The sequence below is a fragment of the Sander vitreus genome, chromosome 18 (genome assembly GCF_031162955.1).
Source record: "Sander vitreus isolate 19-12246 chromosome 18, sanVit1, whole genome shotgun sequence".
In the NCBI taxonomy this organism is placed as follows: domain Eukaryota; kingdom Metazoa; phylum Chordata; class Actinopteri; order Perciformes; family Percidae; genus Sander; species Sander vitreus.
Window position 1 is genome coordinate 9,227,992 of NC_135872.1, and position 144,179 is coordinate 9,372,170.

A 144,179-nucleotide genomic window follows, 5' to 3' on the forward strand; every position below is an offset into this window, starting at 1 on the left:
AGAATCAGAGCAGTAAAAAGCAGCCTGGAAGATGCGAGCAGCTGAGATTCTGCTCCTCTGAGATCCTCTTCTGCATCCTAATGCCACACATGACAAATGACCACCTCAGACACCTTACTACACATGAAACAGCTTGATTCAGGTCACACAGCTGTCTGAGTGAGCCTGTATTTATACATATAGGTGTGCCTTTAGCTCACTGTTTGTACAGTGTATCAGGAGAAGGAGCATATTGCAAGGGCAAATGCTATATGCACAGTTTGTGTGTGTGCCTGCATGTGTCAGGACACAAGGATTAATGCGAGCATCTGTCAGTATTCTGCTGCATATCACTACAGTTATAAAAGAACCTTGCATGCTACCTGATCTATATGCAAACATGAATGAGCATGAATGTACATACATTTTTTAGCCGAAACTGATTTATTGTGATGTTTTTTCTTCTTTTTTCAGGTTACATCACATTTGTGATTTTCTGGGCAAACACATCCAAGAGCTAAACGGAGCGCAAGACACTGTCAAAGGTTTTAACAAACACACACACACACACACACACACACACACATCCTGTCAAACAGCAGAATGCAGGATTTGGATATTGCTGCAGCACCAGCTAGTCTCCATCTCTTATTATGCCATTTGGAAGTGTGTGTGTGTGTGTGTGTGTGTGTGTGTGTGTGTGTGTGTGTGTGTGTGTGTGTGTGTGTGTGTGTGTGTGTGTGCGCGTGTGTGTGCGTGTGTGTGTTTGTTTGTGTGTAAGGTGAAAGTGATGAACCCCCATTAGGTCACTTATAGGTTTAGGCTTTGAGGCTTGAACATGTAATTAAGAGATTTAAGGATTTGAAAGAGATCACACTGTTTAGCTGTTGGCTAGCAGGCTCCCGAAATCACAGATGTGGTAAGTCCCCTCCCCATATACCCCTGTCCCCATCTACCTGCTGCCTTTATCTTTATCTCACCCTTTGTATCCTCACATCGACTTGAATTCTCTCTATGTAAATTGACAGGAATAGGGGTTTTTTTTTCTCTCTCCACAGCCAAACAGAACCGTTAAAAATGATTACATAATGATTAGCAACTGGTACCATTAAAGAAGGCAGTCTGTCAGTTATTTTGAAGCCAGAGATTGTGCCGACATTAGTACCCGTAAGTAGATCGATGGAAAGCTGTTTGGCCACATTGTCAAGATAAAAATCCCCTTGTTGCCCATCAAGACTGTTTGAGGAGCAATCCCTCCCACCCTGCTGGATTCTGTTACATGAACACACACCTGCTCGGATCGCTGTGATTGAGGGGAAGAAGAGGTGCTTTTCCTCTAAAACTGAAGACATGTATTTTGTCATATCTGACAAAGATCTATCTCTAAGCGTTTTTTATTTCTATCCATTGCGTGGAATACCAATTACCTAATCTGCTGTGCCAACTTCTCATCTACCTGTTAAATTCACACACACACACACACACACACACACACGTACACACACACACACACACACACACACACACACACACACACACACACACACACACACACACACACACACAAGGCTGTAACAGTTCCATAGAAAATGTCTCAAGAAAAAAGCAAAAGAAGCAAAGACTAGAAGCGTTTTTCCGAACAAGTCTTCTTACCTTGCAGCGAGTCTATGTTCCGGAGACATTGGAGCACATATGCGGTGCGTCTTCACTCGATGACAGGGAAGCGGCGGACAGTCATGTAGAGGTGTTTCACATCTGAGAATGGAGTGGGAAAGCAGGGTTTCTCCTCTGTATATCTGTTCCTTTCTTGTAATTTGTTCAAAGCCCTCAGAGGAATGGAGCACTGACAGAGGAGGAAGAGGAGGAGGAGGAGGTGGAGGAGGTGAAGGAGGAGGAGGAGGAGGAGGAGGAGGAGGAGGAAAAGGAAGAGGAGGAGAGGGAAGGCTAAGGAGGGAGCAGTCTGCCGGGCTGGGCTGCGTGTGGATCACCTGGAGCAGTGTTGGACTCCGCATTTACTCCTCCACTGCAGCAGTGCGAGGCAGCGGCGCGAGCTGCATGTTGCTCCCAAAGATCACCGCAAAACAAGGACACGGATTCTCCATCTGCTGGATTCAGGATTCTGCAGCTCTGTAGCTCCACACACTCCTATCCCCATCAGCATGCACACTCATGCTGTCCCTCTTCCCCTCTGGGTTTCTATCTGCATCTCTGCATCTCTGTCTCTCTGCGTGCCTTTGCCTCACACTCCTTTTCCCTCCCAGGGGGGTTTATAACGAGTCACACATGTGTTGCCATGTCATTTGGCTCTCACTTTTCCTGCTCTGTGTCCTCGTATTGACTGGTGCATGTGGTCATACGTCTCGTGCGCTTGGTGATAAAACGTCAAGCTCAATAAAGCCTTAGCCAACTCACGCTCTCCCTGCGATGACATCACTCCTCCGACTGAAAGGGAGGGAGTCATTTCCTGGTCTTGTCGGGACCCTGCTGACGTCTTCGAGATCAGACACGTTTTTCAGGCCATGTGCAGGTGTTTAAATAGCATACAATCCATGGAGAAAGTTACACAAAACTGAACAACAGGAAGCACGCCAAAACTGATGGTTCCAGTTCACCCGCACCAGATCCAAGCAAATTACAACACAAGTCTTGAACACATTCCTGTCTTTTAAAGTCCTGAGATGACTTCTTGTCCAAACTGGAACAGCAAATTTCACCAACCAGCAGAACAACACCAAGTCCAACAGCCCTCACATTCCCCTCACGTCCTCCCTCCTTCACCAGCCTCTTCTCTGTCCTACAACATAGCAGAGCGTCTAAGGTTGAGAGACAATCTGAGAGGAATAAATACAGATTTAGAAAGGATCATATTGACTTTAGGCCCAATGTAAGACTTATTGGTATTCTGAAGGAGTAGAGGTGCTACTCAAGAGAAATATGAGCGCTTCTTCACTGGATGAATCTGCATCAGCAGTAGCTGATGCAGATAGAAAAGAAGGGCCGCTTAAATAAGCACACTGAAAGACAAAGCTAACATTCAAGGATGTAAAACCGTGTGTGTATATAAGCACTCAAACCTAGATGCCTTGATGTTTTTTTGTCCTGTTTTCTACACTTCTTCTGTGCAGGTGAATGTTTGGAAAGAGACCAAGTTTTTGAACTTGCTATCGTCTCTTGCCAACTGTAAAACGGTGATGGATAGTCACCATACCAACTAGCAGATCTACAGCTAAATGAACTGGTGTTTTTCTATTATTCCACTACGTACAGACTGACAGCAAATCAAAGTGGACTATGCTGCCTGATATCGGCTCCTATTCTCTAAACTGCCCAGTCTAAAATATATATATATAGATATATATCTATATATCTATATATATATATCTATATATATATATACACACATATATCTATATCACTACCTCTGTTTTCTAAAACATTGTGGACACACAGATCTAAATGAACTAAAATTATTACATTTCACATACAGTAATAGCTGCTACTTTACTGAAATGATTACAATAGTTTGCTTATAACTATTAAAAGATTCTTCATTTAAAGCCTTTACTTTTATTGGGGACATTTCCAACAGCAGAGAGACACAATACAATCTTTGTGCTCTAGTGATTTCTTTGCTTTTAGTCCTATCAAACTTACCCTTGCACTGCTGCTGACACAAACTGTTGAGCAGCACAAGAAAGCCCTCTCAGTAAATACATTTTCCAAGATAACACAGCACACAACCTGTAGTGGATTCTGACATGGACAGTTTTTGAAACACACCAGCAGGTATGTCATAGCAGTGTTTCGATATGTTATCAAGTAAACAGTCCCACCTAGTGGTGTAACACTGATCTGAAGTGATTTAGGAAATGTCAAAGATTTACACATTTGTGCTGTAATCCTGTTCTAGATTAAAAACGCTAAAAACAGCAGACTTTTGAAAAGCTCATCATGCTCATTTTTAAAGCTTAAGCTCATGCACTAAAAGGTCATAAACAGCATCACTGCATGGCCTGCTTGCTTTATTTTCCTTAAAATGATCCAGTCCACACAGACATTAACATTCTGCCTCAACCTTGAGAAAATGATGAGCAAGGTATGATAAAGAGCAAGTTCTGCGGATGGCTGATAAAGAAGAAAAAACTCGGAACAATTCTTTAGGTTATGCACATCAAACAAGCAGAGATGTTCCCGTATCCACGTTCACTTCATCTGGGCCTTTGTGCTGACAAAGCCTGTAAAGGCACAGTAGGACCCTACACATGATTAACTCACAGATAATCTCTGATGTGTGGTTGGGCTGAAACTCCACTGTCAGCTCATTTTGTAATGCGTAAAGACATTTTCAGAATGTGATTAACACATACAAGATCATTGTTTGAGCAAATGCTGTCAAACTTGTGATCCTACAGTCTTTATCTAAGGATGGTGTTATGATATAGAACGACACTGAAACACTACAGACACACGGTAACAATTAGTGTTGGGCTAAATATGCAAAATGTCCCTGAGATATTAATGAACAGAACAGAAAGGTAAAGCTTCAGTTTAAAAATAGCCAAACCTGACCTCAAAATGTTAGTTCACTGGTGAATTATACACCAACAAACATGCTCCTAGCGACAAGCAAATTCTTTTCTCATGTCACAAGAATCTTGAGAATACGTTTTGGTGTCAATATTTATAACCAAGTAAATAAAAATTCACGGAATTTAAGATTACTCTTTCATGGTTTCGTCTTGGCCTTTGGCTTCAAAAGCATCACAGTGATAGCGATAGTATTTGAGGATTGTGCTGATGTGAGCCAGCATTTGATCATCCATGATGCCCAAAAAATGCCATGGGAAAGGCAGCGGACCCCTGCAGTGCTTTTTCCTTGGATGGTTCTCAGTGCTCTGACCTCTGCTGAGAGATGGAGTCGTGCAGAGTTTACCTAATTAACGACTATCTCTTTTAAGCTCTATGCCCAAATTCTCCACACATTACTGTACAACAGCTAACACCGCCATTATGCTATGTGAGGTTGATTTGCTGTCTTCACCTGTCTGTCCTTTGGTATTAGGCTCAAACCTTTCCCATCATGCACTGTGCTAGATGGTAAATAAACATCTCCAGGACATGGTCAAACCCTATACCCCAACCCGCCTACTCCGGTCTGCATCTGCCAACCTGCTTGCTGCCCCCTCACAGCGAGGGAGAACTAGTCACTCAACGAAATCCCGACTGTTTGCTGTCCTGGCTCCTAAATGGTGGAATGAGCTCCCTATTGACATCAAGATGGCCTACGCATCTTCCGCCGAAGGCTAAAAACACATCTCTTCTGACTACACCTCAGATAAACATAACATAGTTTTGCTTATTTAAAGCTAATGTACTTGCACTTACTACTTGTTGTCGGAGTTTGCACCTTCAGGGTTGAAAGCACTTAATTGGAAGTCGCTTTGGATAAAAGCGTCAGCTAAATGACATGTAATGTAATGTAATGTAATCTCATCTGTCCGATCACACGTAACATAAACTTTACAGAAGTAAAGTTACAGCACACAGAAAGAAAAGCAGGAATCAATCTTTTTCATTGTAAGAGGACAGTGCTAACAACCGGGCTTATCCAAAGGAATGTTGAGGTATAAAGCTGCGTTAATAAATATTTTTACATTAACAATGGATGGAATGTCTATGTGCATGTGAACGGTGTCGCTCTTAGTGACAAACCACAAACCCAACCTCTGCAGTTTTCAAATCTATGGAGCATTTTACAGCTCACTGCTCTTGTCAGCATAGTTTCCAGCCTCAATAGTCAGCGATACACTTCCTGCACAGCACCAAACAGCAGACAAAATTAGCAACTAGCTTGGAACTTAGCAGCTAAAGAGCCAGATATTTCTCTCAGGAGTTGTTAAAAGGAGAGTAAGTATTGGACCCACGTTCATCAGGGGGACACAAACACGACTCTTAAAGGAATGTTAATGTTTCTCCATATCTGCTGGATGTGTAAATAGGCAAGTGTCTGCTATTCGCCATATCAACCTAATAAGGTGATAATATGTCAATGTTGCTGCTTGTTGTACTGCCCCCAGGTGGCCATAAATAAATACATGAATGCAGGTTTAAGTAGTAGTTTGAAACTCATCTAAGGAAGAAGGCTGGCATTATTCTATATTAAGAAGAATTATAAGTCCCATGAACCAACAATATACTATCTGACTTTCCCAGCCTGTCTGTAGCTTTCAGTCCCAAGCCTATTGGTTCCTACTGAAGAAGTACATCTTTAAAACAATAATATATATAAATATTAAATATGTAAAAATATAGTTTAAATTGTATATTATTTTTCGTAATACTGTTGGGCACTGTAGATAGAGCAGAAATTACCCCAAAAAGGAGTAAATTGTGTATTTGCAGAGAACTTTTTTAGCTGCGGATTAACACACATTTGGTTTGCCGGTGACTTTATGGCACCAGGATGGTGCACAAAAAGTAAACTCTGGTTCTAGTCAAAATATGGTTCTAGTTGAGATGTAGAGAAGTTTGGGTAACTTCAAGCTCACCCGGAAGAACGTGCTGCACCCCATGTAGGCTGAGTTCAGACCCGCGGCCCTTTGCTGCATGTCATCCCCTCTCTCTCTCTCTCTCTCTCTCCCCCTTTCCTGTCTCTCTGTACTGAGATAAAATAAATAAATAATAATCTTTAAAAAAAAATATGTAGAAAAGTTTAAAATTTGGAGACGAGCTTTGAACTGTTTAACAACTTGTAATACAGAATATAATATCAAGTTGGTCAAAGGACCAGTCTGAGATATAACTTATTGTTTTATTTTACCTGCCCTGATGTTGTGATCTAAATCTTCAAATAATTCCTCATTCAGCATTTCCCTGCGTCTGAGGTTTATAGTTTAATTCATAAGACAGCTGAATTAAATTACAGGAGTCAAAACTTAGATGTGCCAAGAAGGCTAAGTGGTCTTACAACCTGAAATATGGTCAAACATCCACTATTTTACAGAGCCTGTGTTTATGGAAATGATGAACATTGATGTGTTTTAATACTTTTTGGTCGAAGAATGAAGGTCAATGGCACATAGCAATAAGATATATATATATATATATATATATATATACATATATACAGTTTTGGGCTACAAGGGCAACACTTAGTATGATCAGTTCGGTCTTTTTATGGGATTATTTGCCAATAAGAAAAATATAGAATATCACCAGACTTACCCTTTATAGTCTCTGAATAAAAAGTTTACACTATTACCAACCAGTTACTACAACAGGCCACAATGGTCTGATCCTACTCATCACTTGAAAAGAACAAAGAAGCTTCCATCATAACACTGTCATTCCTTCAGATCCCTGCTATTATAAAGCCATTATACAACATGTATAAAAAGAAAAGCAAAAAGAAGCCACCTTTTAGCGTAAATAACATCTCCTCATTATGTGTGTCTTGATCACCCCTCCCACCTCTTACCTGAGTCCTTCTCAAAGAAAAGACAGCAGTGAGTCTGTAGTAGCCATGGTAACACCTGTGACAGATGAAAAGATGGATGACAGATATAGTACAATACAGCTGAGTCACTCCAAGCACACACACACACACACACACACACACACACACACACACACACACGCACACACACACACGCACACACACACGCACACACGCACACGCGCACACACACACACACACACACACACACACACACTGACTGACTGACTGACTGAATGGAGGGGAGCAGCACAATAGGAACGTGTGGGCATTTACAGACAGAAGAAACTTGAGGAAGAAACTGTGGGTCCCCTGCATTCACAATGGATTCAATGGCACCACCCTCCACCTCCAAACACATATACTCTAATTCTCACAACACCTCCTCACCCACACACCATGCATCATCCAGTGATTGATTGGTGCAGGAAACACCCTACAAGTGCAAAAAAAAAAAAAATCATTCAGCGAGTGACTCATCCATGCACTGCAGAACTTTCTATCATTTACACTTCTCTCAGTCTGACCAGGTGCGACACGCTGGATTCACCTGTCTGGTCAAGACCCCCAAACCTCCATCAGACCTGGTGCACTTGAGATAACAGTCAATAACAACAACAGGCTTTACTGCAGGCTTGGTTCATGCACAAACACGACACCATTCATCTTCCCTCCTACCTTTTTCAGCGCTGACATCTTCCTCCTCAGAGGTCACTTCTTCTTCGATAGTACACGGGCGGTTAATAAGTGAAAGGCGATCATGTCTCCTGTATGCCGTGAAAATGTTCATTGCGTTGTTCGTTAGAAACATCTGCGACAGAGCGGCCGTAGTTTCCCATGATGACGGCGGCTTGTATGTATTTTCTTGTCCGACGCAAGTCCTGATGTAGCGGCAGACTTCATTCTCTGGAGATGAATTATAATGCACTGATGTTGTTGTGGTCACTGATAGCACAGCTCCGCTTATGAAGGCAGCCAATATCAGACGCCATTTTTACAAAGTATGCACCTACAGTATAGCCTACTTGTATTGATATTAAATAATAAACAGACTAACGTTACACGTACTGTAACTTCTCAACAGCCTAACATACAAAGTTAAGAAGAAAAACGTATTAAAAAGTAAAAGCATTCTTTTTAATCGATGCCAGCCTACATTAAATAAGCATGACGTAGCCTACACAATTCAAAGTGAATTGGTGAATAATAATAATAAACATGGCTTTTACAATGGAAAACAAAAAGTTCCAGTTTAGTGTAGTTTGTGAAGGCTATAAATAAAATGTCCTAAATATTACATCACTGCACCTATATTAGCCTACTTCAGACCTACACATATGAGCTGAACTTGAAATATAGACAAAAAATAACACACATAGGTTTCATGTCCTGTTTATTTTTATTTTCTTATTCAATATTACTAACTGAATTTGCATTGTACTTTTAATTAACAAAGTAAACATCTCTTTACAGTAAAACAAGGAATAAAATCCACAACGAAAAATGTAAAATTATAATTAAAATATGTAATAATTCAAAATTAGTTAAGAGAAAGTTATTATTAGTTTTAAGAAGGGATTTAAAGGTGGATACTGACTTTGCTTGTGCTGCCTGATGATTAAAATAACTGACATTTTACCCCCCTTATTGAAATAATTTGTAATATTTAAAGGATGTCCTTCAACAACTATTGTTGACCCAAGTGTCCTTGCACTTTACTCCAGCAGAGCTTCATGACAAGCCAGTGTCGGTTCACTGCTGTGTCACTGGGCAGCTGCTGTGGGGTTTGTTATCAGCAGTGTACTGGTAAAGTACAAGCTCAGCGTGTATTTCTTTGTTAGTTCTCATAATTGACATCCAGACTGGGACAGTCTTCTCCAACACACCCTAATCTACTTTACCTCTCTTTGTCTCCTAGAGAAGACATCAGCCCACAACTTACAAAAGTTTCTCCTCATCCTCCTCAAGCTTGATAATTATAAACAAATATTTTTAAGGTTTCTAAAGGGAAGTTTGCAGAAAAATAAACTAGTTTTGTTTCAAAGTGCCTTAAGCTTTAGAGCCAGTGTTTATGGTAATTAAATTGAGTGGGATAAGTGTGAAGAAATATGGTGAGATTGAGTTGTGATGCTAAGAAACTGATCTTTGCGGTGTGGTGTACAGGAAAGGTCACTGAGAAACCATGGGTACAGTACATAAAACAGCCAGAAGCAAAAGAAACTGCCTGAATCGCTAAAGCTTTGCTCACACTGCAGACACAAATAGATTGTCCATCCATCCATCTTCGTCCGCTTATCCGATATCGGGTCGCGGGGGTAGCAGCTCCAGCAGAGGACTCCAAACTTCCCTTTCCCGAGCCACATTAACCAGCTCCGACTGGGGGATGCCGAGGCATTCCCAGGCCAGGTTGGAGATATAATCCCTCCACCTAGTCCTGGGTCTTCCCCGAGGCCTCCTCCCAGCTGGACGTGCCTGGAACACCTCCCTAGAGAGGCGCCCAGGGGGCATCCTTACCAAATGCCCGAACCACCTCAACTGGCTCCTTTTGACGCGAAGGAGCAGCGGCTCTACTCCGAGCTCCTCACGGATGACTGAGCTTCTCACCCTATCTCTAAGGGAGATGCCAGCCACCCTCCTGAGGAAACCCATTTCGGCCGCTTGTACCCTGGATCTTGTTCTTTCGGTCATGACCCAGCCTTCATGACCATAGGTGAGGGTAGGAACGAAAATTGACCAGTAGATTGAGAGCTTTTCCTTCGGTGCGAAAAATTAATGTAATACCGCACCCGCTGCGCCGATTCTCCGACCAATCTCCCGCTCCATTGTCCCCTCACTCGCAAACAAGACCCCAAGGTACTTGAACTCCTTCACTTGGGGTAAGGACTCATTCCCTACCTGGAGAAGGCACTCCATCGGTTTCCTGCTGAGAACCATGGCCTCCGATTTAGAGGTGCTGATCCTCATCCCAGCCGCTTCACACTCGGCTGCGAACCGATCCAGTGAGTGCTGAAGGTCACAGGCCGATGATGCCATCAGGACCACATCATCTGCAAAAAGCAGCGATGAGATCCCCAGCCCACCGAACTGCAACCCCTCTCCACCCCGACTACGCCTCGATATCCTGTCCATAAATACTACAAACAGGATTGGTGACAAAGCGCAGCCCTGGCGGAGGCCAACCCTCACCTGAAACGAGTCCGACTTACTGCCGAGAACCCGGACACAGCTCTCGCTTTGGTCGTACAGAGATTGGATGGCCCTGAGAAGGGACCCCCCTCACCCCGTACTCCCGCAGCACCTCCCACAGTATCTCCCGGGGGCACCCGGTCATACGCCTTCTCCAGATCCACAAAACACATGTAGACCGGTTGGGCATACTCCCAGGCTCCCTCCAGGATCCTTGCGAGAGTAAAGATCTGGTCCGTTGTTCCACGACCAGGACGGAATCCGCATTGTTCCTCTTCAACCTGAGGTTTGACTATCGACCGAACCCTCCTTTCCAGCACCTTGGAGTAGACTTTACCGGGGAGGCTGAGAAGTGTGATACCCCTGTAATTGGCACACACCCTCTGGTCCCCCTTTTTGAAAAGGGGAACCACCACCCCGGTCTGCCACTCCTTAGGCACCGTCCCAGACTTCCACGCAATGTTGAAGAGGCGTGTCAACCAAGACAACCCCTCCACACCCAGAGATTTAAGCATTTCTGGACGGATCTCATCAATCCCTGGGGCTTTGCCACTGTGGAGTTGTTTAACTACCTCAGCAACTTCCACCAGGGAAATTGACGACAATCCCCCATCATCCTCCAGCTCTGCCTCTACCATAGAGGGTGTATTAGTCAGATTTAGGAGTTCCTCAAAATGCTCCTTCCACCACCCTATTACCTCCTCAGTTGAGGTCAACAGCGTCCCATCCTTACTGTACACAGCTTGGATGGTTCCCCGCTTCCCCCTCCTGAGGTGGCGAACGGTTTTCCAGAAGCACCTTGGTGCCGACCGAAAGTCCTTCTCCATGTCTTCTCCGAACTTCTCCCACACCCGCTGCTTTGCCTCTTTCACGGCAGAGGCTGCAGCCCTTAGGGCCCTTCGGTACCTTGCAACTGCCTCCGGAGTCCTCAAATAGATTGTACACAGTAAAAATCAATCAGTCCTTATAACATTACTCTAACAATGATTACAACCTTTCGCAACAAGAAAACTTACACACAGCATTCACTGCTCCATCAAAAAGTCTCTGCAAGTAGATTTTAGTTAAATGGAATGAAAATGATTTGTGTCTGGAAGGTAGAGGAAACAAAATCAAAAGTCTGAGACACTGCAGCATATGTTGACAATTGACAATAATGATAGTATACACATTTTGCATAAATAGGAAAACAAACTCCCAAAACACTGTTATTGTGTATGAAGCTTACATAACTCACACAAAGTTGACCCTTCACAAACATTTTCAAGTGTTTCGTTAAGTGTTATTGCTTGTCTACTGTATGCAGTATAAAAATTGACCAAACTCTCCATAGACCCACTGTCTAAGAATAATAAAGAAATAAAGAAAATACTGTGAAAGAGTTAGGGGGAAAGCTCAAACTCCACCTTTTTGAATGATCACAAATTAATGCATACTTAAACTAAGTAACTTAATGCAAGAATTAAGACAACATAAATTTTAGATTTTTTTTTTTTAAATGTTCTTTGTGAATTATAACAGACAGTGGAAAACCAAACGTTATTGCCTCTTTCATTATTCCTGTCAGTACTGGGTTTTGGTCACTGGAGGGCGCCAGAGACAATCTTCTTCACCGTACTCTGTCCATGGTGCTGAAACATTTAAAGGTAGCCTACTCGACACTAAACTCTACATAGCAGTCTCACTCTGGATCTCTCCATTGTGCTGAAACAGTCCAGACTTTCTTACTGTTGATTTTTATTTCAACTGAACACACACACACACACACACACACACACACACACACACACACACACACACACACACACACACACACACACACATAGTCAGTGGTGGAATGTAACTATGGTAAGTACATTTACTCGTGACTAAGTACTGTACTTAAATGCAGTTTTGAGGTATTTTTATTTTATCCTACTGTATTATATGGCCTACTACATTATGTACTACATGTTGGAAGCCAATATTGTGCTTTCTACCTTACTACATTTATTTTAACGCTTCCGTTACTTTTCAAATACAAACTCATAATGTATGATTTATTATTATGGATTAAAATACTCATTCTTTTAGTAAAAGATCTTCTTCCACCACTACATAAAGTCGTTTTTACTGCACCAATTTAATGTGTTTGTATTCAAATTCTATTGGTCCGAATATGACATGACCAAGACCTTATCTGAATTTTTTTCCTGCTTCTTTGGCAACTTGAATTACACTACTATCGTATCTCCACTATTACAGTTCCCCCCACATATAGCATTCCTCCATCCTCTTTGTCTTTGTCCTACACTTTTTCATCCAATGACTCATCCAGCAGTTCTGCTGCCACTACTATGCTGTCTTGTAGCAATGTAACATTACTGTGTGATGTGTCAAATTAACCAAAAGACAAACACAAGGAAAATGTGGCTCGGGAAAGATTTAAAGTTATACTTTATATTTCACTTGTTTTCTTTTCTTTTTACATTAGTTGACATCTGTCCTGTCAGTCTCATCTGCAATGTGGATAAATTCCTTTGAATTGTGACGTTAAATGTACCCTAACTCTTTATACAAACAAACACCTGTTAGTCTCATGTCCTGTGTGAGTTAATTGGTTTTAAGGTTGGTATAATTGCTTGTTTGATTCTGCCATTGAATTTGGGTTTCCATTTAAAGTATCATTGGAAATATTTGTTCTGGCTGACACAAACTAGAACACAGAGACGATATCTGTTAGTCTTAGTGATGCTCGTCAGCCTGTGAGTAATTACACATAATAAGGGTATTCAGTATCTATAGTATAGTATAGTAGTATATAGTTATCTTATTTCCACTCCATAATACAATGACTATGCTTTGCATTCAATAGTCAACATGGCATGCAATAGTGGTACAGTTAGAGCTCCCCTCATGCTGACCAATATGGACCAGTACGAAACAGGTGGACCCACTGGAACCTCTTCAATGACACTTGGAAATCCCAGTTCAGACTCCAACTTTTGGACCTGCTTAACTGGATTAGCAAAGTCATACCTGCTAAAGATTACTTGAATTGTTTAGTTGTTTTTCTTTCACATCTTATGTGCTTTGGCAGCTGCTATGAGACGTAACACACCTGAAGCTGTCGGCCTAATCTGTTAGCTGCGTGCCACCACACCTGCATTTAAAGATAATTAGCCTCCAGGTGTGACTGCTTCCTCGCGCAGCTTTCCCGCCACTCTTTTTCTCAGCAGAAAAACATTTTATTAAATATACGTCACATTATTTATTGTTTTGAGTCGTTACTTTGTGTGAAAACATTTTCCAAACATGCATGATGACATTAACAACACTCGTGTCGTCAATCCAACGTGCAGCTGCGCAACCAGTTTGTTTCTGCCTCCTTCTCTTTTTGTCGCATTGGATTTAAAGGAGAAGCAGAGTTTGATATTAGCCTGTTGGGAATTTGACACAAGTTATAGATGGTGGCTGCCTTTCTGCAGCTGTGTGGTGACTATGGGATATCTGGAAACAGGATTGTCACAGTAACTTGAACAGTGTCCTTCGGGGGATTTGGGAGACGGGGCGCAGAAAACGCCGACAGGGAGGTCTAAACACTCGGAGAAGAAACCCGCCGGACAGCCGGGGACGAAACTGGAAGGCGTCCAGCTGGCAGGTTGAGCAGGTAGGATCAATGAACCTGGAAGGTTACGGTGTGTGCAGTGTCGTTGGTTGGATGCAAAGTATGTCACGGTAACAATAGTTTCACAAAATAAAATCACCCGCCCCGATAGGGATTGTTCTTTTTGGAGAGAAAAAAACGTGGCTCCTTGGAAGCGGGGATATGTAGCACAGCAAGACAAGTTTACACATTTATATAAATTACTCGTTAATACGGCATACAATTCACTTGCAACACCTTGATTGATTAGTCTTGGTTTTTAGTCTTGGTTAGTTCCCTTGGTATCTTCATACCACGTAAAATGTTTTACGGAGGCCAGTAGTCAGCAGATGGACTCAGTGGTAAAAAAATAGATTATTTTGAAATGTAATGCGTCATAGGAAATCATGTGCATACCGAATCCCCCTCGGGATAGCAACAACATCTTCCTGAGGTTAGTTATGACGTTTAATGTATGTCTCTTTTCTCAATAACCACGGCAACCTTAAATCACTAGATTATTTAATGGGGTTTTGTTTTTTGTAGGGGAATCGGCCATGTGTTACAAATGATAATTCCACAACACTGCAGAAGAGCCAGTGTATAATTGTTAATAAGGATGTTATCATGTTAACACAACCGTGGCTCATTTATTTTTTTATCAACACATTTGTTACTTTATGTCAAATGTATGTGAAAGCTGTTTAACTGTCAGCCCTTAAATCTTGAGTAGGCCTTAAAAACATCTGACAGAGCATTGTGGGGTGGTCAACCAAAACTGCACGCAGGTGACACAGTGACTGTTGTAGGCTACTGTCCAAATGGTATAGTAGAAATATGTTCGATAAGAAACAGTAATCTTATAGAAACCCAGCTGCCATGTTAGGGAGATGTTTGGGCTTCAAGCTTAGCAGATTCTGCACTAAATATTTCCTGAGTAAAAGTCTTGTGAGGCTCTATCTTGACATTGACTTTCGTTCTGCTGATTAAGAGTTCAGTAGTGAGTCATATTCATGAAATATTTATCTTCATTCCCTCCCGTCCAGACAGCAGTGGGCCTCACAAAACGGAGGATGCAGTGAAGGACACTGGCCTATCCAGATACCCACCCCTGCTGGATCATGGGTAACCAGACTGGCAGAGACAACCATGGCACTACAGGTAACTGAGGACAAAAGCAAACAATGGCTGATTTTTATTTTTTTATATATATATATACTTTTCGAAATATAGGTGATTGAGAATACATGTTTAAGTTTCTGCACTGCTCATGGCCAGTTTTCTCACACATGCTCGAATTTACACCTGATTATTTTATGTAAGACAGACTTTTTTTAGGAATATTTTCTTCCTGGTTTCAAGACAGAAAGTGAAAATAAACTAGTTTTCAATCAGAACTTTGTAAAACTATTCTTTTTGTGATGCTGAAGAGTAGCAAGAGCCTTTACACTAAGGAAGGCATCAGCTGAAACGTTTGTACTTGTTACTCTTCTACATTACAAAAGAATAAAAATGCAAAAATCATACATACAGAATATTGACAACTTCAGAATACTATTGTGTGAACCAGTTTATTTCAATTGGAATAGCAGATTTTACTGGCTTCAGCACAAACAATGGTGAGTGCAGTGTCATTACATCCCCCCCTAATTCTAAGAAAATGTAAAGACAAAGACCATTCAACATAAGCTTTTGTTTACTTAAAGCACACTAGTGCAAAGGCAGCACAAAGCATGTTCTGAACTGAAGCATGCCGTTTAAGCAGGAATTAGACAATACTGATGGAAGAAAGCCAAAATGTTTCATTTTTGTGTAAATGTATTCTTAAGGACAAGTTTACAATACTTAAGGCTGAATCACAAAGTGGGGCTGCTGTAGAGGTGAGCATCACATGTCCTGACACTCTATAGATGTACCCTGTTGGTCTAAAAAAACATGTCAGTTACTGTATGATCACAGAAACCTCTCTTGGCACACGGGAAGTGATGAATCAGAACTTTGCTGTGAACTTAATACAAACTATATCCCAGAGGATGCAGAGAAAGTTAGAACCAGCAACGTCAGATCTTTCACCTCTCTCATGCCTTCAGTATCCTTCAGTTCAAAGCATCACTGTGCAGCTGTCATTTGGCTCGGCTAATGTATGAAATTGCCCTGTGCAGCCTTCTTACTGAGGGCATTCATTCTCCCGCTTGCTCAGTTTAATTCTCACTTCCAGCTGTTTAAAATGCTGCCCCTTGTTTCCCTCTTTTGGCTGTCAGTATGCAGGAAGTAGGCTCAGGCTAGAGGATGAGAATAGCTCCAATGCTGTAGCTGAGCAGACTACATCATGCTGCTGCCAAGGAAATGATGAGTCTGCAGAATCCTGCAGCACAACACAAAGACAAGGAGGGGAAGCATCTGAGTTGAATAAGGTGGAGATCCTTGTAGCCTGCTGAAATCTGTTTATAACAAGTGTGCAGCACCATAAATGGCATACTGCCAACATCATATAGAAATCACAAAGCTTATTTTTCACTGACCGGTGACGCTTGAGATATTTCAGGATACAGAAGCCAAGCCAAACTGCTAAAGAATCACTCTAAACTCCTTTTTAAAAATGTTTTTCAGAGGCCCTGATGATGAATGTAATCGCTTTGTGGTGGCAGTGAGAGCAGCTGTGAGATAGTAGATCAGGGTAAAATCGCCTCTCCTCCTGGATCTTGCCACATTGGGGAACAGTGTGTGAGTGTTTGCCTGCCAAGACACTGGCAGCATAGGCATTTTGCTGCATCAGTGAGCCCAGGACAGTAAGTAAGGGAGCAGTGCTTACAACTGCAACGAGGAAAAGAAGAGGGGGGGCTTTGCATTCAGCAGACTTTTTTTTTTTTTTAACTTATATTAGATGATTTTAAGGCTCAGGACAGTCATTTTTCTCTTATCTCTCTGATGTTCTTTTGCTCCCCATCTGTTTTACAATTTATTTCCCTCTCTCAGGTTCTCCTTTAGATTTCTTCCACACAGCTCCTACCACGCCCTCAGAGGCAGAGCTGACTGCCATGGCCTTATCCTCTGCAGCTTCCTCCAGTAAGGCACAGACGCCATCACCAGCCGGCAGCACCACCCCCTCCACAATCTCTCCATTCACAGACTGGACACAGAAACTGCCTGCTCCCACAGAATGGGCTGTGATAAGCATAGACAGCATCACCTCAGAGACAAATGTGAGCGATGTAGCAGTGAGGCATGGGAAGGCAGCGGGCAGCCCGACGTCCCTGCCTCCATCCAGAGGATCACCTTCAGAGCAGAGCTGGCTGGAGCGGGATAGTGGACTGGAGCCGCAGGCTGCAGCAGAGAGAGCCGGAGAGGAGATGACCCTGGTTTTACTTAGTCTGATAGAGCACTACAGGGCCTCACTAGGCCTGACCCCCAACACAGATGTTACCACAGGAGCAGTAGGTAGGTCCTCCATCTTTACCGTTTTGTTTTCTTAGACACTTTTAAGTAAACTGTTGCTGACCTCTTTGTGATCAGAAAAAAAATGCAAAATGTGTCTGCCTTTTATTTAAAGTAAATTGTTGTGCTAACAAGTATGAACAAAGTGTCTTGCTTACAGATTATTGATAACTTGCTTAAAACTGTAGCTGTGATTCTTTGCATTTACTTAAATTCATCTGATTTAGTAATGCAACAAGGATGCTGATGTTTTTGCACTACTGAATTAACACAGCATATGGATTAAGTAAATTGACAAGGTAGGAGGAAAACCTTTAGAGAGGTTCTACAGTTTGCAAGAGACAAATAAAAGAAGACTGGTCAAACCCTGGTATTCTTACCCTAACCTTAACTAATCTCACTCCTCATGCCCAAACCTTACCAACAAACGCAATGAGTACTAGCCAATGAGATGCGGGTCCTGCCATCACCCGTCTCTCCGGACCATCCATTCTAGCATCATCCTGTTTTATTCAAGATTTTATAAAAGTGTGCTATATGTTGGTCTTGAGTAAATAACGAATGAATGACATATCCTGATTGCAGTTGTCAGACTTTTAAATCTATTTTCATTCAACCTTGTGTGCTTTTTATGTTAAACTTGTTTTTCAGAGCTGCTCAGGCACTTGATAACAGAGAGAGAGGAGCTGGTTGAGGAGGTAGACACACTGAGGGAGACACTCAGGGTGAGTTGGAGCTGCAGGTCACATGACACCCTTAGGCCTGAATCTCACAAACATTTATTTGCTGTGCAATGGAGATGCAATTTTTTAGACGAAGGAAACATCTTGAGAAATTTAATTGACTTTTTCTTTGGAATTTTTGCCTTTTATAACTATCTATAATTTAATGTGACATCACTATACCATACATTTCCAAATAGCCATGGTTGTGCTCAAAACGTTACAATTACTCGCCTTAGAGTACTGAATTTAAACAAATATTCACATGTTAAGAGATCAAAGGCACCAGTAATATCCAGGACTCTAGAGCACACTAAAAACCACATCGACAACATGCAGCTTTTAAATTCAGATAACAGTTTGTTTTCCATTTGTTTTTCCTTCTTTTGTCCTTCCATGGCAGACAGAGAGGTTGGAGTGGCATCAGTTCCAGTGTGACTTGCAGGTTGCGGTGTCTGTGGCCGACCGGCTGCGGGTCGAGTCGGAGCAGGCTCTGGGTTTGCTCCAGGAGAGCCACAGGGCCGTGGAGGAGCAGCTGGCTCAGGCCCTCAGCAGACAGCAGGAAAAGGACGGAGAGCTGGAGAGTCTGAGGGTTGAGCACAGAGACGTCTGCTGTAAACTGACTGAACTCACCCTGCAGCAGGAGCGAGCTGAGCTGGACACTCTGAGGAACGCATGCAGGGTGAAAGACACAACCGATTGGGATGAACAGGCAGAGAGACGAGACCCTGAGGGGAAGCAGCAGGAAGAAATACAGGAGGTGTTGGAGGAAAAACCCAGGGAAGTTGAAGCCGACCCTGAAGCTAAAAATGTTGAAAAGCAAGAGAATGAGAAGGAAACAAATCAAGAGGTGGATGCTCAAGTTGCGGGTCATGATCCTGAGGAGGCAAATGGATCAGGGAGCGTGCTGCTGACAGGGAAAGGGGTGGCAGAGGGATACATTCGTAGTTTGGCTGCGCTGGAGAAGAAAGGGAGAGATCCAAGGAGGATTGCGATGCTGTCTGAAAGATCTTGGTGAGTCTACGTGAACACTCACAACACATTCACCCCTGTTTACAGAAGACCGTATTTTAAAACATGCAAAAATTTATTTTAGGAGTCTCTCTCGTCTCCCACTCCCAACTGATTCCTCCAGCCAAAATGGGATCTCAAAAAACACTAGCACAACACTGCCGCTATGCAAGGTACAACACTCATTGAATTGATATGAAAATGTTCTTTAAACTATCATGATTATATGGATGGATATCTGGGGAAACACTAATATTATTGTGGGATCACATTAGGCATTTGTAAAATCGGTCTCTAAACTTTTCCAGAAAGAAGAGCCACCAAAACGGAGAAGGATGGAACACATTTTACAGCGGCAGGACAGCTGGTCCAGCTTTTACCCAGGTAAGTTTAAACCTACAGCACCAAACCACCTTTATGTTCTTTTAGACCGCTTAGGAAGTGTACAGTTGTATGACCGTGGCTGCATTTTTGTATTGCAGGAAAACAGGATGAAGAACAAAGCTCAGATTCCATCAAGTAAGTAACCATTAAGCCCTTCTTCATTGTTGATACTGACATCTCAACAGACCTTGAAGTCTGTGTGTAAAAGAGATGGAAAGGCTGATAAATGTTTACCATGAATGAGTCAAATCAACCATGAAATCACATTTAATCACAAGCTCCGTTTGAACCTTTTGCACATTTGAATCTGCAGAAAGAAGCACTTCATCTATTCTTTAATCTCCTTATGTGGTTTAATTCTTTACTGTATAATTAGGTAGCAAATTAAGTTATTCTTAAAACTGTGATGAAAGCTTTTCTTGCTTTCCCAGACCTCAGGATGGTTTCAGTGCTCTGCTGAGGCGTCATGGCGGCTCCAGGAGAAACTCCTTGCTGCGCTGGTGCCAGAATCGTACCCAAGGTTATAAGGTAAGAGAGCAGGATGTCACCATTATTGAAATATTTTGAAATTTGTCACAATCTGGCAAGATGAAGAGGAATTCAGGCTGGGCAACAAAAATACCCTTTTACCAGTTATATTTTGTCTTCATCAAGTATGTTTTGTGGCAGAATATTGAGATCACAAACTTCAGCAGCAGCTGGGAGGACGGCTTGGCATTCTGCGCCGTTTATCACACGTATTTACCAACTCACATCCCGTACGACACCCTCAACCGAGCAGACAAGGTAAAACCGTTGCTGTTGGTTCTCAAAACAAAGGAAACGCATGTTATGAGCAGATTGTTTTAATCATTTTATTTACAAAGACTTTTGACTTAAGCACAAGTCTCAAAAGCTTTTACAGAGACAGAAAAGAAGGGAAAAAAAACCATCAGATATCAAGTTACAAATACTGATCTCTACACTCATAAAACTAGCATACCGGTTAACAATCAAGTCTAAATTTGTGTACTACAGAAAGTCACTCCTGTGAAAAAAAATCTTTTGTACTCACTTTATTATACACGACAAAGGTCTAAGGACCAAAATATCGTTAATAAAGCAAGTAGAAGTGGTCGACAGTGTACTGGATTTTTTTTGGTTCTTTTACAAGAATCCATGACTATAAGGTATGTCTGTAAAATGGTGCACCTGATGATGTAAAGGCTGCTTCTGACTCAAATGTTTTTACAGAAGGAAAATCTGGACCTTGCTTTTAAGACAGGAGAGGGCGTGGGAATTACAGCCACACTTGTGAGACATTTTCCTCAACACATTTGTAAAGAACAATTGTGCAACTTAAACCAGCTGTGTCCACTGGTGTTATAATCGTATCTTTACATGTTAACTGTGTGACAGACAGTGGAGGAGATGCTGAAGGCAGACGGGCCGGACTGGCAGAGGGTCCTGGGTTATGTCGAAAGCGTTTTCCGCCACTTTGAGATGTGACGTTGTTTCCTATCGTCTTGTTGTTTTGCCTGGTTCGATCATTGTGACTGAAGGACTGAGACTGTTCCCCACAAGAAGGTGCTCTACTCATAATGAACCCAGAACAGCCAGGATTTAAAATGTGTGGGCAATATTAGACCTTGACGTGATTTTATGTATCAATACAATGTCCTTCACACATAAATGACCCAGATGGGTACTAAACTTTGCAGTATTTTTAATTTCCTACATACAATTCACACTATACAGATCCAAATAGCTACCATGTGATGATGCACAAGACACCAAAAGATTTGTCACTTTTTTTTTTTTTTTAAGTACAGGAATATGAACACCTGCTCAATTACTTTTAATTTGGGTGCTGGGTGCACTGGTTTTGCACTGTTTGCCTTTTCAAAAAATAAGAGCACTTTATGATGTCAATTTGTGTTATATTTATTGTTATTTTTGTGTTTATAAGTGGATGATTTCAGAATCTGGGGCATTTTTAAGTTTTATTTATCTTGACTAAGTTCTTTATCATGAACCACTGTTATACAATGTAATCATGTCTGCATGCACCCAAACCTAAAACCACAAAACAAAGAAAGGGGCAGACATGAATGCAGATTTTATGTTAGAAAAGTGATGTTTTAACCTGAAATGCTACAGTTACCCGTCTAAGGGAAGTTGCCTTTTGAAGAAAAGTATATATGAAAATATGTGTAAAGCGCTTCAGTATTTCTAACATGGTAAACCTATGACGATGTTGTTGCCAAAGCACTATTGCAATAATAAAGTTATGTATAAGGAAGTCGTTTTCCCCCTACATTTTCTCTATTAATGCCACACAGAGATTCACAGAAAAAATGTTTAATATATAACAAAAGAATGACATTTGATACATCTGACACCATATAAAAATGGTATAATAAATTAAATTTTAAAAAAAATGAACAAAAGATGGTAAAAGGCCCTGAACACCCACACAGGTGTCTTGTTTGAGTTAATCTGGCTGATTAGACCTCTTCCCAGGATTGTGTGTATAGAATTATGGACATCTTCCTGAGTCTCCTGTTAGTGTTGTTGCACCTGATAGGGCAGGACAAATGACAGCTTTAGCCTTCTTATTGGTAAAAAAGATTTGTGATCTAAAATAAAATCTGAGCTCTGGCCCAACTTGCACCTGAGCAGATGTCTGATCAGCCAGAATAACTGAAATCACCTGTATGGGTGTTCAGAAGCTTTAAAGGAAAGGTGTATAAGGTTCAGTAACATAAGAAAATGGTCATAATGTAACCTTGTAACAAATACTGAAACATTTAAAAAGCAATAATTTAACAGGGTTTAACAAGGATGTTTTAAATGAAACCTTAATGTAGCTAAGGCATGAGTTTCATCTTTGTTGGAACGTATTAGTGTATTGAGTAAGAGAGAGTTCTCAAGAAAAGTAGATGATAGACAAGATCGCAGTATGTTCATGTTGATCCAAAGCATTAGATGAAAGTAACCTTGCAGTTGACTATTGACTGAAGAAGCCCTATGAAGCTGGAATGGCGCCTCCTATAGGTGGTGTTGACAGTGGTGGCAGGAGGAGAGACTTCAGTTTAACTGACATGGCTGCGATTTCAGGGTCTTGAGTTTCATACATCTTCACCAATCTGGCAAATTTTAGGACACCTGAAAGTGAAGCAGAGCTGAGATCAATGTGATCAAATCTACTCTGAAGGACATGCAGTATTTGTGAGTACAGTACCTAAATATCTACATATATTTTGATATAATGTGAAATTATTGTGGGTTGTTTTGTCACTTGTCAGATATTCATACACAAACATTTACACTAATGTATTAATTTCACTCAGCTTGAACAGACTGGGTCATTTAACTGTACAATAACCAAATCCCAGACAATATTAACTTTCAAATTATGACATCAATGTTATATCAATATATGGCTGAACTCTAGTGAATAACACAAATTCTACATACATTCTAGAGTTCCTAGAAGTTCAAATCTATGGCACAATATTCCCCTTTACATGATGGTGCTATAAGGTCCTTTCTGCATGACACGTCAGTGTTTTCTAGCCCTAAAGTAAATCTCGACATTAGGGCTAGAATTTAATGCTGCCTTATGCTTACCTTCTCCTTCATTGTTGAAGCCGTAAGCTTTGATAACCTCTTGTTGAATCTGGGTGGCAACAGGCAGCACAAGCTGCAGCATTTTGCCCATGTCGTTGCAGGAACTTTCTCGAGCCTCCTCCATCCTTGCAGCATTTTCTGGTACTGAGAAGGCCTGGATCACCTCACTCAGTACCACTGTGGAAGAAACAAACAAAACATCAGTAGCTGCTCCACTTCTACAGCATGTATGTTAACTGCAAAGCAAGTAGATTTCTTTTATGTAGCATGTAAAGACAGGATCTTGGAAATACAAGTTAACTCAATGTGCTTCAAAGGCACATGCAACAACCCCACAGACACAAACCTACATCAGACAGCTTGACATGCCGTTTGTCCAATATTTATTCAGCAATAATGATGTGGGGCACATAATAAAGACCAGAAAAGCTAGAAAATGTAAACCTAACACAACATAAACAGTTCTCCTCACCTCTGGTCTGCTCAACAGTGAGGGTGGGCTGCTGTGCTGGAGCTGAGGCCATGTCTGGAGAGAAAAGAGAACAACATGTAGGCTACATATGAACAAAGTAAAACTAGATGGAAGATGAAAATGAAGTCACCTTAGTTATAGAGCTACAAGTATTAGTTGATTAGTCGATCGAAAATCAATTCATCTATTTTGATAATTAATCGTTTCAGTCGTTTTTTTAAGCAAACCAAATCACCAAAGTCCAAGACCAAAGTCTTCGCTCTTCACTGTGATGATTTTTGCTGCTTTTATCTGCTCTTCATCATTGTACACTGAATTTATTTAGAAAAACAAGCAATTGAATCTGAAGATATCATCTTAGGCATTGATACATATTAATGGCCATTTTTTTTTTCTGATACAATATTTCTACCATACATATCTCGGGTAGCTATACTCAACACTGATGATCTAGCTATAGACACGGATGCTGTAAGACACAGATGTTCTGTAACAATAAAATCTATCTTATCTTAGTTCTAACGTTAGAATGATGCTGTAAGACAGTGTGGTCGTTTAGGTAGCTAGCTAGCTAAGTTAACGTTAGTTGTCGGAATTACGTTAATTCCTAAACTTGAAATCTGTAAAGCTGTAAAATGATGCTACCTATCTATCTATCGTTTAAGTCTCACTAAAGTTAGTTAACCGAACTAACGTTAACTAGTCTTCCACAATGACAACATAAAGAACATTTTGGTTGTGGTGATGAGCTGGACGTTGGTTCAATGTCTGAACCATTGACCGTTTATTCTCTCTATCGATATCTTTGACTGTAACGTTAGCTTAGCTAAGGTTACCAACAGCAACAACAGCTCAAACACATATATTCACGACAGGATTAACCACTAAACATTAAAGTTTAGAGGTTTGAAAACTCACCACTAATAAGAAAAATCCACAACCTAGCTTGTTGCTAGCAGACCAGTGGAAATCAGCCAATCAGCTGGAAAACGACGCATTCTACGACAATTGAAAGCTTTTTGCGACACGACTTCCTTCTTTCAGATAGACGCGGAAGTAAAAAGGTAAACAAACGTCTCACTAAGCTGTAGCATAATGAAATATTTCTGAAATGGTTTTTAAAGTTGATGTTAAAGTGAATGACAGTCAACGTAATTGCAGTTGATATTATGTTAAGCTTTGTTGAAGCAACGCTGATATAAAGAAGTTTTAAATGAGTTGTACTAGCGGCTCTTTTGCCACGTACACCTAATAATAATAACGTCAGTGTAAAGGAGCTGGTTGGGTTGATCGATGGAGCAGAAGCTGGCAGAGTTCAGAGCCAGACGACAGGCTGAAAATACTGTGAAAAAGGATAAGAGTGCTGGTCCACAGTGCAGTGCAGCGGACACAGCTGATCAGACAGAAACAACACCAACAACTGACAGTCAACAGACAGAAGACATCAGAGCTTTAAGTCAGAGCTCTCCAAGGAAGGTAAGACATCACTCAGTTTATCATCAAATCAAAACAGGTCACAAGATAATTAACTTTCTGATTACATGTTTTCTGAATTATTACTGATCACTCATTACTGCTGCAGTTGTGACACATCTAAGACTTTTATTTTATTTATGGAGCTACACAAAATACTAGATCTAAGAGATAACATACAAGACACACGTCCCAAAGTTGTTTAAAGACACAAAATATGTAACCAACTAACCAATAATTTCATCATTAATATGTCCATTATGATAATTTGTTTTTCATTTAATTATTTGTTCTATAAAATGTCCAATGCCCATCATAATTACCCAGAACCCAAAGTAATATCTTCAAATTGCTTGTTTTTGTCTGACAACACCCCAAAACCCAAATGTATTAAATGTACAGTAATATAACACATATAAAATTAGAAAATCCTCATATTTAACCTAAGCTGTACATTTGACATCAATTCAGTAATTAACTGTTCCAGCTCTACATGTAACATTAGATTACACAATAACATAGTTAAATGCCAATGTATACCAGCAGCTACTAACTGAACCAGAAAAATATATCCACAATGAATCCTGGTAAAAACAAAGTAAGGTCAAATGTAAACAATAACCAATCGCGTCACTCAATAATACTCTAAAAGTCCCTCTTGTTTCGAACAACTTGATATTTAATGGGAGGTTAACTTCCACAGTACAGCATCTGATTCCATTATTTATGGACTGCATAGACCAGTGAGTGATTGATGCAGTGCTTCTGGAGAGCTCTTCTCAATACTAGTCGGTCTATAATGGGTGTAGTTTGAAATGTATCAGACTACAGTACTCCAGCGAGTAACAAGTCCTTTGCTCTTAACTGAAAACGCCTGTAATCTCCTTTCATGTGGGCACCCAGTAGAGGGAGGCCTGTTTTGTGCCCAGACACACTGTAAGCAGTATGCCTGTGATGTTTAAATAAATGCTTACTGAGCTTATTGAACCTGCTGTTGTGTCTTCTCTGCTGCAGGACAGTAGTGATTGGCTGCTGGACAACGCTCTGGGAAGATGGCTGTCTTCGAGACAACTTGTCTTCTCAAACCTTACTTTGCTTAAAGTGCTGCTGTGGCTGGTGCTGCTCGGTCTGTTTGCTGAACTGGAGTTTGGCCTGCCTTTCTTCGTCATCTCCCTCTTCTACTGGCTCTATGAGGGACTCCGTAGCCCAGCTGACCGCGAGCCCGGAGAACTGAGCGCTTATTCTGTCTTTAATCCAGACTGTCAGCCTCTGCTGGGCTCTCTCACTGCAGAGCAGCTAGAGGGAGAGATGGGTTACAGACCTCTGGCCAACATATGAAGCGCTTGTGATTTGCACATTTGTATTAAATATTCAGATATTTTTGGTCTATCAAAAATGGTAATGTTATTCAAGAAAATACAGGAACTTACACAGTAGTAATTTCAATGTATTATTTCACACATTAAATTAAGATTGGTCTACTTACAGTTGCATTCCTTTTTCTGTTTCTTTTTTACGCAGTATAATAGTATCATCACTTAATGTTGTGGAAGAGGGATATGCCATATCAAATTACCTCTTAGTGCACAATATAACGGATGACATTTTCCTTAAAATCTGTTTCATTTTGAACCTTTACTTCCATTTCCTGTACTGATCAATGTGGGTTTGGGCAGCAATCATTGACTGTAATATTAACAGTCTATGGCAGCAATACGCCACCACAGTGTCTAGTCTGCCGTAAATCCAAAGAAGAATGTGGGTTTAGTAGAAAATGTGGGAATGGTATTTAGGAGTGAAACAGATGGCTCATTCTGAGTCACATACACTGACAGTAAAAAGGTATGTATATATATATATACAGTTGTGTTCAGAATAATAGCAGCGTGTTTAAAAAAGTGAATAATGCTCAAAATCCTTAGAATAGCTTTTAATTCCATAATATCAATGCAATGGGAACACTGCACATTCAATTCCAAATCAAAACATGACCAAAATTGATCAAGTTTGTGTTTACAGAAAGTGAAGAAAAAGGAATATTAGGCTGTTCAAAAAAATAGCAGTATTTGCATTTCTTTACAAACTCAAACATTTACTGTATAAACTGAAAAATGTCTCAAGGGTTTGCTTTACTTTGAATCACTGCACTAATATTTAGTTGCATAACCATTATTTCTGAGAACTGCTTCACATCTGTGTTGCATGGAGCCCAGGACGATTGAACTACATTCCACAATTCCTCTGCATAACTGGGTTTTGCCTCAGAAACAGCATTTCTGATGTCACCCCACAAGTTTTCTATGGGATTGAAGTCTGGGGATTGGGCTGGCCACTCCATAACATCAATCTTATTCATCTGGAACCAAGACTTTGCTCGCTTACTGGTGTGTTTTGGGTCATTGTCTTGTTGAAAGACCCATTTCAAAGGCATTTCCTCTTCAGCATAAGGCAACATGACCTCTTCAAGTATTTTGATGTATTGAAAGTGATCCATGATCCCTGGTATGCGATAAATAGGCCCAACACCACAGTATGAGAAACATCCCCATAACATGATTTTTGCCCGTGGGGGGTCGTCGGACAAACTGTCTGCGGCCCCTAGACCCAAAAAGAACAATTTTGCTCTCATCAGTCCTCAGAATGTTGCCCCATTTCTCCTTTGGCCAGTCAATGTGTCCTTGGTAAATTTCAACCTATTCAGTATGTCTTTTTTTCAGCAATGGGTCTTTGCGGGAGCTTCTAACTGATAGCTTTGCTTCACATAGCCTTCTTCTGATCGTAACAGTACTCACAGGTAACTTTAAGTCTTCTTTGATTTTTCTGGAGCTGATCATTGGTTGAGCCTTTGCCATTTTGGCTATTCTTCGATCCATTCGAATGGTAGTTGACCGTTTTTTTTCCCACGTTGTTCAGGCTTTGGATGCCATTTCAAGGCATTTGAAATCATTTTGGCTGAGCAGCCTATCATTTTCTGCACTTCTTTATATGTTTTCCCCTCTCCAATCAACTTTATAATCAAAGTCTGCTGTTCCTCAGAGCAATGTCTGGAACGACCCATTTTGCTGAGTATTTCAGTGTGAAATGCACTATAACCAGCATGCACATTTGCTTCCTTCCTTAAATATGGGCCATAACTGACACCTGTTTCTACACAGAATCAATCACCTCACTAACTGAACACAACATTGCTATTATTTTGAACATGCCCCTTTCAATTACAGATTCAGTTACACAGAATGACAACTGTCAATGTATATATATATATATATATATATATATATATATATATATATATATATATATATATATGTGTGTGTGTGTGTGTGTGTGTGTGTATGTGTGTGTAGTTAAAAAGGAGAATTAATCAAACAAAATGTATAGCAAGTATCTGTCCCTTTTCCTTCAAATGAAACTTGGACCCATTGACATATGGATCCACGTATGACTTTTTGCACAGCGAGAACAACGTTTATCGACAAAGCGTAAGCGAGCGAGATGCTTCACTCCCACGTACTTCCGCATTTGCTTAAAATCCGTAGACCGCGCCGTTGACCCATGCAGATTGGATTTGTTTCTGTGTTTAGCGAGGACCAAAAAGACCAACGCACCCTCGTTTTATTTATGATCACTAATATATTTAAGCCGTTCTTAGCGTCCTAGTAATTTGTGTTGAAAGTATCATTATCATTAGTTAAGTTAGCAGGTGTTACCGAATGTCAGGACAAGCTATCTTGCTAGCTGCATTAGCTTACTCGTGGACGTATGAGCTCACTATTTGTGTGGGTAGTTAACTGTCTTGTCAGTTCATTTCGGCTCTTGGGTCAAAGATCTTGCACTTCCTGTATCTCCCAAATTCAATTTACGAACCCGTGAGGTGAGAACTGTTTGGTGGCTTCCTCGCTATATTACCACCACCGTCATCATCAATAAGTATTTAACCCATATCACCACCACTTCTTTTCTATTCCACCTGATGGTTATTGATAGCTAATTAGCCGGACGAGCAGATGTTAGCTGCTCATTGCCTGTTTACAAGCTATTTTAACTAACGTTAGCTAGCCGAATTGCTGTAAAAAAATAAATATAAATCATACACAGACGTTGTGTATGACAAAGCTCATTTTGTGAAGTGGTAAGGTGAATCCAGTCTTTGCCACTTTCTGTAAAGTATTCACAGAAGAGTCATATGTTTAAGTTTTAAGTCGAATTGGGTCTGCAGATCAATCTATTGAAAGATATACGTTTGGACATACTGCATGGTCATCATATCACTTTCAGTGCTAACTCTAGAGGCTGTACATTAAGGTTTTGGTCATGATTTAGAATGTGTCCACTAACAACTGTCCAACAACTTTCTATCAGCAATGTCTGGAAGTCCTGCAGTGGTCATGCGGCTAGTGGCCTCTGCCCACACTGTGGCTGAAAAGGCTGGGGCCATTGTGAGGAAGGTCCTTCACAGTGGAGAACTTGGCATTGTGGAAAAGGTGGGAGTGGGAATTAATATTTGGCATATATATCTTGTCCCAGATGGACACATTAAACAACACTGAAATACTGACCTGCTGTGGATATTTAAGGCAATTTATATAGAATAGTCTGAAATGAATTGTTTTAATCCTTTCCTCCATGCTCTCCTGTACAGACTGGAGCTAATGATCTGCAGACACTGGCAGACAGACTGGCACAGCAGAGCATTTGTGCGTCATTGTCCAGAAGTTTCCCCAAAATCACCATCATTGGAGAAGAGGTGAGCACATTAGACTCTTTGTTTAGTGTGTTGTTAAAATTAGGTCCATAGACAAACACACCCATACAAGATTATTCTAGTATTAAGCTTTTTTAGAAAGCGAGTGAAAGACTGATTATCATGTGTCTAACTTGTTTATTAGGAGCTTCCAGCTGAGGAGATAAAAGAAGATCTCATTGAGGGCGGCCACTCAGAGGAAATCCTCCAGAAGACGTGTCCAGCAGAATATAGCGGGCTGAAAGAGGAGGAGGTAACCATCAATAGTATCAGTTAGGGTTATCATACTTATCATACTACAGTTGTATATACATAAATGTACTTCTTCTGAGTGTTTTTTTTCTTTTCTGAATATCAGCTAGTTGTGTGGGTTGATCCCCTCGATGGCACAAAGGAATATACTGAAGGTAAGCTCTTCACATATGCTTCTTTAAAAGATCTGCCTGTGGGTGTGTGTTAAGTGCAAATTCTTCAATGTATGCTGAGACATTATTGTGAGAAACTCACTGAACAAATACACTTAGCACTAAGGTAACTCCACCCGCTTGTACATGCAGTAGCTACCACATTCTGGCTCTGCAACGTGTTGTCACTGCATCCAAGCTAACCCTGAACCTTGTCTATTAGTCTTTTATTTTTAAAGTCAGCAGCAGCGTATGATGTATTGCCCAGGTAAGAAAAAGTAAATATAAAAGTGTAATTAAAACTGTTATAATAATCATTTACTAGATAATAAAGGCACAGCATCACATCACTTTTTATTTTTTACATACAGTGGGGAGAACAAGTATTTGATACACTGCCAATTTTGCAGATTTTCCTACTTACAAAGCATGTAGAGGTCTGTAATTTTTATCATAGGTACTCTTCAACTGTGAGAGACGGAATCTAAAACAAAAATCCAGAAAATCACATTGTATGATTTTTTTTTTAATAATTAATTTACATTTTATTGCATGACATAAGTATTTGATCACCTGCCAACCAGTAAGAATTCCGGCTCTCACAGACCTGTTAGTTTTTCTTTAAGAAGCTCTCCTATTCTCCACTCATTACCTGTATTAACTGCACCTGTTTGAACTTGTTACCTGTATAAAAGACACCTGTCCACACAATCAATCAAACAGACTCCAACCTCTCCACAATGGCCAAGACCAGAGAGCTGTGTAAGGACATCAGGGATAACATTTTAGACCTGCACAAGGCTGGGATGGGCTACAGGACAATAGGCAAGCAGCTTGGTGAGAAGGCAACAACTGTTGGCGCAATTATTAGAAAATGGAAGAAGTTCAAGATGACGGTCAATCTCACCTCGTGGGGCATCAATGATCATGAGGAAGGTGAGGGATCAGCCCAGAACTACACGGCAGGACCTGGTCAATGACCTGAAGAGAGCTGGGACCACAGTCTCAAAGAAAACCATTAGTACACACTACGCCATCATGGATTAAAATCCTGCAGCGCACGCAAGGTCCCCCTGCTCAGGCCAGCGCATGTCCAGGCCCGTCTGAAATTTGCCAATGACCATCTGGATGATCCAGAGGAGGAATGGGAGGTCATGTGGTCTGATGAGACAAAAATAGAGCTTTTTGGTCTAAACTCCACTCGCCATGTTTGGAGGAAGAAGAAGGATGAGTACAACCCCAAGAACACCATCCCAACCGTGAAGCATGGAGGTGGAAACATCATTCTTTGGGGATGCTTTTCTGCCAGGGGACAGGACGACTGCACCGTATTGAGGGGAGGATGGATGGGGCCATGTATCGCGAGATCTTGGCCAACAAGCTCCTTCCCTCAGTAAGAGCATTGAAGATGGGTCGTGGCTGGGTCTTCCAGCATGACAACGACCCGAAACACACAGCCAGGGCAACTAAGAAGTGGCTCCGTAAGAAGCATCTCAAGGTCCTGGAGTGACCTAGCCAGTCTCCAGACCTGAACCCAATAGAAAATCTTTGGAGGGAGCTGAAAGTCTGTATTGCCCAGCGACAGCCCCGAAACCTGAAGGATCTGGAGAAGGTCTGTATGGAGGAGTGGGCCAAAATCCCTGCTGCAGTGTGTGCAAACCTGGTCAAGAACTACAGGAAATGTATGATCTCTGTAATTGCAAACAAAGGTTTCTGTACCAAATATTAAGTTCTGCTTTTCTGATGTATCAAATACTTATGTCATGCAATAAAATGCAAATTGTATGATTTTTAAGTAATTAATGTGATTTTTGTTTTAGATTTCGTCACTCACAGTTGAAGTGTACCTATGATAAAAATTACAGACTTCTACATGCTTTGTAAGTGGGAAAACCTGCAAAATCTGCAGAGTATCAAATACTTGTTCTCCCCACTGTAGGTGCTATTAGCTTGATAGGGTTGTGACATTTTTTAACTGATGAGGTAATAATTATACTGACTAATAGTGTAATATCATTATTAATGGTCTATTTTATTATTAGTTATTGTTAATAAGTTATGACACCTTGTAAAAATAAGTCAATGCGCTGCACAAAAAAAGTTTGCCATTGTAATGAAAAAAATGAATGAGGTTGAGCCTCTGAGTGTATGACATTTATGTTACAAAGACCAAGTCTGTAGTTATTATTTTATTTATTTAAGCAATTTTTAGGTTAGTTAACTACTATGGTAACAGTTTAAGATTTACTAGGGATGCCGATACTGACCTTATTAAGCTGATGGGGTATCGGACTGACGGGACAGTAGCTCCATCAATGTAAATGCAGGTTTCTGCTATTGGTTACATTGATTCAGTTTCATCGGACTCTCCACTCAGTTTTTAGGGCCACAACAATCCCTTACATCATGTTACTTAACATAAGAGTGACAAATCTGTTTCAGTGTGGTACAGATTTAAAATTAGTGGGGAAAATAGATCACTGGTATCGGATCAGAACTCTGTATTGGTGGGTAGCAGAGTCGAAGTATTAGAATCTGGACAGAAAAGGTCTGATTTGTCCGTCACTAAATATCATCAGTCAGCGCAGATTAACAATAGTGGTTAAACCGTTTACTTTAAAAATGTTTTTCTGAACAACAAGCAGAAACAAGTATTTTCTGCAGACATTGTAGAATGTGATCAGTGATTCATCCTTTCATTATATTCTGGCAGTGAACACAACCTCTTTTGCTAGATGGCCTTTAATTAAAATATTTGTTATTTGGCTTTAAAATGTTTCCTGTGCACCGATTTGTTGGGTTGCTTTCTGGCTTTAAGCTCTCAGAGCTTCACTATTATTTACCCTTTTCTTTCACTTCTTTGTGTATCCTTGCATCTGCTGTCTACCTGTGTGTGTGTGTGTGTGTGTGTGTCTCTTTCTCTCTCTCTGCTGACCCCAGCGTCGAGGTGTCACCATCGCCAAACTGAGGCCCAGATACCAAACAAAGGGTCGGACACCTCTCGGCCTCAGAGCACAGCTCTCTGTATGGAAACTGATAGAAAGATATATATATATATATATATAGATAGATAGATAGATAGATATGAGTTATTCTGCATCAACAAGGAAGAAGACACTATAACTTACTGTCATTTCCATAATGACACTGACATGTAGCTGCCGACATCACAAATATTTGCTTATGACCTAAAGTGCATTAAAATTGATAGCATCAAATGGCTTCCAGCTAACATCCTGCTATTTTCGGATTAAAGGGCTCCTGGATAATGTGACAGTGCTAATTGGTATTGCATACGAAGGCAGAGCTATTGCAGGTGTCATCAACCAGCCTTTCTACAACTACCAGGTACAGAACAAACTAAATTAACTTGTAGCCGTGTCCTAACAGCTGTCACTCTAGTTAATTCAAACCTTTTCCTCGTCAGCTTGGAGCAGGAGCATCTTTAGGAAGAACCATGTGGGGAATTCTGGGATTGGGCGCTTTTGGATTTCAGCTGCAGGAAGTTCCAGGTGACAGACGCATCGTCACCACCACACGTTCCCATAGCAACAAGCTGGTAACGGACTGTGTAAACGCCATGGAGCCTCATGAAGTTATAAAAGTGGGGGGTGCTGGGAACAAGGTGATGTGGATTCAGAGTTAACTGGGGTCTTGTGTAGGGATGACTTGTACACAAAGCAGCAAGCCTAGTCATGTTTCTGAAATAATTGAAAGCTAACTTTGAGCTAAAACTTGAACTTTTTCTACTCCTAACATCTGCCATCACAAGAATCTCTGAAAGCTTTAGATCAGTATGTGCTGGTAAAGCAGGGCCCTGTGTTTGTGGCATTAAACACTTCTTTTTGTGAACATAAATCAGTGATGGTGTAAAAAAATCTAAACTAGACCAACACAAAGCATGTAAGCTATTTTAGCGTTTTTTTGGGGGAGGGGGTTTGGACATGTTAATGTTTAAAACCCTTATCCAGCACTTTGATGGAAAATGTATTATTTACTAAGTGACCTTATGCTGCAAATGTTAAATGCTTACTGTAGCTCAAAGCCTTTGTTTTGTCATTAACCCCAAACTGAATGGGGGAGTCTGCCAAAGTGGGCCTGGAGTCTCATGACCTGGAGTCTCATGACAAGAGATAAAGATGTTTTATAGCTATAACACTAACAGTAAAGAGCCTGTTGATGTTTTTTTTTAATCAAATCATCTCTCTGCAGATAATACAGCTTGTTGAAGGAAAAGCTTCTGCTTATGTCTTCGCCAGTCCAGGGTGCAAGAAGTGGGACACCTGTGCTCCTGAAGCCATTCTGCATGCTGTTGGAGGTAAAAACCATCAATTCTGTTGCAGCAGGTGATGTTTTAAAACGCATAAATGTGTCTCTGTACAAGCTATAAAAGGTTTTTAACCAGTATATTTTATGGCCATGCATCTATAGGTTAGAATTTAAGATTTCTGTGTCTAAATTATTTTTTAGTTATCATCTGTTCCTTTTCTTGTGCAGGTAAACTGACTGACATGCATGGCAATGCATACTGCTATAATGCTAACGTAAAGCACATGAATTCTGCTGGCGTTCTTGCTACGCTACGCAACCACGAGTACTACGTCAGCAGAGTACCACAGTCAGTGCTGCAAGCCCTCAAGTCAGATTGAGGTCTGTCTCCATCAGAAATCACACTAATGTCCCTCTATGGCTCAGAGATTCAGCATTTAATATCCACAAATGCAGAAACCTTTTTGTGTCTGAAAATGTAATTAAAATCTGAACAAAAGAACACGATCATATCAAAGTCACATTGAACATAGTGAACTAACATGTTTTTGTGTCATTGAGCATTACTCAACACTTAATTAACCAGAAACACACAGAGCAAGCTTAAGAGCACTTCCATTTATTTCACTCTTTTCAAACAAACAAATCCCAAACGTCTTAACATACTGTTTCCAACTTGAAGACCAATAGATTTACAAGGCAAAAGGCAAGATTTAAATAAATAAAAAATACATTGGTCAAATGTTTATTAAGGAGTTGGAAATGATTCACTTCATTCAATAACCGCTTAGTGGAAACACTAACTTAACTAGCCAACAACAAACAAAATGCCATCGTCTTGCCTTGATGATTTTGACCTCTTTACAATGTCATGCGATGACTGGAAGTGCAACAATGTTTAGTATGTGAGAAGTCCACATCTAAAATTGTGAAGATGAATATACTGGCAACTATTAATTCCATACTGTACGTCAGTTTCTGCCGGGGTCTTCATATTTCTTTCATTTACCTTCTTCTCTTGCACTGGCATCTCTACTTTTCTACACACCAGACTAAAGGACATACTCAAAGTGCTCACTGGTGTTTGGTTCCCACATTTTTCACATACACTGAATATGAAAGTTATGCTATTGCATTGCTCTGTTTTCCCATTTGTTTATACCAACAATGGAAATGCTGCTCTTTAACCAACACAAATGGTACTTCAGTGATGTGAGGGATTAAAAAGTTTGAGCTTGGGAACACTAATCTAATGTAGAGCATCTACTGTACATGAATGCCCTAGTAAAAGGTACAGCATAGATTGGCTGTGTCCTTTTTAAAAGTTCAAATAGGCTTGAATGGCCTTTTGTTTATGCTTGCATATGGCAAGATTGTTGCATTATTTCCTGCACTTATATCATCAACATCTTAAGATTTTATTGACATCTCTTTGGGGAGAAAAAAAACATTCTTAAGTCATAGGGTAGTCAGCAATGTCTAACTTGCGATTCTTAAAGGAACAATTTGACATTTTGGGAAATACGCTCAGTCGCTTGCTTGCAGAGAGTTAGATGGGAAGATCAATTCACTAATTACCATGTCATAGCTTTGATCGTTTGTTTACTCCATACAAAACAAAAAGTGTTACGTGTTCATTAAAAAGCCAGTAAGTTTGTTACCGTTAACTGAGCAAGGCTAACTGTTCCCCCCCGTTTCCATTCATTGTGCTAAGCTAAGTTAGCCAGTTGCTGGTGGTAGTTTACTATATGACAGACAGGAGAGTGGTGTTGACCTTCTCATTTAACTCTTTGCAAGAAAGCAAACAAGCATATTTCCCAAAATGTCATGCTATTCCTTTTACGCCGTGTACTACTTCAGCCAATGTATGGCAGTAATTCGGTTAATTACATGAACATTAGACAAATTAAGGTGAGACGAGAATCTTATGGACATCAGTTATACAAATAACCCATCTCAATCTCACAAGCGTGCATGCATTCACAACATTACTATGGAAATTGTTTATGTGAAGGGAGAGAAGCATCTTTTCTGCCATTCCACAAGAGTTTGGTTTAAATATTGCTGAATGGAGTGAGTAGAAGAAGTGAGGGCTGAGTTAATACCATGGCATCAAAAAAGAAATGGAAAAAATACCACTCACATGTTCATAAAAATACCCACAGAACAAGAAAAAAACAAACACTCGTGGAGTTTTTGTTTACACATGAACAAGCTGACTGAGAGAAGCTGGAGTGTTTGAGGCAGCCTGCAGGGACGTGAGCCAGAGACCAGCCAGGGGAGGAGCAGGAGAGTCAGGGCCAGCTGCTCACCTCTTTTTCGGTGCCTGAGTGGTGCGAGGCGGGGTGACAGGGCGCCCTGAAGTCACCCCTCCGTACTGGTATTTTGCTTTTTTTTCTGACGGCTTCAGGATCTGAAACAGAGATGATAAATACATTGACTGCACATAAATCAGGATTTATGTTACTGTAAAACAAACAGAGCTCTCTACCTGAAAGGAGCACATAAGGGACTCGTCCACACTCATCATGCCGCCTGCGTTGTCAAACTCCCCGCAGTAGTTGGGGGCAGAGAACAGCGTCACCAGCTGTCGCTTGGCAAAGAACTCATAGCCGTCTTCAACAACCTGTTGGGTAGCAGGATTAGAGCTGAATCAATCCATCTCCAGAAAATGATTCATCACCATCATTCCGCAAAAAATGCCAAAAATTCACTGATTTTTTTTTTTCTTCATTTGTTAGCTTTCTGTGGAAGTAAACTGTATATCTTAGAGTTTAGGACTGTTGATCAGACGGAATAAGCTATTTAAATGTTAACTTGGGCTCCACTATTTACAGATCAAACAATGAATCAATCAAGAAAATAATCGAAAGAGTTAAAAATAAATTAGTTGCAGCCCTTAGCAGGATCATTATTTTTTTTAAATTTTCGTGGTTTATTTTTATTTACCTAAAGTCCCAGCAAGAATGCACTCAGTACACAGCACAGTAGTGCTGATATGTGACACGGAAGCTACAGGAGACTAGGTCTGCACTATTATGGTTAAACTTACTTAATTGGTGTTACACTATATCCAACAGCCAGTCTGCTTGCTTCATACCAATATTGGTGATGAAATACCTTGATTTGCCAAGTATTTAATTTACTGGATTAGCCAAAAACAGACATTTACACCTGGTTATTTTATCATAATTAATCATTCATTTTTACACATTGTGTATTTTAACAGAAAACTGCCTTCACTTTATGAAGCTGTAAAGAAAACGTACACATTCTTCAATAACTGGGTCTTTCTTCACATGAAATAAGTGTCTTCTATAAATACGTTAAATGGAACTGATTATCAACAATATTTTCTTTTGTTTGTTTCTGTATCTGCTGGAATGCATTTTGAGATTTTAAATTGCTCAGTCATGTGAATTTGTAAAATGAAGTTGTTCCACTTTATATGCCCTAATAAAGTAAAGCTTAATTACCCATGGTAATATTTTGAATGCAGCACAAGTGTTACCTGATGTGCTCTGCAGATGAGGTCCAGGTCGTGTCGGTTGAGAAACTTGCTGACCACATCGGCCCCAAAGGTGAAGGAAACTCCCCGATCGTTCTCCCCCCAGCCCTGGACGTCTTTGTCTGGGTCTGACCACAGCAGGTCACACAGCAAGCCTGACACAAACAGTTAAGTCAAGTGATCATTCACTGATGAAAGTTTATTAAGACCATATTCTGGTAATACTCGTAAACCCACTTGTGAACCGGCGACACACCAAAGTGACGTGGTAGGGAATAGTGTTGGGATTTCTTTCCGAGCAGCACTGCTCACGTTTTTTTCTCAAAGATGTAGTTTTCATTATTGTACACTGTAGGTTTTGTGAAGCCCTGAGACTGCAGTATGGGCAAGAACTACAGACAAAAAAATATATTGTCTCTGAATTACCAGCTGTATCAGTTTAGGTCTAGATAAAGGACTGACTTTATTTTTGCCCAAATTAACGGCCTTATTTCCGCAAAATTTTACCATTAAATAGTTAACTGGTTATTTTTTTATTCTAATTGTTCTTTCCAATAATTGATTAATCTAAAGGGGCACATTACAGCACTAATTATAAGCAGTGAACAATCAGCAATGTATAATAATTGAGCAGTGCAGACATATATTAAAATATCTACAGCTTGTGAAGGATGCAATCAGCTGATCAAGATTTTGTCTCTTTTTAATTTAGTAACACAAACACAACCGACCTGTGTCTGGGACATCAGTGGGCCTCATAATGCGTCGAATTTGTTCCATGGACTGTAGATCAGGTGAGAGCCCTGAGGAGAACAGATGATTGTTCTATAAGTGACACACACTACAGAAGTCCTATGTGAATCAGGGAAAGGGGAAACTTTCATTCATCCTAAGCTAAAAGGCAATTTGTTGATTTACAGATAATGTACTGATGTGGCAAAAATGGGATAAAAAAAAAAAAAAAGTACATTCTTAATAGCACCATAATGTAATGAATAACTGCATCACAATTAACACCTGTTGTTACTTCTCATATATTTATATAAATTTTGTTATGTAATAGTAATATAGAAAGATTATGAAACCTAAAAGATTACTCTACTTATTCCCTAAAATACTATACAATTCAATATTGGTATTACATAAAATATCACACCCCTTATTAAATACTGTATGCTGATAGATAAATAAATAATTACATAATCATCTACTTCAAACTTTTTATAAATTATACATATTTTTAAACGGTGCTACTACATAACAGAGATGCTTCACAAACCTCCATGGCAGCAGAAAATCTTTTCATCAATAATCGCAGCAATGGGCAGACAATTAAAACAGTCTGTGAAGGTCTTCCAGAGCTTTATGTTGAACCTACGCTTGCCTGAGGAAAAAATGAAGAAATGTGGCAGACAAAGAACAAATCAGACATGGAGCAATTGTAAATGAGGCCTTTGAGTAAATAATACTGGATTTCTACATTTAGATATGGTATTTCTTCTTCTGTGTTTTTGCAGTAGGCCATCTGACAATTACTACAGTGAACAGTATGCACATGTAGCTAGCGCACAACAAACAGGTGTGTTTTCCAACTTACACTCATCATAGAAGCCGTAGATGCGATTGATGGAGGCACACTCGTGGTTCCCCCTGAGCAAGAAGAAGTTTTCTGGGTATTTGATCTTGTAGGCGAGCAGTAAGCAGATGGTCTCGAGCGACTGCTTCCCTCTGTCCACGTAATCCCCCAAGAACAGATAGTTGGCCTCTGGAGGGAAGCCTCCATACTCAAATAGCCTCAGCAAATCTGTGTACTGTCCATGGATATCACCTGGAAGGATATGTTCATCTCATTTTACAATGGTGTCGCAATATCGCTATCAACGAAAGTACATTTGTATAATTGCCTGACATGTGGCGCATATCTCCCTCACCTTCCACTCTCAAACTCTGTTCACTATGGGAAACCTACGACAAACTTCGAGCTAGCAAGCTACACGCTGAAAATGGCATGTTTTGAAGAAAATCTGAATTGTGCAACAAAGCAGACCTGCTTGGATCTATCGGGGAATGATTGTAAAGATTTACAAAGAATATTTTTACGGCATTTACTACTTAACTGAGACGTTTTGGGACCGATTGACGGGGATTGCTATGGACGAAGTACACACAGCGATACACTGGTAAGAGCAAATTACGTTTAACCATGTATCCAGTTAATTTAAATAGCTCATGTTACTGTATTGTGTGAACAGTTAACTTCATTTAACCTTGTAGGTAGCGTTTTGTTTTGTGGGGTTCCTTCCCAAGAACATTTTGCAGAGCCACTGTCGCTGTGTCCGAAGCTTAGCAGCACCCAAGACAATTGTGATTGGTTTAAAGTAGGGCTGTCAGGATTAACACGTTAATCGCAATGCGATTAAGGGTCGAGCATAATGTGTTAATTTTTTTTAATTGTATTAATCACATGCCGCCATTTATTCATTTATTTTCACTTCACTCGGCTTTGCGTCGTGCCTAACAGGCTACTATTTTGCCGTACTTCTTCGTAACACATCCTGCTGCTGCAGGAATAGCTGCCACTGATATGCCTGCACTTCTCTCTGATGCTCTGAAAACGGACTTTACAGGAAACAGAAACATCGCTGCACGTGATGTTAGTTAACACTATACTCGACAGCAGCTAACGTTAGCCTACCGCTAGCTAGTAGCTGGATTAAACACGGTTACAATGCTGACAGCTAACGCTAAACGGTGTAAAGTGTGTCTGTATTTCACTGTAGAGGATTCCGACACCGGGATGTAACAATCTGCAGCTGCTGTTGTCGGAAAAACACAGACGGTGCGTTCAATGAAACTGGTGGTGCATTCAAAGTTGTTGTTAAATTCAAATGTGTGACTAGATTAAATATATAATAAACAAATACAAATCTTAAAATCAAGTTCATAAAGTCACTTTCTTTGCATTCATTTGATTCCCAATCAAGATACACTGGTATGAATGACTTTCCATTGTTAATATGTACTTAAAAATAGTTCTGACATGCAAAATAATAGAATTTTAATCATGTGATAAAACATGCGATTAATCGCGATTAACTACAGAAATTCAACGATTAATCGCGATTAAGAAAATTTAATCGTTTGACAGCCCTAATTTAAAGAAATGCTGACAACACAGAGCATTTTTTTCTGTGTAGCCACACAGATTACACACACATACATTCTAATCACATAAACACATATACATACATATATACATATATATATATATATATATATATATATATATATATATATATATATATATATATATATATATATATATATATATATATATATACACACACACACACACAATGTTTTTTCTCATCACTTTGCACAAGAATATATTTGTAAACTAACTAAAACTAAAAAATTAGGGGTGGCTGTTTATAGGTGCTGTTCTCACCACAGATTTTGAGTGGAGCCTCCAGTTCTAGCAGGATTGGCTGACTGAGGAAAATCTCTCTGGACTTGATGCAGAGCCCCCGCACCTCAGCCTCTGTCATCTGTACGACCTTCCCTGGACGACATCCTCGCACTGCAAGTCAAAAGTACAAAGAGGTTAGCATGGGCTAATCCTTAAACAGGAGTGAGTAAGTATTAGACCGTTAGTGATGTTAACAAATAACAATACTTAGATTTAGTTTTTACTGTCTATTGTTAGTCCTTGTAATAAAATGCCTACCAATTACTTTGCGAGTGATAGCATGTTTCAATCATGTGTTTTTACCTTTCAGCAGTGGGGTAAGCTACCCTTTTGTTTACATTTGCATGCACAGTGTGCCATTAAAGAGAGCTGACCATTGCATTTGCTTTGCTACTGGCCAGACATGCAATTTACTCCAGTCAACACAGGTTGTTATAAAAGGGCAAGTACAGGAATGAACAGCTTGTTGGCTCAGCTGTAAGTTAGTGAGTTAGGGCGGTGTGGTCCAAGCAGGGCAAAAGGTCTAGAGGGCAGCTTCATGTATCAAGAATAAACAACATGCTTGTTTAGCAATGTCCTATCTGCTATAACTGCATGTTAATGGCTAAAGTATCTAGTAATGCAATAGCAATAATAATAATAATAGTATTATGCATGTATGTATGTATATATATATACACACACACACAAACACGATCAAAGAAAACTATTAAATGCTTAGACTAATATGAATAATAATCATAAATACAGATAAAATAGTACATAATAAATATTTAAAATACATTGGTTTTCCATTTTAAATTAAAGTTTTACACATCTCAACAGTTCTTTTGCAGTTTTGAAATTATTACATTTGCAGTACAACTGGAATTCGTTATAAAAAAAAATAAATTAAAAAAAATATGTGGTCGTATTTTCATAAATCGTTTTGTTTTACATCTGTTATTATCAGAATCAGCAAATCTCCGGTATATCCTATATTACTAGTCCAAACATGACACACGTGCCATTTGAGTTAAACACTCTTTACTCAAATGGCACTCTTTTTTAATTGGCCAAAACGGTATGTTAGTCCAAGAAATTCGCCAGATATGTAACGTTAGCCTAAATAAGTTATGCAGGCTTTAGTGTTTCCTATGTAAGGGGGGCGTGTCCGGGTGGTAGCCATGGATGTATTAAGTGGTAGCCGAGTTGCTAGCTACCTGCCTTGCCAACGATAACAGTTAATATTACTTAGCAACCACATAATTCCACGGTTCTTTCTCGTTCCATTGCATTCTGTCTTTAATGAAAAACTCTAACCTGCCCGGACTGCCACACAGCTAGCTAGTTGAGCTGTTATAACGTTACCGTTAAGTTATATCACCAGTTAACATAGCTAGCTCTCTATCTGGCTAATTTTTACGCCACTATCCCTTTTAACGCACAGTGCCAGGACTAACGTTAACTAACAATCCAACATTAACGAATAGGTAGCTACAGGCACAGGGGCCTGTGCCATCACAATAACAAGTGCTAACGTCTAGCTATATTACTTCTGGAGCAGAGAGCTTTTAACGAAACGGTTAACGTTAGCTTACGGATTGGTGGTGAACAATACTGATAGCTAAGAACGCAAAATGCTAAAATGTTTTTTAAACATATCGTGAAGTTACTGGTTACAAACAAGAGCGTCATTTCTTGACAAATTATCGCAATGTTACCCTACCTTCCAGTAGTCGAGAGATGAGGCTGTCAACGTTCAACTCGCTTTCCGCCATGTTTCTGATACTCTCACAGTGGTGGTAGGCTCTCTGGGTAATGTGTCCCTGAATACTGACTTGTAGGCTCGGTTCAGCCTTCCCAGCCATGTTACCAGCAGTGATCGAAGTTTAATGTACCAACAAACGACAGTAATTAAATAATGATTACGAAAAAAAGGAAAATGTAAAATTATACTAAAACACGCAGTGGCTAATAACAGACTCAAAGTTGTGTTGGAATATTGAATTATAGTCAGGTTTCCATTCAATATACCCGTAAATTAGTATAGGGGTTGTGCACAACAAACCAAAACATGTCAACGTTGTAGAAACAATCAACCAGTCTTGACTTTACCTACCTGCCCAGTAAGAACTTAGCCACCTGTGCATCGGACTGGAAGCCCTTCTGCTGGCGGAGTTCTTGCCATCTTTGGATCGATTCCCCAATGTAAATCCGGGTCTTTGTTCGCTCCTTGTCAATCTCTCTTCTTCTCGCCATATATTCCTCCGGGCGTCTTTTCTTTGGTCGTGCCTCAGCCATTTTCCAAAATATATATCAAATTGAGTCGTAGTTCACGGCGCCATCCAGCTATCCAGCAGCTACTCTCAGATGGAACTCACGCTACTCAATCAACAAGTCAACCATCTTGTCGGTGATTGACTGGAACGTGGTTTGTTGTATTTTGGTGCACAGCCTGTGCCCCTAGTGTTTGTTTGACGTTCACGACCCCTGTGTTGTCTCCCAAGACCGGGCTTTTTCACAGTGTATTCAGGGGGCAGGCAGCTAGCGGATCAAGGAGAGATGCTTACGATTTGAGACAAAAATGAAATCGCGCTGAAACCATGCAGGAACTCATAGTGCACCTTTAAACCTTAATGGAATGTTGGACCTAATAAGCCCTTAACTGTTCAGACACAAAGGAAGAAACGTGGTACAGAAGGAGTTGAATCCCAAAGACCTAGATGCTCTCCAGCATGTGGATGTCCAACCCAGTGATATCTATCTGATCGCATACCAAAGTCAGGTCAGTGACTTGCTATCTATCTATCTATCTATCTATCTATCTATCTATCTATCTAGTGAACCAAGAGCAAACTTAAACTGGATGTATTATATATTTTACAGATCTGAGGCTAAGACCTTGGCAGTGGCCCAGGTTCAAATCCGACCTGTGGCCTTATGCTTTGTTCCCCCTCTCTCTCCCCCCTTTCCTGTCTATCTAATAAAACAAAAGCCAAAACAAACAAAAAAACGGCTCTTTAGTTTACTTTTTTGATTACTATTCAACTTCAGTTTTTCTGGAGATCTCTTTCAGTTGTTTATGTTCTTTGGTTTGACAATAAATGATTTGATATAACCTTGAACTGCTTCCGCCTGTCCCCCCTGCATTTTATTTTGACGTACTATAATACTATGACTTTTTTTAAACTTTTTTCGACACTATGCTATGACTTTTGTTTTACTTATTTCAACATACTATACTATGAATTATTTGTGACTTTTTTCCATATACTATATTATGACATTTTTTTTGACAAACTATACTATGACTTTTTATGACTTGTTTCAACATACTATGCTATGACTTTTTTGTGACTTTTTTTCAACATACTATGCTATGAATTTTTTCGATATACTATATTATAAGTTTTTTTTATAGACACTATGATTTTTTTCAACATACTATACTATGAATTTTTTTATGTGACATTATTCAACATATGTTGATGAATGTCGATTGTTGATGATATACCATAAAATGACTTTTTTACGGGACTTTTTTGACATACTATACAATGAATTTTTCTGACTTTTTTCAACATACTTTACTATGAATCTTCTGACTTTTTTTTCAATATACTATATATTTTTTTATGGCTTTTTTTGACATGCTATACTATGACGTTTTTCAACATACACTACTATGACTTTTTTTACTTTTTCGACCTACCATACTATGAATTTTTTTACTTTTTTTCGACATACTATATTATGGCTTTTTTATGAAATTTTGTATGGCTTTTTTTGACATAATATGTTATGACTTTTTGATATTTTTCAACATACTATACTATGACTTTTTTGACTTTTTCCAACATACTATGACTTTTTTTTACATGCTGTAATATGACTTTTTTTTACTTTTTCTGACATACCAGACTATGAATTTTTTATGACTTTTTTCCGATATACTATACTGACTTCCTTTTCTACATACTATACTACTGACTTCTTTGACATACTATACTATGAATTCTTATGACTTTTTCTGACATACCAGACTATGAATTTTTTATGACTTTTTTCCGATATACTATACTGACTTCCTTTTCTACATACTATACTACGACTTTTTTGACATACTATACTATGAATTCTTATGTCTTTTTTCGACATACTATACTATGTCTTTTTATATTTTGTGCCTTTTTTTGAAATACTATACAAAGACTTTTTTTAACATACTATACTATGACTTTTTATGGCTTTTTTTCAACATACTATACTATGAATTTTTTCGATATACTATATTATAAGTTTTTTTTATAGACATACTATACTATGATTTTTTTCAACATACTATACTATGAATTTTTTTATGTGACATTTTTCAACATATGTTGATGAATGTCGATTGTTGATGATATACCATAAAATGACTTTTTTATGGGACTTTTTTCAACATACTTTACTATGAATCTTTTGACTTTTTTTTTCGATATACTATATTATGATTTTTTTATGGCTTTTTTACTATGACTTTTTTTACTTTTTCGACCTGCCATACTATGAATTTTTTTTACTTTTTTTCGACATACTATACTATGAGTTTTTTATGTGACTTTTTTCGAAATACTATATTATGGCTTTTTTATGAAATTTTGTATGGCTTTTTTTGACATAATATACTATGACTTTTTGATATTTTTCAACATACTATACTATGAATTTTTTGACTTTTTCCAACATACTATGACTTTTTTCGACATACTATACTATGACTTTTTTTTACTTTTTCTGACATACCAGACTATGAATTTTTTATGACTTTTTTCCGATATACTATACTGACTTCCTTTTCTACATACTATACTACGACTTTTTTGACATACTATACTATGAATTCTTATGTCTTTTTTCGACATACTATACTATGTCTTTTTATATTTTGTGCCTTTTTTTGAAATACTATACAAAGACTTTTTTTAACATACTATACTATGACTTTTTATGACTTTTTTCGACATACTGTAATATGACTTTTTTTATGACTTTTTTCCGACATACCAGACTATGAATTTTTTATGACTTTTTTCCAACATACTATACTATGACTTCTTTGACATACTATACTATGAATTTTTATGACTTTTTTTCGACATACTATACTATGTCTTTTTATATTTTGTGCCTTTTTTTGAAATACTATACAGAGACTTTTTTTCGACATACTATACTATGACTTTTTATGGCTTTTTTTTACTATACTATGACTTATTGGTGACTTTTTTTACATACTATACTATGACTATTTATGGCTTTTTTCGACATACTATACTATGACTTATTTGTGACTTTTTTTGACATACTATACTATGACTTTTTATGACTTTTTTCGACATACTTTACTATGAATCTTTTGACTTTTTTTCGATATACTATATTATGATTTTTTTATGGCTTTTTTTACTATGACTATCTATGACGTTTTTCAACATACACTACTATGACTTTTTTTACTTTTTTGACCTACCATACTATGAATTTTTTTACTTTTTTTCGACATATTATATTATGGCTTTTTTATGAAATATTTTATGGCTTTTTTTGACATACTATACTATGATGTTTTTCAACATACACTACTATGACTTTTTTTACTTTTTTGACATAATACCATACTATGACTTTTTGATATTTTTCAACATAATATACTATGACTTTTTTTACTTTTTCCAACATACTATGACTTTTTTTTACATACTATACTATGACTTTTTTCGACATGCTATAATATGACTTTTTTTTACTTTTTCTGACATACCAGACTATGCTTTTTTTATGACTTTTTTCCAAACATACTATACTGACCTTCTTTTCTACATACTATACTACGACTTCTTTGACATACTATACTATGAATTTTTATGACTTTTTTCCGACATACTATACTGACTTCCTTTTCTACATACTATACTACGACTTTTTTGACATACTATACTATGAATTCTTATGTCTTTTTTCGACATGCTATGCTATGTCTTTTTATATTTTGTGCCTTTTTTTTGAAGTACTATACAAAGACTTTTTTCGACATACTATACTATGACTTTTTCTGGCTTTTTTCGACATAGTATACTATGACTTTTTCAACATACTATACTATAAATGTTTTGTGACTTTTTCAACATACTATACTTTGAATCTTTTGACTTTTTTTTATGTACTATATTATTAATTTTTATGGCTTTTTTCGACATGCTATACTATGAATCTTTGATATTTTTCAACATAGACTACTATGACTTTTTTTACTTTTTTCGACCTACCATACTATGAATTTTTTTACTTTTTCCGACATACCAGACTATGAATTTTTTTGACTTTTTCCGACATACCAGACTATGAATTTTTTATGACTTTTTTCCAACATACTATACTGACTTTCTTTTCTACATACTATACTATGACTTCTTTGACATACTATACTATGAATTTTTATGACTTTTTTCGACATACTATACTATGTCTTTTTATATTTTGTGCCTTTTTTTGAAATACTATACAGAGACTTTTTTTCGACATACTATACTATGACTTTTTATGGCTTTTTTTGACATACTATACTATGACTTATTTGTGACTTTTTTTGACATACTATACTATGACTTTTTATGACTTTTTTTGACATACTATACTATGACTTTTTATGGCTTTTTTCGACATGCTATACTATGATGTTTTTCAACATACACTACTATGACTTTTTTTTACTTTTTTGACCTACCATACTATGAATTTTTTTACTTTTTTTCGACATATTATATTATGGCTTTTTTATGAAATATTTTATGGCTTTTTTTGACATACTATACTATGACTTTTTGATATTTTTCAACATAATATACTATGACTTTTTTTTACTTTTTTCGACATAATATGCTATGACTTTTTGATATTTTTCAACATACTATACTATGAATTTTTTTACTTTTTCCAACATACTATGACTTTTTTTTACATACTATACTATGACTTTTTTCGACATGCTATAATATGACTTTTTTTTACTTTTTCTGACATACCAGACTATGCTTTTTTTATGACTTTTTTCAACATACTATACTGACCTTCTTTTCTACATACTATACTACGACTTCTTTGACATACTATACTATGAATTTTTATGACTTTTTTCCGACATACTATACTGACTTCCTTTTCTACATACTATACTACGACTTTTTTGACATATTATACTATGAATTCTTATGTCTTTTTTCGACATACTATGCTATGTCTTTTTATATTTTGTGCCTTTTTTTTGAAGTACTATACAAAGACTTTTTTCGACATACTATACTATGACTTTTTCTGGCTTTTTTCGACATAGTATACTATGACTTTTTCAACATACTATACTATAAATGTTTTGTGACTTTTTCAACATACTATACTTTGAATCTTTTGACTTTTTTTTTATGTACTATATTATTAATTTTTATGGCTTTTTTCGACATGCTATACTATGAATCTTTGATATTTTTCAACATAGACTACTATGACTTTTTTTACTTTTTTCGACCTACCATACTATGAATTTTTTTATTTTTTTGATATGCTATATTATGACTTTTTTTCGACATAATATACTATGAGTTTTTTATGTGACTTTTTTCGACGCACTATATTATGAATTTGTTATGGCTTTTTTTGACATACTATAACTCTGACCTTTTTTTGACTTTTTTCATCATACTATACTATGACTTTTTTCATCATACTATACTATGACTTTTTTTGACATACTATACTATGACTTTTTCATATTTTGTGCCTTTTTTGCGATATACTATACAATGACTTTTTTATGGGACTTTTTTCGACATACTATATACTATGACTTTTTTCAACATACTATACTATGACTTTTTGATATTTTTCAACATACTATACTATGACTTTTCATGGTTTTTTCGACATACTATACTATGACTTTTTTATGGGACTTTTTTCGACATACCAGACTATGACTTTTTTGACTTTTTCCGACATACTATACTGACTTTCTTTTACACATAGTATACTACGACTTTTTTGACATACTATACTATGCATTTTTATACTATACAATGAATCTTTTGACTTGTTTCGATATGCTCTATTTTGACTTTTTTATGGGACTTTTTTTGACATACTATGCTATGACGTTTTGATATTTTTTAACATACTATAGTATGACTTTTTTGACATAATATATTATGACTTTTCGATATTTTTCAACATACTATACTCTGACTTTTTTGACTTTTTCTGACATACTGTATCCATCCATCCATCCATCTTTGTCCGCTTATCCGGTATCGGGTCTACGTGGGGTAGTAGCTCCAACATGACCATGCTATAAATGTTTCCTGACTTTTCCCGACATACATATAACTAGACTCCTTTTTATGGGATCCTATATGCATCTAGGCCAGGTTGGATGATATATATACTCTGACCTAGTCTGCATGTCTATCCTCAGACTTTCCTCCGAGCTGGATCGTGCTATGGAACTCTCCTATTGGGAGGTGCCCAGAGACATCTTTACCAGATGTCTGAACTATCTTATGACTGGCTTTTTTCGACGTAATGACAGCGTCTCCCTATCCCTAGACTCCTCGCGATAACTATACTATCACCTATTCGATCATGACTTTAGCTACCCTCCTGATGAAACCCTATTTTAGGCATCGCTATACTCTGGATCTTGTTCTCTTACTGTGACCTTTTTTGATATTTTTCAACATACTATACTATGACGTTTCTTACTTTTTTCGACATACTATACTATGACCTTTTTATTACTTTTTTCAACATGCTGTAATATGACTTTCTTATGTGACTTTTTTTCAATATACTATATTATGACTTCCTTCGACATACTATACTATGACTTTTTTATGTGACTTTTTTCCACATACTATACTATGACTTTTTTTATGTGATTTTTTTCAATATACTATACTATGACTTTTTTGATATTTTTCAACATACTATACTATGACTTTTTTGACTTTTTCCGACATACTGTACTTTGACTTTATTATGGGACTTTTTTCAACATACTATCCTGACTTTTTTCGACATACTATACTATGACCTTTTTATATTTTTTAACATACTATACTATGACTTTTTTGACTTTTTTCGATATATTATGAGTTTTTTCGACATACTATACTATGACTTTTTTATGTGACTTTTTTCCACATACTATATTATGACTTCCTTTGACATACTATACTATGACTTTTTTTACTTGTTTCGATATGCTATGACTTTTTTCGACATGCTGTACTTTGACTTTTTTATGGGACTTTTTTCGACATACTATTCTATGACTTTTTTCGACAAACTATGCTATGACTTTTGATATTTTTTAACATGCTATACTATGACTTTTTTCGACATACTATACTATGACTTTTTTATGTGACCTTTTTCGATATGCTATATTATGACTTCCTTTGACATACTATGACTTTTTTGTGACTTTCTTTCATTATACTATACTATGACTTTTTGATATTTTTCAACATACTATACTATGACTTTTTTGACTTTTTCTGACATACTGTACTATGACTTATTGGTGACTTTTTTACGTACTATACTATGACTATTTATGGCTTTTTTTGATATCCTACATTATGACTTTTTTCGACATACTATTGTATGACTTTTTTTTATGACTTTTTCGATATACTATATTATGACTTCCTTCAACATACTTTACTAAGACTTTTTTCGTATGCTATATTGACTTCCTTCGACATACTATACTATGACTTTTTTATATTTTTTAACATACTATACTATGACTTTTTTGACTTTTTTCGATATATTATTAGTTTTTTCGACATACTATATTATGACTTTTTTATGGGACTTTTTTCGACATACTATATTATGACTTCCTTTGACATACTATACTATGACTTTTTATGACTTTTTGATATTTTTTTAACATACTATACTATGACGTTTTTTACTTTTTTCGTCATACTATGACTTTTTTGACTTTTTTCGATATATTATTAGTTTTTTCGACATACTATATTATGACTTTTTTATGGGACTTTTTTCGACATACTTTTCTATGACTTTTTTCGACAAACTATGCTATGACTTTTTGATATTTTTTTAACATACTATACTATGACTTTTTTCAACATACTATACTATGACTTTTTTATGTGACTTTTTTCGATATGTTATATTATGACTTCCTTTGACATACTATGACTTTTTTGTGACTTTCTTTCATTATACTATACTATGACTTTTTGATATTTTTCAACATACTATACTATGACTTTTTTTGACTTTTTCTGACATACTGTACTATGACTTATTGGTGACCTTTTTACGTACTATACTATTACTTTTGACTTTGACTTTTTTCGACATACTATTGTATGACTTTTTTTATGACTTTTTCGATATACTATATTATGACTTCCTTCAACATACTTTACTAAGACTTTTTTCGTATGCTATATTGACTTCCTTCGACGTACTATACTATGACTTTTTGATATGTTTCAACATACTATACTATGATGTTTTTGACTTTTTTCCGACATACTATACTGACTCTTTTCTACATACTATACGACTTTTTGGACATACTAGTCTATGAATTTTTTGACTTTTTTCAACATATAATTTGACTCTTTTTAACATACTATACTATGACTTTTTTCGACATACTATACTATGAATTATTTGACTTTTTTCTATATACTATATTCTGACGTTTTTAGGGCTTTTTTGACATACTGTGCTATAACTTTTTTCGACATACTATACTATGAATTCATTGTGACTTTTTGTCGACATACTTTACTATGAGTTTTTTTGACTTCATTTAATCATACTATACTATGACTCTTTTTACTTTTTTTTCGACATACTATACTATTACTTTTTTCGACATACTGTACTATGACTTCTTTCGACATACTATACTATGACTATTTCAGAACTCCTACAATTAAGGAAAAACTCAGAAATAAACTTTAATAGGGAAACATGGAAGAAACCTCAGGAAGAGAAACTGAGGAAAATCGACAGACAGGAAACAAATGGCGAGTTTACAGAATTGCCAACATAATGAAATAATACTATCGACAATTCATTTGACTAAAAGTGCACATACAATGTATAACATGTAAAACATTTGAAGAAAATGCATCATGAAACACCTTCTAGATGTCGCCAAACTGGGCTATGACATCTCTACCATGTAACCTGGAAAGAGTAAAGGCTACACCAACCAACAAACAGCAAAACTTAAACACATCAGTCACCACTCCGTCAGCACTGCAAAAGTTATGTTGAATTGTCTATTTTACAAATATTAGTTGTGCTTTATGTAGTTGATGTTGGACAGGCATGGCGTGTGGCATCTGAATCCAGAAATCAAATTGAAAGTCTCCTGCCGACTTTCATTCTGCTAGCCAGTGTGCAGGCATCGGACGGTGAGCTTGGTGGCCTCCTTCAGTTTCCAACATGATTTTGAGTGCTGTGGACTCCTTTCATTGAGACTTGGCTGGATCCTGGAGTGTCAGTGCCATTCAACTGGGAAACTTTTTGTGTGTCAATCTGATGCCCACATTCTGATTTATGATGAATCATGCACAAGTTGAAGAAGCTGATGGGATAATGGGAAGATTTTACTGGATTTGTATATGTGATGAATAAAATTGATTGATTGATTGATGAGTTATTGTATAAGTCATAAAAAGACATAGTATGCTGAAAAAAATAAAAATGTAATAGTATGTCAAAAAAAGTCATAGTATATTATCTCAAAATAAAGTCATTGTATGTCGAAAAAAAAGTCACAAATAAGTCATAGCATGGTATGTCGCAAAGAAAGTCAGTGTAGTATGTCGGAAAAAAGTCCTAAAAAACGTCATAGTCTGGTATGTGGAAAAAAGTAAAAAAAAATAATCATAGTATAGTCTGTCAAAAAAAGTCATAATATAGCATATAAAAAAAGTCATAGTGTAGTATGTCGGAAAAAAAAATCGTAAAAAGTCATAGTAAAAAAAGTCAAATAAGTCATATAGTATGTCGAAAGAAGTCATAAAAAGTCATAGTATGTCATGAAAAGTCAAAAAAGTCATAGTATAGTATGTCATTAAATGTCATAAAAATTCATAGTATAGTAGTATGTCATAAAAAAGTCATAGTATAGTATGTCGAAAAAGGTCATAAAAAGTCATAGTATAGTATGTTGAAAATAAGTCTACTTAAAAAAAAAGTAAGTATAATATGTAATAAAAGCCATGAAAAAGTATTGTATGTCGAAAAAAGTCATTAAAGTAAAAAAGTCATAGTATGGTATGTCGAAAAGAAAGTCAGTATAGTATGTTGAAAAAAGTCACAAATAAGTCATAGTACAGTATGTCGAAAAAAGTGAGTATAGTATGTCATAAAAAATTATAAAAAAAGTCATAGTATAGTGGGTCATAAAAACGGAGAGCTGCGCGCGTATATTTACAGTTTGAATTTTGTCACGCCACTTATATTACAGCTACCCTAAGGTCTTACAAAGCTAACACTTGTGTCTGATTTCAATTTAATGCATTTTTGTGAATGTGAGGGGTTTCGTTTGCTGCTAGTGTCCCTTCAATCCTATGGGTAAAGATCGCGGCTAGCTAGCTAGCTACATTTTCGGCATAACTATAAGATATTTACACTTTGAATTTCATCACGCCACTTATATTACAGCTACCCTAAGGTCTTACAAAGCTAACACTTGTGTCCGATTTCAATTCAATGCATCTTTGTGAATGTGAGGGGTTTCATTAACTGCTAGTGTCCCTTCAATCCTATGGGTAAAGATCGCGGCTAACTAGCTAGCTACACTTTCGGCATAACTATAGTATATTACACTTTGAATTTCATCACGGCATGTATATCACAGCTACCCTAAGGTCTTACAAAGCTTAGCTAACACTTTTGTCGGCCGTAACGGAGCTCCATCTAGCTCACAGCGGGCCGGGGTCTGTGAAGGAGGACACACTGGGCAGCGAGGCAGCACCGGCCGCTATCACGTTAGCCTGCTGCGCTCCTGCTGAACTCCAACACTCAGTCGGACAAAATTTGCAATTAGCCATCAATTTTCGTAAAACGGCCCATATTTGACCTCTACATAGTTGATTTCTTGCATAAAAAAGTCTCAGAAGTGAATTTAGTAATTAAATAGCAGACGAACAATGTTTAACGTTTCTGAGATCTGCCTGACCTAGATTCAGAAGACTACGCTGACCTCAGGTCAATGGTGTAGCCTATGTAAATGTTGGGGCGTGACAAAGACTAGAGACTAGAGCCAAATAGGGGACAGCCACATAGTTGACGTCAGCTTCCAGCTTTGTTGAGATTCGCCCATTTTCAGCAGCAGTTTCAAATTGTGAGATTTGCAGAGGAAAGAGGTGTCAATGGGATTTTGAGGTTCTATGTATGTCCTATTTACCCTCCAAACTGTCGTTTTTCAACTATGACAAGGGAAAATCGCTTTTGCATTCTATCACCCCTTTAAACGTCATACTATAGTATGTTATAAAAAGTCATAATATAGTATGTCATAATAAATGTGGGAACTACGCATGTCAAATCCATCACTTACGGAGATATTTTAGTCTGGACTAAATCCCTAGAGCCACCCTGCTAGCATGGCTAAAAAAGTCACATCAGTGGGTAGACACTCAATCAACAATGGCTCAAATATTGTTGCAATTTTATTTCATCAATAAATAAAAATGAGAAGAGAAATTAATACAAATTCTGGATTTAACAAACTCTGTGCAGTTCAAAAATTATAAATGTTGTATATACTTGTTGATATTTTGTTACTAACATTATAATCACATTAGTTTCTATAATGTGAACAGGCTGCTGGTACTGCCACTCTAACCCCAGTCTGCAGCTCTGCAGCTTTCTAGATGATTTTTACAATAGTCGAATTTCAATAGCTACATTATTACATATTACATATATTACAATATATATTGCGATACATCAACCAATGTGTCCCTGAGCAAGACACTTAACCCCTAGTTGCTCCAGAGGTGTGCGACCTCTGACATATATAGCAATTGTAAGTCGCTTTGGATAAAAGCGTCAGCTAAATGACATGTAATGTAATAGCTCACATCCACAACTTCAGACAAGCTGTCTGTTCAATACTTGCCTCAAGTGAAACAACAGAGAGATAACGTAAACAGCTTTTGAACAACGTCAAACAACCAGGTAAACAACAAAGATGCAGGAATTGGTAGACCAAACCAGGGCTACAATGCATCTGAATAGTGGACTTTAAGTCAACCGATAGCAAGAAAGAGGACTGTAATGACATATCATTGCTGCTGTTTCTGCTGGATGTTTCTTCTGGAGTCCACTCGCTGCCCTCTAGAGGTAAAAAAAAATGCTTAATGCAGCTTTAAGCTTAAATATACTGTTGACAATAAATACAGCTTTCATAACATAAACTGCATTAAAAAGCAGTTCCTTTCATTTCTACTGCTTTCTCCACTTTGTTTTTCCGTCGCTGACAGCTGGAGAGAATTAGCCAGGCAAAAACAATGCCAGCCAGTAAACTGACAATTCCCACAATCACTGGCATCCACCACCAGGCATGGAGGAGGGACACGTTGGCACAGGGATGATTGGTGCAGGACTGGTGGTGGTCACTGGTGGACTTGGTAGGCTGTTGATCTTAGTGAAGATGAAGGGATTGGCCTATAGGAAACATAACATGGTTCAGTGAAGAACTTTAAGAAATGAAGAACTTCAAAGATTATGGGTTAATGAGTAAAGTAATATGGAGACCAAAAGTGTTCAATATTAAATAAATCAGACATGAAATAAACCAATAGTTAGGTGATACAATAATAATTTGTGAGCAGTGGGATTTCCCTCCAGACTCTAAAAATGTCCACACATACCTCAGAGGGACAGTGGATCTTTGAGCGGTCATATGTGAAGTTGTTGTAGTTCTGCTTTTCTGCCTACGGGCTCCAACTGTTAAGACAGAAAGATATAACTGTGAAACCATAAAAAATGCACTTGGAGGCACTGGTCATTGTGCTGCAGTTTGGTCAATGCTCACCATGTTATTCCACAAGGCAATGGCCATCTCAGCATGAGCTCGCTCACTGATATGGAAACAGTCCACAGAGAAGAAACTCGAGTCAACCTCACCCTCCTGGTGAAAAGAGTAGATTTTTAGCATGGGTATGTTACATTATTTGTGTATGGGTGCTTGTTTGGATACATTTGTATGTCTCTGTAACTTACTCCAATATAAGGGATAAAGGAATTGTGTAAAAAGGGTTGAAGGACAACAGCAAAGTCTTCTTTTCCCTCATAGCGATTTCCAGAAATAAGATGCTCGATCTCAGCCTGGGGAAAAAAAGAAGAAAATTGGAGAAATGATAAAGGGAACCCAATTTAGAAAATAATTTATATGGTTGAAAGAGCTCTTAGCTTTTACCTGATACTCGCGATTGATTTGTTTTATCTCTTCAAGCTCTGGGGAGTTTACAGCTGAATTGATAACACAGGGACAGCTGGTCCTGTGAAAAATAGATTACTGTTTATTCTCCTTTTGCTGAGATAAGGGAAGGAGTTGACCCTAAATAAAAAAATCAGTGCAAAGACTTTTCCATACCAATATCGTTGAATTCCGAATTTAAATTATTGACTGATCTTGTAAAAATAAATAGTTGTAGAGGTTAACAGTAGTTAAGACTGTTAGAAGTAATTGTCAATGCATCAAACCAACTGAACCAGAGGTATTTGCAACATTTCAAGTGTTCCCAGGAACCGCTGCTTTATGTCCACTAAAGCTTTTGTAGTAGCTTCAGTCGAAATGACAAATATTGAGACTATGACATAGTGTTAATTACAAAATAATGATACTTTAGAGTGAGAGATGTGAACATATAAATAGATCAACACAAATATTGCTGATAGTCAAATCCACTTTTTCTAATTTGGAAAGTCTGTCTCTTTTAAAACTAACATCTGCTTGAGAAAATCTTGATCTTTCTCGGATGCTTAATGAATAACATTTGTCCTAACTAGATTAAATAAAAAAAGAAATTACACCACTGGAACAACCAATCTTAATTGCTGGAGGCTTAAACTTGTATTTACTGATTTCTTTTTTTACCACTTGGGGGCAGCAGAAACAAGCTTTAAACAGCGATGACATATTTTCTTTTAAATTGATATTGCCGAGCATCACACATCCTGCAGATAAAGATCATTCATTTGGAATCTTGTTTGTGTCCACCCAACAAATGTAAATCCAATATTCACTCTTCTTTTAGCTCTGTTTTGGTCTCCTAATATACATATCTGGCTTTTTAGATGCTAAATTCTTCACCAGCTAGTTGCTAATTTTGTCTGTCTGCTGTTTGATGATGAAACAGAAAGGAAAAAACAGGCAAAACAAACCTCTGCAAGAGGGAACAGCCAAGCGTGTTCCTCATAACTGATTTCAATGGATCTATCTGCAAGATTGCCACAACATTGACCAACAACCTCGGTACCTAAAGATACAGAGAGTAAAGAATAAGAAAACATGACACACTTTTACTCACAAGGACAACAGCTGACAATTACTTATAGCGTATAATATCTCACCTCTTTGTATAACATGTCCAAACTGAGCATCAGATTGTGGCTGTAGTTCTTGGGTGACAGATTATTCTGCAGATTTGTAAAATATGTTTTTTTACTGCAGTTCCATAACAACAACAGTAACAGAAGTGTGTAGTTATTTATGTACAATACATTCATTTTAATAAGGACACTTACTTGGTCTATGCAGTAATTGCAAAGATCATTTCCTCCAACAAATATTGTCACAATTTTCCAGTCCTTTTCAAAATTCACCTCCTGTGTAACGTGTACAGAACGTGAGCATGAAAGACGTAGAAACCAATAGAACCATCTAATAAATTACTTGTCTTTGGGGAAGTCTTACCTTATTTTCTTTAATGGCCTTGATGAGAGCTTGGACTTGTAATGCGATATCTCTGTCACAGAACAAATACAGTAAATATGTGTTAGAGTGATGACAATGGGTTGCTCAAATGCTTTACCCAGGTGGAGGAAATAAAAGAATATGCATATACAAGGTCTTAGCTCCAGGTACAGCCATGTTGAAGAACTTCTGTCTGGAGCCTTGGCCTTTGGAGAAGCCCTTTATGAAGGGGTTGAACTTCTTCAAGATGTCTGAGGAGAAAAAGATGAAAAACATTCCAGCTGAGAAGTAGTGCACTGCTGGTTTCTGTCACTCTAGCAGCTGGTAAAGTAGTAAAAGTTCTCCTGCCACATTACAGCTCTTCAACTGTCTACAAGTCAAGCCTGCATTTAGTAGCTCCCGCACAGGAATGTCTAAGCAGACATTGAACTTAAACTTCTGCTTGTACAAGTGTCCCTAGTCTGTTCCTAGACCAAACCCTCTTAACTGCACAAACTCATGATAAATAACTGCTTGTTTCAACCTGATGAATGCCACCTGAACATGAATAGGTATGTATTAGTGAGATATAAGCATTAACAAATCAGTGTCCGCATATTGATTTATAAGGCTACCTGTTCTGCTCCATTTGTGGAGTAGCGCGTCATTTACAAAAATGTCACATAAGAATGAATGCAATATTTTCACACTGCAGAGCTTTAAGTCATGCAGCCAAAAACTGAACAAATGTAGCAGTGTGTGATCATATTAGAGGACCCGAAACAATTGGAAAATATTAATAATTAACAGCTGCCAACAACGTCATCAGAGCAACGCTGTAGTGTGACAGACATAAAGAAGAAATGGTTTGACATGAAGTTACTTAAATTCCAAATTCATTACCATTAAGGCATTATATTTCTTAAATCAAACAAGTAAAGTGTTTGGAGAAGACAGGCAGGCAGACTATCTGTACATGACTAAATTAATTTTGTATATGAGGAAATTGGTGAATGTGACACTTTAGAACAAATCCGTGTGTGCGAGTATTTCTGGCATGAGGCCCATTGTTTAGAAACTGCCCCACATTAATGTTAAAAAAATGTCTAAAAGATTTTCAATACTAAAAAGAAGGCTTCTCTGCAGCATTATGCAGGAGAGATTGTTATTCCTGTCAGATATAGTGACTCAGAGAAACTAACGCATAAACTCACTTGGTAGTGTTGTGACCGTCTCCAGAGTCTGATCCCCTCCAATGCTGCAAAAAAAAGACAACAAACATCAGCCCTGTTTGCAAAATGTGAGGGTTAAAGTATACCTCAATAACACTACAGGCATGTCGTACCTCCATGATACTCCTTTATACTCTTTATTGAGGTCAAACAGGTTCTTTGCCTTAGCGCCAGTGCCTGCCTGTGAACATAGAGCCACATATGAAGACACACACACACACACACAAACACACACACATAAAATGAAAATAAAATTAAAATAATATGCTGCAGACGACAGTGAGACACTAACAAAGATAAGTCTTACATCAAAGCCTAAACATCAGAACATAAAAGGGGTGATCATTACCGGTGCAAGCTATTTGGCTGATAACAATTTCATAGTTCATAGTTCAATGGCACTAAATAGCTGACCTGATACCAACAGGTTCACAGTGTGTGCTTATTGCCAGTGGTGTAGTCTACGTGATACGCAGGTATACGCAGTATAACCACAAAGAAAGCTCCAGGATTTCCATATACCCACTTAAAAATGTGCAATGGCACATAACAACATACTTTCCATTATAAATTTGATATATTTTGAAATGTCATCTGTGTTTTTCTTCTTCACATAGGCTTAATAAAGGTATTTCCACCGTAAACTGGTGCATAAAAGTGTATCCCCCATTCCCATATATATATATATAAGCCCATACATATACAGTACAGTATACCCACTACAATACATTACACTACACCACTGCTTATTGCTGAATGTTTCCCGTCAACACACACAGACACATATACCATATTATGTTAAAAAAACAAAAACATAATCATTACCTGGCAAGTACTCATTGTCTATTGCTGATTAAGTTAGGTAAAAGATGTGGGAGTTTCTAACATTTGTTTGTACATTATGTGTCCTTCCTTGTACTTATAAACTGGATATCATTGTGTTATGACACTAACCGTTGTTGAGTCTCCCAGTGCTGCCACCACCTTGATGTCTGCTGGTCTCAGCTTGTGAACTACAAATAAAAGACATAAAAAAGTTTTAACCTATTGACATCAAGATTGACGGCAAACATCATCCCTATACAATGTATTATTAGGGACCTAACCAGCTCCTATTTTCTGCAGCCACTGTATAATTTGTATTTGAATAGAGCATCCGTTAAATTATCTTGATGAGACATTGAAATAATCCAGATGACAATCGGTGCTGTTGATATAAGCCCTTTCATTCCCAGTGTCACTGGTGGTGTGCATAGCTGTCTTTGTTTCAGATATTAACAATAGATAAAAGAGGACATCAAATCTCATATTGACTGATATGGTCTGTCTCACCTGAAGTTGGCACAGTGTCAGATGGAGCAAGGTCCACACAGGAGAAATCAGATCCCCAGTTCTGGTGGGAATGAAACATCAGAACGTATTGTCAATATGTAAAATGACTTGAGAAAATAGATGGATGTACATAACTAGAGTAATTTATTTTATTATTTTATTTTTATTCAAACTGTGTGATTAGTGTGACATCTTTCTGTTTCAAAACTATGAGTTTCTGTGAAATGTTAGCTTCATTCAGATCTTTAGTTATATTAACATTATATATTTTATTTGTACTAGAAGTCATTTCTCAGCCTCTCAGACAGAGTGTAAAGGCTTACTGTGATAGGTCCAGGTGTTGGAGAGGGGCCACCATATATGTAATTGCTGTTGTTATAGGTACGGATGAATGGTGAAGTCTATAGGCAAAGGACAGAACGTATATTACATGATGGCCTCAAAAAGAAAACTAAGAAACTGTTTGCTGAAACATTATAGACTTCTAATAACAGAAGCTTTTGAAATTCATTTATATTATGTTCCTCACAGGATTGAACTATCATACAATTTACAAAAAAACACATAAACCAACATTTAAAGCACTGACTCTTTATTTTAACACAATTTCTTATGGAGTTTTTTTTTCTCACCTTAGTTGGACATTTCAGGTCGAGGTCTACAGTAAAATTCTGTATGGTAGTCTTAGTGCCCAGAGGTTCCAGCTGGGGAAACAAGAGTCAGAGTGAGGCTGAGTATCATTAAGCATGTTTTATTTAAAATAGGCCTACTGTTACGTAAAAAATGATGATCACATTTATTTATTTAATCATTATTTATACAGGTAATCTCATTGAGACACATAGGGTCTCGTTCTTAAGAGAGACCTGTTTGGGACAATACACAACATCAGTTACAGACAGACAAACAGGTAATACATCACCCATTGCTATTAACCTATGTGTGTTAATTGTATAGCCCACTTGTTCTTGATAGGCTGGAAACAATTGACAGCGCTGATGGTTAGCTTAGCACGCATATAACCATAACCATAGTAAATCAAAGGCAGCATGCTAGCTACCTTTATATGTTAAGCTAAAGGTCAATGGTTTGGGCTACTACTTAGCCTACTGCAGGGCTATTGAGGCCACACCCACAGCACGGATCATTTCTAGAATCCAACATTCTACAGCAGATTGAAGCTGATTGAAGACAGATTGAAGACAGTACTGCATTTGAGCCCAAGGACTACATCCCATCCAAATTCCCATAATTTTCATTAATTCCCATGAAAGTTTCCAAATTGGAATGTTTCCAAAATTCCCCAGCTAAAAACTTTCCATGGAAAGTTTCTGGAAATTTACCAGAAAATGTCTGCCCCTTTGCAACCCTAAGCCTACTCTATTTATATGTTTACTTGATTAATTGTACTTCTTATGGGGATTAAATGGTTGACCTATTACTCTAATATGATATGAACATTAGGCTACACTTTTGTGCATCAAGTTTTCTTGTTATTAGACCAGTTTCGTTTTCATACTACAGATGTCTAACTCTCTGTCAATGGTGTCTTAGCTTTTTCTAATTTGTAATCACTATCATTGAATTTGTTGTGCAATAATTTTCTCATTGTCTGTCAGATACCTACCATGTTGTTCCAGAGGGAGCGAGCCATCATTGTCTGGGCCTTTTGGCTGAGATGGAAGCAGTCAGCACTGAAGAAGGAGCGATCTGCACGGCCATCCTGTGGAAAAGGTATGTTACATGTATGAACTATTCTTTATCAATCAGAGCTGTAAAATGTAGGACTGCACTAGGTAGGAGTTTGGCCAATGTAATATGATGCAGGCTACAAAAAAGGAACTATTAAGTAACTAATTATTAGGAAGAAAAGAGAAAAAGGACTGTGTGGCAACCACTACACAACTTTTGAAGCTTGTGTCCTAAAATCCAGTTCTTAATAATAAACAAACCCAAAAAAGCTATCTCTGTTTTTGTCTTTGGAATGTAGGGTCTCAAATTGAACTATATTGACTAGATAATGTTGAAGGAATAGTTCAAGATTTTGGGAAATACAGAAGTAATATATTTGCTGTCTTGCCGAGAGTTAGACATGAAGCTAACACCAGCAGCCAGTTAGCTTAACATAAATACAGAAAACAGGGAAAACAGCTAGCCTGGCTCTGTCCAAAGACAACGAAATCTGCCTACCAGCAAACTTACTAATTAACATGTTACATGTTGTTTATTTAATCCATACAAAGAACAGTAACAAGTACAGACAGAGCCATGCTAGCTGTTTCCCCTGGTTTCCAATCTTTGTGCTAAGCTAAACTGGTGGCTGGATGTAGCTTAATATCACACAAACATCTGAGTAGTATCAATCCTCTCATTTAATTCTCTGCAAGAAAGCAAATGAGTGTATTTCTCAAAATGTCCATTGAAAGTGAGCTAGCCAGAGAGCAAATGGTTTTGTACATTGACTTTAGATTGGAGTAATGGAAAAAACAGAATATCAACAAATTCCAAATTTGATTAGTGTTAACTGCCCACAATTAATGTACATGTTATATGCTAAAACACTGCCCTAAGAGGCACTGTCATTATTCTGGTGCTAAATCTGTGGTTATGTATTGGATAAAGTAGATAGACCAAACTCTCATGAAGTCAGTGCAGCCAGTCCACATGTGAAAGACAGAGCTTTGTTACTGACCGGCAGTCTGGGGACGATGATTCTTCTGAAAAAAGGCTGGACAACCACAGTGAAGTCTGAGCGAGTATCGTACCGGCCTGACTCCACAAGCTCATGCAGTAAACGCTTAAAGAAAGAAAGAGAATGTGTCAATCTCTGATGATGAACTGGGCTGTTTCACAATCATACTATGCTTTTTTGTTGTCTTTGATACCTGATAGTTTCTATTGATGTCCTCCACCTTTTGCAGAGCTTCAGAGTTGGGCAATGGCAAAATAACACAAGGACACATAATCCTGGCAAAGAAGGGATACCAAGGTGTTATACCACTGTTTATGATTATGTATTAGAATTTTTTAATATCTCAGTGAGAATTTTAAAAGGCATAGAGAAAAGTGATACTCACTTTACGAGCCAAGTTGGGCATTTCAGTGAAGTGTCGCTGTGCATTTCTCTCAGTGGGACAATATGGAGAGGCTCTACTAAGTTCACTAGAGCCCGTGGCATCTGACAAAGACAAGCTCAAATAATGCTCACAATCTATGGAAGTAAATAAAATGTAGCTGCATGTCTGTCATTTTTTACCTCTTTGTGTAGATAATCCAGGCTGTCTCGAACATTACGAATATAATTCTCTTCAGAGTAAAGGAGCTGTAAAGAAACGGAAAGCATTTTCAGGTTGTGTCTTTTGACCCCTCTAAGAAATGATTTATGAATTATTACTTCACATTAGTACTCACAGAGTTGTAGCAGTGGTCACATATGTCATTTCCACCAATAAAAAGGGTGATCACCTTCCAATCTAATTCAAAATTGATTCTCTGTATAAGAAAGAAGAATGTGAGGGAGCATGAGTAGTATGTACAGTAGCGGTATTAAAAAGGAGAATTCTTCTGTCCTAGTCTATGAGTAAGTACATCTCTTGGAAGTAAGAATCAAATTCTACATGCGTGTCTCCTAGATTTGCCAAATTTGGACTTTTATAAAAACGGAAATGTCTTCACTATTGTTATTGTCCAAAGCGGATGTAAAATATACAGGTGCAAGAGGATTTTATAGTGGAGTTAGCAAATTTAAAAATAGGTAAAAAATAAATAAAAAGTTATAAACTTACAGAGTTATTCTTCATCCTTGCCACCAGGGCTCGCACCTGTTTTGGTATGTCCCTTAAAACACGCACAACATGAAATATCATGATGAAAAGATTTTTCTCAGTTAAAAACACATTTATTTTTAATAAATATATTCATACAAATTCTACTTTCTTTCAGCTATTAGTAAATAATAATAATAATAATAATAATAACAATAATAATAATTTTGATTCAAGGTCCAGAAAAAGCTACAGTAGTAAGAAGACCTTAAGGCAAGATTAATATAGTCTAGTATATTTCCCCCCTTCCCCTTCTTTATCAAATGGCTTTCTTTTCCTTTTCCCGTTTATGTTAAAACTAAAGTATATGTAGGTATTGTAAAATTTAAAGTTAAGTATAAAAATATGAACTTTAACTCACTCAACTAATATAAACTTCCATTGGATTGTAAGGTGTGTGTTTTTTAGAATAGTTTAGTCATTTCACTAAGCTGTATTTAATAGTGCAAGGAAGATGTGTTTTCATGCAATCTAAAAATATGAACTACTCAACTGACAATAAATGATATGTCAAATGGATTTGTTAATAACTTTGATGCATGTATCTAAAGTTAAGTCAGCTTAATTCTTATAACATGAACAGGTATTATATGATTAAAAACAGCTAAGAGGCTGCTGAAGTTGCCTTTTGATAGGACTCACTTGCTCTTAGCTCCTGCTACAGCCTGGTTAAGGAATGCCTGAGGAGTTTGCTGCTCGCCCTTTCCAACAGAGTAGCCCGTCAGGTTGTGGTTAAAATGTTTTAAGATGTCTGTTATAACAAAGAAAATAAGTATACAAATCCCAGAGCAATAAAGACTAACTTTAACATGTTATCTGAAACAGAAACAAGTCATTAGGAAGACTCACTGGGCAGCGTGGTGACAGTTGTGAGGTTTTCATCTCCACCAATACTGCAAAAAACACAGAATACAGTGTTAAAATTATGACTTAAAATTACTTTCCAACTAAAGGAATGATGGTCATAGAACCATGTTTATACCAACACTGCAAGACATATACCATAAGCATTATGTTGCAATATTATAGTGTGATAGTTATGTTGGAAAGTCCTGACTTACCTCCAGGATAAACCTCTGTACTGACTCAGGACGTCCAGGACGTTGTTAGGGCTGGATGCGATACCGTTCCCTGCCTGACAGAGAGAACAGGACAGTATGTTTTTGTCTCTTCTTTTAATGTAGATATTAAAAATGTGTGATTTCATACTGGTACACCACTGTATTTTGTCCATCGTTTCATTTCTCCAATATAATGATTTGATAAATGCCCTTGAGATCTTTGGACTGTTCACGCACTTAAGCCAACTGTTATGCAGGTAAATCTGATTGTTTTCATTATTGATAAATCCACAGATTCTGTTTTTCAGAAATAAATGTCAGGTCATTCAATGTTTATTAGCAATCATACATATCATCTATTAAATCACACATCCATCTGTTGTATCTTTGTAATACTATCAGCTGTTCTTTTGCACTTTTCAGACCCTTTGTTTATCTGTACAGTATATTTATCTAACTCTAACTTATTACTGCACATAACTGACATTTACCCTCTTGGGTAAAAATACATCCAACGTAGAGTTACTCAATTTTAATATCCAAGGACAATTCTTCTCTTAACTGTTCAGAATATAACATCATCCACTAATTTGAGCCACTAATATACAGTATTTTACTGGTCGTATACTGCATATTTAGTGTAGATCATGGTCCTACTTCCGAGATATTGTATTTTGTTATAACTTTCTATCCACTTGAAAGAATGACAAAATTACTCACTGTCAGAGAGTCTCCCTACAGCAGCCACCACTTTGATATCTCCAGGCCTAAGTTCATGGACTGGGAAAATAAAAAAAGGCATCTCAGACCAGTCAGACCAGTAATGGCTCTATGAATTAGACAGCACAGGACTTTCAGAAGGACTGTACATATAAAACTAATATAATTTCCATCCATCAATCCATCTCCGTCCGCTTATCTGGGGTCAGGTCGCGGGGACAGCAGCTCCAGAAGGGGACGCAAAACTTCCCTTTCCCGAGCCACATTAACCAGCTCCGACTGGGGGATCCTGAGGCGTTCCCAGGCCAGGTTGGAGATATAATCCCTCCACCTAGTCCTGGGTCTTCCTCGAGGCCTCCTCCCAGCTGGACGTGCCTGGAACACCTCCTTAGGGAGGCGCCCAGGGGGCATCATTACCAGATGCCCAAACCACCTCAACTGGCTCCTTTCGACGCAAACGAGCAGCGGCTCTACTCCGAGCTCCTCACGGATGACTGAGCTTCTCACCCTATCTCTAAGGGAGACGTCAGCCACCCTCCTGAGGAAACCCATTTCGGCCGCTTGTACCCTGGATCTTGTTCTTTCAGTTATAACCCATGATAGGTGAGGGTAGGAACGAAAATTGACCGGTAGATCGAGAGCTTTGCCTTTTGGCTCAGCTCTCTTTTCATTACAACGGTGCGATAAATTGAATGTAATATCGCCCCCGCTGCGCTGATTATCCGACCAATCTCCCGCGCCATTGTCCCCTCACTCGCGAACAAGACCCCAAGGTACTTGAACTCCTTCACTTGGGGTAAGGACTCATTCCCTACCTGGAGTAGGCACTCCATCAGTTTCCTGCTGAGAACCATGTCTCAGATTTAGAGGTGCTTCACACTCGGCTGCGAAACGATCCAGTGAGTGCTGAAGGTCACAGGCCGATGATGCCATCAGGACCACATCATCTGCAAAAAGCAGCGATGAGATCCCCAGCCCACCTGACTGCAACCCCTCCCCACCCCGACTGCGCCTCGATATCCTGTCCATAAATACTATAAACAGGATTGGTGACAAAGCACAGCCAACCCTCACCTGAAACGAGTCCGACTTACTGCCGAGAACCCGGACACAGCTCTCGCTTTGGTCGTACAGAGATTGGATGGCCCTGAGAAGGGACCCCCTCACCCCATACTCCCGCAGCACCTCCCACAGTATCTCCCGAGGGATCCAGTCATACGCCTTCTCCAGATCCACAAAACACATGTAGACCGGATGGGCATACTCCCAGGCTCCCTCCAGGATTCTTGTGAGAGTAAAGATCTGGTCCGTTGTTCCACGACCTGGACGGAATCCGCATTGTTCCTCTTCAACCTGAGGTTTGATTATCAACCGAACAATCCTTTCCAGCACCTTGGAGTAAACTTTACCAGAGAGGCTGAGAAGTGTGATACCCCTGTAATTGTCACACACCCTCTGCACCACCCCGGTCTGCCACTCCTTAGGCACTGTCCCAAACTTCCACGCAATGTTGAAGAGGCATGCCATCCAAGACAGCCCCTCCACACTAATATAATGTGTGTAATCATATTAATATGGCAATAAAACTAGCTAAAAACACTTTCTAGTAGGATCCAAAAATAAAGTACTAATTGAAAGAAGAAGTAGATTATCAGAAGCAATGTTAAACAAAACTTAAGCAAAATTTAAACAGAGATAGGCACAATATTAAAAATGATAAATATACAGATTAGTGACAAATGAAAGGAATATTCAATATAAAGTGCATATACATATTTATATATTGATATATATACATGAGATACATTGTATGTCAATGTAACACCTTTGTTTTGTATTTTCTTCATATTTGAAGTAAATAAGAAAGACTTTTGCTGGTTTTGCAACATGAAAAGCCTGTCTATAAAAAATGACACATGAATGCAAATTATAAATACATTCTCCCTGCATATTTCAATGTGATAAGTCCCCATGATAAAACAATATTTGGCTTGTTCCAGTCAACTGAGAGTCACCCCAGCACCTGATAAATGCCTAACATGTAAGTGTAAACCATCTTACTGTACCTGAGGTGGGTGTGGAGGGTGAGGGGCTGAGGTCCTCACAGGGCATCTCTGTGCCTGTAAACTGACCGGTCACACAGAGCAAATCCACAGTCAGAACTAAACAGGAGGCGTACAACGCTGCCACAACCTCCATTCTGGCTCAATACCACACTAGACTCACTGGGAGGAGGAGAGGAGAGGCATCGCTGTGGTGATATGAAGGAGAGTTTCCGTCCGTCCTCAAGAAGGGTCGGTCCTTGGGGAGGGAGGTAGATAGCCGGAGAGAGGAGGAGGAATAAGATAAAAGAGGTAAGTTGAGAAAGCAGTGTAGAATATTAGTTTGGCACACTGAAACCTGTCTATAAATAAAGTGCATCTAATAGCACATTTTAGCATGCTGATTTAACTGCATGTGTGTGAGTTTGTAGCACAGTTACTCACCTCAGTTGGACATGGCAATGCCATGATCTTTCCATTGTCTTCTGTGTTATGTCGGCCACTTGTGGGCTGCAGCTGAAAGACAGAAAACTCATTGTCTTGTTCATGTTTGCAACAGGGAGAACAATGACTCTGTATGTGTATGCGTACAGTGGTCAAATTTTATGAAATTACACAGTTTACATTTACTCAAGTAGGCTACTGTACAAATTTGAAGTACTTGTGCTTTACTTGAGTATTCCCATTGTATGCAACTTTATACTTTTACTCCACTACATCTCAGAGGCAACTACTTTTTACTGCACTACATTTGTCTGACAGCTGGAGTTACTTCTCAGTTTACCATTTTTCATACCATTCCTGTCTATTTAAAACCATGTATCTCTATGATTAGGGGATTTTGAATTTGATTTGTTCTGCTAAATAAACAATTTAAAAAGCAATGTTACAAACATATAATGATCTTATAGAATATGATGCATTACTGTAGACTACCCAACACATAGAAAAGAGTTAAAATTAGCACAAGCTTAAACATCTACAGCAGTAAAATGCAACATACACACTAATGCAGCAGTAATACTATTCTAGAAACATCATATATAAAAGTAAAACACTGACAGGGAATATTTTACTGCAGAATGACTACTTTTACTTTGTTATACTTTAAGTAAAATGTGTTACATACTTTTAACTTAAGTAAAGTTTTGAATGCAGGACTTTTACCTATTTGAGAATTTTCACAGTGTGGTATTAGTACTTTTACTTAAGTAAAGAATCTGAATACTTCTTCCACCACTGTGTGTGTGTCTGTATGAGAAAGAGAAAGCAGGGGTTGATTAGATTGCTTTAGGCCTCACCAGGTTTGTCCACATCTGCACCATCAGTTTATCAGTTTGTTGTGATGCTGACTTGGAGAGATGCTTCCCACTCTGTTAAAAAAAAGAACATCAACAACATCGTACTGTACTTTAGATACATGAAGTACATCTTCAGTAAGATAACCACGACTGTGTATCTGTTACTGTCACAAAATTGTTACTTGGTTTTCATTTGTGACATTTTTTTATTGTCTTAGACAACATGTTGACTCATCGCAGTAAGAAAAGGGTTTAGATGATAAAATCATGCTTTTCTTGATATGACAAGTCAAAATGCCTGCTGTGAAAAATGCCTCTTCGAGGAATCATTTCGCACTATAAAAAATGAAAAGGCACATTTTGTTAGTTCAGATCTGTTTCTTAATAATTAATAAATCAGGAGTCAAAGGACACACGTCCTTTTATACATCACTGATTTTTAAGGCACTAAAGTTCTTTGTGAAAGATGATGCAAGGGATGCGAGTTGTGCGAGTGAACTCACAGAGACAGATGAAAGGTCGGTGATGAAAGGTACATCCTGCACAATGACAGTGAAGTCATCTCTGTCATGGTACCAACGCTTCTTTACCATGAGCTCATCCAAAGACTCCTAGTCAGTGAAAAAGGAGTTGAGAAGAAAATTTCACAGCAGCTAAAAACAACCAAAGGACTGAATGATCAGATATTCTGGTAAGACTAATGGACGAACCTGCAGAGCATGACTCAACATGGCCCTCTGAAGTCTGTCCTCTCCTTCGTTGTTTGTCTCCGTGCATCGACACATCCTGTCAGTAAAACAGATTGTTAAAACGTTATATGTATATTACTATTACTACTTTTAGAGGAAAAAATAAGTATCAAATCACATATGAACTCACTTGTTGTGGAAACTGCCACGCTCTCCATCCCACAATGCAACACTGACGATGGTCCTCTTCAACTGCAACACAGTTAAGTGAAACAAAATGTCAAGTTTATGAACATTGGCAATGCAGTAATAGCGACTGAATGAAAAAGACTGTACACAATCTGAATTAATACCTGAGAGTGCAGCAGCTGCAGAGCATCATCCACCTCTTCAACCACGGCTTTAATAACAGACTGCACCGGCACACAAACACAACAGTCTGAGACTTCAGTAACCTATTTATTAATCTGTCAAATTACTTTTTGTTTTCTTCATCTGTCGTGAATTGTTGAAAATGTACACTGCATTTCTAAAGGATTCATTGTCAGGTAATAAGAGACAAACTAGCAGCTACGAGGAAGCATTGTTTAATCAATTATTTCCAATATATTCCATTTTTAGCTCTGTGGTCCTTTTAGAAGCTGTTGGCCGTTTTGTAAATCAAACTACTACATGTGCTAAATACCTGATATAAAATATATAATATCATTATTGAAGATGAAGTTTCTGTTGGACAAACTGTATCAGCTTGGAGTCTGATGCTGAAAAGATAAAAAAAAAAAAAAACTTGGACTCTGTGTCTTCTGTTTGAGGCAATAACGTTTTAAGAAACAACTCTGTAAGCACACAATATATGCATTTTTTCCCTTCTTAGACAACATGTTGACTCATCGCAGTAGGAAAAGGGTTTAGATGATAAAATCATGCTTTTCTTGATATGACAAGTCAAAATGCCTGCTGTGAAAAATGCCTCTTCGAGGAATCATTCGCACTATAAAAAATGAAAAGGCACATTTTGTTAGTTCAGATCTGTTTCTTAATAATTAATAAATCAGGAGTTAAAGGACACACGTCCTTTTATACATCACTGATTTTTAAGGCACTAAAGTTCTTTGTGAAAGATGATGCAAGGGATGCGAGTTGTGCGAGTGAACTCACAGAGACAGATGAAAGGTCGGTGATGAAAGGTACATCCTGCACAATGACAGTGAAGTCATCTCTGTCATGGTACCAACGCTTCTTTCACAAATTTCACAGCAGCTCAAAACAACCAAAGGACTGAATGATCAGATATTCTGGTAAGACTAATGGACGAACCTGCAGAGCATGACTCAACATGGCCCTCTGAAGTCTGTCTTCTCCTTCGTTGTTTGTCTCCGTGCATCGACACATCCTGTCAGTAAAACAGATTGTTAAAACGTTATATGTATATTACTATTACTACTTTTAGAGGAAAAAATAAGTATCAAATCACATATGAACTCACTTGTTGTGGAAACTGCCACGCTCTCCATCCCACAATGTAACACTGACGATGGTCCTCTTCAACTGCAACACAGTTAAGTGAAACAAAATGTCAAGTTTATGAACATTGGCAATGCAGTAATAGCGACTGAATGAAAAAAGACTGTACACAATCTGAATTAATACCTGAGAGTGCAGCAGCTGCAGGAGCATCATCCACCTCTTCAACCACGGCTTTAATAACAGACTGCACCGGCACACAAACACAACAGTCTGAGACTTCAGTAACCTATTTATTAATCTGTCAAATTACTTTTTTGTTTTCTTCATCTGTCGTGAATTGTTGAAAATGTACACTGCATTTCTAAAGGATTCATTGTCAGGTAATAAGAGACAAACTAGCAGCTACGAGGAAGCATTGTTTAATCAATTATTTCCAATATATTCCATTTTTAGCTCTGTGGTCCTTTTAGAAGCTGTTGGTCGTTTTGTAAATCAAACTACTACATGTGCTAAATACCTGATATAAAATATATAATATCATTATTGAAGATGAAGTTTCTGTTGGACAAACTGTATCAGCTTGGAGTCTGATGCTGAAAAGATTTTTATTTAAAACTTGGACTCTGTGTCTTCTGTTTGAGGCAACAACGTTGAAAGAAACAACTCTGTAAGCACACAATATATGCATTTTTTCCCTGACAAAATTTTGTAAGATTAATATTAAATCATATTGCTGTTTACCTGCTGCTGCTCACAAGCACAGAGCTGATCCACCTGAGCAAAGAGAAGTACCAGCTTCCAATCTCTATCCACATCAACAGCCTGTAGTAGAAGTAAAACAGATAACATCAACCACTGTTAAGCCTTTTTTATGCTTATGGGACTTTCCCCTTTTTGATTATTATTGATTATTTATCCTTATAAATATCCTTTAAGATGGGAGTGCAGACACTGGAGTGCCTACCTGATTGTTTTGGAGGTAGAGGGACACTTCCTTTGCCTGCTCCACCAGTGTGCTACAAAGGAGGAAACAATTTATTGAAAGCAGCCAGGTTTGACAGTAACAATATTTCTCATGTGTCAGAAAGTGCTGTCTGTACCTGTGTTGAACAAACTGAGGGGCATACAAGTCTGTTGCATCTGAGAGAGGACTGACGAGTCCAGGATTAAACAGGGTCATCAGCTCTGATTGAGAGACATTAAGTTTAACACCAAAATCCAGAGCTTCTTTTCCCACGTGGCTTGTAGGTGAAACCACAGCCGAGCTTTGGCATATGCTCCATTAATAGTAGTAGTCAAATGACAGAAAATGTATCTGCAACAATTATGATATTTTAATTAATCATGTGTGCATAGGTCCTGTTTGTGCATGTGTGTATTTGGGCCTGTGTGTGAATATATTTAAAAACAGAGTGAAATTTTTTTATTTCCCATTGCTACATACAAACATTCTATCTACATTATGATTATTAATCAGAATTAAATGTTAAATCAACAACTGTGAACATCCTGCTTTGTGTCAGTCAGTATTTTATCTCTATGAAGTACAGAACCATTTATGTCATGAATGGCTTTCCAAAAAGATAACAGACCACAGGCCTGGTGGTGTGTGGCAAGTGTATTGGGGTTCATTGTTTCAAATGATCACGGTCAGTTAAGATATCAGTGTAATAAAGATAGCACACAGTAGGGTATTAGAGCTTATATCACCTCTTCAGATGAATTACACTGTGTATTAAGACAGTCAGCCAATAACAGTGAAAGTTACATTTTGATTTATCACCAGCAGAGTTACTGGAGCTTTCCCATTAAGCCTGTTTGAAGGCAGTGTAAACAATGAGAGTGAAGTAATTTACTTCTTTTTAAAAAACAATTAAAAATAATAATTAAGTAATTAAAGTAAAATTATTTAAGGAAAATATGGCTTTAGGTCCTGTAAACACTACAAACAGCAAATTAAGACTTTGAATTTTACCTGTGAGCCTTGATACCACCATAGACAGCTCAGTGCTGCAGAAAAAGTAAAGACCACAGTCTGATTATGTGTCTACATTGTTGAATTTTAGAACTTGTGGTACAAATATCACATGGTTGAAACTAACTGGTGACCTGTGATGCTCACCTGTGCATGTGAAGTCCAATGGAGGAAAGCACAGCCACATCTGAGGGCGTAACGCTGTTAACTAAAAAATAATAATAATAATATTTATAATAATAAAATAATAATTTAAATTAAATCTCAGCACTGAGACAAAGGGGATTTTGCTGTAAATCAGAAATAAAATATGTTTGTAGTGGAGATATGAGGGTAAAATACAAAAAAGGGTTGATAATCTGTTGGTGATATTTAGTGTTCAGAGCCTTTACTTCAGCAAAAGTATCAATGCTACATTATAGAAATACTCCATTGCAAGTAAGAGTCCTACAATGAAAATGTTACTTAGTAAAAGAATGTAAGTTTTATAAGCAAAATGTACCAAAAGTATGGAAGTAACATCAGGTCTGTCAAATTAATGTAATGTAGTAAAACAAACAATATTTCCCTCAGAATTGCAGTGTAGGAGTATAAAGTGGCATGACATGGAAATACTTAAGTAAAGTATAAGTAGCTCAAATTTATAGTTTACTTGGTACTTGAATAAATGCATTTAAGCTACATTTGACCATGTATTTAGTGGTACAGAATATGCGAATACTGAGTAGTCTACTGAAAACCAATGATGGTTTTGTAAATCTAATATATCATTTTTATATGATATACACATTTCTATGCACATTAACAGTTGGGACAATCAACTCTTGTAACTTGAAGCCATTAATATAAATCAGGTTTTAATAATCTGACTTACCATTTGAAGGGGCCGACTGAGAGGGGAACATCTGAGTGCAAGGCAGTCCAGTTACTGAAATCAGTACACCATTATGAACATGTATATAATATACTGGATCAAATATCACTTTTAACAACTGAACAGCCATGCGGAGTATTTGAATGTGCCTGCTGAGCACAAAGCACATACTATACTGAATAAATATTCTTTTTCTTCAACTTGACCTTTACACTTTTCTCACAACAAACATGTCAAACACATCAAACCGTATATCTCCATGTGCTCAGATCAAAAATGTTCAACCCACTCCTCTTCAGAGGCCCACAAATATATAACACCAAGATATGCATATGCCATATTAGTGGATCAAATACCACTCTAAAACACTCATCACGTTTGACTGCTGCAGATTTTTTTATTCAAACCCTTTTGTTCCAGCTTCAACCGGTAAAATGATCCTTAACAAGTTTACTTACATGATTTATAATGTTCACATCCTCTGTAGAAGTATAACACAGTGATTATCAGTTTCTCCTATGTCTGACTTTAAAACCTGCAGCACAGTGACATGAGCATTAAATTAGGAAAATAGTGGAAACCTGTTGTCCATGTGAGCCCCAGGACTGTGATCAGAAGCAGCTGTGGAAGCATCATCTCTCTGATTTTCTCAGATTTGGTCCTCATGGATCTTTGCAGCCTTCCTTCCTCTCTGCTCCCTTATGTTGGCGGTTATCTGTCTTTCTATGTCATTATCAGTTATACCTGGTCAGGATAACTGATATTGACAAATCATCAGTATGCACTGAGGGGAGGGACTGGCCTCCAAAGGACACGGTCATAAGGTTTTACAAGAAAACAATCACTGATAATGAAACTTTTATTGTAATCATGAGTGAGAGTTAACTTCAGGGTGTTAATGTGATTTGTATTTCCGGAATATCCAAGAATATCTGCTTTAAACGACTACAGATATAATTTACATTACAACATAATAACATTACTATAATCTTCGTGTTTACCAAATAACATTGCTGTTGGTAAGCTAAAGGAATTCTGCAGTTACACTGTAATATACTACTACTCCTGGACAGGGACAACAGAGATAATCAAGACATGTAGACTCGCAAAAAGATGTAACTTTAAGGCTCTATAACATTTCTCTGCTAAAAGAGCACTACATTATCTGTTTTGCTGTTAGATAAGAGAAGGGGCTAAGGTCTTTCTCTGTTGACTATTAACAACGCACATTAATCTGTTTTTCATGAGGTCCCGCTAGTTTATTCTGATTCTGTCAAACAAGTGATTTATGATTGCTTTCAAACTTAATGCAGATTTCAATCAGATTATTCCTGCTAACATTGGCTTAACACACATTGCACACACTCTCATTTCTGTACAGTAAACATGTAGCTGGAGCCAGCACCCTGTTTGCTTAGCTTAGCATAGCATAAAAAACTGGGGGAAACAGCTAATTTGGTTCTGTCCAACGGCAACAAAATCTGCTATTCAGCATATTTTTCGGATACTATATGATCCAAAACTGAAGTGTAAAAATGACAAGTTGTTTTTTATGTGGGTTTACTATTTCTTAAACACCAAATATATCCTTGGCGTGTTGCCTTGAACCTCTCCATTACAACAATATAAGGACAGGAGTCACGCCACTTTATGGGCTGACTGTAACAACAGATGCATGGTGTGACAGGGCAAAACGCCACTGCGCAAGGGGAAGAAGAATATCTTGGTTAATACCACAATAGTTGTAACTATCTCTTTTGTATCTTTTAGATTTTAGGAGTTTAATGTCCGAAAACAACACATTTTCTCCAACCCTGCTCCTTGTTGGCTTCATGTTAGATAAGTTACATACATTTGGAATAAATGGACTAAGATGTCTACACACGCTTTGATTTTGTTTTTTTTAAGAAAATAGTCTGACAGAACCAGTGTAAGGATTAGAAAAAGCATTTGTAAATGTGGCGAAAGTTTATGACTACATTTCAGAATTTGTTGGAAAGTGGGTATCTAATGAGTTGTTTGTGTGATGCTACAACTCCCTACTAAACCTTTTGTGCTGGGTATTTTGTCCCATAATTCAAATAAACATTTGTATTTATGTCAACCTAATTGAAACAGTGAACTGAAAAGTATATTTTCTTTTAAATCTCATTGTGGATGAAGATGATCTGCTTGCTTAATATCTCTATAATGTCATCATGACAAGACAGCCAGAGAAACATGTTTATTTTTGTTTCATAGCAATGATGCTTCAGTGTTGTATAACTCGACTATCTCATATCTCTTCTCTGATTAGAGAGGTGATAGATGGCCCAAAGGAAGGGCAAAGAAGTTAAGAAAACAACTAACCAGATGTTTTACTGCTGTTCTTATGTCATGAACTGCAGACTGCCTCTAATTCTGCCAGCATTAGTACTTTATTAAATCAATTGAACAGCTGTAGTCACATACTGTACACATTTAAAGGACTTAGCTGAGGTTTGGTTTGTACTTAAAATGTGCAGCCATGATCTTTAACTGTGCCCTTGTGGCTCAAAGCAGATCTTAAATGCTGCAGAACTATGAACGCTGTCTATCTCTAACCAAAGAGTCGACTGTAATCATGATTACCGTAATTCAGATATGAGATCGCGTCTTTAAAGTCTGTTATCTTCCCTCAAGGACATTTACTCTGCATGAATCGCATGCTGAAGCATGGCTTTTATCTCTCTCATCTACTCTAATCTTTGAACAGGCTACATGGGCTGAAAAGTATGTCCTGTAATTACACTTCTGTATGTGAAAAATCACCATGACATGTCATCCTTGTGATCTGTACAAATAAATAAAAACTGATGGGCCTGATTTGACCTGGGATTAAAGCACTTCCTTCTTCCTTCTTTGTCTCGAGAAAAGGTGCAACAGACGAAGATTTCATTAAAGATCTTTAAACATCTGACCACAAACAAAACTGGTACCTATTTAGAAGCCTGAGACAGAGAAAATGGTGTTTCAGGTAAGCTCTTGTAGCTGGAAAAATAGAAATCAAGTGAGGAAAAAAGTGCTTAGTGCTCTGCTGTTTATCAAACTGCTAAAAGTAAAACCCTTCACTTTTATTAATTCTTCTAAATTTAACAATCAAAGCTATGATGTAAAAAAGCTGCAGATGTTTCTGAAGTTTACAAAAACAGAGGTGAGTATACAGCTTCTGAGACATGTTTTGGAGTGACTGTACGGAGACTAACTACTATTTCCACAGTAAGTCTTTTCAGTTTATTAAAGTGAAGTATCAAAGGAGGGAATAGACGAAACAAAAAGAAAGGGTGTAGGGAGACAGCTCCAATACCACCAACTGGAGCGATAGACCACTGGATGGATACATTACTGCTACTTTTCGGGCTGCTAAGAGTGCACAAACATGATTTGTCATCAGATGCAGTCAGTCAGTCACTTTGTGGTATTTTGGGGCATTCCAAATCCCTTGGCTAACTGTTAAGGTAAAAAGCTTTGAGGTTCTAGAACAATCTGGTGAAGACATATAAAAAGTCATGGGAGGATGGGGAGTGCATACAGTGGAAAGCAAAAAGCTTGCTGAGCTGGTAGAAGTGGAGCAGGACAGCATGTGATTAAAGGGGGTTTACAGTCAAGACTGTTGGATTTTATATTAAATATTTTTATATCACATCTATCTTTTTTATTTGGAAATCTGCCACGTATCAGCAGGTAATTCACACTGTCTTGATTTTGTTAATCTTAGATTTAAGGTCAATCTGTTACTTGATAATAAGTACTTGGCTGTATGTTGATATCTGGGTAGCACATTGGAAGGTGTAGCCTGTGGTTGTCTTGATCAATGCTGTTCTATAATTATTAATAACTACATGCACTTTCTCCCGTTTCTCCCGCTTTCTTTATTTTCCTTCCAACAGGCTGTTGACTGGTGAAGTCACTATGGCTGTAGTGTATTTATTTACCTTTCTGCAACATTAAATAAATTACACAAACAAATATTCAACACTGAAAATCCAGGGACTGATCTTAAAGGATAAGGCTGGCATTGTTCTATATTTTCCTATTTACAACAAATCCCATAAACAAGACCCAAACCAACAATGTGTTGTTGCGTCCATACACTGCCTATGGCACTCAGCCCATTGGTTTCTATGAAAGATGTAAATCTTCAAAAACTACAACTATTTATTTGAAGGAAGACATTTCCTTTAACTAGGCATTGTAACTTTTAGCAAATATGTTTTGAGAACTTGTGCATATATTAGGGGCTATTATGTGTTTTTAAAAGTTTCTGGACAACAATGGAGCTCTGTGGCACAGAGGAATAAGCTATATCATGCTTTGGAAACACAGTACTTGTTATTGGGCTCAATTCATTGTTGGTTTTGGTCTTTTCATGAAATTCTTTGACAAAAAATACAGAGTATCACCAGACTTATCCTTTAATGTGTGTGACTGAAGTGCAAACTCTTCAAGATCCAAAATCTTCTCTTCTATAGGTGTCTCCATAGCTAAATTTCTATCAGCAGGTCAATCCATTTCAATGCAGCTTAATTTAATCAGGACATTCCATTCATTGTCAGCACAGCTTTCAAGGGAGTCCAGAGTGCAAGTATTCATGTTTTACAATTGCATACAATTAAATTGTGGGTAGATAACCATACTGGGAATTCCACCATCTGTGGGTTAGTATGCTCTGCTGTCCCCTAGTGGCCCTATGGATACTATGGAGGGTATATTTATTCATAATTCAAATCGAAAGTCCAAAGAGAAAACGAAGCAAGATCAAATTGAAAATAGTATTATTTTACTACGCTACTAGGAAAAATCATGCCATAATTAAATGTGAAATGTGAAAGCTTAAATGGAAATACTTCAATTAAAATCTCAAATAGAAAAAAAGAAATAATTTTATTTTAGCCTTTCCCCTTTATAATTTTCAATTTTCAATTTGACATTTTATCTTTTGAATTTTGTTTTACATTTGCCATTGACATTTTAAGATTCATCTTTTACATTACGATTTAACATTAAGCTTTTCATTTAGAAGTGACAGGTGTCAATTTAAATGAGGAGGCGTGGCCCAACGGCTGGTGGGAGGGTCTGAAACCACTTCCAGCTGACAGCGGCTGCTGTGAGTATTACTGGCCGACCAGTAAGCAAGCGATCCCGGCCACCACAAGCTGGCTGTCACCTAAGACTGGAGCTTCCAAGTCCGACAACATATCGGAGCAAATGTGCAATTGGCCATACATTTTTGTAAAACTGCCCATATTCAAACTGTACACAGTTAATTTCTCGCATAAAACAGTCTCAGAAATGAATTTAGTGGTGAAATAGAAGACGAAAAAAGCAATCAATTCTAGAATCTAGATCGGGAGTTTGCCGTAGTAGCAGCAGGCAACAACAGGAAACCTTTTACAATTTTCGACTGCTATTTCACCACTCATTTCCCCACAACTTAATCTAACTATAAGCGCGGTTCAATCATGCCGAGGCTCAGCTGCGGCTCATCTAGAGATTCGGCATCATCGCCGCTACAATGTGTAGCGATGTGCCCCGGCCCCAGGCAAGGTAAGGAGACAGGCGCTGTAGCGGCTTCTCCAGCAGGCTGAACCAGCTTCCTCCCTCCCTTCCCCGCCCGGGCCACATCGCTATCTGGATGTGTAATGGCTAGACGAAAAAAAAAGGGACATGCCGAATCTCTATGAGCCGCAGCCGAGCAGCGAGATTCTAGAATTGATTGTTTTTTTCGTCTTCTATTTCACCACTAAATTCATTTCTGAGACAGTTTTATGCGAGAAATTAACTGTGTACAGTCTAAATATGGGCAGTTTTACAAAATTGTATGGCCAATTGCACATTTGCTCCGATATGTTGTCGGACTTGGAAGCTCCAGTCTTAGGTGACAGCCAGCTTGTGGTGGCCGGGATCGCTTGCTTACTGGTCGGCCAGTAATACTCACAGCAGCCGCTGTCAGCTGGAAGTGGTTTCAGACCCTCCCACCAGCCGTTGGGCCACGCCTCCTCATTTAAATTGACACTTGTCACTTCTAAATGAAAACCTTAATGTTAAATTGTAATGTAAAAGGTGAATCTTAAAATGTCAATGTCAAATGTAAAACATAAAATTCAAAAAATAAAATGTCAAATTGAAAATTGAAAATTATAAAGGGGAAAGGCTAAAATAAAATTATTTCTTTTTTTCTATTTGAGATTTTAATTGAAGTATTTCCATTTAAGCTTTTACATTTCACATTTAATTATGGCATGATTTTTCCTAGTAGCGTAGTAAAATAATACTATTTTTAATTTGAGCTTGCTTCGTTTTCTCTTTGGACTTTCGATTTGAATTATAAATAAATATACCCTCCATAGTAATTAAATAGAAACAACTGGTTACAACTAAAAGCATGGCGTTGTGGACTCTAGTCTTCGGTAAGGACTCTACTACAAGTTTAAGATGATGAGTGTGGCCGTTATCATTAAGTTTTATGGCCTTGACCCAATAGAAACATCAGCGGGGAGTTTCTTTTTTTAGACTATTGATGTAGTTATGTTACTTAAATAAAGTTAATAAATAAATAAATGATTATTATCTTGGATTTCTTTTTTAAGACTAACGGAATATCGGGGCATGAAAAACAAACACACCTCTCCGTAAAGTCGTCTCGCGCTGCATTCCGGGAAATAAAGCCAGCATCAAAGAATTTCCAGTATGCTGTCAGGCAGGCAGGCAACCCGACTTGTTTGATGTGTAGATAACTGTTCCTCAACCCGTACTGGATACTTTGGTTAACGTTATTTTTGAAGGCATGTAAAGTGAGCAGGATAATCGACTTCCTTACCTCTTGGATTGACACAAATCCAAGCAACGATGGCCGTCGGTGAGTTTACCCCGTTTAGCATGATAGGCTAATGTATTCTAGCCGTCGTTTTTAACGTTTTTAAGTACCTTTATAAAATGTTAGCTACATAAATCAGGCTATACATGATATATGAACAAACCCCTCTGTAAAATCCTTCAGAATAGAGATAGGAATAAAACTGGAAAGTACGTGCTACTCAAGTGGAGATTTGCTGGCTCAAAATAAGAGATATAATAATGAGAATAAAACCTAGCAACATATGAAAAGGTTTAAAAAAAACTTGAACAAACCTCACTATGACATTTCCCCAGCAGAGGTTGTAGCCATAGACAGTTTGTAGCCAATTCCGGGGACTGTCCCGGGACCATGGTCTCTGGCAGGGACGCTAAAGACACTGGTCGCGACCAGTTGCTCTACGTACATTAAGGCAATTATTTTTTGTATTACAAGTTTTCTAAAGTTGTTTAAATATGCAAATTAAGCTTTATCTAATATATGCTAACTTTTGGTGAATTTAAGGAGAAATCTACAGGCGCAAATGGACAAAGTGTGGTAAAATAAACACCTAAATGTGGTATTTTGGTAGTTTTTTTTCAGTTTGAAAGAAGACATGTTATGAAAGCAACATAGCCCAAAACCTCAAAACTGAGAAATGCTTTTGCCTGTAGTTACCATTGTGACTCAGAGCATTTTCACCCTGTCTCTCCTCAGAAAATGTGAGCGTGGCCTTCAAACTGTACTGTCTGACAGTGATGACACTGGTGGCAGCTACATACACAGTGTCACTGCGGTACACAAGGACCATTTCATCAGGAGATCTGTACTTCTCCACAACTGCCGTGTGCATCACTGAGGTCATTAAATTAATACTGAGTCTGGGGATGCTGACAAAGTAAGTGTTGGTCACTGTTACACCTTTCACCGCAGAATATACTTGAAAAAAATACTCTGAATATGGAAAAAAGTTTTTCACAATTTGTAAGGGACCAAGTAACATTAAGTGGATACAAGAATGATAAATAAGATCTCACAGCCTAGAGGTAGAGGGACGTAAACCACGTAGAAGGATAATGTGAAACACAGCAGTCCATGTGTATTTTGATATTTGTTCTCAATGAGAGCAAGTATTATTGGTAACAATAGGGACCAAGATCATATAAGAACATCATTTGTTCTCCTAAACCTCAGACCTTAAAGGCTTTGTATTACCTGTCTGCTGACTTCAGAATAGGACATGGTTTCCTTCTGTAATCTCTTCAAGCAAACCTTATTTGTATAGCACCTTTCATGCACATTCATTCAATCAACCACATATAAAGCTAAGCACACTCCAAAGTGCGTTACAGGTGACTGAAGCTTGAAGTAAGACACTAAAAAACAGTAAAATAATTGTAGTAATAATACGCATGAAAATATGTGTCCTCTGTGCCTATACACGTTCAAAAACAACAATTCATTAACTTTGACAATGTTTTTGTCTATTTAAGTAAATAGTCTTAAGTATTTACACTTCTTCCTAATCAGTCTGTTTTTTATGCCTCCTCTGCCAGAGAAACGGGAAGCCTCACCAGACTGAAGAACACTTTAGTGCAACATGTCTTCTTTAGCCCAAAAGAACTGCTGAAGCTGAGCGTGCCCTCCGTAGTGTATGCAGTTCAGAATAATATGGCCTTTCTTGCCTTGAGCAACCTCGATGCAGCAGTTTATCAGGTATGAACTGAATCCTATTTTTAATATGTTCAAGTGAGTGCACAATATGTACACTTAATACAGTTGCTGGGCGTGGATCGTTGGTGAACCGTTTGTGTGCTTGCTGAAACCACTTACTTTACAGTTGCGTCAGTGGTAAAAATAAATATGAGAGCTAAAACTAACAAATATCTTTTCTAATAAACAACTGTTTAGTAGCTCTTTTACTATTTCTTATTTATTTATGGTGAAATGTGTGTAAAGAGTGGTTAATTTTAGCAGTCTCTATAATATCTACAGTATGTGTTAAGGTGTATCAGTGTGTTACTGAAAAGGAATGCTCAGTCCACCTTCACTGTAAAAATAGGTTTTTAAAAAAATCAATAGATTTTAGACCTAACTTGTGTTTTCCTGTGTAGGTGACCTATCAGCTGAAGATCCCGTGCACAGCCTTGTGTACAGTCCTCATGCTGAACCGCTCTCTCAGCCGGCTGCAGTGGTTCTCTGTCTTCATGCTCTGTGGGGGAGTAACACTCGTTCAATGGAAGCCTGCAGAGGCCACTAAAGTTCAGGTGGGGGTGGCATAAGTTAAAATGTAAATGTTATGACCATCCTGGTGACTCAATAATTTATAATCTCTCCTGTGACTTGGTTTATTATTACTTGTATCGCCTTAAACTGCAGGTGGTACTTCCCGTCTGGTGGCTCATGTCATTTCTTTTCCCCCCCAGATTGAGCAAAGTCCTTTTGTTGGGTTCGTTGCCATCGCTATTGCTGTTATTTGTTCTGGATTTGCAGGTAAAGTCTGCAAAAGATTCTGTGGAAATGACTGTTACTGATTTTCAACTTCTTGTCCAATATTGATTTAGATACTACACACACAATACAAATAATAAAGTATCTAATATTTATTTCACACTAATGACCAGGGTTAGACCAGGGTTATTTGACCAATTTTCAACCCTTTTGTCAATTCCAACCAAGCCAGTCAACATGGGTTGATCCCTGGTCATGACAATTTAGATATGACCTGCCTCACAACCTTGGAGTGATGCATACCAATTCGCTCACGTGCTGGAATTGGTAGGTGGGGTTACGTTGCGAGCTCGGAGAGAAAGAAAGAGCGGAACAAGCTTTGAATGAGAGAAATACAACTTTTTTTTATTTTCTGATTGTTTCACAGCAGTTGCATTCTAAAGCACAAATAATAAATAAATAATAAATAAACACTCAGCAGATGTGATCATGTGTAGGATTGGGCATCGAGAACCGATTCCTACTTGGAATCGTTTCAAAAATTATGATTCCATCGGAATCGTTTCTTTATTGGAATCGTTTGGAGGATTTGGTTTCAATCTGATCATGGGTTGCCAATTTAACATGCGCAAGTTTTGGTTTCCGTAGCAGCCAGGCGCTGCTTGTGTTGCAGCCTTGGAGCGCAGTAAGCGGCGCTCTAGTCTGGCTTTATTTTACGTTGAAAAAGCCCTGTAAAACTGCAACCCACCATTGACTCAAAATAAAACTTTCCTCTTATTTGTGAAAAAAAGCATGTGACCCGTTTCAACTCCACCCCTCGGAATCGAGAATCGCTAAGAACCGGAATCGAAAGGAAGAATCTGAATTGGAATCAGAATAGTTAAAATCCAAACGGTGCCCAACCCTAATCATGTGTATACTCTAGTATCTAGTAGTAAGACAAGGGGAGAACATTGCTCTTTTTTTTTGATAACATTAAAAGTAAAGTTAGGCTTCGCTGTCGGCTTCCCAAGACCGAAAGAGAGAGAGTGGAGAGAGAAGCGCCATAGTGACGGAGAAAAGGCACAGTAAACAAAATGTGCCGTGGAGACCTGTGACAATTGTCACAACTGTGCGCCTCAATCTCCAACAATTGACATAATTAGTCCGTGCATTTGTAATCACGTTTTTAACATTTGAGATACCCATCGCAAAATATTTTAGTATTTACTTGCCCTAATAGTTTTGTGTCTACTTTTTAAATTGAGGTGTGTACTTTGAGAAGGTGTTGAAGAGCTCAGACACGTCTCTGTGGGTGAGAAACATCCAGATGTATCTGTCCGGCATTGTGGTCACCCTGATTGGTGTTTTCATGAATGATGGCGAGAAGATCGTGGAAAAAGGCTTCTTCTTCGGTTATACACCCTGGGTGTGCTTTGTAGTATGTAAGTATGACATAACCTTTTTGAGGTTATTTTGAGATTTGAATTCACTTTTCTTCACAGTATTTTTAGCTGACACTGCTCTTTGTGCTTCCAGTCTTGGCCAGTGTGGGTGGTCTGTACACGTCGGTGGTGGTGAAGTACACAGACAACATCATGAAGGGTTTCTCTGCCGCAGCCGCCATCGTTCTTTCAACTGTGGCTTCCGTCCTCTTGTTTGGACTACAGATAAGTAAGTTTGTTTCTCAAAACCACATTCAATATGTTTACATGCACATAATATTCCGGTTTTTGCCCTTATTCCGAAAGCCGATATTCCGACTAAGCTGTTTACATGGCTAATGAAAGTGAATATTCAACTAATATTCTTGTTTACATGTAGCCGCGCAAAATAAAATAAAAAGTCAGTTTACCAGCGGTGGTGGACTTGTTGGACCGTGCGAACACAGCATCCCTCTTTCATTCCTAAACCAGCTTCTTGAAAAGGTCGGCGTAGCGATGTGTGCGCATATCCAAAAACCTGTTGACATTCAAGTCTTTGATAATGTTTAGAAGTAGCTGCGTTTCTCCTTGTCGGGTCTGCAGCCTTGCAAACTGCTGGCTAGTTGGTTTGTGTACAGCAACCATAGCAACGCACAGAGCTGACCATAAGCCGTAAATGGGCAAGAGGCCGTAAACTGCAATAAAAACCCTGATTGAGATTCATATGGCTCTAAAACCTGAATAATACTGGAATACCCCACGTTTTAATCGGAAAATGCTATATTCAGAAAAAGGCCTTATTCGGAATATCCAACCGGAATATGCTGTTTACATGACCTGTATCAAATTTGGAATATTGTCATATTTGGTATAATAGTGGAATATTGGTGTGCATGTAAACATACTCGCTGTTGGTATACTGATTTATTATTCAAGTTTTTGCAGTCCTGGCTCATCAGGCGATGGTATGCATTTGTGGCTTATGATTGTCAGTCAATTTTATTTGTATAGCCCAATTTCACAAATTTGCCTCAAGGGCTTTTACAATCTGTACAGCATACAACACCCTCTATCCTAACATTGTGGCTCAAGACTTGTATGTTTGCATACATTTAATAAAGCCTTTGTCTAAATTGAAGCCACCCAGCTGCTTAACATTTAGCAGAGCGTATCAGAGTCATGCAAATGCGCTCATGCTTGCCACTAAGCTTGAGAGATACCAGAATCTTTCAAAGCCTATTCAGGAATGCAGATTGTTTTAAACAAAATCTTTGTAAAATCAATAAAAAACACTACCAGTGCACAAATGTCTCATTTTTGCTTTACTTTCCCGCTTGTGCAGCGCTCTCATTTGCCTCTGGAGCCCTGCTGGTGTGTGTTTCCATCTACCTGTACGGACTTCCAAAGCAGGACACATCGAATTTGAGCCAGAAAGACACTGACACGGAATCCAAACAGAGACTGATCACTGTGTAAGTCACCGATTTGCAGCAGAGGAGTCTCTCTTGCTGGTAGACCAGGTCTGTCAGCTTCAGCCATGCTGGAGCAAAAAGCAGTAACAGGACTCCATTTATCTGTTCTCGGGTGCGTGTAAATATTACAAACTCCTTATTATGTATTAATATTAACAGTATTACAGTTTGTTTTTTCAATCAGTAATTACACTGTGAAATGTTAGTGTCTTACATCCATATCAGTGTGGATTCTGAATGTGATGGCAAATGACTGCATGTGTGATTATGTTTATAATATCATCTCGCCAGTGTCTTGTGTATCACATCTGGTTGCATTCTGTTTTGAAAGTTATTTTTTGAAGCTCCCATTAAAACTGAGTGGAAATACGGTAAAAGTGACATGCTCTGCATGTACGCAATACTACCAATGAACTTTTCAATTCCGTTCAACTCTTCCCTCGCACAGTGATTATCCAACCATAGCTGAGTAACACATGCAGCTTCAGTCTGTCTTTTACCCCAAAATGTTATGAACATTCAGTTGCCAGTTTATATGGGTACACATAGCCAAAACGAATACAACCTGTAGTATATTCTACCTTCATAAAGGTTATAATGTTCAGTTTTTGTTGAAGCTGTTTAAGAGAGGTTAAGATTCAACTTGGTCCCGTTAAGAACAAGTCTAACACGGATAACATTCCCAGTTTCAGTGAACCAGTTTCACAGCCTGTCATCAAGATACTGACATTTACGCCACTGAAAATGCAAAATAGAAACCTTGTTTCTAGCTGTCGACCACAATGAAAGTATGAAAATAGGAATGGGCCGGTTACCGGTTTCAAGGTATTCTGCGGTTTGTTAAAGTCAGGATAGACTTTGCAGGATAGAAAGTGCAATTTAGAAATCCCTCTCCCTGCCAGTGTGCAGTGTGTTTCCAAATAAAATACATTGTGTTCAATGGAAAAAAAGTATTTTTTTTTTTTTTTACCCGGACATTTAAAAAAATAATACATTTATAGCAGTCATCGTAATCCCTTGAAAATGTGATATTTTTGCTGAAGGTTATCATACCGTCAGAATCCTATACCGGCCCAAGCCTATATGAAAACCTAGTGTTAACTTGTTTTAATCATGATCTGTGAGTGGAAAACACCTGAGACAATTGTAGGAAAAGCAAATGCTTCTGATGAATTTATTTTGAAAATGTATTTACAGTACAACTTAAGCAGTATGGTACCCACAGCAGTTTAAAAAAAACCCCACTAAAAGTAATTAGTTTTACATTTTATCAACTGGTGTGATTCCCAGGATCCTCATCCCATTGGCCAGGACTGAGCAGGCTCCACTGAACAGTCGTAACCTTGCCTGTTGACATTTAGCAAATCAGAACCTTTTTTTAATATAGGTTTAATTATTGCAATTAACAGATTTTTCATTTGTTGTAAAGTTCATTTACAGGCAATCACTGATGTTAGCCTAACCTTAAAAAAAAAGGATTCAGTACCTGTGTTCAGGCTTTTTTTTTTTTTTTTCACTCCATGCATTAAAAAGCAGATATTTCTGTACCATGATGTGAACGTTGGGCTGAGAGGTATTCCTTTTATACTTACATCAGAATCTGAAAGAGTGATTATTTTCAAAGTGCAAAACTAGCACTTGTTATAACATTATTAGCGATGTCTTATACTATGAAAACAAAATCTGTAACCACCTGTAAATGTTTCCAGCAAATGTATTCAGCTGCAGGTAATTAACACACACAACTACACAATTAAAAGCTAGACTGTTGTCGGGTTAATGTGTTCTCTACATGCCAATGTGTGTACTGTATATACTCAACCAAAGAAGGCTTCCTTAAAGTCAGCACTGTTCTGTATCTAATTGATGTAACTTGTAAATGGACTTTTCTCCAACTGGCTGGTTTTGAATCATTTGATCAGATTATTTTCTTGTAGAAATAAGTTTGTTATGCTTGGTACACAGTGGTACTGTGTATAACTGTATATTAAAAGCAAGACTATGTAACGCTTGAAAGAAGAAATAACCCTTTTCTTAAAATGAGAAGTTCTATTCATAAGCAAAAAAAAGTTATTTTTTCAGTTTTTCTTCATTTATCAGTTTAATTGACTCCGTGGTTTTGGCAATACGGGTCACTTGGTTTGGTGTGACCGGTAGCTTATGGTGGTTAATGTTAGCTTGATATTGTGCTCTAACTCTAGATCGATATTGCAGGGTAACTGACATTGCTGAGTCAATTTGCTTTGTTGCTGACTGAGTTAAAATGTCTCTTTAATACTGCTCAGACCACCCATACAGAACTAGAGTTTTATAATAATCAGAATTTGAATCATAAATATTTATATTTTCCCAATCCAAACCTGCGACAGAACATGTTTAATTCACTGCAGAGGCTGATAGGAGCAACCCATGTGTTTGGAGACAGTCTTGTTTATTTATGGTAATTGCTTTTAATGTCTTGTGTGGTAAGGATTTACCGATTGTACAATCAATCTTCCTACCTGTGCAACATCCTGTGAGCTTCCTTTGACTGGCAGCTCTCTATGTGCTGAAGCAATCAGGTGGCTGGAAGAGAGTTAATACATCAGAGTACACAGTTTAACTACCTATATCTATAAACACCTTTATGGTAACACTGTCTGTAATGAGCCAGTTAAATGTTGCAGCAAAAGTTTCCCAACCCTTCAAGACTAACATCCTGTTCTTACCACAGCTTCAATAAAAAGTTGACCAGGTGTTTGGGCTGCAGATCCTGGGCCGACTGGTACAACACCTCATCATAGCTGCAAAGAGCACAGAGTGCAAATATTGATACAACACCGGCCAACTGTGACAATCTCCCTCATTGTCCGTTTGACAATATCCAGAACAAATGAAGTCGTGACAGGTTTCAAAAAGTGGTTTGCTTACCGAAGGAGGTGCTGCAGGATGGTGATGCTCGTCTGGTCAAATAGAAGGGATGGATCAAATATAGCTGCCTTGGCACCTTCATTTCTCCTTATTAAACTGCAGTAAGAACACCACAATAAGAGTTTAAACGAGCAACTCTATGAGTCAGCTCTCGTTTTTTCTTGGTATATATTTAGACAGTATTCAAATCCAATACCATGCATGTAGATATTGCAGACTAACACAAACAACATTAGAGGAGACCTAGGAACTGAAGTCAGCTGGTACAGCGTTTCAAATAAAAACGTTTGCTAACCTGATGGTTATTAACTAAGTACTTGAACTTGATTACTTCTATTTTATGCCACTTCACACTTATTCTACACCACATTTGAGAGGCAAATATTGTACTTTTTACCCCACTACGTTATTCTGACCGCTGTAGTTAAGTTACTTTGCAGATTCAAATTATTCTACATGCAAAACATGATCAGTTTATAAAATATGAAGCAATGTTACGTATTAAACAACCCAGCAGCATATTAAAGGACACATTTTCAGGTCTGTCTTAGTCAGGTGCACATATGAACATTGTTATGTTTTACTAGCTGTAATAATTCCTCCTGTTTTCTTCAAGTATTTAAATTTAGCCCCCAACCAATTACAACAAAGTTCTGCTTAAATGATAATGCATTATTACTAATAAAAAATAAACTATTATAGATAATATTTTATAAAATAAAAATAAAATAACTAAAAGGGGTCAGTATTTTGATACAAAAGTACATTTTACATATACGCTACCTCCAACAAAACATTACCTTAAATAAAAAATAGTCAATTAATTGATTAGGTGATCAAAGGAAAATTAAATCAACAACAATACAAAAGTAATTTATGAAGTAAAAGCACCAAATGTGAGGATCTGCTTTTCTCTGTTTTAAATCATTGTGAACTGAACATCTGGGTCGGACAAAACAAGACATTTGAAGAGGTCACTCTGGGCTCTGAGAAAGTTTGGTGGACATTTGTATGACTATTTTATGACTTTTAAAGACTATAGATTAATCAATAATCAAAAACAATTATTTGTTGCAAACCTACCATAATAGAATGACACTACAAAGATTCACATAACTAAATCTCCAAAATCAACGAGGGACTACATAGAGTTTCGTTATTTTCAGCAATACAGACCTGCGGAGTCGAGCATGTGTGTACTGGAGGAAAACTCCCGTGTCTCCCTGAGCCTGCAGCATCCTGTCCCAGTCAAACGTATAGTCCGACAGCAGGGGACCTTTGAAGTCCTGAAACAACAGTCAACGGAAAACTAGAATGTCTCTTATAGTCATGTGCAGACAAATCAGGAAAAGAAACAGTTGATTTTTTGACTGAATACTAGAGTGTAAATGGAAGGTTTACAACTGTAACAATTCACCTGCACTATTAGGGCACTGATTCCAACGTTCTCTGCGGTGTCCTCTGTGTTGTCCATTTCCTTTGTTGCTGTGGAAAGAGAAAGTCCGACCATTTTCTTAGTATTTGCCATTTTAAAGAGATTGAGATGGACAGCTTGTTTTTCTTTCACACATTTGCTTCCATTGCTATGACAACCACAGTAGTTTGGACTTGTCCATCAATATCCTGGCTGAAGAAATTTCTAATGCAACATTACCAAAATGATCCCGATATAATGTAAAAATGTATTAGCGTAAATTATACTGTGGTTGAGACAACTGGAAGAATCCACGTTGAGCTGGAGGGGTTGTGTTAATTAAGACCGCGTGCCCCCAATTCCATACTACATACAGATTGAATACAGTATGTACTATACACTTATCTTACTGTTTTTTCAGTTAGCATAAAAGAAATCAACAGTGTATACATACAGTAGTATACAAACAGATTTATGTAAGTTATTAGTATACCGCTGCCAATTAAACTTCACCAAGAGACCGCTAAATATTTCTTTACAAAATGTAAATGTAAGTTTTAAATTCTTCCAGCTGTGAGCAGCTCCTTCATTTCATTTGTTTATTGCACTGTGTGAGAAAACTGTCTTAACAGCATGCTTTTTTGTTGGCATGCATAATAACCAGTTTTGTACCTTTTCCAGTCAATGCACTAGACTTCCTAGTACTACTGTAACAAATGGTGTTATGGAAGAACAGCGCCAACGCCCTGTTGCATCAGGCAATCAGATAATCCAACTTGATGCTGTAAAGCAAACACTGCGACTGAGACACTGTAAAAATGCCGTGGAGAATAGTATAGTCTGCCAGTGCTCAGAGTAATTGCTTTATCCTGTGAGATAATTATACAAATGTGTCAAAGTTAAAATTGTGGTTTTTATTGATGTTAAAATGACTCATGCACCACCTATATATATATATATATATAAATAAATAAAAGTATTTAGTCAGCCACCAATTGTGCAAGTTCTCCCACTTAAAAAGATGAGAGAGGCCTGTAATTTTTCATCATAGGTACACTTCAACTATGAGAGACAAAATGAGAAAATCAGAAAATCACATTGTAGGATTTTATTTGCAAATTATGGTGGAAAATAAGTATTTGGACAATAACAAAAGTTCATCTCAATACTTTGTTATATACCCTTTGTTGGCAATGACAGAGGTCAAACGTTTTCTGTAAGTCTTCACAAGGTTTTCACACACTGTTGCTGGTATTTTGGCCCATTCCTCCATGCAGATCTACTCTAGAGCAGTGATGTTTTGGGGCTGTCGCTGGGCAACACAGACTTTCAACTCCCTCCAAAGATATTCTATGGGGTTGAGATCTGGAGACTGGCTAGGCCACTCCAGGACCTTGAAACGCTTCTTACGAAGCCACTCCTTTGTTGCCCGGGCGGTGTGTTTGGGATCATTGTCATGCTGAAAGACCCAGCCATGTTTCATCTTCAATGCCCTTGCTGATGGAAGGAGGTTTTCACTCAAAATCTCACGATACATGGCCCCATTCATTCTTTCCTTTACACGGATCAGTCGTCCTGGTCCCTTTGCAGAAAAACAGCCCCAAAGCATGATGTTTCCACCCCCAAGCTTCACAGTAGGTATGGTGTTCTTTGGATGCAACTCAGCATTCTTTCCCCTCCAAACACGACGAGTTGAGTTTTTACCAAAAAGTTCCATTTTGGTTTCATCTGACAATATGACATTCTCCCAATCCTCTTCTGGATCATCCAAATGCTCTCTAGCAAACTCCAGACGGGCTTGGACATGTACTGGCTTAAGCAGGGGGACACGTCTGGCACTGCAGGATTTGAGTCCCTGGCGGCGTAGTGTGTTACTGATGGTAGGCTTTGTTACTTTGGTCCCAGCTCTCTGCAGGTCATTCACTAGGTCCCCCCGTGTGGTTCTGGGATTTTTGCTCACCGTTCTTGTGATCATTTTGACCCCACAGGGTGAGATCTTGCGTGCAGCCCCAGATCGAGGGAGATTATTAGTGGTCTTGTATGTCTTCCATTTCCTTATAATTTCTCCCACAGTTGATTTCTTCACACCAAGCTGCTTACCTATTGCAGATTCAGTCTTCCCAGCCTGGTGCAGGTCTACAATTTTGTTTCTGGTGTCCTTTGACAGCTCTTTGGTCTTGGCCGTAGTGGAGTTTGGAGTGTGACTGTTTGAGGTTGTGGACAGGTCTCTTTTATACTGATAACAAGTTCAAACAGGTGCCATTAATACAGGTAACGAGTGGAGGACAGAGGAGCCTCTTAAAGAAGAAATTACAGGTCTGTGAGAGCCACAAATCTTGCTTGTTTGTAGGTGACCAAATACTTATTTTCCTGAGGAATTTGCAAATAAATTCATTAAAAATCCTGTGTTGAAAAAAATGTGATTTTCTGGATTTGTTTTTCTCATTTTGTCTCTCATAGTTGAAGTGTATCTATGATGAAAATTACAGGCCTCTCTCATCTTTTTAAGTGGGAGAACTTGCACAATTGGTGGCTGACTAAATACTTTTTTGCCCCACTGTGTGTGTGTGTGTGTGTGTGTGTGTGTGTGTGTGTGTATATATATATATATATATATATATATATATATATATATATATAAAAAATATAGACCACATGCGAATATACTTTTGGCACAGAGTCATGCATGTTCTGTGGTACCAAATCGCTGCTTAATGTGTGACAGGCTTTACTTTTTGATTGGCTCATGTTGTGGAGCATCCTGGCCCGAGCTTCGTCCAGCACGTCCTCCAGAAACACCACCTCACCGCTCCGGGTCTTCATACCCCGCACCAGGCCGAAAGGTACATGCTTACACCTGCAACCAGTGGTGGAATACACATTTATATATTAAGTAAAAGCAGTTCCACACACTGAAAATACTCTGTTACAAGTACAAGTGTTGTATTAAACTTACAGAACTACTATCAGCAAAAATGTACTTCAAGTATCAAAAGGAAAGATAGTCATTGTTACGGCATGACCACAACCCTGGGAAAATGTGATGCTATCCAAGCTTCCAGGGCTTGGCTGCCCATGCATATATGAATCTCCACAGATTAGTGTTCCGCTGCCAGGCTAAAGGTAAGTTCATTTAAAGACGCGGACAATAATTTTAACACAACTTATTGGGAGGAAACAGGAATCTAGCAGGTCCTCCGTTGCAGCACTCAGAAAACATGTCTGTATTCCTTTAAACTCGCCGCTGCTCTCAATCGCTTCTTCATAACTAGCAGTGGCCCTGTGACTAGGTAAGCCCCACCTACCCGACAGCCATGCAGAACAGAATAGTATAGAATAGTGTGCCGTGACATTCTGCAGAATGGCCCTTTTCACTGTGACATTATTTTTACTGATGCATTAACGTATAAGCAGCAATTTAATGTGTAAGTTGGTGGAGCTAATTTTAAGAACTTTATAGATTGGTGGGTGTTTTGATATATACCAAATTTATCATACTAGTACAGTGCCCGTTGAAAATGTGCCTGTTTGAAACGGGCCAATTGCTTGGCCTATGGTACTGCTGCTTGCAGAATTTCCATACAGGTTTAGTGGCTTGACGGTTAACGGTGAAGTAGGGGATTTGATTCGCAGGTGTATTTTGGCGACGGTAATGTTATTAGTGTTGTAAATTAGCAGTAGACTTAATTAACCCGACCCAGGGTGAGTCTGATGAAAACTGCTGTGTCTGCCCGGTTCAGCTCTGAGATTTTCTCACATTGCACAGCGCTGTGAAGGGATAATCTCCGAGATTAGGTTATGTTCTGCCTCTGTTTAGAAGTGGTGAATGTACAGCTCACAGCAACTGTGTGTCTGGCTTTTGTTTGATATTTAGTGTTTGCAAATGGCTTTTTATTGAGTTTACTCTTAGCGAAATAATAGACACTGAAAAGCCCCCCCCCCGACCTTATTCCACACAACAGTCATGTTCCTTTCAGCTATCCGCTCGTGCTCCAGGAAAGTGAAGAAAAGTTAGTTTGGTATATCCAGCAATCATGTAACATTGAATGTAACACTGGAAGCAGGAAAAACTGTACTGGAGTCACCATGTTCCACCCTAATGGAGGAACATGATTAGCCTATCTAATCACCATCAGATGTTTGACAAGTGTGGCCTATTTAAAGGTCCCATGGCATGAAAATTTCACTTGAGGTTTTTTAACATTAATATGAGTTCCCCCAGCCTGCCTATGGTCCCCCAGTGGCTAGAGATGGTGATAGGTGTAAACCGAGCCCTGGGTATCCTGCTCTGCCTTTGAGAAAATGAAAGCTCAGGTGGGCCGATCTGGAATCTCCTCCTTATGAGGTCATAAGGAACAAGGTTACCTCCCCTTTCTCTGCTTTGCCCACCCAGAGAATTTGGCCCACCCATGAGAAAGAGAGAGACATCATGGCTTGCAAACAAGCAAAGTGTCAGTTGATCAACGCCACACTCCCACCCTCCACCTTGCCCCTCCTCTCTCCTCCTCAATAGCTACAGACACAGAAATGGCACATCCTAAGGAAAGCTCATTGTGGGACTGGCTCTAGTGGCTGTAATTCAGCACCAAGACTGAATTTCAGGAAAGAGACTTCAGATACAGTATTAGGGGACCACTAAGGCCTATATAAAAGTAGCCAAAAAGCAGCATGTCATAGGACCTTAAACATATTAGTGCACGTGTCTGACTGTGATTATTGATATTGAAGAAGGCCTGAGGGCCGAAACGTCATCTGTGGGACACTTTTTTCGTACTTTCATGTGTTTTTGTGTTCAGGTGTTTTGCGTTCTACCTGTCAGCCCAAGAATGTCCCATAGCGAGTAGGATGTGGAACAACTGGTGGAAGTGATTTTCCTGACTTTTATCCGTCTTAAAAAGAAGAACAAACACAGATGCAGAAAAAAAATATATATATAAAGCAATAAAAAGGAGTGGGGAGAGAGTGACAGGAAACAAGATCGAAATTCAAGAGTAGCAGCAGTGGCACAAACATAATCTAAACTCGGATTAACTGACTCTGCATTCACATAAATTTAGCACAAAATAAGGAAATTTGTGTTTGTGGTAACAATGCTTTTTGGCAATAATTCTTATACTGTTGGAAAGCCTGTTTAGTTCCCTTTCAAATGGTGCCCCATTTGTAAGGAACATGCATTTGTGCGATGAGCAGCAGCGCTGAGTATGTGGGCAAATCTTCTCTGCCAATGCCAAACAGCTTATTCTGCCATTGACTCATTTGGTAGATTGGATGATTGAAGTTTGAAGAAACGAGACATATTGGCAATTTAACAATGCATTCATTTCACAAACAGGAGCCTCAGTAGCGTGTGGAAGAACCATACACAGCCACAACAGCCTGGCACCTCCTCCTCATGCTGGTCACCAGCCTGGTCACACACTGCTGTGTGATGGCATCCCATTCTTCAACCAGCATTTGTCGCAAGTCAGCCAACGTGGTTGTGTTGGTCACTCTGGCACGAACAGCACGCCCAAGCTGATCCCACAAGTTTTCAATGGGGTTGAGGTCAGGACTGCTGGCAGGCCATTCCATCCTCTCCACTCCCACATTCTGGAGGTAGTCTCTGATAAACCCCGTGCGAGCGTTGTCATCTTGGAGAATAGAGTTCGGTCCCAGACTGTGGAGATATGGGATTGCCACTGGTTGCAGAATCTCATCTCTATATCTATCTCCATTGAGATTGATGACAAGTGATGACAAGCCTCATTTTTCTAGTGAAGGAGATGCCGCCCCACACCATTACACTGCCTCCACCAAAAGGTGTTACTCTATCGGTGCAGCAATCAGCATAGCATTCTCCGCATGTTCTCCACACTTTGACCCTACGATCCAACTGCCTTAGGCAGAATCTGGACTCATCACTGAACATAACGTTCCTCCACATGTTCAGGTTCCAGTGCACGTGTTGCGGACACCAGCGCAAACGGGCCTGACGGTGAAGGGCAATGGCAGAGAAGATTTGGCAAATGTTTCATGGGCGCAACCCATATACTCAGCACTGCTGCTCATCCACGCTACTGAGGCTCCTGTTTGTGAAATGAATAAATTGTTCAATTGCCAATATGTCTTGTTTCTTCAAACTTCAATCATCCAATCCACCAAACGAGTCAATGGCAGAATAAGCTGTTTGGCATTGGCAGAGAAGATTTGGCAAATTTTTCATGGGCACAACCTACATACTCAGCGCTGCTGCTCATCCCACAAATGCATGTTCCTTACAAATGGGGCACCATTTGAAACAGGCTTTCCAATGGTATAAGATTTATTTCCAAAAACGCATTGTTACCACAGAGAAATAATCTACCAAACACAAATTTCCTTACTTTTTGTGCCAAGTTTATAAACAGAATCAAAGGGGTAAACCAGACTTAGAGGACTCACATCATCATAGAAATTCAAATCAATGATTTTCGGACTGTGGGTAAACAAATATCCATTTAGCATTTTTTTTGCTTGGCAAGTTTTGCACATTTGTTTTTGCTATACCTAAAGAGGATCAAAAATGGCAACATTTGGAAAAAAGGCAGCACTTCAGTGGTAATTAAAAAGAATGGCGCGGCCAACTTATTTTTTTCAGCATGAAGCCTTTATCAGAGCATAATGGATATCCCATTTGGTAATCAAAACATCATTTAAATAAATGAGTAGAGCTGCAACTAACAATTATTTATCTATCTATCTATCTATCCATTTGCCAGTTATTTGATTAGTTGTTTCATTTATAAGATAAAGATGTTAAGAAAAAATATCACTATTTTCTAAAGCCGAAGGAGACATCTTTATATGTGTTGTTTTTTCCAACCAACAGTCCAAAACCAAAACATATTCAGTTTACTAAGGCCAAAGTAAAAAAAAAAAAAAAAGACAAAGAAAAGCAGCAAAATCTCATACTTTAGAGCCTGAAACTTGGTAATGTTTGTGATTGTTGATTGAAAAATGAATGAATTATCAAAATAGTTGCCAATAGGTTCAGCTCTATATGCGAGTGTAAAAAACTATAATGTTGAAGATAATTAAAGCTCCATCCTATATTATGTATTCTCACTTACGTATGACTGCAATGCAATGTGTTATTTCCATATATTTCACTACTGTAGCTCATGTTGTAGATAAATGTGTCTATGTGTGAAGAAAGACAGCAATGTAACAATTTAAAAAAAGAAAACTGTAGTGAGCTCGAGTGCACCACTTTCCTTACCACATAAATCATCTCATCAAAATGGTACTTTGCTTTTCGGTCAATCGCTGCAGCAAGATCTCTGAAATGCAGTAATAAGCCATTATTGCGACTTCTGCTTTCAAAATTGATTTCTTACGCATTATTCATCTAATAACTAAGCTTTGTTTTTTTTTGTTGCATATTTTAATTGACCTTTTCTACGACTGACCTGGTGATGTAGAGAGTCGTGCCGTCACTGCGGAGCACCGTGCAGACGCTGCTCATGTCTTCAGCAGGGGAGAGATCCACTACACCTGTTCCTTTCCTGTAAATACAACAAGTGCATGTAAGCTCAGGGTTGGCTGCCATTAGTTTAATAATACATCAATGTCAACTGCAGGGAAGGAGCATTCAATCAATTCTTTTTACACATGAAAAATTATACCAAAAAAAGAAAGAAATCACAGCCACTACATAATAAAAATGAGCCCTGTCCCCATCTTGTCTTGAAGAGATGCTACTGATATTGAAGTAGTAATTTAAGTAGTGATAACGTAGAGAGGCAAACATTTTGACAAAAAGACACTTGCTGACAAAAAAACTTCCGTTAGCAAGTTCTTTGATTATTTCCTCATATTCTTTAGAAGTGGCCAGGATAAGAGCATCAGATCAAAATAAATAAATACATAGATGGTCTGCAAATACTTTCAACACCATACAAATAATAAATCAATGACAACCAACTAAACAGTCCATTTAGTCCAATTATGTGATCAGGCAGACTTTAGTGGCCACCCAGTAAATAAACCAACTGGGAGCAGGAAGCTGACCCACTGGCCTCCTAACACGTTTACGTACATGGTTTTTCCTACATAGAGGAATTTTTGGTGCCCCCCCCGTATTTTTTTAACCAGTTTTGTTAACTGGGGTTTCATTTACTCAAGCATAATATACATTTTTGTTTATCAAATTGTCAGAAATAACAGGTAAATGCACAGACTTCTTTCAAATAGGGTAACAGACTCATTGCCTTCACTGACGCAAAACTGATCAACCCCCAAAGGCCCATTCTGAGCCAGGAAAAACCCTGAATTAGAGTGTGTCATGTCAGCTACTGATTAAATGCCATCACATATGGTCACATACTCAGAGGTTTTCAACAGGCCTTGGCTCTGCAGCTGCTGCACCACTTCCTGGGCTTGATCTTGGTGAAAAGACTCTCCGGAGTAAATATCAAAGTGGACTCCTAACCGCTGAAAAGATTTGAAATGAATATCATTAAATGTAATTTGACATTAAAACAGATTAAATGTCAAATTTTCTTTAGTTTATATTTCAGAGTTTAGGTTTTTTCGACCATTGGTGTCAGTTGGTCATGCATGTTATTCAGTCCGGCTGGTTGAACCTTGTAAATGTGTTGATACTCGTCCACTGTGATCTCTCTGAACTGTTGCCATAACGACACAGCCTCGCTCTCATGCTGCTCCAGCTGTCTAAAGAAGTCTCTGGCAGCCTGCTTCATATCCTCATTGTGCTCTGCTTCCTTGTTCACTTGAACATAAACCTGCAAGAAAAAAACAAACAATTATTGCCAAAAAAAAAAAAACAGCACAGTAATGTTGAAGAACACACTTCCTAATAGGGGTGGGAATCGCCCAGTTTTTCAAAGAATTTAATCTGGATCAAATTGATCCGGATTTGGAAATCCCATGTTTTGCTATCCAGGATCACGTGATCCATCTTACTTTTATGACAGTTTTTTTAAAGGAACATTGGATTGGATCACTGTGATCCAAATACCAAATTTCAGGATTACCAAATCCTGTTTACCAGAGCATTAAATGGAACCAACAGTGTAGCCTACTGGCTTAGCAAAGAACAACAGGTAGGCAAAATACCGGTGGCCACAAATAGCCATTGTTTGTTTTAATTTTAAGAAACAGAAACACTGTAATAAACAGAAACATTTTACATTCCTTATTTTGTTATGTTAAATAACAAAACAAAAACAATACTATCCAATAGTCCATATCTCATTAGATGTGACATGCTTCCTAAATGCTTAAAATATGAAGAAATGTATATATCATCAGTAAACATTGATTTTGTGATCATTCACTTTATTATATAAAAAAAAAAAAAAAACTTGATTCCATAATAACCAGGTCCATAAATATTGGGACATCAACACAATTCTAATCTTTTTGCCTCTATACACCACCACAATGGAGTTGAAATGAAACGAACAAGATGTGCTTTAACTGCAGACTTTCAGCTTTAATTTGAGGGTATTTACATCCAAATCAGGTGAACGGTGTAGGAATTACAACAGTTTGTATATGTGCCTCCCACTTTCTAAGGGACCAAAAGTAATGGGACAATTGGCTGCTCAGCTGTTCCATGGCCAGGTGTGTGTTATTCCCTCATTATCCCATTTACAAGGAGCAGATAAAAGGTCCAGAGTTCAAGTGTGCTATTTGCATTTGGAATCTGTTGCTGTCAACTCTCAATATGAGATCCAAAGAGCTGTCACTATCAGTGAAGCAAGCCATCATTAGGCTGAAAAATCTAAACAAACCCATCAGAGAGATAGCAAAAACATTAGGTGTGGCCAAATCAACTGTTTGGAACATTCTTAAAAAGAAAGAACGCACCGGTGAGCTCAGCAACACCAAAAGACCCGGAAGACCATGGAAAACAACTGTGGTGGATGACCGAAGAATACTTTCCCTGGTGAAGAAAACACCCTTCACAACAGTTGGCCAGATCAAGAACACTCTCCAGGAGGTAGGTGTATGTGTGTCAAAGTCAACAATCAAGAGAAGACTTCACCAGAGTGAATACAAAGGGTTCACTACAAGATGTAAACCATTGGTGAGCCTCAAAAAACAGGAAGGCCAGATTAGAGTTTGCCAAACAACATCTAAAAAAGCCTTCACATTTCTGGAACAACATCCTATGGACAGATGAGACAAAGATCAACTTGTACCAGAGTGATGGGAAGAGAAGAGTATGGAGAAGGAAAGGAACTGCTCATGAGCCAAAGCATACCACCTCATCAGTGAAGTATGGTGGTGGTAGTGTCATGGCGTGAGCATGTATGGCTGCCAATGGAACTGGTTCTCTTGTATTTATTGATGATGTGACTGCTGACAAAAGCAGCAGGATGAATTCTGAAGTGTTTCGGGCAATATTATCTGCTCATATTCAGCCAAATGCTTCAGAACTCATTGGACGGCGCTTCACAGTGCAGATGGACAATGACCCGAAGCATACTGCGAAAGCAACCAAAGAGTTTTTTTAAGGGAAAGAAGTGGAATGTTATGCAATGGCCAAGTCAAGCACCTGACCTGAATCCGATTGAGCATGCATTTCACTTGCTGAAGACAAAACTGAAGGGAAAATGCCCCAAGAACAAGCAGGAACTGAAGACAGTTGCAGTAGAGGCCTGGCAGAGCATCACCAGGGATGAAACCCAGCGTCTGGTGATGTCTATGCGTTCCAGACTTCAGGCTGTAATTGAATGCAAAGGATTTGCAACCAAGTATTAAAAAGTGAAAGTTTGATTTATGATTGTTAATCTGTCCCATTACTTTTGGTCCCTTAAAAAGTGGGAGGCACATATACAAACTGTTGTAATTCCTACACCGTTCACCTGATTTGGATGTAAATACCCTCAAATTAAAGCTGAAAGTCTGCCGTTAAAGCACATCTTGTTCATTTCATTTCAACTCCATTGTGGTGGTGTATAGAGCCAAAAAGATTAGAATTGTGTCGATGTCCCAATATTTATGGACCTGTGCTGTATCTGATACTATGCCCCCACCACTACTTCTTAACAGCATATAAGCCACGTAACAAAGACTCAACTCAAAAATCACTAATGAATCTGTTGGTGGCATGTCGGCCAATGGTTTAAGCAGACGATTAACATAATGCGATAGCCAGTGAATTATAAAGATTAGTGTGGCTATATGTCTTTATCCAACTATGCAAACTAACCTCAAACAAATGCTGTAAGGGATTCTGTTTCAGTTTCTCCTGACATCCAAATTGACCAAATCCCGCTCCCAACAAACCTGAAATTAGAGAAAGAAAACTAGTTTTGTCAATAGAAATTCACTCAAGAGACACTTTTATGAGACCAGAGGACACCTGACACAATATTTACTCACCAAACTGCATACCCCAGTCACCGAGGTAATTCATGCGAATGACATTGTTTCCAAGGGACTGCTTTAAGTTAGCAATGAAGTTACCTGGAGATGGGGATTATATTTTTTAGTGCAGTTGACTGACTTTAAAATGCAAGTTTACAGTAGGGCTGCACAATTAATCACAATTTTATCGAAGACCAAACTATTTGTTAAAGGCAAAATATGTGTAAAAATACCAAAATGAATTAAAGGTCCCATGGCATGAAAATTTCACTTTATGAGGTTTTTTAACATTAATATGAGTTCCCCCAGCCTGCCTATGGTCCCCCAGTGGCTAGAAATGGTGATAGGTGTAAACCAAGCCCTGGGTATCCTGCTCTGCCTTTGAGAAAATGAAAGCTCAAATGGGCTATGGAATCTGTCCCTTATGAGGTCATAAGGGGCAAGGTTACCTCCCCTTTCTCTGCTTTGCCCACCCAGAGAATTTGGCCCGCCCATGAGAAAGAGAGAGACATTATGGCTTGCAAACAAGCAAAGTGGTAGATGGTCAAGGCCACACCCTCCACCTTGCCCCTCCTCTCTCCTCCTCAATAGCATTAAAGCTACAGACACAGAAATGGCACATACTAAAGCTCATTGTGGGACTGGCTAGAAGTGGCTGTAATTCTGCACCAAGACTGAATTTCGGGAAAGAGACTACAGATACAGTATTAGGGACCACTAAGGCCTATATAAAAGCATCCAAAAAGCAGCATGTCATGGGACCTTTAAGTATTGTGGTGCTGCAGAGATGTCCTGGTCTACACATCATATACAACAGACTCAAGAAAAAAAAATCATTGTTGGGTACAGATCCTCGCTAAAATCACACCACGATCGTTTAAATATACTTTTCAATGAAAATGAAAATAATGATGCAAAAATTATAATTTCCTCCAATATCATGACTCATAACGCAATTACAATATCAACCAAAAGTAATTGCAATTAGATATTTACCTAATATTGTTCAGCCCTAGTTTACAGTATAGCCCAACAAAAACAGGATTTCTGAGACAAATACTTATTACTTTTACTTATTTGAGGGTTTAAAAAAATCTGACAATGATATATTGGACGAAACGAACATTTTAATAAATTTCCTTTTTTTAACCATTATGAAGATACTGGGCAGAACATTTTACAGTTCAAAAATAAACTTCAATACTCTCTAGAGGACAAACTACAAAATTAAACACATATTTGGCATTTCTGTACTTCAATTTCTTGTCATTTATCAGCTGACATATACGCCAATACTAATATTTCTGCAATGAGCTAATACTGGCCAATATTTAGTTCAATGGTCAACTCCCATGCATATTAATCAATATAACTATTTTGGCTTCAGTTCCTAAATAAATTAACTCACCAATAATTGTCGATCTTAAGTGTCCAGCGTGGAATTTTTTGGCAATATTTGGAGAGCTGCAAGATAAAAACACATTAATTCAGTCTGATGACAATCTATAAAGGGGAAGACATTGCATGTTGTGTTAAAGACGTTATACAAACACTTTAAGACATACCTATATTCAACTAGCGTTGTTCCTCTCTTGAGAGTATTGAAAAGTTCACTAGTTAACCCAAATTTCACATCCTCCTCTTTTCCAAATGGCTCCAACATTTTCTAAAACAGATGTAGTAGGTAACAGATAATAATCACAGTAGAAACAGTCAAGATTGTTCACCAAAGTGGAAAAGAAAACAGACAAACCTGGACAAGAAGCTTGCGATTCACTTTAAAGTTGATCACGCCACATCCAGCAGATATGTCCTCCACCACACTGTCCTGCTTCAACTAAAAAAAATACAATGTAGATTTCAAGGAACCTAAAAGTCTGTCTTACTGAATTGAGGATTATATTAAGCACAATAGATTTAGAGAGCGTCTTAAAAAAAAGGAAGTAATGTTATATTACACATTTCATACAAATGGGAAAACTCACTATAGACTATAATAAAGAAATAAAGTAGGAAAAGTAAATAAATATAATAATATTAGCCATTCTTAACAAGGAAGGAAGGTGCCCACATTGGCACATAAGGCTATTCCAGCAACTAGGAGCATACAAAAGGCAGCTTCACCAGATTTAGATTTGACCCTCAATAAAGCAATAATGCTAAGCAATACATACAGTAAATACAGTACAGTTGCAAGGCCAAATGACCTGAGAGGTCTGACTGGCTCATAGCTTGGAAACATCTAACATACATGTAAGAGAACCTTAAAGCCAATAATTTGAGGACATACAGTATGTCCAGAAATATTCTTGGTTTTCTTAGCTCATGTTAAAAGTGTGGCTGCAGCTTTCTGACTGATCTGCAAGCAAGTAATCCACCATCATCTGTAGAATAACAGAAGGAAGGCCACCACAGAAGACTATTTTATAAGTTATAAAAGCATGTACACGTCTGTTTTTGTTGAGTATCCTCTTATTTTTCTAATATTTTAGATATAATTGGTTATAAGCTGATCTTTGAACCCTGTTTATAGGTTTGTGGAAACCAAGGTTGTGCATCCAAAAGGATACAGAGACTTCTAACATCTTTAGCTTTCTTGACAAATGTATGTAATGAAAGATGAGACTTAATTTGTCGTTCCTTTGCCTTGGCACCAAAGAACATCAGCTCTTTGTGTCTTCATCCACTCGTGTGTATATCCTCAATACTTTGTATTATGAAAATGCAATCTATTTGTGAGCTTACAACAGCATGGTGACAAAACAAGTTGTAGCATTTTACCCCACGCTTCCTTCAAGATGAATCTTACCCGAGTGGCCAGGTCTTCTGTCTGCAGCTGAATGTCACCACTGGATGGTAAAATCCCACTGATCCGTAATGTGCTGATTGACAGTTTGAAGTCAGCAGTCTGCCTGAAGAGTACAAGTTCAGGGAGCTTTAACAGCCAGACACATATAGAGCATCTGACTCAAAGAGAGGAGTAAACACACTTAACTGTTTCTTAAAAACTGGAATTGCTGACAGAGCTGGTATGAAGGCATCCTCAGACTGCTGCAGAGTCCGACCCAGCTACACATCAAAACACATAAAGAGGTAGAATATTTCAATAAACAGGATGAGATAAGCTATTAGAGTATTGGCTAACAGTTATGAGGAAGACAGTCCTGCCTCCCTCTTGTTTTTACTTGCTCCAGGGTCAAGGCATGCTGCAAGTTAGCATTAGCATATAGACTTGTCCTTTGTGACTTTCAGCTTCGTTACCTTTGCTGCAATTCTACTTCTGAAGAAACAAGCCATGTTTCGCAAACGTGCAAACACAATGTAATAATAAACTTTTTGCAAAATTAGCAACAATCAAATGCTAAATGATCCATTCTACTGTACTTCCGCCGTAGCCACGCAACGTCCTTTTAGCTTGTCCAATCACAGGCTTCGTTTGCTAACGACGTCTGCAAGTAATAAAGGTTCGCTCGATTCCAGTCTTCGTTGCTCCCGACTTGTCCGGTCATTTAGGTTCAAATTTACCAAGAACAGTACATGTTAATAAATAAGTAACCATCAAACTTAATGTTGAAAACATACATTTATTTATTTTTAAGCGTTTAACTAACTTAACTGCTTCATGAGTACTGTTGGGTGCAATTTGAGCCAACTTGATGACGTTTCCTTGGTCACATGAGCAAAAGCCCGACTGGGCTTGATTCAAATATGAACTCCTCTAAAACAGGAGTCTTCAACGTTTTTTAAGCCAAGGACCCCTTAATATTTTAATATTAAACATACAAGTGGCAAGTGAATTCTTTGGGATTAATCTGTGGATGGCTACCTTACCTATAGGCCAGTAAGCCTATCACTGTTTTTTCATAAATATGCTGATTTATGTTTGCTAATATGTTGGATTCATGTTAACACTTAAATTTAGAAAAAAAAAAACTTACCAAAAAATTATTTGGTAGTTATTTGGTGTTAAAAAATTTAATTTTAAAAACGGAATCTTGTTCATTATAATTTGAACTGGGTGATTTTTATATGCTACTTTTTAAAAGACAGTTGCATTTTTTATTTAAAGCCCACCCAAAGTGTGAGGAACATTTCTTTTGTAGAATACTGAAACCTGGACTTTAAAAACCATGATGGTGTCAAGTTTAGCTTGACTCAGGAGGTCCTGATGATGCTTTTCCAATACAACCGAAAGCTTGAAACTGCAATGACCCTGGCCTTTTTCAAAAAGTGGGTTTCCTGGTTTCTAGAAGCCCAGCTGTTGTTGGGTGTCACACATTATGCTTACTTTGTTAAATATTTATACTTATCTGATCAACTTCCCACTCAACACTGCACTTCCTTGGGTCCTCATCAATACACATGTGCAAGTGTGAAATGAATTGGATGAACGCAAGTTTAGATATGTAAAGGTCAGTCCTACGTAAACAGAAATATTCCTTGCTTGTTATAGACATACATAGTTGAAGTTTTTGGCCCATTTCATAGCCACTTGCTTGCATCGTTGTGAAATCAGAAGCCTTGCATATGTCAGTGGTCTGGAGCTTAAACAAGTATCTAAATAAACCCAAGGTATAATTGTTGACAGGAAGGTCTGGGATTTATCACAAATAATATGGGACAGTTTGTGGAAAGATACTTTAATGGGACATTTAAGACTAACTCAATTCCACTCACCTTCATGGCACTGTGGTGGCAGCATGTAGAACGGAAAAAAAAACTTTTGAGATTTGTCCGATCCTTCAAAAAGATGATCAACTGTGGGGACTCAAACCGCGTTGTCAAAAATAGAAAAACCATGCCAAACATTAACATTTGTGTAAAACACTTTATTTGTTTGCTTTTTATAAATCAAAAGCCCCTTTATACATACAGCAAATAGAATCATGAAATGTTGGTACAATGAACAAAAGTCAAGCAAAAAATTAAAAAAAATACAGTGTATACAAATGTAATTCCCAGTAAAACAATGCTGAAAAAAGCCAAGATGCCTCTTCCTGGAGTCCAGTCTAAAGGCGGTCTTGGTTCGTCAATGTTCAATCCCTTTTTCAAAAATGTACATATAGAGAATCTGCACAACTAACATCCTCTCTGTGAAATAACTAAATTTGACAAAAAAACTAAGTAAAATCAAAAGGCCAAGTGTGTGGTGGCAGTCAGCCTTTTACGAAGGCATCAGAACAAAGCCAAATAAATATTGACATGGCAGTTAAGAGGCCACTGGTAGAGTACTGGCACTGGCAGCAGGAAGTCCTCCTAACTCTGGCAGACACAGCAAACGTGGATGCCACAAACTGAGTCCACATAGAGGCGATATAGCACAGCTAGGAGAAAAGTCCAACTAGACCCACAAGTCCCTGGAGTAGCTTGTAGCAAAATTGTATTCCTCAATATCAGACGCTGACATTCAGGAAACATCTGTGGAGGACAAACATGGCAACAAGAGCATGAGGACACTTCAATAATACATCTGTATCATACCAGGAGGTGAGCACATCACTGTGACTTACAGGAGTTTTGGTTGGCCGTATGTCAGGAGATATGGACTGAAGTATAAAGCACCCCTTTAGAGACACAGGCTCGCGCTATCTATCTATCATCCATCTATCTCATGAGCACGGATGATGTCAAAATGAGTTTGTTTAAAGCATATTGCACTCCTTTGTATACTGATCCCTTATGGACTAAGTTTAAAAAGGCAAGCATGCAGAAGCTCAAGGTTGCCTATAATGACTGTATGAGGATACTGCTCAACAAACCCAAGTGCTCTAGTGCAAGTGACCGGTTTTGTAATGCAGAGTTCAGCACCTACCAGGCATTGAGGAGTCTTATCTACAAATTCATTTGTCGCCTGACCGTCTTCCAGAACATCTATCTCATCATTCTATAGAAACGTAGTATTGTCTTTTCTTTTGTTTTTATTTCTTTGTATATGTTTCTCTTTTTAAATGTCTGTTGTATGTCATGTCTGTGTCTTCTGAATGGACTGATTCTGGAATAAAAAGTTGAATCTTTCTCTTTCATCTCTTCTACAGTATAGGCAAACTGGCTCTCAGGAGTGTTTCATTCTGCAGGTTCCCAAACTCAAAACAGAGCTTGGTGTCATACAAACTGTTCGCCAGATTGGATGTCTACACAGGGAAATGGGGAAGGTTCTTGAGCTGGAGGGCTCCTAACAAGCTTTGTGCTGGGGAGAGACATGTATGATGGCGTTACAGTGTTTCCATGTATACATGTTAATTTGGTTTATAGTTTGTCTATTTTATTACTTTGTTTACACCTGTATGGTCTTGAATATTGTAGTTAATGGTCATCTTTTCTGTGCCCAGACTCCCAACTATGTTTTTTTTTTGTTTTTTTTTCTTCCCCCTTTCTCTGATCTTTTATTCTGCTCTGTAATGCGACCCTAGCCAATTCGACTAGTATTTCCAGGGGACCTCATGTGATTTAGCAGTTCTGTGTGTATTTGTAGCATATATATCCATTTTGTGTGCGATCCATCTGGCATTGGTGAATAGTAGTCTCTGCAGTGGCGAACTGTGTTAGTTGCCTTAGCCAGGCTAGCAGGTCCGACCGGCATCCTTCTACTTCCTCCCCGCTTGCCGCGGCCGACAACAATCCACCGGCACCCGCTGGTCTGGTGGATGTCCTCCAGAGGACAGTTCATGCTTTCGCAGCGAAAAAAATCATCAGTGACTATGCAACTACATGGAAACGGGCCAAATGATGCCCGTTTCTTGTACAGTAATAGCGTTACTGAAGGCTAGCTCTAGCTCCATAGTTACGTTACTCCAAGCTTCTTCCCTTGTGAACACCTCCGCTCTTCACACACACACAGCTCCGATCTACCGTTTACCTTTTCCTGCTACAACTGAATTCCCGCGGGACTTCGGCACAAGACTACAGCCAGCCTCCTGTAACGCTGTTACTTTACAAGAAACAGGCATCATTTGGCCCGTTTCCATGTAGTTACATAACCACTACAGTGCTCAATTACCTATTTTTGAGGGGGGAAAAAAACTTTTTTCGCCGCGAAAGCATGAACTGTCCTCTGGCAGGCGGGGAGGAAGTAGAAGGATGCCGGTCGGACCTGCTAGCCTGGCTAAGGCAACTAACACACAGTTTGCCACTGCAGAGACTACTATTCACCAACGCCAGATGGATCGCACACAAAATGGATATATATGCTATAAATAGACACAAAACTGCTGCGTGATGATTATTACTGAAGCCTGGCTGAACACACTCACTCATCCCAGACGGCAGCTAGCAGCTAACAGGGTAAGTGAATTTAAACAATGTCTGAGTTGATAATGCATCTTGTTGTCATGTAAGGGCCCTGTTCATGTTGCACAGACATTTTAATTGCATTTTGTGTCTGTTAAGAGGCACAAAGGCACTCTTTATGATATGTCCCCAAAACTGCTGTTTTAGCTAAGTGGGAGCTCTCGGCATTAGCTGCAGCAGCTTCATATTGCTAGCACCGATTCGGCTCGTTTTTTTTTTTTTGCTATCGACAGTACTCACATACTTATAGAGATCAAGATTAAAATTGCCCGGAGTTCTCCTTTAACAGCTAGCTACAGTCTGCTGTGCATAATGTAAACACTAAACACGGGCAATGACTCTTGAGTCATGTGTAACAGCTGATGTAGACAGAAGAACAGGAGGACTAAACTTTGCTTTCAGGAATCAATAACCCAAAAAAAACATGTTTGTTAACAAATGTCCAGTTTTTATAAATTTGAAAAAAAAATCGGTCAGAAGCAGTACTAAAAACACTCAACTCTATTCTTAAATGTATTTTTTAGCAGCCGATACTATAAAGAGCTACAAAATAAATATACTCACAGCTGGCAGGCTGCTCTCCGAACCTTCGCATCAGTTGATCATGCGTGAACTTGACAAACGCATCATATTGCTCTGTTGGAAGAGTAAACACTTATTGGCACATGGTATGGATTACGCACTACAAATTGTTTACTATGCCATTTAAAAAAGAAATATACCTGCAAGCTTTGTCGTCAGTATCTCGTCATACTCCTCGCGGATTTTGTCCTCTCGCTCTTTCAGCAGTCTTTCACAAATCATCCCAACTTGTCGGAGGGAAAATAAAGGCTGCTCTTTTCTGGTGGGAGATGAGGCACCTGAGGACATACCTGTAAGAAGAGTTAAAATCATACAATTAATACCATATTCATGACATTATACACTGACACAGCATTGCAATGTGGTCATGCTCATATTGAAGAAGATTTACATTGAATCGTCTAACTTTAATGCCAAGCAGCAGGTATGGCAACATATTTATGTTCCTCATCTAGCTGCGATACCTGGTGTACACTGCCCCTTGGAGCATCAGTCCATCTGACTTCCACAGAGTGAAAGTGAAAAGGATGAGGGGGCTTTCCATCTCTACCATTTTTTTCCCCCTCTGGGAATTGGCTAAGGATATGGGGTTCCCCATTGTTTTTGGCAATTCAAAAGGGAACAAAAAATTTGTTGACGTGGATGGATATGTTTAGTAGCCAAAATCAAATTACCCTCCCAGAGAAAATGGCTAACAAGAAGGCAATATCAGCCTAAGTTATAAAGTGGTGACAAGATGGCCATTTAGTCTAAATATCAGGCTTGTATCCATGTACGGTGGCTAGCTAATAGTATCAACGTTGTCATCCTTACAAGGAACTAAACCAACCAGATTACTAACTGGTGTTTGAGTTGATCAGTAAAATGATTTGTGAAAACGATGGCTTTGTGATAACTAGCAATATCCTCATTAAGATGGGAGCTACCTGGTACAGCAGATCCACTGTGAACATTCTGCAGGTCCAGAGGACAACAGCTGTCTGCCTGCTGGAAAGTGTCCAGGTGTCGTCGTTTCTGCAGCCGCTTGTACTCCTGTTTGATGTTGTGTAGAATTTGCTCTGAAACAGAAAGAAAAACATTAGCTCCATTATATCAGTGAACTCTTCACACATACGTGCTGCACTTGTATGGCGAAGAATCCATTGCATAATTCACAAATTTGACAATTTAATGTGGCCTTGCTGATGCAGTACATCATAACCTTAGATACTTAAAGAGACAGTGTAAATCATTCTCCAGTTCAGTGAGCATCAAATACTGCATACATGTATTAAGCAGGCCTATACACAATAGCATCACAAACCTTACTTCCCCGTTATTCCCACACTATACTTCCCCAAACCACTGTCAACTAATAAAAAAAAAAAAAAAAAAAAAAAAAGTGTTAACCGACAGGGAGAATTAACAACACTCAATTACCCTGGCAGATTAGCTACGTGTGGAGTTTTGTTTGTTTCATCTTCATTTGCAATTACGGTCTTACATAAAACTGATATTAGCTTATTTCACATTTCATCATGGATACTTGTATCCCTATATTTTAACTTACACTACTTTGTCTCAGAATCTCATCTAGTTTTTACTTGTGATTTTCTGTTTTTAAACTAATTTAATTAGCATTGTTGGAGGGAGCCTGAGAACCAAAATGATCAGTGACAATGATTGCTTCTGTAACTTACCTGTTGTGTATCCGACAAATAACTTTAAACTTGTTTTAACAACACCACAGACACCGGTAACGTTCCACACGGGGTAATGCTAACATTGTCCAGTTTACAATAAAAAGTTGTTTTACCATACAGAATTTGGGATTACATTTACCAATGTGGATTTAAATTCCTAACGTTACCTGTGGTGAGTCTGGAAGACACTTCCCCGAACGGCGAGGGCTCCATACGCAAATATTTCTGAGGTGAAGAAACTGGAGACATGATCGGGGCGCACCTCCTTCTTTTAGGTGAAGCCTGGTTCATTAGTGGATCAAAGTCCAGAGTCCTTTTCAGAGTAGCCCCACAAGCCATCACGCTAAAATGTGTCTTAAAATCTTAAAACAGAAAAGCTAAAACTCCCTGTTAATTGGGAAAGTCGCTGACCTGGGCCGCGTCGTCTGTGCTGCTAATGCTAGCTAACGTTAGCTACGTCAAACGGCGACTGCAATTCCGGGCAGCGGACAAATATGCACTATTTTCGTCTCTCGTTGCCTTCTGCTAATAAATCTCATATAGATCACGTTACTGAATATATATTGAGATAATCTGGCCAAAATAATCTAGGGTAAATGTTCTATAAAAACGGATGATTGCAGATTTTGCTGCACTAGTTCCGAGTACTAGCACCCACAACGGCTCACTCACTAGTTTATATTTCATTCCGTTCAATATGGTCGGCTATGAGCATGCGCAAAGAGATGGTCTGCTGGTACTTGTAGTTTCTGTGCCCTTTCGGGCCCATTGTTTAATTAACTTGAATACTACATTTCCCGAAGACCTTGAAACGGTCCCTTTTTTCAAATTTGTTTTGTTTGCTAACAAAATCCCCCAAACCACCTCTAAGTTTCAGTTTCACCAAATATTCTCTATAACTAAAACTAAACCGTATCTGCGTTCACTTAAAACGTTTGTTAAAAGGTATTTTTTCAAACGTATAAATGCAAAAAACGCAATAAAATACATGGTCAGATTTTAAGAAAGAAATGAAAGTTCCATAAAAGATAAATAGTTCTTCGGTGGGGGGATCAAGGTATGATTTAGTAGGCATGATCAAAATAAATTAGACATGTAAGCCACTTTTTAAAGCTTACTCTGGCTGCAAAACTCCCTGTCTGTCTCTAGTTTTTGTTTTGAAACAACCCCCCACCCCAGACATTTCCCTTCCATCATTACCCCTTCCTCAACCACCCCTGTACACAAACATATTTTGAACTGTACAAAAATGGAGGAGGATGTGAGAGCCACTTGTATTTCAACACTTGTTCTCCAGCCAAAAAGAGCAAAACATTTTAGGACTATACTAAACTGTACTTTTTGTGTTTTTACCAAATGTATTGGACAATATGAACAAAGAGAATGTTTAAATTCGGTCAAGATGTTATACTTTGAGGTGTAAGTGCTATCTTGGTCCCAACTAGACCTGCAACAAAATACTATTTTCATTATTGATCAATCTGCCAATTGTTTTCTTAGTTATTCATTTGGTATATTAAATGTCAGAAAATGTGAGTATAGTTTAATTGAAGACTTTCATGGTGGAGTAAATCCGCCTAAGTAGTATTAGTAAGTAATTAGTAATTAGTAAGTAATAGAGTATTTGGTAGAGAAATGAACAAAGCCCTGTTGACATCTGTGTGAACAGATGTTGCATCTTCCTACCCATCTAAGCCAAGAGATAAAAAAAAGGACAGCGCAAATGTTGGTGTCAGAGGATGTAGCATTCTCTTGCAAATTATCACTATCGGGATTACAAGTAACCACAGTAATACTAAGAAAGCTAAAAATCAATGTGTAGAAATGTTCTCTTTCCTCCGAAAGGCTGCCACTATAAACAATGTAAGATTTACCACATGGTGGCACTAAAACATCACTGATGACTTTAGGTTGCTGTCAACTCCGGATTTGGCTTCCTCTCTCTTGAATCAGAGATTGTTGGATGAATTAAGCATCATGTACTGCAACCTCCTGTTTCCCTTCATCAAATAATCAATCAAATAACTGCAGGCGAAATGACAACCAGCTGCAACTTTATTCAAAAGTTTGAAAACAGCAATACTAACAACACTTGACTGATTGTGGTTTTTAAGTCCTCATTAAGCCACCACTATACAGAAGCCACTTGACAGTTGACATTTTGATCTTCAATACTCAATAATACAAGAGGCAGCAAAGCACTGATAAACAGCTCACGATAAATGTCTAGAGAACAATTGTGCTGTGAGATTTCTCGATTAAAAGTACTACATCATCTATTAGAAAAAAACACATCTTCTCAGATTATTTTACAAGGTCCGTTGTCGGGTATCCACACAATGCATACACACAGACTTCCATCCAAGTTACCAGCTAATGAAAAGACCCTTGTTTATTTGTTTAGATAAGTAAAATTAACAGCAGACATATTTGTATTTAGAGTTAAAAGTCAAAAGTACTTCACTAGGCCTGTGCATGGGTTGCTTTTATTTTCCGAAATGATGACCCGCTGCAACAGTAGCACTAAAACAACTCACTGCAATGATCAAACGGCTTGGGGTTTGAAATATATCACCAAGTCACAAAGTATCACGCACATACAAGGCTGAATCCAGTAAAATCATACATTTGATGAAAGCAGCTATAGTCAAAAAGCACTTCAGTTTGTAACAGTAGTGACCAGCACACTGCGTCCAAATGCAGTTTTGATGTGTTCAAGCTTTGGTCAAAAACTTGTTGTTGTTGTTGCTGCTGCTGTTGTTTTTGTTGTTGTTGTGTTGGCTGTATAGCTGAAGGAGTGGATTTGAACATGTCATTTTGCAAGAAAACACTGTACAGTTGTTAGGTATACATTTGAACAAAGACACATTACTCTAAACGTCTAACAGTTAGCGGGGTAAAGAAATGGACAACAGGGACGATCGTCACTGCCACAGAAAATGCCATTCCAGATTTGACACTCAAAAGCTGTGAATCCATTTACCTCCATCTTATTAGAGTTTATTTGTGATGGTGATAAATATGGTTGTTTTCTTATCTTGAACATGAATCACCTCTCATTTCTCAGATAGTGATAAATATGGTTGTTGTTGTTGTTTTCTTTATATTGAGCATGAATCACCTTTTATTTCTCAAAATCTCTTAACACATTTTGCCACTCACTGAGTGTTGTCATAAAGATGTACAAAAGTGACATGTTTAATGGTAATTTTGGAAATGAACAGTCATTTGAACGTTTTTCTTTATCATTCCCTCATAGAAATGTCTGTATGCAACATAAAGCCTGTAGAAAGTCTGGTGCAAGACACATTCTAGATGACACAGTAAAACATCTCGAATTAAAAATGTCAGTAGCCCCTTATCCCATAAATGAAGATATATTGTTTTCAAAACCTGAATTCACAGTACAAAAATATAATATGCCTTCACTAACTGGATATCGCTAAGTCTATGGTAAACAGCAGACTTTTGATAGTCTTTGATAAATCCTTTCAAATCGTGAGTCCTTCCTATTAACTTGCAATATCATTTGGCACTTTGGCAAACCATGTACTCACAAACCAATGTAAAACAATGCAACCACTAAAGCGTCTATGTGAGGATGTATAAGTCAATACTTTCAGGAGAGGATTTTTTTTTTTCTCTAGGATATCTAACGTCTGCTTTCTTGTGTTGAATGGCATTGTTTGGGGAGGATGACATTTACACAGTTTCTCCCGTGATGGCCAATTAGACAGCCTCTGCAGAAGTTTCAGTTGATACAGACATTGTTACTTTGGCTATTTTCACAGTGGTCTTCACACAACTCTCTGCAGCCCTGTTGGCAGAAATGTTGGCATTTCTGTTCTGGCAGTCTGACTCAAGACTATTATCCAACTGCTGGGCACTGCCCCTGCAGGCATGGCAGGAGCTGAGGAAGGCGCGCCGCATGTCCTTGCTCCTCAAGGCGTAGATGATTGGGTTGACAGTGGAGTTGAGCAGGCAGAGCATGCTGCAGAATGCAAATACCGTCTTGATGTCATCGTCCATCTTCCAGAAGAGGTCATAGACCATGATGGCGAGCACTGGGCCCCAGCAGATGACCAGCACCACCAGGATGAGCACTAGGGTCTTTGCCAGACGGATGTCCATGCGTGTCTGCTCAGGGCGCGTGGTCTGCACTTTAGTCCCATCTGCTGAGTAAACAACAAGGCTCTTCTGGGAGGTGCGGCTCAGCATGCGCACAGCATGGTGGTGTGCTTTCCACAGGATGTATATGTAGGCGTAGATAATGAAAAGAACCAGCACGCTGGTTACACCGATCCAGAACAACAGATAGTTCTCGTCAATCAGGGGGAATATGTCTGAGCAAACAGAACTGAGACGTTTACAGTTCCAGCCCAGTAGAGGCAGCACTGCGATGACGATGGAGATGGTCCACATCACACAAAAGGCAATGACAGCCTTGGTCCGTGTCACAATGCGCCTGTAGGAAAGAGGCCGGTGTATGGAGATGTAGCGGTCGATAGCAGTGAGGAAAAGGCTCCCCACAGAGGCAGTGAACGATGCCGTGACTCCACCCAGCTTGAAGAGAAAAACATTGGGGCTGTCCTTCCTGTGAAAGACATGGAAGTCCAGAAAGCTGTAGACAAATATGACACTTCCAAGAAGGTCAGCCACAGCCAGACTGCCAATGAAGTGGTAGGACGGCCTGCAGCGGAGGGTGCGAGACTGGAAGATGACGCAGAGCACCACCAGGTTCTCAAGCACCGTAAAGGTACCCAGAGTCAGAGACATCACAGCCACAGCCAGCTGCTGGCTGGGTGTCAGGATCATGAAACACTCCATGTCCATGAAGTTTTCCCCACATTGTATATTGTTAGTCTCATCTCTGAATGTGCTTCTGTTGCCGAACAAGTCTGTGGCATTGGTGGGGTAGAAGGGGATGCCCTTGAGGATGAGCTCCTCATCCGCAGGTACTTTGTTAGGGAAGGAGTTGCTGCGGAAAGCAGATAAGGGCTTCTGCAGAGAGAAACCCGCCTTGAAGTCTACATCATTGAGGGGGTCGTCATAGTTAGCGTCGTTGGAGCCCAGATACTGTAAACCAGATGTAATAGTCCGGAAGGTGGTGTCCGCCACACCATCCAGCACAGATTTCATGGCTGTGTCTGAGGGTAATGCTGCAGATGCCCAGACAACCTGCAAATTGATGACAAACATTTGATATAAAAAACCTTCCCATTATGCAAATATTTGGAAATATTTTGTACAACTGTAGATATAGTTTTTTATTACATTTTATAGAATGCCTGAATTGGGCATAAACCACATTTGTTCTCTGAGAGCTGGTGTAGCTACTTACTACTAAATACCGCATCATGCACCTTATCAACACACATTCAATTTTCTTTTAAGAACTAAAAACCTACTTATAAAAACAAAAAAAAAACATAAGGGTGATGATGAAAACGCCTCTTTTTTCTGTGAGGTGCAGAATCAGACAATGCAATTTATCTCTACCTGTACAGACTGGAACACTATTGCAAAAACAGATACACAGCTACAATCTAATAAAACATTAAAACATTATACATACATATACAGTATATGCATGCTCAAATGTTGACAGTCTAATTTACTGTAAGAGTAAGATATAAAAGCGGCATAATTGCTTTTAAATAATTTAAATGTATGCAGGTTTGGAAAATTATTTTTTAGAAAGTCTTATAATCTATGCAGGAGTGCCGATTTATCGTTGATTTGGTGGAAAAATCCGCAATACTTTCATGTTGGGACAAAATACACAAAGCATTTAACTTCTAATAAAAGAAAGAAAACAATATCAAAAGCCGCATTTAAACATTAAAAATAAAAAAAAGTGCTTCTTTACCTTACATAATGTTTTCCAAGTGCGCAGAATCGTCCTTTACCACCGCGCGTTAATCCAAGTCAGAAGCGCATCATCCAACCAACACAGATCTCACATAAAAAGAGAGACACACCAGTGTGCATGTGTTAGAATGAAACCACCATTATCATCATCATTATTCGTTTCTTTTTCAAATTCTATATGTAACATAAGTTTATCAGCTGTTGAAGTGTCTTCGCTCTTGAGGTGCGCTCCTGCTTTGTGGACACAAGTTGCTCCCGCGTCTCTCCAGTCTTTCTCTCTGTGTCTTCACTTATGAAGCGTCGATCCTACAAGCCCTGTGACGTGTTTCCATATAGCTTTATCTGCCCAACCCATGAAGCTAGTGCGGTGCAAATGAACAAGGGAGACAACAGTGGTGGTGGTGGAGGGAGGCTTATAAAAAGGATCTGATTTGAATTCCCAAAGCTCCTCCTAGCAGACGATGTGCTCGGACAAAGAGCCGGCATCAACACAGCACAAAGCACCAAAAAAAAAAACCTAGATTAAGAATAGCTTTGAATATTATCTTCCTAATTCACGAGGTAATTGTGAAGACAATTTCTAGATTTCGCAGGAACAAAAAGCTGCATTTCTCCTATGCAATCCCCACATGAAGGTAACTTTTTATCTAGGCTTTTCTTTTTCTTTTCATGCATTCAAAGGCAGATAGAGGTTGCAGACGTCATTGCTAGTCAGTGTATGTCTGTTTATTGTGTGAATAATTAACCAAAATGGAAAACAGAAAGCAGACTTTATAATTTTAATGTTTCCCCATTGAATAGCTGTTTTTTTGACTGTGTACCTATTACGTTTTTCACTTTCCTGATATTGTCAGATCCAAACCAATTATTTGGAGTACTGTACTTCAAACTAAGTCAGTGTTTGTATTTGGATGAAAATACAAAAGAAAAGTGCATTTTAGAAGCCAAATATGTCATTTATACACTTAGAAATAAAACTCAGATAAACTGAGCAGTGATGTGACCACACAAGATGATTAACATATTTTATTATGGTTTTTTTTCTGCTGTCCCTTCCCCTCAGGATGAACCACTTAGTTATCAGCACATTCAATCAGATTACACACCACCAAATTAATGAGTCAGATCCTGCTATAATTCACATTAGCAACAATTTGCCTGGCCTTAATAAAAACAAATTAAATTCACTGATTATGAATGATCTAATTTGCATGTATTCATTTGGCCACATCCATGCAAACATTTAAGTGATGTCAGTGTAAGCAGCTGAGTAAATTTTCTCATCAATCTTTAGGCAAACAGAGAACGAACACATTATTTACAGTCATGATCTGCAGGACTAGATACAGATTAAAGCGGAGCCCTCCACACACTGATTCAAACCTGAGAGCGGCTCAAAAATAAGAGCCATCTCTTTGATAAGTGATTAGCTCTAGCAAAGTAACTGGCAGATAAATGCCTTGTTCTAGGAAACATAAAAGGACTGAGAATAGAGAAACACTGGTTCAATTCCTTTCTTTAGAGTTTCAAGGATTGTACAGAAGCCTGAAATCATGATGTTCCAGTTAAACGTTTTGTGTCGACTTCTGTTTCCTACATTTCTGGGAATATCTGCACAAGGGTTATATACGTGTAGTCTAACCAGTAAGCCAAATAACAGTGTATCTATGCTAGCCGCTTCGTTTATTGAGGGTATCTTTTATGAAGAAATCCATATCTCTGCCACCTCCATGATAGATTTCTCTATTAATTGACGTTTTAGATCACTGAAAAATGTTTTTGTTTTTATTGGTGGTGTCAAATCATACCAGACGTTATCTCAGGACACTTTACAGACATACATTTTTGGTGTTTCGTCTTCACCACCATAACTCGCCAAATGTCATATATATATATATACATATATATAATGTCATATATATATATATATGACATTTGGCGAGTTATGGTGGTGAAGACGAAACACCAAAAAACAAAACAAAAATACATATATATATATATATATATATATATATATATATATATATATTTGGGCATAACTCGCCAGATGTCATATATATACATACACACATATATATATATATATATATATATAGTCATAACTACTAGATGTCATATATATACATACACATATACTATATATATATATGAAAATATATATATATATATATATATATATATATATATATATATATATATATATATATATATATATATATATATATATATATATATATATATATATGACATTTGGCGAGTTATGGTGATGAAGACGAAACACCAAAAACAAAACAAAATATATATACATATATAATATATATATATATATATATATATATATATATATATATTTAATGGGCATAACTCGCCAGATGTCATATATATACATACACATATATATATATATGAAAAAAAAATATATATATATATATATATTTGACATTTGGCGAGTTATGGTGGTGAAGACGAAACACCAAAAATGCTTACAACCACAATGCTAACATGTTGGTGTTCAGCATCTATAACGTTCACCATATTTACCATCATAGTTTAGCATGTTAGCATGCTAACATTTGTTAATTAGCACTAAAAACAAAGTACAATTAGTTTATCAGGTATTAGATCATAAATCAAAGCACTGGACGTATTGCAATGTTGACCTTATGAGATTAACGATCAGTGATCACTAAAGATTTACAATCAATCCAGGAATGTGTGTATGAAATTAGTTGTCAACTAATCCAGAAGATGTTGATATTTTCTGCTGAATAAGTGAATTATTTTTTAATTAGATATTTCAGTCTATACCATAGTAGTGGACTAACTGAAACAGACTGACTGACCAACATTTTCATCACGAAACAGGACCCAACAAGTACATCAGTAAAAGCAGTTCTCATACATTTTGGTAGATGGTAATGGTAGATTTGTTATAGATGTGATTTGTTATGTTGTGATAGATTAGTTTCATGTGTATTATTTGGAAGCATGCGGAAATGTGCAGGTTTTTCTTACCTCTAAATCATTTTTACAGCATTCACCCATTTGATTGATAACCCGACAGCTAAATGTGTCTCTGTGAGACTGAGTACAATCCTCCCTGTCACCTGTGTGCAAAGAAACCAATTGCCTTTTATGTTTGTATAGACCTGCAGCACACATACATATTTCTACATCTGACATTAAAAAAATCTACAAGCATGGTGCAGAATAACGCACTGATCTTACTCCAAACATAACAAACACCTGAAATAGCAAATACTAAATGTTCCAGCAAAAACATTGAACATTGTACAACGTAATTTGAGTTTCATCCGCTTATTTTTCTGATCCCAGTTACAGAGACTTGGAACAGTTAGACTTTGGCAGCAGGGTTTGCCAAAACTGACTGCTGTATTGTGACAGTTTTCTCTGACTTGATGGCCATCTGCGTGTTAGTTGTGGTACATAACATTTTGTCCTCCAGTGACTCACATTGAGTCCATGGAACAGAGAAAAGAGCTCAGGGGGGGGGGGAAATAAAAATTGCAGTCAGAAGGAAATATCTATTCCAGTTGTAATTTGACTAACTGATTGCTATTCAGTGCCAAATGTCAGACTCCTCAGTTTAGGGCACACTTTAGTTTGGCACACTTTATTGCCATTTAAGCACATGCATAGAGGACAAAAGTACCTTCTGTTCACATTAAGATGCAAGAACCGTTGCACCATGCTATTTGTAATTTTAAACATAACCTATTAGAATGTAAGTGTACTAGTGAAGATTTAATAGAATAAAGCGAAGTCAAAGGATTGGCAATTGACGATATATGTATTTCGTCTGGCCTATTATTTTTGAAAGTTGTGTTCAAGCTTGTTGCTGCAGTGATTTCCTGTTTACATAGTAGATTGCTTTTTCTTCGCAACTACTTAGGAACAGCTTTACACATTTAGTGACTTAGTGAAGGGAGTGCATCCTTGCCAGACAGGGTTCACATTACAGCGATGCTGCCTGAATGAGAGGCAGATATGAGCTCACTCAGGGCTCATAATGCATTTTGTACCAGCCTAATATCCTGCCGCTTTCCTGCAGGTTGTTCCACATTCAAGGCTTTTTCAGGACGGCGCTCTGGCTGACAGAATCTGAGCCAGAATTTCCCAGATACCTCACTAATGTATCAGTAACAACCATATCAATATGATAGGCTAAGGTTGAAAAAACAAAACCTGTCTAGGATTTCTGCATTCATCTCTGCTCTGCTTCCCACCGGTATTCCCCTGATCTGAATCTTCAAATCGCGGCTACCTTGAGAAACATGAGAGTTCAGTTGCTCATGATGTTATTAAATAGGCTAACCTGTGATTAAGGTTATCACATGGCCTCTCTATGAGTGAGTCAACCCCATCTGAAAATAGGCCGCGTGTAGTATGTGCATAAGCAGATACTTTTGCCAGTATGCAGTTCTAATAACTTAGAGCTAATATTTCACATGTGCATCATCGGCTCATAAAAAAAATTACAGTTTCTACTGAATTACGACCATACTGAATCTTTGCTCCATTCTGCTAATCGACTAGTCATCAGCATTGTGATGAATATATTTGATTAGTTTCAGGGGTCAATTGTCGATGAATCTCATCTGTGTCTACTGTAGCTGGGAAAGAAACGTCACCACATTGTGTATGAAATTACTGGCAGATGGATGTTTTCATTGTTAGTTCTTCCCCCTTAAAAGCCTCTGTAATTTCAGAGGGACACCCCATATTGAAATTCTGTTGGTCAGGTTTGTTTATGCTTTTATTGATTTGATGTTTTTTGACTTTTTTTAATGTACAAACCAAACGACCTTGCTCTCTCAATAATAAAAAATACAACAAAACAAAAACACAGACATAAAGTTTGACAGTGCAGGTAAAAGAACAGCATTTAATGATGAAAACAAATAAAGACTTACACGTGTTGAATATATTCAATTTGTCAGTATACAATATATGTCTGTGAACATACTGTATGTTGTTTCATTTGTCACGAAGTAATAAGTCAAAGTGGATGTTGGACGAGAGGCTTTTTGGTAGTGAATTAGGGGGAAAAAATGCTCTGCAAGCAGGAAAAAAAAGGAAAATCAGCATTTGTTTATCTCTCTGTTCCTGCTATACGTATACATACGTATACAAAATGCAATAAAATTGGGATGTCTCACATGGATGAACATTGCAGCTCTCTGCTGCAGTCTGTGGACGGATGATACTGCCTTTGCAAGCATCCTCATACACATTTTAACACACATTTGAACTGAGCATGAAAAGGTTCATACCTACTTCACCTTCATCAAGTGTAGGCCTCTATTGGCTGTATGTACATCCTTTAATTCTAATGAAAGAAGCATGTTGTTTTCAGTCTTTATGCTAAGTTAAGCTAACCAGCTGCTGGCTGTAGCATATTTAATGTACAGACATCTTCTTATTTTACTGTTGGCAAGAATGTGAATAAGCATATTTCTCAAATTGTATTTTACTAAGGAAGTGGATGCAACACATGAAATATAATACTTGTTTAACATTAAGTCTAAGATGACTAGTGCAGTGTTTGTGTCAGACAGCATATATTTGACAAAACAATGTCACCTGGAGGTCCATTTAGTTGTAGTTTTGGAGCTTTCAATCAATTTGCTTGTTTTGTTTTGAAAAAAATGGACATTTTTAAATATCTACCTTTTCACGACGACTGAGTAAACTCCATCTGCTGATAAAGATCGTATGATATATATAATATATAATCGAAAGCTCCAGAACAGCTTCTAAATGGACCTTGAGGTGACATTCCAGGGGATCCCATCACTTTCATCCTGGTAAATATTAGAAAATCATTTTAAAACTCACTGCAGATTCACAGGCTTATTTAGGCCGGACAGCAGGCTTGTAAATTTACTCCGGATCATAAATAATGAAAGATTTTGTCATATCATGAAACTGGAAAATAAATTTAAGAAATAAGACTGTACCAGCCATATCAAAGCGTACACTCTGACCTACCTTAAGCACCTACCTGCCTGTCTGTGAAGTGCATCTCATCTCTCCACTACTGAACTGGCAGAACTTAGATATACTGTTGGCATGACAACCAGTGAGGACTGAAATGACTAGTCACATGACACAGCCAAGGTTGAGCACAGACAAAGAGAACATGAAGATTTGTTCCACTGGGAAAGACTTCACAACAGACAGCACTGCACCAAAAAGAAAAGGGAGCCCATGACAAGATGTTGTGTGCCAATTATCCGAGGGATATCCAGTAGGTGCAAGAATGCCTCCTCTGCTGCCCAACAGAGCTGAAGTGGGTGTATATTCCCAGCCAGCACATCGTGATCCCACAATTGTTACTGAGCCACGCTCAAATGGTGAATTACAGCCCCTTGAGGAAAGGTGAGAAGACAAAGAACAAAAAAAAACATAAGTAGAAAACGGTAAACATCTGCTATCTGAACCAAGGTTAAAGCGCCCATATTATGCTCATTTTCAGGTTCATAATTGTATTTTAAGGTTGTACCAGAATAGGTTTACATGGTTTAATTTTCAAAAAACACCATATTTTTGTTTATTTTTGCACAGCTCTCTCTCACTGCTGCAGATCCTCTTTTCACTTGGTCTCTGTTTTAGCTACAGAGTGAGACCTCTTTTCTTCTTCTTCTTCTGTACTATCTTTGATTGCACTCACACATGCGCAGTAGCTCAGATGTAGATCATGTCAGCTAGCTAGCTCTATAGACAGTAAAAGAAAGGCTGTTTCTCCAACTTTATTAGGATTAGCTGAGAGACTTCTAAATGAGGGCGCACATGTAAGTAGTTCTTTTGTAGATTATGGTGAACTTGTGTGTGTTGTAGCAGTGCTTTGCTATTGAGAACGAGGTAGCATGCTAGCGTTAGCATGCTAACGCTAACGCTACGAACTAACGGTTGCGGTTAACCAGCTCGTTTCGGCTTGTGACATCACAAGCCGTGCCGATTTTGAACAGCTCACCCGGAGACTGAAGGCAGGACACATTCAGAAACCGTATCTCACTCAAAACAGCATGGATGGATTTTTTTCAAAGTTTGTATGCGTGTGGAAGCACCAGAGACACAAAAGAACACCCCAAATCCCAGAAAAAGTGTTTTTTTCATAATATGGGCACTTTAAGCATGGGCGTCATGGCAACTGCGTCCCTCGAATCTCCCCTCTGAATGAGATGTTGCTGCATCATGTGGCTGAATAGCAGGCCTCTCTCAGATATGGGCTGCGTTTCTTTAGTGTTTCAACATGCCCTCGTTCACTTGCCCTAAGCACTTGCCCTTGGGGGAATCCCCGCCGCCATCTTAAGTGTCGTTCCAGTTGTCTGACAAACTGAAATAAACTTGGTGAGATTGACCCTCGGAGGGCTGAGGGAACGAGTGAACAACGATGGTCGCTCCAGAGGTGGATATCACCCACAATGCATTGCAGTTATGCATTTGGTGCAAGAAAATACATCCATGGTTAGGTGGCAGTAATGTACAATCGCTAAAACTCCTGTTGCTGACCACCAAAGAAGGAGAAGATGAATAAATTGAATAAATACATTCTGACTTTTTAGTTTCCTCATTGTTAGCTTTTTTAAACTATTTACTATAGTATAGTTATAGTATAGATAGTTGTATGTGTGATTTCTTTATTTCCAACATTGTCTGTAAATGCATGGAATAAATTCTGTTTTTGCGAGATATAGTCTAAGCATTAATATGATCAATCATGATACAGATCACAAACTTTCTAAATCAGAAACTCATGCAGCTGATTACCAAGCCTCATTAAAATGAGTCTGCAGGTATTATGTATAAAAAGCAGTAATAATACTTTTTATAAATACTATTTGTATAGTGATTTTCACACAAGAAATAGACCTACTGTACAACAAGAAAATTGCATGACATAAGTAGACAGAATAGATAGAATAAACATAAAATAGAATGCCATAATTAATGGAAATAAGATGGAGAATAAAAAACAGAAGGTAAAGCAGTAGCGCTAAGCTTACAACTGGCTTTCGATCCGTATAGTTTGGGCAAAAAGTGAATGGTCATAGAGTGTGTGCACTGAGGGGGTGCAGTCATGGCACATCTGTTGGGCATCGGACCCAGTGCTACAAGACATACAACCTTTACTGAGACAGGCTGAGCTCTTCAGTCAAATAAAGGTGCTACATCATGTCTCGCTTTGGTTAAACATGAATACCTACAGTATGGCCATCAGGTCACAGTCCTGATTAGAAATGAGTGGATTTTGTTGTTGCTCAAACATGAAAAAAACTAAAAACATTTTCTATCCGTTCACTACAGAGCAATTTTCTTTTTTCTATTTTTCAGAAACTCAAAAGGACAAAAGTCATTGAAGCTCTGCTGAAGGAAATCTTACTGGAGGTAAAGTTCATGCTTGTCTATCAGTACTATCAGGGCATTAGCCAGGAAGATTTTGGAGATACGGAGGTCAGGAATCCAAATCCCCTCAGCCTCTACCTCTACCACCAATCATTACAGTCGGGCTGCAACTAACTCGAGACATTCTTTGGTTCATAAAGTGGTTGTGTCTTGCACAACCAAAAGTCTAAAACCCAAATGTAGTTAATTTAATAGCATAGAAGACTGCACAGACTGCACTGTGTTAAGTGGTGCAGTAACACACGCAAGAAATATGTGCTGCTTTATTTGCATCAGGTGATAATATCTGAGAAAAAGGCAGTGTCACAGCTGCCATTTCTACATGAATATGCTTCTCAGTTTCAGAGTAATGTTATTTAGCAAACCAACTTACTTATCCCCTTCCCCACTACGACTCTGCACACTCACACTTACACAAGCTTTCAGTTTGAACACAAAGGTGGGCACAGTGATTATCAAACCTCTGACTCTAAACTTTGCCAAAAACACTCTCACACATTTTTGCTTCAAATCTGAACAAGATAATTATTTGCACTTTGGCAGCTGCAAAATGGCCAAGAGAGGGTAATTTTCAGAGTTCAGTACCCCCAAAATGCACACAACCTGCTGATGTTTACTGGGTTTCTGTTGACGGAGCTCACAGTCACTGCTGTGGGGAGACATTTTATGTTTCATGTTTGATATGTCAGCTATTTGGGGGTGAGACGCCGCTCTCTGTTTCAGCCTCACCTTAAGGTAAAGGCTGTGTTTTTGTGTTAGAATTTTTCCTAGTGCACATACCTCATTTGTCCGTGCCCTCTAGAACAACACATTGAATCTGATCTGATCTCACGGCCCTATCGGCAGGACAACATCATTTGACTGTTCCTTACAAAACTGATGTAATAAAACAGAAACTGACACATCAGGAAATAGTTTGGGCTATGATCCTTTTTATGGATTCAACTAACCAGATAAGGTGTCAAATAATGAGCAGGTGCAGGAAGGCAGATTTGTTTTACTTTAGTCATGCTAGCTGTTTCCCCCAATTACAGTCTTTATGCTAAGCTAACCGGCTGCTGGCTCCAGCTACATACTGTACAAACATCAGAGTGGTTTCAAGCTTTTCATCTTACTCTCTGCAAGAAAGTCAAAAAGTTTCCCAAAATGTCAAACTATTCATTTAAATTCAACACTTTAACCTAAGAATTCTCTTTAGGTTAGAGCTCCATTAATGCATCTCTGTGATGACGAAAATGTGCAAATCTAAACTTCAGACATAACGGCTTATCTTCACAACTGTCATTAGTATTCACTTTGCGTCATCTGTGTCCTGATATGATTTATGACAGATTGCATTTACCATACACATCCACATTAAAATCTTATTTTTCTCTGCTGAAAAACAGATGAAGATAAGATAGGAGGAAACTTAACGTCTATCACAATAATACCACACTATAAAGAAGAATATTAATAATTATGGGTATTTGGAGGTGGACTAGTGCAGCAAAACTTAAGCTCAGGAACACTTAGTAGAAATTAGGGCTGTCAGCGTTAACGCATTAATTGCTATGCGATTAAGGGCCGACGCGATGCGATTCATTTTTTTAATCGCATGCCGGCATTTATTAATTTATTTTACACTTCACTCGGCTTTGCATCGTGCCTAAGAGGCTACTATTTTGACCCTTTGCAGCACCGTTACTTATCATCAAGCTTCCACTTCCTCGTAACACATCCTGCTGCTGCAGGCTGCAGGCATGATGGAGAAACACAGCAGCAATGAAATCCTGAATGGAGCTTTTTATTTTCCAAAACTCCCGGACGGCTCGTAGACAAGTCGAAAGCCATATGCACATTGTGTAAAGCCAAATTAAAATATCACCGAAGCACGTCACGCTTGTCGTGTGGTGTCCCTAGGTGTTTGCGTTTTAAAAAAGTTATTTTACGTACGTACATTTTTAGTTCAAAGATGATTTGTTACTTTCTGTTTTGATGGGTTTGGAAATTCAAGTTTTTTGAGTTATTGTTCAAAAAAATCTTCAGCCAAAGTTAATGTGAGTTCACTGTTCGTTTTGTGAAGAAGTGTACATTTATAGTAGTACAGTTAACGTGATGCTACCCACTAACATGCTACCCACTCAGGCAAAGCACTGTTTTGGAGAGTGCTACTTGCCGACCTGTGGATGAAACCAAATCCCAAAAAATTATTACAGCTCTTGCGAAACGGGTGGCAACTAACTGCAGACCTGTCAGCATTGTAGATGACTCGGGTCTTAAAGACGTACTACGGTTGGCATGTTCTGACCCGTTTCATTGCCGTCGAGGGGGACAGCAGCCCCACACACAGCCTGTATGACACGGAGAAAGTAGCCACACTGGAACTGCTGCAAAGTGCTGTAACACTGTCTCATTAACTGGTGATCACTGGACGTCAGTGAGTAATCAACATTATTTAGGAGTTACTAAACACTATATTGACTCTAGTAAGGATAGGGATTTTTAGTTTTTTTAGTTAGGTACTTGGAGGAATTGTGCAATAATGACAGATTCACACATTTTTCTTTTGTTTACACAGTAAATAAATAATTACAAATCTTAAAATCAAGTTCATAAAGTAACTTTCTTTGCATTCATTTGATTCCCAATCAAGATACACTGGTAAGAATTGCTTTTGATTGTTAATATGTACTTAAAAACTGTTCTGAAATGCAAAATAATAGAATTTTAATCATGTGATAAAATATGCGATTAATTGCGATTAACTATAGAAATTCAGCGATTAATCGCGATTAAAAAAAATTAATCGTTTGACAGCCCTAGTAGAAATACATGATTTACTGAGGAACAATAATGCTTAGCAACATTTTAAGTAGCAACGAGAATGAAAAAGTATGAGTGAGTACAAAAATACATACAAGTGCCCAGCCCACATGGACTTATAAGACACCAGCGTTGCAGCGGCGAAAGTTTTATCAGACAAGAACATACCTTCTTAACATTACATTGCAAATTAAGAACTGCATCTTCTGTTTTAAACATCCAACTAGAACAAGAACTAGTGAGCAATCTATAGTCTCACCTAAATCACAAAAAAAAAGAACTATTTATTTTTCGGGAAACCATTAAAAGAGTATTCATGCTTTAAAATCCACGCATTCTTCTTCCGTTTCAAAACCTGGCGCCTGCATTACCCACAATGCAACTCGACCATTGACAGTTCAGTTCAGAGAGAATCAGGTGTGTTATGCTAGTAGTAGCTAATGTAGCCTTGAGCCTTAGATATGTGATGGAAAATGACAGTATATGACACAGTGTGTGTGTGTGTGTGTGTGTGTGTGTGTGTGTGTGTGTGTGTGTGTGTGTGCTTTGTACATAAGGAGACACCTTGGCAAGTATGTTTACGTCACAGATTTAGATTTACAAATTGTACAGATCTGAGTCTGTCCATAATTTCAACGCCTCAGACTGAAATAAAATATGAATGAAAAACAACTGAATGCAATATAACTACAGAGCAATGCAAGTCCAAAATAATGTCTAATGTTAAAGTCTAAAATCCAAATTAGTGTATAAAGGCATCTCACCAAAACAAACAACAAAAAAGATAACTAAAATTATAATAATTTTTAGGTCAAGTGGTGTGCAAATATGTACACAAATGCAAACTTAAGCACAGCTCAGAAAGTAGGCAGTCTTTTGGTTCACAGATGAACCCAGAGCGGTGCAGCAGAAAACATTATGCAGCCTCAGAGGGTGGGAGGTGTTTTCTAAGATGGAGTTCATGTTGAGTGAGTGATGCAGGCAGGCTGATGGAAACCGGTGGGAAGAAGGCTGAGCATGTTGACTGACAGACAAGCTGGAGGAAGGGAGGGACAACTGTCATCTCCCTCCCCCTTGGGCTATTTATGCACACTAACCATGTCACAATAAAGTCATTTTGTCCTTCTTTTTTAAATGGAAGAGGAGGTTTGACATAATTTAAAGAGCTCCGGCTGAGCTGACAAGGAGTGAAAAAACTCAAGGGTGCTCATTTGTCACGACTCTGAACAGAAAATCAGTGAAAAGGAAGTGTCAGGGCATTATTAAGGCATATATTCAAAATTTTAAGTTCTCAAGCACCATAGCTTCTGCTTATTAAAATTGTCTACAAAGAAAGATGCTGCCTTGTTATCCGAGGATCGAGACGTATCAGTGAGGGGAATACAGAAACTGGCCAACATGCGGAGGATGCTCAAAAAGACTGAAATTGAAAGTTTGAAATATGAAATATAGCAATACAGAAACCTCTCTCTCAGTGTAGAATAAGATTGCTTTCCACTTTTATCTTATGCTCAGGGTAAAATGAAGACCTAAAAACTGTGATGGAAATAATGTTGTAAAACCTTATAGTGAAAGCTTCACACAGTTATTAAAGTATGTTGAAGAAAGTGAAGATACACAGATGCATGTGTTTACTTCTTGATTCAATTAGTAAGTAACAGTGTACAGGCTTGGCAATGGATGTATTAAAAGGAATTTTAACAGTTTCATGCTGCTGTTGTTTGAAAAGCTCAAAGCTCAAGTGATCAGTTTCAGCTTTTAAAAATGTATGTAGACAGGCAATCTGATCCTCAAACAAAGCCAGAAGTAAGGAGACTGTGTCCTAACACAGGTGGCACCGTACTTGAAGTACAGATTCAGGCTTAAGGTTAAACTAGACAGGAGCTCTGAGGTGTTTGTTATCTAAAGCACTGTCTAACTCAGGAAATAAAGCACAGCCCTGTCAATATCTCATTACTCTGGATTCTGTGGTCCGTTAAAACCTCTAGCATCTACACAAGATGAATACAAAGAAACTGATTAGAACCTGAGTTCAGGTATAAAAAACAAGCCTCATTTCCCGTATCAACCTGCAGTATTTAGGTATATAATCCCATTTTCCTTCGGTTTGTCTTCTCACATCTTTGCAAACCTTGCAAAACCTGGTACAGCCCTGCAGACAAAAACCTCTTAATAGTCCAGAACGTGTTCTTAAACTATTTTATTTCTTCTGCAGTCTGTCTCTAAATAGTCAAGAACTCGCTCAGAGTGTTTATAGACTATTTTTTTCTTTTTAGGCCTTCTGCCTAAATTAGTTAGTTACTTCGACTAACTTTTTGACCAGCCCAACGTCTGTCTCTTCTGTCAACTATTTCAGTTTACTCCGGGCCAATCAGCCGGCCAAACCACCGGGAATTCTCCCCATGCTGCCGAGCCATTCTGGGCCTGTAACCACTGCAGTGTTTCTTAACCTTTTTGGCCCTGATCACCCCAAACCCATTAAACTGTCTCATCCACTGAGTTGGAGTCTCAGATGCTTCACATAGAAAAGCTCAGGGAAGCGCTGCTCTTTATTGGAGGTGGGGAAGTTATTAAGTTAGAGGTAAGTGATATCCCAGCGCAGTAGGAGTTATGTCATATTGGACAATTCTTCACCTCTCAATTTATGTAGGCTACAATGCATTGCGAACACTCAGTACCAATGCCAGAAGTAGTGTGCTGAAAGTAAGGGTCTGGACGTTAGGGTGTGGAGGATGTGCTTTTAAGCAGGATACCAGAGTACACATTCTGCTACAGCAGCCTCTTAAAAATGATGTTCCCAAAACTGCATTACTACGGTGGCCGACAGGGGCAAACGCCTGCAACTTAAGAAAACACACACAAATAGACAAAACACAAGCAAATTAAGAAAACAACTTCATTCATTTGAAGATGCGCAGCATTCAGCAAACACGCTGCAAATGCACACAACACAACCAAATACATAAACGCACTGCAAATATGAAACGATGCAAAAAGAAAAGCACACAAACCCCGAAAACAAATGCAACAAAAAAACGCAGCATCCAGATTACACAACGGAAGTTCTCCAGACCTCTAGAGGGAGCAGCTAGTGGAACAGCTGGATTTTCGACCCCACGGGGAGAGAGCTCTCTGCCTTTTTATTAGAGTCAGGTATGGCTGCAGCCTGGAGAACTCCATAGACTGTATATTAAATTCATATTATTATTATTATTATTAATAACATAATATATTAGTAATATACAGTCTATGCTCCCATCTCATGCCCTCCCGGCTGGTGCCATCCCCGAGCTTCGGCTTTTCAAAATAAAAGCTGGCGTCTGGTCCGCTATGTGTTTGTACTTTGGTGTGTTGGATGTTTGTGAACTAAACAGTACGGCAATCATGCTAATACATACAATAACCCTTTCAGCAGACGTCTTACTTACAACACGATGGAGTTAGCAAAACAGTTTTGTGTTTATATGTGCGAGCAGGATTTATTCAGTTTGATAAATCCCACGGTAACTTGGCTGGTTTACTAAACAGGGAGGGACTATAAATCCTGTCTGTTTTTTGTATTTCAAGAGCGAATTGCTCCACAATATGAATACAGATTGATCACTTATTTTGTTGGTAACCGTTGTTGTATAATCACAATATTACACTTGAGGAGGCCTATACTTCAGTAATGCGCCTTTCGGACCTCGAAATTAAACCCTCTCATGTAATATGGCTTAAACAAACGTCAACGTTAAACGCTGATGCAGTTTTAAATGTTTTATCACCACGAGTTTACAGACGTCTCTGCTGATTGAGTATCACCTGTGACCTGAGCCGAGACACACCCACCAAACAAGAGAAAACATATCTCAAACATAGACTTAATATTTACAGTCTCTCTCTCTCTCTCTCTCTCTCTCTCTCTGTCTCTCTCTCTCTCTCTCTCTCTCTCTCGCTCTCTCTCTCTCTCTGTCCCCATGGGGTCGAAAATCCAGCTGTTCCACTAGCTGCTCCCTCTAGAGGTCTGGAGAACTTCCGTTGTGTAATCTGGATGCTGTGTTTTTTTGTTGCATTTGTTTTCTGGGTTTGTGTGCTTTTCTTTTTGCATCGTTTCATATTTGCAGTGCATTTATGTATTTGGTTGTGTTGTGTGCATTTGCAGCGCGTTTGCTGAATGCTGCACATGTGTTGTCAAATTAATGAAGTTGTTTTCTTAATTTGCTTGTGTTTTGTCTATTTGTGTGTGCTTTCTTAAGTTGCAGGGCGTTTGCCCCTGTCGGCCACCATACATTACACGTTTGCCTTTGAGGTATCACAAACACGTTTCTAATCAAAGTCTGCAAATCTGAGCTTACTTTTTCTCAAAGGCAGAGCAGGATACCCAGGGCTCGGTTTACACCTATCGCCATTTCTAGCCACTGGGGGACCATAGGCAGGCTGGGGGAACTCATATTATGGCGTTTTTCCACTACATGGTACCTGCTCGGCTCGGGTCGGCTCGGCTCGGCCGCGGTGCCCCGTCCTCCTTTTTCCATTGCAGATTTAGTACCGCCTCATGCGTGAGGCGAGCGTGGCTGGTCGTCATAGCGACGCTGCAGGAAACTGCCGTGACCTAACACGACACACACACAGAACGTCGAATGTGTGTTGTTTTAGATTCTCGGCATGTGGCTGTTACCACAGCCAGAAGACACATTTTGTTTCAAAAGAAGCTGGAGGCAGCAAAAAAAAAACACCGCTGGCTGAAGTATTTAAAAATGACGGGTTTGTTCAAGACACCCCCGTCTGTCGCTAGCAATGATGACGTGATTAGTGACGATTCTCTCCGACCAATCAGTAGTCTGCATACGTTTCCCTCTAAACAAAATGCAGTTGTTGTTTTTTTTAGGAGACAGTGTTGGCTACAGACCTGTAATCAGCTTTCACTTTTTTAATTAACTGTAACCATGATTTTCCACAAATCTTACCCATACAGTTGGCATGTGCAGATATTGTAGAAAGCGCACATTTTAAAAACGCTGGCACTGGACTGACAACAATGTTGTCATTAAATGTAATCTGCGTTTTTGTTTAGCGATAGGGTTTATCATGATGCCATTTGTCTTTTTCATTGGTTGCCAGACATTAAGAGGGCAGGTCTTACCAAATATGAACCTGTCAGAGGGCAGAAGTGAGGAACTATTTTGTTGAGGCAGTGATGGACAATGATAATAACATTCATCCTTCACCCTTTCTTGTTGTTGACAACTGCCCAGTGCATGTTGCCATGCACCCCAACGGTTTGTTGGTAATTAAATCTCCTTGACCTAACCACAAATCCTTTTTATCAGTACTTTCAGTGCTGTATCCAGTATTTCACAAGAAAAATCATATAAAAAAATAAAAAAAACATATTTTAATGTAACTGCAATATACATTTTTTTATTCTTATCCTTGTGCTCAAGGGCACTTGCTTCAGATGGGATCCAACCATTGATCCACCATCAAACAGCATACAACTGCAGCTATCTGAAAGCAGTTTCAGATCTGAGAGCATCACTCAGCTGGAAACAGAGCAGACTGACTGTATGTGGTCCTTTATCTGAAGGATTTAGTTGTTGTTTTAGGAAGGTGGTAATCCCAAGATGTTGTCATGAATGCTGTGCACTATTAAACAACCACAGATGCTGAACAACACTCAGCCTGTTTATTCTGAATTAGAGGACCCTCTTTGATGTAGCGGGGGTCAATATTGTCGGGGAATCCAGCCTCTTACAAAATAATGCTGTAACTCAGATCAGCTTTGTGTTGCCTCTGCTCTGATAGACAAGGAAGCTGTACAGCAGCACAAAGTCTATTCTCTGCTCCTGCTAAAGCTCTAATTTCAAAGCTTTTTTCCCCTATAGCTCCCTCATATCAATTACAAACATCCCCTCACACTAAAATCCTGACTTGATTTTCTGCTCTTGGATTTCAAAAATGCATAATTACAAATAGCCAGGGTTTAAACTTTTTCTGTAACTGTAGAGGCTGAGCGGAGCAACACCAAGCTCCAACACTTCTGCTGCTACATTTAAATTGTTTTTTCATGAAAGCAGCTGGGAGGGAGTATGACAGGATCGGCTAAAATGTCCCCCTCACTTTGAGCTGTATGGGCCTGTAATTGACTCCAGAAATAAAGTCATATTTTCAAATTAGAGGCAAGCAAGCTAGCTGATTAGAGGTTCAACAGAAACAGTGAATGGAAGCTACATCATCAGGCAAAGTCTGTCAGTTAGTTAATGGCTTTCTTGGCTTAGTCTGATCATATTCTGTTACCCATGAAATCACCAAAACCAACAATGAATTGATCCAATGAACAAGTGTTGTCTGTGTAGCCAAAGCTTCCTTTGTGCCATAGAGCTCCATCATTGTCCAAAAACTATTAAAAACACATCAGTGAGCCACATTGTTGTACTGGGCGAAATGTTCCTTCATTATGATGATGATGATGGGCACTTTTAGTTTGTTTTGAGTCAATCCAGCACATGCCTCATTAGTACATCAAATGTGTACTAATCCGCCGCTAAAATAGTCCCCAACAAACATACTAATACTGATCGCTTTGGCCATTTTAGCCTTGCTGGCGGCATTGCTGCAGGGTCGCCAGTGTTGGTTGATTGGTTCATCCACCACTTTGGTGCAGACAGAAATATCCTATAACTAAGGATCCTAACTATTGGATGGACTTTTGATGAAATTTTGTGCAAAAGTTCATGATCCCCAGACAATGAATCCTACCGACTTTAGTGATCGCTTAACTTTTCCGCAAGCGCCACCATTAGGTTTACATTTGTGTTTTGTAGTGAAATGTCCCAACAACTATTGAATGGATCGCCATGAATTTATACTTCAGACATTAAATTCAGACATTAATGTCCCCTTTCAGGATGAATTGTAATAACTTTGAGTATTTTTTTCTATGCAATTACCATTATTAGGTCATTATTTTGTGTTAACACTAATTAGCAAAATACTTACATGTTAAACTAAGATGATCTTTCGTCATTTTGAAGTCCAGGGCAGTAAAACAAACACCCTTTCAGCTGGTGGAGTTATAAGTTATGAGACAAAACTGGGAAGCTATTGTACACAAGCCAGTAGAGACCTCCATAAAAACATCTCGCCTTGACCAGTCCAAGAGAACACGCTAAATGTACCACAGAGTGAGTGACGCCTGTTTTGGGCTCACAATTTGATCTGCTAACACTGGGAATAATGATCTGTTAACACATGAGTCATGATACAACACTCAGCTCGACAAATCCTCATGACTAACACTCATATTATTAAATTCCTAAAGCCATAGTCATTACTTTTGCACTTTAACGTCTTAATACATTTTGTTTGGCACATGTGGGTGATATCGGTGCTGTGATGGTTTAATGGAAGCAGGGCAGGTTTAAAAGCAAAACATTATCATTGTTTTGAAGGAAAAGAGGGGTTTGCATGAAAATTTGAGGCTCCACCACATTGCATCCAAAGTAATTACTATCAAAACATTCACATAAACAAATGTCAGGTTTTCCCGCCCTCTATAGCACATAGCTTTCATTCAATAATAGGTAAGCTAATCTTTCATGTTTAGTCTTTGCACTTGGAAGTGACGATAACAGTTTTACTAAATAACAAAGAAATAATCCCTTTGAGAACTGTTATAAGTATCCCTAAGAACAACGTTCATAATAGATATAAAAAAAATGTGCAGATTCCCCCTTTAATGTTATGTAATGGAAACATTCTAGTGCAAGTACAAGTTTGGTATGGAAGATACATATGATTTTTTAAATCTCACATAAACTTATGCATGACAGTAAATGGAATAATCATGAGCAGTGACGGACTCATTTCTGTGTCTGCACATGTTGAAATGGAATAATGAATCCATTCAATCTCACCACAAATAGCAGTTTTATGGGAATATTGGCTATTTATTGGTGATCTGGTGACAAAGCTCAGGTACATTGTGTCTGTAGCACTGATAGTGAAACATGCAGGAATACATTTATATGATAATTAGTCATGCAGAGCTAGACAAATATGCAATTTATTACAGCGATTCAGATTCCGTTTTTTTGTTTTTAATTGTGCATCAGTGTAATGATTGAGACTGATCTACATCAGCTGGTTGGTGAGTGGACTGCGGTTTTAAATGAGGCTGTATTCAGTATTGTTTGTTCATAAGAGGGAACATAAAGGGAGCTTCAGAGACAGAGATCGAAGCGGTGAAATGAGTGTTGAGAGCAGTGGAAACATATCAATAATATATATAATAATGTAACAATATTTAATGTATCAGATTGGCAAAGAGAGTCACTGCAGTCCAGAATGACTTGACAGATTCTCCAAAGACAACAAAGTATTTTCTCCTGTGTCAATTAAGACTGCAGTCTTGTTCGAGGATCCTTTGTCGAGTCCATTTCCTTTATGGCTCCTCATTGGATGCACACCAACCCTCCCCACCCCTCACTGTCACTGTTTCCATGAACATAATGATGCGTTGCAAGATGAGACTATACCTTCTAGCATTTTTACGATGAAAGTATGTCAAGGAAAAAGGAAAGTATATGGATGTGCCCAGTGAGCAAAGATTAGTTATTTTTCCCTCTCCCATTATTTTCATACACAACAGCAGCAGCAGCAGCAGCTGCAGTAGCACACAGTCCTGCAGCTATAGGCTACCACATGATAAATGACTTTTGCTGTGACAAAAACTGCCTCCTCCTTCCTGACTTTCCACCAAATCCAATTTACTTCTCCAAACCACTCCGCTGCCTCTTTTAAGTATGATAATCTGTAGATTTGCAAGACCCCATCAAGGGGAGATTCTGGTAGTCAGTAATTACTTTTACTGTGAATATCAACTATTATATATTTCTGTTGTACATAAAGTAGCAGACCCTACACATATCCAGATGTCCAGAGAATAATCTTATCCGGGTTCAGCATTTGAAATTTAGGAATTTCACTACTTAGAAATGACATAAAGTGCTCCCAGTTCATTGCACACATTTACAGACACAAATGTTTGCTGATGCTTTAGAGACAAAAGATGCTCATGATCAGCTTCATCCAGCTGCCTCGGGGCAGAACGCTTCTTTGATTCTGTTCAACTAGCAGATTTTAAGTTTAATTGTTTCACTTTCTGTGGGTGGAGAGAATTTACTCCCTGAAACTTTTAGGATTGTGGGCAACAAACACCATCTCAATTAGTTAATAAAAAACTGCTGCTCTTTTCTGTCGCAGCAGAACTTTGTGAGTTATGCTGATAGGATGGACGCAAAAGAAAAATCCTGTCAAGAGCAGCTTTAAACTTTGAAGAGCAAATCAGCTGCATTGCAGTCCTGTTTTCGTATTTTATTTGTCATTTCCCATTTCATGCAGCAGGACAGTCTGAAGTTGATTAAAAAAGTTCCCGTCATAAGGATTTGAAGAATAGCATTAAACGATGAAGATTTTCTAAGTAAGTGAGAATATTCTTTGCTCTGAGCTATTTAAAAAAAAATGAAAAACTACAAAAGAAGTTTTATCTGGAAGGAAACATTCTAACTTTTCAGACACTAAATTAAGTTTAAGGCTTTACCTTACCTGCGTTATCAAAACCGTCAATAAAACAGCAACGCAGCAAAAGTCTCAATTTAGAGAAAGAAATGAAAGAAGCCTCGTCAGACAGAAGAGCAAAGAGAGTAGAAAAAAACAAATGAGTAACAACAAACTGAAACAAACACCAGCCCAATTAACATTCCTGTCAGTAACATCAAGGTCACCATAGCACTCAGGAGGGCATATAAGTTACCACGAGCAACAGATCCATTTATTGATCATGAATGGAGAGCTAGTGCAGCATCACCAATCAGATCTGTTCTCTGCAGGGGTCTGAATTTTTCATTAGAACAGTGTTCCACTTTGAACTATTGAACTTGCGTACAGATTGAAAATATAAGAGCGTGAGGTTAGTCGAGGACTGCTGTTTTGGGAACATTTTTTGGTGCTTTTGTGATGGAGCATGCTCTTAATGCACTAAAGTATCTCCAACTTGCTATTGTTAAGTACTCCCACAGCAGAGGTTGATCAGTCTCATGTCCTTGGAACAAAGGTAATGCTCTGTGCAGTGTGCAATTTTTTAGAAAAAAAATTACATGAAGAGTACAATACTTCCATGAAATGTAAAAACAAATGTTACAGAGGCTGAGATATATCTTGAGATATTTAGTACACTTATAATTCACTGTGGATGAAGTACACAGGTTCCTTCCAGAGGTCATTTTGCAGTGGCACCCAGCGCCACCCAATACGATTGTGATTGGTTTAATGAAATGCCAATACACCAGAGCACGTTTTTTTTATCCTATCCCGGAATGTTGTTGGGACTATCCAGACCCTCCTCCGCAGCGCTGTGGAGGAAGGTCTGACAAAGCGACACTAATTTCAATGAGACCATGCTCCGGGAATATGACAAACAAACAAAAACATTAAAACCAAAAAGTTGAACCTATAGCTCAATTTTCTTGGAAAGCATTGCAATGTCTGACAAAGAATGTTGGCTGATGAAATAAGTCAAATCACACATTCCATCATTATTCCATATTTCTACAGTTTACCTTGTGATTGTTATACTTTCCAGAGTTGTAAAATCCTGTCCCATAGTATCATCAACTTTGTGCAGAATCTGTTACTCAAACCTGACTTCCTGGATCATGTTTTATCAAAGTAAAACTCCTGCACCAATGCAGCTTCTTGTGTCTTTGTAATGTCAAACTCTACACCTCCAGTTTGTGACATCTGTTTTAAATGTTGTTACAACAGGCGCGGTAGTACTTCCCATGTCTACTAAACTGACTTTGGGGTGTAAAATCAGCAACGTTTTGAAGGGTGGTACTCGTCACTTTTCCCCGTTTGCATAATTTACTCGGTGCCTGCTCTATTAAAGCCCCAGTGACTGGATGCAGGGTGGCAGGAAAATAACTAACAACGATTGCCAACATTTACACTGAAAGGGTCAGGCCATTTTGAATTGAATTTCCCCCTGCTTTTTTTGAAAAATGTCTCCAGTGACTGTAATGCACGCGCAGCTCCTTCAGCACACCAATAGTGTAATCAACATCAAATCACTTCACCAATAAATATTCTGCAGTTCCACCAAGTGTGTATAAAGTCAATGATTTTTTTCTCCCCGCTGGCTACTGAGGAGAAAATGAAAAAATTAACTCATTCATGATTCATGCTTTTTCTATCCTCCATTTAGTTTGGTGCATGTGAGAATGTCAGCATGAGGTGGAGGGACGCATTCAGTCAGTAGGTGTAATTTCCTTTTTGTTTTGTGACTGACATTTTCAGAATCCTTTGGAGTCCTTAAGAGGGACTGCAGTTTGGCCTAAAAGATTGAAAGTTGATGCTTTAAACTAGGGCTGTCAAAATAACACGTTAATTTCGATTAATTAATCTGAGAACAAATAACACGTTAAAAAAAATAACGCAGATTAATCCATTCCATATTGACGTTTGACCCGGAGCCGTTCTAGCCACCATTGGACTATAAAATTAAGGAGGGCGACGAGAATGTTCTGCCTGGATTATTAATTGGAACATTTACTTGTAAAAATCTTCTTCCTGCCAACCCTGGCTACCGAAATCTGGTGCCACTGATATGTCTGCGCTTCTCTCTGATGCTCTGAAACACAAACACCGCTGCACATGACGCTAGTTAACACTATACTCGACAGCAGCTAACGTTAGCCTACTGCTAGCTAGTAGCTGGATTAAACACGGTTAAAATGGTGACAGCTAACGCTAAACGGTGTAAAGTCTGACTGTGTTTTACTGTAGAGGATTCAACACCGGGATGTAACAATCTGCAGCTGCCGTCGGAAAAACAACACAGACGGTGCGTTCAATGAAACTGGTAAACTACAGCCTCGTGGTGCATTTGAAGTTATTGTAAATGTCCTTTTCCCATCTGATGGTTCAAAAGCAATTTACTACTGAAATTAGTTATTGTTATACATTATTATTAAATCATTTCATTTTGACCATATGGCCTTAGCAGTAAACAAGCCATTCTTTAATGCCACCAACTGTTGTTTAGTACCCTTTTTTTTTCTTTTCTTTTTTTACTTTCTTAAAAAGTATCAGTTCAGGCACCGTTAATTATGTATGCGATTAATTTCGATTAATTAATCACAGAGTATGTAATTAATTAGATTACATTTTTTAATCGATTGACAGATCTACTTTAAACCCAAACCAGGCATTTGATCGTTCCTTTCATCATTAGGCCTACAACGTGTCCTCGAACATTTTACTGAAGAGTCTGGTCCACTCTGACCTTAGCCAAAGCTTGTTGGAGGCATTTCAACACAACGTGCAACAGAAAACGATATTGAAAATGCATTAAAAGAAAACTACGCTTAATTAAAATTTGGGTTTTGTTTTTATAGCTTCCACCATTCGTTCTATTGGACACCCGGAGATCTTGTAATGCTAGGACATCGCTAAACAACAAACGCGGGCAGTCAGAGAACCATACAGGTAAACAAGCCAGTTTTGCCACACTAGCTACAACTTTATTTGAAGGTAAAACCAAAATAAGTTATGATGTTACTAATAATCCCATATTGCACAGGAAAACAGTGAGTTTATACAACTACGATGCAGAAGGTAAAAGTTGAACCAGTCTGTATTAGTGATGTGTACTATACAACACACAGTGTCGGTAATCATTTTACCGTTCGCCATCTATTTTCTTATCCAAATAAATTTGACTAACCTCTGGATTTGATTACAACTTCTCTGATCATCTAACAAAACTTGTGTGTTGGACCTTGTTTTTAGCCACATTGCCGCGTTCCCAGATCTCAGCCATTACTTTGACGAGTTCAATGTTATTACAACTGATAGAAGTGAAGGCCAGAGCTACAAAAATAAAATTCAAGCTGCAATAAACTGTACTTTTTCCTTTAATAACAGTGAAATAAAAAAATAAAACCTTTTCCAAGTTCTAATCCGCTGTCTTTTGTATTTTATTAATTATTAATTTTATTATTTAATAAGATTACCGGCGTCAAATTCCTTGTTTGTCTACGCAAACCTGGCAAATAAAGCTGATTCTGGTTCTGATTCGGATTCTGGTATTTTACTAATTGTTGTTGTTGTTGTTGTTGTATGTGCCAAATAGGCTAAACATTTGATGACTCATCTTGAACTCAGGTGTGTTTACATAAATGTATCTAGTCAAATATGATTTGGGGCAACAGTAGGTGTTTGTAAATATCTCTGTTATCTTTCTATAAAACATTACATTGCTTTTGATGACTGATCATGGACTCTACCCATGAAATGATAATTGTTAAATTAATTATTACGTATACGGATTTGACCATTAGCTACTTGTGAGGTGTGATTGCATTTCAGTTGGCAAAGACTTTATATTGTACTATTCACCCACTTTTGAGTGATTGAATCTGAAGGATTGATTGTTGTTATGTTCTATAACTATACCCTGCCCACATATTTCGCTTAACTCAGAAGAAATGCCACATTAGTGCTAAAGATGCTCGAACTGTCATTTACTTTTTTTTGGGCTTTTCCGCCTTTAATTTGATAGGACAGTTAGGTGAGAAAGGGGAGAGAGAGAGGGGGAAGACATGCAGGAAATCGTCACAGGTCGGATTCGAACCCTTGACCTCTGCGTCGAGGCATAAACCTCTCAGTATATGTGCGCCTGCTCTACCCACTGAAGCAACCCGGCCACATTTTACTGAGACTTTAAAGTTATTTCAGTGGCTTGAGGAGTCTTCAAAAATTCAACAGCAGCCACAACTGCAGTTTCTGTCCACCTCAGGTTCACCTTCGCGTCATGTTCATTTAAGAACTGTATTTGAGCAGAGAGATCAGACATTAACATGACGATGGCAGCCTCGATGTGCTCCGGTTACAAATGATGCCAGCAGAATGGCACAAACAACCACCTCCTGATTGCTGTACTGATTGAGATGGAGGACGAGCGCTGCAGCTTCATCGCTATATTCCCCTCGAAATGGGAGTCATTTGTTGCACCATGGCGTCACGCTTCAGAAGAGCTTATGAGGAGCAGACTCTGCGATAGTAGATTTGTGGCGCCATGCCTCCCCGACTCCAGCAGCTGAAAAATGTATGCAATTAAATTTCTAATTTCAGTGGGGTAATCAGGTCAGAGCTGTCTGACTTCATTATCAAAAGCAAAGCTTGTTGTAAAAAATCAATCAGATTTTTCACGATTCTGAGATCAGTGCAGTGAGCAGTTAGCTTCTTCAAGCTCTGCAGAAACTTAAGACGAAACTAAATAGACATAAATATATAATAGATAAATCATAAAATTTGGCATT

General features: G+C 38.4%; 10 protein-coding genes and 2 long non-coding RNA genes across 15 annotated transcripts; 4 read left to right on the forward strand and 8 right to left on the reverse strand.

Moving 5' to 3' along the window:
• Positions 1-16,884: 16,884 nt before the first annotated feature.
• Positions 16,885-21,325, forward strand: LOC144533833 (uncharacterized). Its single transcript, XM_078275399.1, has 10 exons — positions 16,885-16,912; positions 17,262-17,723; positions 18,372-18,445; positions 18,846-19,456; positions 19,539-19,626; positions 19,762-19,837; positions 19,936-19,972; positions 20,269-20,365; positions 20,507-20,623; positions 21,236-21,325. Exons 1-10 carry the CDS (start codon positions 16,885-16,887, stop codon positions 21,323-21,325), a joined length of 1,680 nt encoding a protein of 559 aa, XP_078131525.1.
• Positions 21,326-22,161: 836 nt separating this feature from the next.
• On the reverse strand, positions 22,162-24,928 carry grcc10 (gene rich cluster, C10 gene). The gene is made up of 4 exons (XM_078274866.1): positions 24,840-24,928; positions 23,922-23,975; positions 23,450-23,626; positions 22,162-22,984 (listed from the first exon to the last, which is right to left on the reverse strand). Exons 2-4 carry the CDS (start codon positions 23,971-23,973, stop codon positions 22,845-22,847), a joined length of 369 nt encoding a protein of 122 aa, XP_078130992.1. The 5' UTR covers positions 23,974-23,975; positions 24,840-24,928; the 3' UTR covers positions 22,162-22,844.
• A 35-nt stretch (positions 24,929-24,963) lies between these two features.
• Positions 24,964-26,881, forward strand: saysd1 (SAYSVFN motif domain containing 1). Its single transcript, XM_078274865.1, has 2 exons — positions 24,964-25,397; positions 26,409-26,881. The coding sequence occupies exons 1-2, from the start codon at positions 25,215-25,217 to the stop codon at positions 26,730-26,732; spliced, it is 507 nt and encodes a 168-aa protein (XP_078130991.1). The 5' UTR covers positions 24,964-25,214; the 3' UTR covers positions 26,733-26,881.
• A 2,039-nt stretch (positions 26,882-28,920) lies between these two features.
• Positions 28,921-38,288, forward strand: bpnt1 (bisphosphate nucleotidase 1). Of its 3 annotated transcripts, none has more exons than XM_078274154.1 (10): positions 28,921-29,324; positions 29,757-29,878; positions 30,037-30,141; positions 30,284-30,391; positions 30,497-30,545; positions 33,483-33,566; positions 33,799-33,890; positions 33,970-34,167; positions 34,755-34,860; positions 35,040-38,288. In XM_078274154.1, the coding sequence occupies exons 2-10, from the start codon at positions 29,759-29,761 to the stop codon at positions 35,189-35,191; spliced, it is 1,014 nt and encodes a 337-aa protein (XP_078130280.1). In that variant the 5' UTR covers positions 28,921-29,324; positions 29,757-29,758; the 3' UTR covers positions 35,192-38,288. The 3 variants fall into 3 exon arrangements, with proteins under 3 accessions (XP_078130280.1, XP_078130281.1, XP_078130282.1); XM_078274155.1 differs by having other exon boundaries at positions 28,921-29,268; XM_078274156.1 differs by lacking the exon at positions 33,483-33,566.
• On the reverse strand, positions 35,415-43,638 carry LOC144533056 (serine/threonine-protein phosphatase PP1-beta catalytic subunit-like). The gene is made up of 8 exons (XM_078274153.1): positions 43,497-43,638; positions 41,768-41,899; positions 39,917-40,147; positions 39,599-39,703; positions 39,051-39,122; positions 38,323-38,474; positions 37,303-37,437; positions 35,415-37,224 (listed from the first exon to the last, which is right to left on the reverse strand). Exons 1-8 carry the CDS (start codon positions 43,636-43,638, stop codon positions 37,120-37,122), a joined length of 1,074 nt encoding a protein of 357 aa, XP_078130279.1. The 3' UTR covers positions 35,415-37,119.
• An 11,971-nt stretch (positions 43,639-55,609) lies between these two features.
• LOC144533834 (phospholipase B1, membrane-associated-like) lies at positions 55,610-71,078 on the reverse strand. Its single transcript, XM_078275400.1, is given in 35 exon segments — positions 55,610-56,548; positions 56,755-56,811; positions 56,813-56,830; positions 56,919-57,014; positions 57,107-57,211; positions 57,303-57,384; positions 58,271-58,365; positions 58,460-58,525; positions 58,634-58,714; positions 58,803-58,854; positions 58,954-59,053; positions 59,996-60,039; positions 60,127-60,194; positions 60,968-61,026; positions 61,346-61,406; positions 61,669-61,746; positions 61,978-62,049; positions 62,973-63,068; positions 64,038-64,142; positions 64,231-64,312; positions 64,423-64,523; positions 64,602-64,667; positions 64,757-64,837; positions 65,131-65,182; positions 65,812-65,920; positions 66,019-66,062; positions 66,231-66,304; positions 66,951-66,965; positions 66,967-67,010; positions 69,017-69,077; positions 69,177-69,251; positions 69,437-69,508; positions 70,294-70,365; positions 70,797-70,904; positions 71,004-71,078. Coding segments are annotated over 35 exon segments (2,592 nt in total). The 3' UTR covers positions 55,610-56,422.
• A 2,088-nt stretch (positions 71,079-73,166) lies between these two features.
• Positions 73,167-73,634, reverse strand: LOC144533187 (uncharacterized). Its single transcript, XR_013503407.1, has 3 exons — positions 73,550-73,634; positions 73,414-73,465; positions 73,167-73,271 (listed from the first exon to the last, which is right to left on the reverse strand). It is a non-coding gene; the product is annotated as an uncharacterized LOC144533187 (long non-coding RNA).
• Positions 73,635-74,424: 790 nt separating this feature from the next.
• On the reverse strand, positions 74,425-75,570 carry LOC144533164 (uncharacterized). The gene is made up of 3 exons (XR_013503404.1): positions 75,299-75,570; positions 74,572-74,632; positions 74,425-74,459 (listed from the first exon to the last, which is right to left on the reverse strand). It is a non-coding gene; the product is annotated as an uncharacterized LOC144533164 (long non-coding RNA).
• A 6,395-nt stretch (positions 75,571-81,965) lies between these two features.
• Positions 81,966-89,372, forward strand: slc35a1 (solute carrier family 35 member A1). Its single transcript, XM_078274246.1, has 8 exons — positions 81,966-82,175; positions 82,869-83,049; positions 83,708-83,867; positions 84,266-84,418; positions 84,578-84,644; positions 85,850-86,026; positions 86,121-86,255; positions 87,348-89,372. Exons 1-8 carry the CDS (start codon positions 82,166-82,168, stop codon positions 87,479-87,481), a joined length of 1,017 nt encoding a protein of 338 aa, XP_078130372.1. The 5' UTR covers positions 81,966-82,165; the 3' UTR covers positions 87,482-89,372.
• On the reverse strand, positions 88,622-106,575 carry rars2 (arginyl-tRNA synthetase 2, mitochondrial). The gene is made up of 20 exons (XM_078274245.1): positions 106,421-106,575; positions 106,155-106,228; positions 105,969-106,071; positions 104,913-104,996; positions 104,725-104,825; positions 104,568-104,623; positions 103,175-103,258; positions 103,002-103,078; positions 100,405-100,563; positions 100,146-100,252; positions 99,229-99,324; positions 99,039-99,099; positions 96,614-96,690; positions 94,534-94,658; positions 91,805-91,872; positions 91,564-91,673; positions 90,388-90,483; positions 90,186-90,260; positions 89,979-90,042; positions 88,622-88,824 (listed from the first exon to the last, which is right to left on the reverse strand). The coding sequence occupies exons 1-20, from the start codon at positions 106,454-106,456 to the stop codon at positions 88,738-88,740; spliced, it is 1,740 nt and encodes a 579-aa protein (XP_078130371.1). The 5' UTR covers positions 106,457-106,575; the 3' UTR covers positions 88,622-88,737.
• Positions 106,576-107,987: 1,412 nt separating this feature from the next.
• On the reverse strand, positions 107,988-113,396 carry akirin2 (akirin 2). The gene is made up of 5 exons (XM_078274980.1): positions 112,878-113,396; positions 111,955-112,086; positions 111,169-111,318; positions 111,011-111,082; positions 107,988-108,577 (listed from the first exon to the last, which is right to left on the reverse strand). The coding sequence occupies exons 1-5, from the start codon at positions 113,047-113,049 to the stop codon at positions 108,567-108,569; spliced, it is 537 nt and encodes a 178-aa protein (XP_078131106.1). The 5' UTR covers positions 113,050-113,396; the 3' UTR covers positions 107,988-108,566.
• A 1,395-nt stretch (positions 113,397-114,791) lies between these two features.
• On the reverse strand, positions 114,792-118,837 carry cnr1 (cannabinoid receptor 1). Of its 2 annotated transcripts, none has more exons than XM_078274519.1 (2): positions 118,585-118,837; positions 114,792-117,888 (listed from the first exon to the last, which is right to left on the reverse strand). In XM_078274519.1, the coding sequence occupies exon 2, from the start codon at positions 117,847-117,849 to the stop codon at positions 116,440-116,442; it is 1,410 nt and encodes a 469-aa protein (XP_078130645.1). In that variant the 5' UTR covers positions 117,850-117,888; positions 118,585-118,837; the 3' UTR covers positions 114,792-116,439. The 2 variants fall into 2 exon arrangements, with proteins under 2 accessions (XP_078130645.1, XP_078130644.1); XM_078274518.1 differs by having other exon boundaries at positions 118,580-118,837.
• Between the last annotated feature and the right edge of the window lie 25,342 nt (positions 118,838-144,179).

Excerpts from the sequence above, each read along its gene's own strand:
- LOC144533833 (XM_078275399.1), top strand. The coding sequence starts at position 16,885 with ATGTTTTTCAGAGGCCCTGATGATGAAT. Across the intron at positions 17,724-18,371 it reads TGTTACCACAGGAGCAGTAG|AGCTGCTCAGGCACTTGATA; the intron begins GTAGGTCCTCCA and ends CTTGTTTTTCAG. Across the intron at positions 18,446-18,845 it reads CACTGAGGGAGACACTCAGG|ACAGAGAGGTTGGAGTGGCA; the intron begins GTGAGTTGGAGC and ends CTTCCATGGCAG.
- grcc10 (XM_078274866.1), bottom strand. The coding sequence starts at position 23,973 with ATGGCCTCAGCTCCAGCACAGCAGCCCACCCTCACTGTTGAGCAGACC. Across the intron at positions 23,627-23,921 it reads CACTGTTGAGCAGACCAGAG|TGGTACTGAGTGAGGTGATC; the intron begins GTGAGGAGAACT and ends TTTCTTCCACAG. Across the intron at positions 22,985-23,449 it reads CTTCAACAATGAAGGAGAAG|GTGTCCTAAAATTTGCCAGA; the intron begins GTAAGCATAAGG and ends CTTCACTTTCAG.
- saysd1 (XM_078274865.1), top strand. The coding sequence starts at position 25,215 with ATGGAGCAGAAGCTGGCAGAGTTCAGAGCCAGACGACAGGCTGAAAAT. Across the intron at positions 25,398-26,408 it reads GTCAGAGCTCTCCAAGGAAG|GACAGTAGTGATTGGCTGCT; the intron begins GTAAGACATCAC and ends TCTCTGCTGCAG.
- bpnt1 (XM_078274154.1), top strand. The coding sequence starts at position 29,759 with ATGTCTGGAAGTCCTGCAGTGGTCATGCGGCTAGTGGCCTCTGCCCAC. Across the intron at positions 30,392-30,496 it reads GCGGGCTGAAAGAGGAGGAG|CTAGTTGTGTGGGTTGATCC; the intron begins GTAACCATCAAT and ends TCTGAATATCAG. Across the intron at positions 33,567-33,798 it reads GCCTCAGAGCACAGCTCTCT|GGCTCCTGGATAATGTGACA; the intron begins GTATGGAAACTG and ends TTCGGATTAAAG.
- LOC144533056 (XM_078274153.1), bottom strand. The coding sequence starts at position 43,638 with ATGGCTGGGAAGGCTGAACCGAGCCTACAAGTCAGTATTCAGGGACAC. Across the intron at positions 39,704-39,916 it reads CTACGGCTTCTATGATGAGT|GCAAGCGTAGGTTCAACATA; the intron begins GTAAGTTGGAAA and ends TTTTTTCCTCAG. Across the intron at positions 37,438-38,322 it reads TCATCTGCAGAGCACATCAG|GTTGTTGAAGACGGCTATGA; the intron begins GTAACACTTGTG and ends GCTACCCAACAG.
- slc35a1 (XM_078274246.1), top strand. Across the intron at positions 83,868-84,265 it reads TCGATGCAGCAGTTTATCAG|GTGACCTATCAGCTGAAGAT; the intron begins GTATGAACTGAA and ends TTTCCTGTGTAG. Across the intron at positions 86,256-87,347 it reads CTTGTTTGGACTACAGATAA|CGCTCTCATTTGCCTCTGGA; the intron begins GTAAGTTTGTTT and ends CCGCTTGTGCAG.
- rars2 (XM_078274245.1), bottom strand. The coding sequence starts at position 106,456 with ATGGCTTGTTTCTTCAGAAGTAGAATTGCAGCAAAG. Across the intron at positions 100,564-103,001 it reads CCTTACAGCATTTGTTTGAG|GTTTATGTTCAAGTGAACAA; the intron begins GTTAGTTTGCAT and ends TTTTTCTTGCAG. Across the intron at positions 90,484-91,563 it reads ACACATGCTCGACTCCGCAG|TTTAATAAGGAGAAATGAAG; the intron begins GTCTGTATTGCT and ends TTCTTACTGCAG.
- akirin2 (XM_078274980.1), bottom strand. The coding sequence starts at position 113,049 with ATGGCTTGTGGGGCTACTCTGAAAAGGACTCTGGACTTTGATCCACTA. Across the intron at positions 112,087-112,877 it reads GTCTTCCAGACTCACCACAG|AGCAAATTCTACACAACATC; the intron begins GTAACGTTAGGA and ends TTTCTGTTTCAG. Across the intron at positions 111,319-111,954 it reads CAGTGGATCTGCTGTACCAG|GTATGTCCTCAGGTGCCTCA; the intron begins GTAGCTCCCATC and ends CTCTTCTTACAG.
- cnr1 (XM_078274519.1), bottom strand. The coding sequence starts at position 117,849 with ATGAAATCTGTGCTGGATGGTGTGGCGGACACCACCTTCCGGACTATT.